Here is a 108,829-nt window from a genome sequence, read left to right on the forward strand (position 1 = left end):
GTTCTTAACCTGAGGCAACACTTTAGCTAATGGGGCCTCCCGCTGCCGTCGCGCCGCCGGAGCACAATTTCTGTTCTCACCCTGAAGCAAAGTTCTTAACCTGAGGTAATATTTCTGGGTTAGCAGAGTCTGTAACCTGAAGCGTATGTAACCTGAGGTACCACTGTACTAGTAACGGAATATTAATGTTGCCTTGCTGAAACTATACAGCGGACTATAATGTTACGAGTGCTGGGGTTTTTTATTTATTTATAGAGCATGCAGTTTGCTAATGCATTGCAGTCATTGGCGACTGTTTGATATTTCTTTATCTCTGCTCTCACAAAATAACCACGTGTCACAAAATCAAGTAGCATGTCACCTAGCAACAGGAAGTGCAGTGCAGGAGCCAAGAAAAGTTCCAGGCTGGGCAGAAAGAAACAGCAAGCGGGGCATCAAGGAGGAGGCATGCATGCGTAAACTGGGTGTCTTAAGAGAAGAAAGGCCTCACAATCCAACAACACAGATGAAAACAACACCGTGGTGAGTATAGCAGGAATCCTTTAACAAGTGATGGGTGAGCTTTCCCAGGCTTGCTTAAAATTAGGACTTGGTTTAGACCGAGCCCAAATTAGCTCATTTTAAGAGCAAGTCCATCTGGAGCTCTCTTAAGCCACCCCCTTCTCATCCTCACCACAAATCTATGCTACTGACAATGAAAATGAAGATTTGCAGTAGCAACATTGACTAAGACCTAGGACAGGTATGAGAAACCTGTGGCCCTCCAGATATTGTTGGATTCCAACCATCAGCCCCAAGCCAATGTTTCTGGGGTGATAGAATTTGTAATCCAACAGCATTGGGAGAGCTGCAGGTTCCCCATCCCTTACCCTGTAATGTTGGAGGAACAGTGGACTGGACACCAGGATCCATGAGAATTATAATCTCCCAGGGTTTATTGCCCCTTTGTAAGGTCTTGGTGCTCAAATGCTGCTGAAGTGATGGAAGAAAGCCACAGCTGCAGCCTGTACCATTCTTGCTGCCTTCACCAGGTACCTTTCAGCAGGAAAGAAAGGGAGTTGGCTCCGGCAGCAGGGATGGAACAGATCACAGCTAAGCAATTTGGCCTTTGGGCTAAAAAATGTCCCGCATGGCACTTGTAATGCCCTGATCAAAGTTACTACTAGACCAGCAGCAGAACTACATACATTTGGCATACAAGATTGCAGTTAATGCCTTTTGGTAATGCCAGATGCAATCTTCACTGACTATAGAGAGAGCTTGATAATCTGTTCAAATCCTTAAAAAGCAAAGAAGCCTCTGTGGTGTGGCCAGAAAAACCCGTAATGCAGTGGTACCTTGGGTAAAGAACTTAATTTGTTCTGGAGGTTTGTTCTTAACCTGAAACTGTTCTTAACCTGAGGTACCACTTTAGCTAATGGGGTCTCCCGCTGCAGCACGATTTCTGTTCTCATCCTGAAGCAAAGTTCTTAACCCAAGGAACTATTTCTGGGATGGCAGAGTCTGTAACCTGAAGCATCTGTAACCTGAGGTACCACTGTATTTAAACCTGCACCACCTTATTCTACCCCCCCCCCCGATTTTTATACTATAATTTCAATAGTTCATAATTGTGGACATCAATCTACAGATAATTTCTGAGTACAGCAGTTCCATGCCACCACAGAATGCATCACTTCTCAGGTGTATGACATCATGTTTTACCCTTTTATTTCCAACCTACCTTACTCCAAAGGTCACCTGGGCTAGCTTTTGCATTACACTCTTCTTCACTTAAATTTCATTATTTCTAATGCTTACTGACAATGCATTAATCTATGTAAGGACCCTATATATGGTTTAGATGCTTTAACAGTACACCTAAACATGTCAAAGTGTACTTACCTTCCAAGTATTTTCAGCATGCAGCTTTCTACATAGAACCATCAGGTCAGCTGCTGTGCAAACAAATAGATGGACACATGTCTCGTATCAGAAATGGCAACATTAAGAAACCAAAGGAAGAGAATATTAGTCTCCCAGGATACTCCACTGTTCTCCAACTAAATGATTTCAAAGGGGACTGCAGCATGAAATTGCTGAACTGGAACTCATCAGGAAATATTGAATATATCAAGTTCATTATCCTGATGTAAGATAATGGTTTCCTGTCCCACCAGGGGTGTCAATTCATCCATCAATCCAAGGGATGACAGTCTCACCAGTCCCTGCTCTCATGCATGGTCACTTTGCATGCATTTTACTTAAAATTGCCATATCCTGTATTATTTACATTTCATTGTCCTTAGACCCCACTGTTTCCATCCATTCTTCTCTACACATGTGCAGACATGTATATGAAGAAGAAGAGAAGAGTTTGGATTTGATATCCTGCCTTTCACTCCCCTTAAGGAGTCTCAAAGCGGCTAACATTCTCCTTTCCCTTCCTCCCCCACAACAAACACTCTGTGAGGTGAGTGGGGCTGAGAGACTTCAAAGAAGTGTGACTGGCCCAAGGTCACCCCGCAGCTGCAGGTGGAGGAGCAGGTAATCGAACCCGGTTCCCCAGATTACGAGACTACCGCTCTTAACCACTACACCACACTGGCTCTCTAATACATGTATTAGAGGTGACGTGAGTTCAACAGCTAAAGTGCGAAACAACTGGTAATTCATTATAAGCACGGTCAGACTGTGTGCACATAATCCACAAGGCACAGTAAATGGGTGCAGTGGCTGGTTATTATGCACATGAGCCATTGGGCTCACAATACCCCTGATATATATGTCTGCACGTTCTCCAATGGAGGATAACACTCCTTCCATGTGAAGCAGACTCTAGCCTACGAAAGCTTTGTCTTAAAAAAAGTAGGATGAATATGATAGGACGAATGCACATTTGCAAATATGTGCATCATATGACATGGCACACTCCTTAGGGAGTTGTGATGGGTTGCGTGGAAGTTTTGTAAGCAACCTGGGTTGGCCTTTGCCTAGTGTTTGAAACTGCCCATGCTGAACCTAGTAAAAGCATGTGATACTCGACCAATGGGGTTGGTTGATACTTAGGTCCAGAACCCCAAATCATCCTCTTGTATCATAGGAGCCAACTCCTAGGAGCAGAGATCCCTTTCCCTCCCCCTCAATAAAATATTTGAGGGGGTCTGCCCCCCATATTTATGGGCATCGCCATTCAAAAGCGGTGTGACTGTGTGTGTTTGTGTGCTGGATCTTGTAATCGATTATGCAGGGTGGAGCTTCCTTGACACCCAGCCACCCCAATATTTCCTTCAAGTTGGCACCCCTGTTTCGAATCCAAAGGAAACCGCCTTTTGCGCGGGACTGATGGCTTTGCAACCTGACCCTCGTAGAGAAAGGAGGACGAGGATAGCGAGCGGTCTCTCTCTAATTTGCTTCCATTGCTGAAGAGCCCAAGAGTGGAGCGGAGTGTGGAGCGCGAGCCCCCTCCCTCCACCGGGCCCTGCAGGAAAGCGCCCCAAGCGGGGTCCCTCTGCCCGGCTTGTCTGGGTCTCGCATAGACACCCCGCCCGCGCGCGCAGAGAGTGGCTGGCAGGCAGGGCAGCGGCTGCGCTGAGCAGAGCCCGGGACGGCTGCCAGCCGCTGCTGCCTTCGTGTGTTGCGATGGCAGCAGCGGCAGCGGCAACCCCCTCATTCGACGAAAGGAACCTCTGAAGCCCGCCCGGCTCCCTCCACCATCCGTCCACTTGGCACACACGCGCGCGCGCATTCACTCGTACACGCAGAGATAGAGAGGCTCGCGCGCCCTCTCGCCTTCCCTCACGTTACGCGCTGCGCCCAACCTCAACTTGCCCTCCTCGTCAGGGAAGGGTGGGCTTCTGCTCGGCCAGAGCCGCTTCTCTTCGGGGCGACGCCCCCCCCCCACTCTCGGTGTGTCCGGGGGCGCGCGCGCTAGAGGTGGCGCGCGCGCGCTCCTCCCGCAGCCTCCTCCCCAGCTCCCTTTCCGTTCCGCCAGTCTCCGAGCGCCTCTGTTGCTGCTGCGCCCGCCTCGAAGTTTGGCCGGCAGCTGCGGCTCCTCAGGCAGCCGCCGCCGGCAGCGCCAGCAAGCAGCGCCGCTCTCTCGGAGCCGCCGCCGCCGCCGCCGAGCCCGCCTCTCTCGCTTAGCCTCCGCTTTGTTCCTCTCGCTCCCCCTCAGCCCCTGAAGAGCCGGACGCCCGCGCCGTTGCCGCGCGCCGCAGCATGCTGAAAGTCACCATGCCCTCGTCGTCGTCGTCTTCGTCGTCGCCCTCCTCCGCCCCCACCTCGTCCACCGCCGCCCCCGCCGCCTCTGCCCCGACCTCGGGCCGGGCCGGGGGCGCCCCTGCCGCCGCCGGCCCCACCGTCGTCCCGGACTACTGGATCGACGGCTCCAACAGAGACACCTTGGCCGACTATTACGACCTGGAGTCGGAGCTGGGACGGTGAGGAGGCGCGAGATTTGCGCGGGCGCCGCCGGGGAAGAGGAGGTGGCGGGGCGTGAGGGGAGGACAGCCATGCAGGGCTCTCGGGAGGGCAACATCCTGGGTGCTGCTGCTACTACTGGCGCGTCAGGGTGGCGGTGGCGGCGGCTGCCCCCTTATCACTAGGCAGGGTGGCGTTGGGGTGCCCAGGCTGAGGGAGGCGTTCCTGGACAAAGCGGGGCGGGGGGCGGCCAAGGGAGGGGAGGAGGAGCTGGTGGTGCAGCAGCAGCAGCAGCCGGGGGGCTTGTCGCCAGGCGAGGCAATGCAGGGGGCACAGCAGGGCCAGCGAAGTCCTGCGCGGTGCAAGGGATTGTGGGGGTGCGCGGAGAGGTCCAGGCAGAGAGAGACAGAGAGACAGATCGTGGTTCCGCAGCGAGGAGACATTCCTAGACAGCCGTGTGGGCGGCCAGCAGTCTCGCTTTAGAGCGGGGATGGGGAGGGGAAAGACGGCCAGGTGGCGCTGGCGACTGGAGAGTTAGGACCACAGGAGCCAACTCCGAGGGGCCGAGGATCCCTTCGATCCTCCCAATAAATGAAGGGTCTGCGGAGCCCCCTCCCAAGTTGATGAGCATTGCTATTCAAATAGTATGTGTCTTGTGATCAGTTATGCAGGGTGGGGCTTATCTCCCCCCCTTTTTAATTCAAGTTGGCACACCCCTGGTTAGGAAGGAGAAAGCGATGTGGCAGTTTCAGGGCTTGATCCCGGAAGGCAGAGGGGCATCCCGTCCCTTTGCGGGAGAGGGGGCAAGTTGGAGAGGAGAGAGTGGCCACTTATGGAAGAGAGGCAACTGCTTGGCGTCTTTCTCTTGCTGGTGTTGGGGAGCAGGGGTCAGACTGGGGCGAGTGTGCTGGGTTGGTGCCTCAGCGCTTCTGCTCAGCAGCCACACACCGCCAAAGATTTCTTCCTCTTCCCCACAAGTCTCCCCTCCTTCCTTCCCTCCCGCCCACCAACCCTCTTATATTGAGGGAAGAAAGCTGCAAACGGATCGAGCTGTTGCCCCTTGTTTCACCTGTGTAGGAGGCAGTGTTGAAAGATGCGCCATCTGTAGTGCTCTAATAGGAGATGGAAAATCTCTCTCTCTTTTTTCTTTTTTAACCCACATACAGATTTGGGTAATCAGCGTCGTTATTTTATCCATGTTAAACTTATTGTTATCGTATGGAGGCAAGTGACACTGAAAATGGAATTTAAATACTAGTTTGGATTTGTGGTTCTGTCAGTAGGTACTAGAGAGTGGGAATGAATCATTTAAAGCAGTTGAAAGGAAGAATAATAAAGAGATGCCCTGCTTCAAAGAAATGAACAGCCTAGCACTAATTATCTGGGAAGAGGCTAAGCTTGCAGCGTCGTCTTCTGAAACATGAAGAAATGTTTTGCAAATACCATCTCAAGAGCATTATTATTCTGGATAATTATTTAATGGTAACAGCTGTTGCATACTTATGACTTGACAGAACATTTGTGTTTGCGCGGATAAAGCATTTCCAAAAATTCTGTGGGGGTATGTGTGTCAACCTGCAATCTAAACAGGATGGGAGAAAGGTAGAAACCCACAGGGTTTTCTTTTGGAAAACAGAATTCATTTTAAGTCGGAAGATTCAAGTTGAATTTTTTTACAGGCGAAAAATGTTTAGAACATTTATCTAACTTTCTCCATCTCATCTGAAAGTAGCTTCCTCCTGAAGCAATATTTTATTTAATTGTGGAGAGTTTGTGAAAACACCAACCTTTGGTTTAGCTGGTGGGCCAGTATTTTAGTTGGCTAATGGTGGGGCGATAAGTGAGTGCAGCAGCTTCCCACTCAGATCTATGAGGTGGATGGTGCTGTCATGTGACAGCCCTTTCCACACACATTGATACAAGTGTAAAAGAAGTTTTCAGTGCCTTGTCTGTAAAGGCCAGATAAGGTGGGGTAAGAACATCAAGGAAGTCAATGAAGGGGAAAAGAAAAATATCAATTAATAGCTTGTTCCAGTGCTGAATAATCCCGGGGTAAATTTGGTAATATGCAACTGGAAATCTCAGCTGAAAACATTTATGTATTTTACAATTAAAATATTTTAAAACTACCCGCCATCTTTTCAGACCCCAGGGTGGTATACAATAGGCATTATTATAATACAGCCGTGTTCCATTGGTACGTGACACTTCACAGTCATCACGAAATCAAGTCACCAAAACTCCATTAACAGCGTGACCCTGTGTATGCTTACTCAGAAATAAGTTCCACTGTGTGCAGTGAAACTTACTTCCTCATAGGTTTATACAGTCATACCTCGGGTTACAGACGCTTCGGGTTGCGCGTTTTCGGGTTTTGCACCGTGCCGAATCCAGAAGTACTGGAACAGGTTACTTCTGGGTTTCAGTGCTCGCCTATGCGCAGAAAGTGCTAAATTGCACTTTGTGCATGCGCAGAAGCGCCAAATTGCAACCTGCGCGTGCGCAGACACGGTGCTGCAGGTTGCGAACACTGTGGGTTGCAAACGTGCCTCCCGCACGGGTCACATTCGCAACCCGAGCGTCCACTGTATAGGATTGCAGCATTAGTCATCCATGCAATTTCTAACTTTCTTATTCAATATGGGATGAAGAGCAAAGACCCTTCAGTGAGTTGCCATTTGACAAACTGCACCTATATCCCATCCCATCCGTACTCCTGAAACGTGTCTCATGGCATCTCAGTGCTATGAAGGACTGCCTTCTTCTTTTTGCTGCAGAATTAGATTCTAATGAAAGTAGCACTATGATGGCTGACTGGCATCTGCAGACACAGGGAAGTAGGAGCAATGGCAGAAGCAGAACTGGGAGAACAGAAGTCACTGGGTAGGAGCCAGTGGAGTTGAACAAGGTAGAAAAAGCCTGGATGAGCAGAGTGGGGGGGGGGGAATAGGTAAGCATCCACAAATATATATATATTAACTAGACTTTGCTAAAGCATAAAGTCAATCATATCTAAATACAAAACCATATCATGGGACAATTCCCATTCTCAGCGGCTTATATTGACTGGTGCCTTTTTATAACTTATTTTAGAAGTGCATGAAATAGTTACATTACGATATTGGACTATGTGTAGGTTAAAATAAACTTTAAGCATCCCTTCTTATGTGGGAGAGAGGACATACCTGCAAACATACATCATTTTATTTAAAACCATGCTCAAGGCGGCTTACAAGATAGAAACAAAACAATTCAAACACAACAAAAGTAGTCGTAAACAATAAATAAAACATGAAAAAAGCACACAGCCAAACTGAACACTTTCCACATAAATCATAATAAAGATACAAAATAAACGCACAAATTTAATATCAACAGCAGCAATAAAATCCTCTAAACAATACCCCCAACCTGAATCTGTTCAGCAGCTTCAGCGTTTGTAGCTGGAGTCAGTCATAGTCCCACTCTCCCAGACCAGGATTCACAGCCAAGTTGGAGAACAAGAGCAGAAACACACTTTGATTCCATATAAACTGTTAAAAACATGGAATAAAATAAATTTAAGACCAGATATTTGGTCGCATCTGTATTAAAGTCTTGTAATATGGGAAACTCTTTATAAATTGTTGCTATGGTAGTATCTAACACCAGATAGACTTAATAAAATCTATTCCAACATACAGTTTGAACGTTGAAAGTTTTCTGGCACCAGTGCGCACTAACCTCATTTGTGGCAGAAGTTTAAGAAGGCATATGATTTTTGGAGGCAAATAATATGTACCATGAAATAAGTGGTGTGGATTGCACTGGGACTTAGTCCAATGTTGCTTTTGTTTAAATACATTTTCCCACTGTCTGGGTGATAATGAAAGTTCTAACTCTTTATTCCAATCATCCCTTACTGTCTGTGTATTGAACTTTTGTATTGTTAATATATATCTATAAAAAGCAATTGCTGGCTTTTTATTTTTGAATGAGTTGTCCAATTGCTCCAATATCTCAGGTGTCTTGGAAGCTGAAAGGGCTGATGGACCAAACACACTTGGGTAGGAGATGTTGTAATTTAAGATATTGCCATTGGGCTGCATCTGATAGATGATATTTTTGTCTTAAAATAGCAAAAGTATAAAATTCATCTTCCCCATCTATCAGTTGGTCCAATGTCAAAACATCTGCTTTCATTCAATTTTTCCATATCACCATCTTTTTTTGCAGTTCTTAGTGTGGGGTTTCGCAACAGAGTAAGTTTAACATGTGGAAATGAGTCAAATTTGTTTTTATTAGCCAATATATTCCATATTAATTTTTCCCCAGAGTCACTTGAGACTTCAAATTTTTCAATCCTAGTATTGTCCAACCAACCAAAGGTGCTATGTACATATATTGTAGGGTTGCCCGCATCAGAAAATTAGGGCCAACAGTGGGATTCCAATATTTAGTGCTTGACTGCATGTAAGCTTAGTGATATAATTCCAAATTTGGGATTCCAAAACCACCTTCTTGAATTTGTAGCTGCATTCTCTGCAAGGATATTCTTGGTGTTGCTGATCCCCAAAGGCATTTCCTAAACAATGAGTTTATCTTTTGAAAATATGATTCAGATATAAAAACTGGAAGTCCTCTCAGGATATAAATGAATCTGGGAATAATATTCATTTTGAGAGCATTCACTCTTCCCCAAAGGGAATCTGTTTTTGTAAATAATGAATTATCCCCCCCCTTCTTGTTTTGTATTTATCTTAATCATTCTCTTAAAATAATAATAAAAAATAAAAAATGCCTACGTATGAAAATATAAAAGTGTTTTATATCAAGGAGAGTGCTTATAAAACAGTTCTACTCTTTCTCCCTATAAACAATCTGACAGTAAAAATTTTGTGCCATATTAAATCTGAACTGGCACAGTTACTTGACTTATTCATTCCAGAAGGTATTAAACTTTCATGGGTGAAGTTTCAAAGCTCTATAGCTCATATTTTAATGTTTTACATGGATTCATAATTTAGTCGTATATATCTGTAATATGGTGTTAATATTTAAAGCACACAGACTTCTGGGAATAGTGGTGAAGACATTAGAGTGTACATCTATCTCACACAGTTATGATGAAGTTATTTCTTGCTAGCAAAATCTCCTTTTACAAAACACTTTAGCAATATATTCTAGAAACGCCAGATACATAAAAAGTTCTGATTTATTTTGCTTTGGAGCTTATTGTTAAGCCAGTCATATCAGAGTTGAGTTGAACAATCCCAAGCAAGGTTTTGTTGAAATGTAAGTTGTTTTATACATGAGAATGCAATTTGCTTCTAAGGAAACCTACATTTCTGGAACTCCCTTCCCCCCCCCTTCTGTCCCCCCCTCCCATTTTAACCCTACTGACCGAGAGTGAGTGTTGTTGTATTTGAGTCCTGTTTCCTGTGGGTATTTGGGTGGTTACTATGAGAATAGGGTGCTGGCCTGATGCAGCTATTCTTATGATCTTAGTAGAAGCTCAAGTATGGTTTATTATTGGTGTCACCAGTTGTGTTTGAAGGACCAAAATGCTATCCCCCCCCCCAAACTCTGGTCACAAAACATGACCATCAATACATCAATGCTGCACACATCAGATCACAAAGTAGCAAAAGTAGGCAATAACAACAACATTGTGTTCTCCGGTAAGAATATTTGCCTGAAAACGAAACAAAAAAGCTGCAATTGACTCAGGAAGTAATTTACAAATCTTATTCACATGTAAGGATGCATAACGTTTACCTGGGATGAAGTGAGGATTACCTCTGACGTGTACAAGATTGCACTATAATTCACTTTCATCCTACCATTGTGGTCTCTGATGCCCCAGAAAGATAAGAGCATATGTGAGAGAGTGAAAGAGATAATGAGAACTTTCCCAGGATCTCAGCCAGGCAAAAGCTTTCATTTACTAGATATTCAGCTGAAGTTAAGCTAGAAGGTATGTGAGTTATCTGGGTAGCTTTTGTTCTCTTTCATGGATAAAGGCAAGATATAATAGATCAGGTGGCGCTGTGGGTTAAACCACAGAGCCTAGGACTTGCTGATCAGAAGGTCGGCGGTTCAAATCCCCATGACGGGGTGAGCTCCCGTTGCTCGGTCCCTGCTCCTGCCAACCTAGCAGTTCGAAAGGACCTCAAAGTGCAAGTAGATAAATAGGTACCGCTCTGGCGGGAAGGTAAACGGCGTTTCCGTGCGCTGCTCTGGTTCGCCAGAAGTGGCTTAGTCATGCTGACCACATGACCTGTACACCGGCTCCCTCAGCCAATAAAGCAAGATGAACGCCGCAACCCCAGAGTCGGTCACGACTGGACCTAATGGTCAGGGGTTCCTTTACCTTTACCTAGAATAAGTATAACAAATGTGCCTGCCACATGTTGTTGCAGTCCACCTCCCATCAATCCAAGCCTCCATGGACAATGGCCAGGGATGATGGGAGTTGTAGTCCCACAACAACTGGTGCTATGTTGTGGAATCCCTTCCCTGCTGAATTATGAGAGGCTCCCTTTAGTACTGGCATTCTGCCAGCTCTCAAAGACACCCTTAGTTGGACAAGCTTTCCCCTGAACTCGGAACTTCCTGATCTAATTGGTTTAATTGATTTTTAAACTGTTTTGCTTTTTAAGAGGCTTGTTTTGTTGTATATGTTATTTAAGCATATTTTTAATGTTCTGCTGAACTGATAATAATGGCCAAACACACTCTCATATCCACCTCAACCAGCTACGCCCACACATGCTATCCCCTTTTTTGGAATAGTCTAACATCTCGGCACAATGAAAATATCAGATTCTATATGTCTGACATTAAACCGGAAGTAACTGCAAAAGTGGCTGAGTTTTTATCAATAGTATCTCTAAGAGTGGTGAATGGCACTATTTAGTGGGAAGAAACTCCAATGAAAACCCTTGTTATTACATATTTTTACATGGCTGTTTATTTGTATATATTTTTAAAAATTTATACATGGATGTTTTATGATGGCCTATATTTGTAATGCCTAATAAAGGTTTGGTGTAGTAAGTAAATAAGTATAATTATAGGACAAGTCTGGTTTGTTCTTTTTCATGGCAATGGAAGTGTCTCAACTATGTTTCCCCACCCCCTTATATCTTAATTTGGAATTTAAACTCTTTTGCTTGACAATAGCCAGTCACTAGAATATAAAAGCTATATACACAACCTGGCTAGATAGGTAATTATTGTTCATTTTTCAGAATGAACCTTCTGACAAATTGAGACCTTTTTCTATTATTTTTTTGCAAAAAATTATCCATGACCCTATATTACAGCACCCTTTGCATACATCCGTGTTTGGGGAAAACACAAAGCTCTAATAATTCCTAATTTGAGAGCAGCAACACAATGCAATATAGTGTTTTGTTCAGGAGCGATAATCTTTTTCTACACAATTCCTGTGCTAACCAGCTCCCTGTATTGCAGTGTCTCATTTCATTCATTCATCTCATGCCCACACAGATGCATGCACTTGACCTGATTCATTACACGTGTGCTAAAAACAAAGGCAACTTGGCATCAGCTTGTGCGTGGTTCTTACAAGTTAAGTGAAGTTTGTATGCTTGGAAGTCTTGTCATAATGCTTACTATACATGTAGCAAATATTGTGTGAATTAGCCTCAAGTGCAGCAGAATGAGGTGGGGGGAGAGAATTGTATCAAGTGTGGAGGTAGGGGATGCCAAATACAATTTTTATACAATGTTAAAAAGGAACCACATGAGAAGGCTGGGTTACAATATCTAATGTATAGCCTACCGCTTTAGGAACCCATCACTTCATTCTGCTAACCTATGTAGATCCAGCCTCAGTCTTGTCTTAATATAAGCAATAGCAATGGACAGTAGTCTACAGTTTAAGAAAACCACGGTGCTTCTGCAGTTGATTATGAAACGGCAAAGAGCTGCTTTCAAATGGCACATGTAAATCATCTTTCAAACACTCAGTCTTTTGGATCATGGCCAAAGCTAACACCATCCACTTCAAAGAAGGTCTCTACCTTTTTCTAGACATAATGCAAATTCTCAAGATTAGAAGTTTTTCCTGTAAACTAGGATACCTCGGGTGCCATCATTGCAGCAATTCAACAACAAATTAATTTCCTTTTAGTTATCAGGTATTCATTCTCTTTCGTGTGTTACCTCTGAGTATTTGGGTCTCTAATCTGGGTTTCTAAAAATGAAGCAGCACTGAACAGTTTGTAAAAAGTATTAGCAGGGAAATGGAAGGCGAAGTACAATTGTTCCAAGACACCATTAGTATATCAGAGGCGGTTCTCTCACTTCCATGTGAGTTACTGCCTGTTTTTCTGCTGAGTTCAAGTTAGATATCTTCCATGCATATCTTTCAATACCTTGGTGGGTGTCATAGTTAAAAAATTCTTGATTTTTCCTATCCATGGTGCACAGTACAGCTATAAAAGAAAGAATTTGAATGGCCATAAGATAAGAATAGCTGTAGTCATTGTCGCTGTTTTATCATACTGTGCTTCCAGCTTGTACAAGATCTCCAGTACCTCTTGAAGGAGACTGTGAAACTGGGCCAGTGCTATCTGGGGAACCATAAATCTTGCAATATATTAAAAAGTGAATGAACAAGCCCTTAGAGATTGATCAGCATGAAATGCAATGCTAAATGGATGTTAATGGGCTATCCTTAACTCTTATTAGATTGAGCAACAATCTGCAGTGCAACAATTTAGTCTTTATGGTGCCACAAGACTCTTATTTGCTCAGCCTGAATGTGCATTGTGTACCTTTGTGCATATGGTTCACAACTTTGCTACCTGCTGAGAAAACCTTTATTTTGAAGTGGAGAGGGACCATAGAAGTTGAGCGTATGCTGTACATGCAGTAGGGTCCTGTTTGCACATCACCCCAATCTCTGAGCAGTGTGAGATTCCAGGGGGTTCCAGGTGCTTTACGCAGGGTTCATGCTCTCTTTTGGAAATGAGGCACAGTGGAGACTGTGGTGTATTTATGACCTATGGTTTATGCCTTGTGTGCCTCCTTCTGGCAACTCCTGGCCACTAAGCTGGTGCCAAACGTATTGTTCTGCTCTCCTTTGGACCACATCAGCGAGGCCAAGAGGGGGGTCTTGTCATCTGGGCAGCACAGGATCTCCATACACGCTGCTCAGACTTGTGCCCCAGGGAAGTCATTTTGGTGCTGCTAACACAGTGGTTTGACTTTACCACTGGAGGAGGTGCACTCCATTGTCTCTTGAGACAGATGGATGCCAACGACAGCAACACACATATATAACCTGAGCCTATAGTGTAGTTCACAGCATTGGCACCCCTAGAGGGACTTGTTTCTCCCATAGCCACAGCCTTGGATCCAAACAGACCTCAACCATTGCTCTCTAACATCTCTCTGACTCTCCTGCTTGCTGCATTGCTTCTCCTAGTCACATAACTTCCAACTCTAAAACCCTTCTTCCAACTCTGCCTTTGTCTTCAAAAACTAACCATGAGTTGAGGGGGCGCATGCTGTCTGACACAGAGCCCCTCCTCACCTTCACCCCAGGTGATTTTCTTATCAGGAAACTGGCCTGGCTTATGTTTTAGCATTTGCTGAATCCAGGGGTTCAGTGTGTGGCATCCAGAAGCTCATGACATGGGGCAGACAGGCACCCACAAACTCAGTCCCAAGTTCAGGCCCTCTCCTCCCCAATTTAAAGTATTAGGTAACAAAAAGACAGGAAAGACTCAAATGAACGTACCATATTTTTCCGTCTATAAGACTCCCCCTATTTTGGGGGTCTCAGATTTAAGAAGATGGCCTCGGCACTATCCGTGTATAAGATGCCCCCTAATTTTTGACATTATTTATTGGGGGGGGAACCTAGTCTTATACACAGAAAAATACACTACTTTCAGTCATTATGTTATTTGTTTAAATATTTATAGACCACACTTTCATATGAAACATTGCAAGGTAGTATACTACCTAAATATGCAATACTACAGTAAACATAATAAAAATGTCAAACACACCAGTAAAAGCTGGATAGCAAAACAAAACTAAGCAAAACTCTCAGGTTTGAACGGCCAGTCTGAATAATACAGTTTTTAAAAGACGTCTGAAAGAGAGTGGGGATGACTCTTGCCAAACCTCTGTTGGCAAGGAGCTCCACAGAGCAGGGCTTGTCAGTCCCTGGTCAAGGCCAGCCAGACTTCAGGAGTATGTGGGACTGCTGAAAATGCCCCATTGGAAGACCTCAGCAATACAGGTGAAGCATAAGAAGTCAGGTGGTCCTTAGACAATACTAGGCTGGGCTAGATGAACAGGTAGCATAAGAAAGCTTCTTCTGAACTGACTTCCCCTCTGAATCCTTTCAGTGCATGATAAAACATCACTGACTCAAAGCACATATGTTATTGAAGAGTCCTGCTGAAGTTCTGAGGTTCTAAACAATTACCCAAGGAAACTCACATTCTAGCAAAATGCTCTCCACCAGATGTCCAGCTCTACAATCAATGCACTTCGTTTTTCTTACGCACACGCTCATTTATAAAGCACGAACCTTCAGCCCAGCTTTCCATAGGAAAGAGGTCTTTCTTAACAGCAGCTGTAGCTAGAAAGGATGCTACCAAATCATCTTCTGCTCTATTGATAAAGGAGAAAGCCACATGCTGTCAAAGGCTGCGTAGATGAGGCAGACACCAAGTGATCCTGTGGCTTCTGACTGTGCCCACTCATTAAAGCCGGTGTCTGGACTCTCTGAAAGGGAAACTCCTATGTGAGCAATGTTAAGGAATTGCTCTTGTGGAAGGAAGCCCTTTCAAACGGGATGGCAACCTGAAAACACAGGTGTTTTGTCGGAAGGATTTTAGTTCAAGTGCAGTGAAATCTCTGAGAGTTTCCCCCCCTAACACCCCCTTCCCCATTGAATGGCAGTCTTCATTCCTGAATCGGGGGTGGGGGCTGTGAAGGCAAGTGTGCATAGCTATTAGTATCGTGAAAGAAAGCTACATAAGCAAAAGGTAAATGTAGCACGATTTGTCCCAGTTGTGGGGAATAAAATCTTGGAATGTTTGAATATTTAAATATTGAAGAAGTTGGATATGTGCAATCTGGAGAGGAGATGATTAAGAGGTGATATGATGACCATTTTCAAATACAGTCATACCTTGGAAGTTGAACGGAATCTGTTCTGGAAGCCAGTTTGACTTTCAAAATGTTCGGAAACCAAAGCACGGCTTCTGATTGGCTACAGGAAGCTGTGGAAGCCCAGTCTGACATTCGGGTTCCAAAGAACGTTCTCAAACCGGAACACTCACTTCCGGGTTTGCGGCGTTCGGAAGCCAAAACGTCCGAGTACCAAGGCGTTTGGGATCCAAGGTACGAATGTATTTGAAGAACTGTCACATAGATGTTGGAACACATTTGCTTTCTGCTGCCCCAGTGGGTTGATCTATAACTCAACACTCTTACCCAACCCTTGAACTCAGCGCACTTACCCTAAAAAATACTTTTTTTGGTGATACACACGTAGCCACCTTATGATACACAGCAATATTTTGTTGCAAATGATATTGTAACAATATAATTGTGAAGTGTCTAAAGAATCTAGGCCTGATGCAGTGCATATCAATAGACAGACCATGTCCATTGGGCTTTCATTCTAATTAGGCAAAACTAAAACTATAAGTATAACTAAGAGACTGAAAACTGGAGGAGGAACAGATGAACAGAAATAATTAGGCATAAGCTAGCTGACATAAAGATTTTTTTTTCCATTAAGGAATGATAAGGAGCATTTAAAGAAATGTTAAGAGACTAATTAAGTGAGTAAATTAGCTGGTAAATAGATGAGAGAAAGGAAGAAGCATGAAGTGGTGGGAAGGATACAGCATTTAGCAAAGTGAAACTAAAAATAAAAGTTAAGTCAGAACTAGAGAATGAAAGTGAATACGTGATCATTATATAAAAAAGGGTGGGTAATGGAATGCAAAACACAAACAAAAATCTTAAGGTGTGCATAAGGAAAAAGCAACTAAAAGAGCATAACGATTATCCAATCAGGATAAAATAAGAGAATGAGCCAAAGTGTGGGCAGAATAAACAGAAAGAAAAGAGCAAATGTTAGCAATATTTGACAAGTGAACACAGTGAAAGTTAGGAAATGATGAAATCTGAGAAGAAGAAAATATAACAAAATAAGACCAAGTTCCCTTGGTTGAAGAAAAGAAAAGAAAAGAGGAGGTAGACTTCAGAAATACAGCCAAAACTAGAAAAAATAGAAATGAACAGACAGTGGAAAAGAAATGCAAACAAGGAGCAAGTGTGAGCAGGGGTGAGTGGGGGATACCGCTAGATTCAAAGCATGGCGTGCAAAAGTGAATAAAAGACAGGAAAGTTTAAAAGAATCAAGAAGAGCAAGAAAATATTGAAGTGACAAACGTGAGACCAGTTGATGTGGATGTTTTTGTTTTTCAATAATGGATTTTCCTTTTTCCATACAATATGCAGCTAGGAAAATAAGTTAGGTTTCCAAAGTTATTCATAAGATTTAATGACAGTTCGGTCTTACTGTTTTATTGCACTCATGGTTAAAAAACATATACACTTGTTGTATCTGTGAGGATGAAGGGCAGCCTAAAAGCATTCTTATTAAATGGATAAATGAAATAAAAATGTGTCTAAACCATTGTACTAGGAATGCGGGTGGCGCTGTGGGTAAAACCTCAGTGCCTAGGACTTGCCGATCGTATGGTCGGCGGTTCGAATCCCCGCGGCGGGGTGAGCTCCCATCGTTCGGTCCCAGCTCCTGCCCACCTAGCAGTTTGAAAGCACCCTTAAGTGCAAGTAGATAAATAGGTACCGCTTTATAGCGGGAAGGTAAACGGCGTTTCCGTGTGCTGCGCTGGTGCTGGCTCACCAGAGCAGCTTCGTCACGCTGGCTATGTGACCCGGAAGTGTCTTCGGACAGCGCCAGCTCACGGCCTCTTGAGCGAGATGAGCACGCAACCCTAGAGTCGGACACGACTGGCCCGTACGGGCAGGGGTACCTTTACCTTTTTAAACCATTGTACTATGTGGCCTAAAAATTATCGCAATAAACAGTAGAAAACATAGGAAAATGCCTTATGCTGAGGAGGAGCTTTGGTCTATTCTAGCTCATTATTGCATAAACTGGCAGCAACTGCCCAGGGTTTCATGAATGAGTCTTTTCTGACTGGGGATTGAACTGGGAACCTTCTGCATCCAAGGCAGATGTTCTGTCTTTGAGCTATGGGCCTTCCTACCATGCACCTTGACTTGCAAAGGGAGTCTTCATCGGTTGCTCTGCCTCAGCCAGCAAAATAAATTGGGCAAACGTGATACTGTAGTACCAAAACCTAGGCAGGCATTTGTGCACCATAAGGTCCTACTGAAGCAAATGGGTCTTCAAGAGATGCTGAAAGCTTATCACCATGCCAGTGGTAAATTATGGGAGAGGACATTCCACAAAACCCCGCAGAAAACAGGCCATTTGGTTGCTGAATTTCAGATTTCCCTATGTTGTGGGACAACCAGAATTCAGGGTATCAGCCGCTGAACTTAGCACATGGACAGATTCATGCTGGAGGAATGCTCCTTCAAAAATGCAGGTGTCAAGTTGTTTAGGGCTTTGTAAGTCATTACTGGTGTACCTTGAGTATACTTGAAGGACGTTACATGTACTGAAATCAGGAGGTTCAAGACACCATCCAACCACATCCAAAATATGGCACAATTCAAGAACCCAGTTAAATGGATTGATTCTATGGTATGAAGTTGATTTATGACGATGACATGAACTATGGCAAGTCTCTGTCAGTACCTATCTACTAAGAAGTCAATCCCAATTGGACTTCCAGGTAAGTCTGTATAAGATTGTAAATGCAGCCTATTTTTCCTGCGTTATTTAAGATTTTGTATGTAGTCTTTGATACCTGATATTCTGTAAACTCATTTAAAAATGTTTCTACCTTCCCCCTATCTTTTATATTTAACTTATAACTAAAATAAGAGAGAGAGAATAGTGGATGTGTGTAACATGGTGTACTTTTTCAAGGCACATTCCAATAACCCTTGTAGCACACTATGGTCCATGAGACTAACTCTGTTGTGCAATCTTTGTAATCTTCCCTGGGGCATCTCAATGGCCATGTGAGATATTTAGTTCTGGTTCACATTATCCTTTTTTGTGTGGTCCAGCATGATACTTAGAATCATAGAGTTGGAAGGGACCACAAGGGTCATCTAGTCCAACCCCCTGCAATGCAGGAATCTTTTGCCCAACATGGGCAACCCTTGAACCCATGACCCCTGAGATTAAGAACCTCATGCTCTACCGACTGGCCTATCCCAGTTCTTCTAGTGTCTTTTTGTTTTAACTTCTATTTCTATGTGTGTTTCCAAAAAACTGAAAACACACTTTTGTTAACATCCTCTTTTATGCTGGTGAGTTAAACGGGTATCTCTTGTAATTGCTACTGCTGGTATTATTATTATTTATATATAACATGCTATATTTAAATCAGAACAAACCCTTCTGTGCCCAGCATTGCAACTGTTAGGTAGACCATATGTTAATGAGAACATTTCATTGTAAGTAAACAGTTTATTGCATTTGAAAATAACCAGCCAGGCTCAAAAAGACTTTCACCAACAGCACAGGCTTGTATGATGTGTAGAAATCACCACTCAATTACATTTACTTTATGTATTATTATTTTTAAATAACTGACACAATGGCCACATTCACACATAAAGCTAAGCCAAGTTGCGTGGTTTGTTTAACCCACAATGTGCACAATCACACAGCTCAAATGCTCTTATTTTGCTCTTTCTTTTGTCTAGCAAGGAGCAACAAACCATGAGCCTTGACGTAGTGTGATGTCCAAACCATTGCACTTTGTTTTTTATTAATCACTGCCCATCTCAAAACCACATGTCATTAAAAATATAGTAGTGCTAACAGCATTTATACCAATGGAGACTGCAAAACTCTTCCATCCTTCTAAAAAAATGTCAGAGTTTCTGTGGTCTGAGAGAAGATAGAAGGACCACAGAGGAAATTCAGAAAGGCTGTAATTGCATGATGGTGTTGTATGGATGTCTTGCAAAAAGTGAGTGAACAAACCACAGCAATTTCTCGGTGAGCTTCTATTGTGGAAGCACCGTTTCAGCCTTGAAAGTAATGTGTACTAAGAAAACGATATTATACTAATGGATGGTTTTGATTTCTGAATCTGCCCAAGCCTCGCGTGAAAAGAGAGCCAACTGCAATTTTCAGTAGTGTTTATCAGTGCTTTTGCTGATTTTATAGTTCTGCTGTGTGCTTCTGCTTTTATTTTTCTAAGATGAAAGATAAATTGGTAAGAATTGCTATTTAAACACAAGCATTTTTAAATAGGCAGTGAAGTTAGAGGACCTGCAGGTGTGTGGTGCAGAAAGCAGATAAATTCTTTAAAATAGTTTCATGGAGGTGGTTTTGAGTAGGCTGGGTAGCAATAAAGGTCTAGGAATTGTATACTGTGAAGTGTAGCAGTATTTATTTACCTGTCATTCAAAACCCTCATCCTTCTGCTATACTTAGAAACATGCCCATGTAGCCCACTGGTGGGTGTGCCCACATCTTTCTTTTAATAAAGAATGACTACATAAGGTGTTTGAACTTTTAAATCTTCTCATTCCTGAGATAATCTTCAAAACACATCGCCAATTGCCAATGCAGATTACATAAACCTGGTACAGGAGCCTTGCAATAATGTTTAGGGCTCATGAGATGGTGGGAACAGGGAGGTTATAGGATGGGGTAGGTAAGAGAATATATTTTCCCCCTTTCCCACTAGCCTTGAAACCTTCGTCAGCCAAGCAGGTGTTTATGAAGTGATGCTAACTGGTGAGGTAGATATGTCAGTCTGCATTTCTTAGTGCAGAAAATACACATCCAATGTGTAGAGATCTTTCCTATTCTAATTAATTCAAGAGGGTTCTGGAAGCTTCTCTTGGTGAAAGAAACAAGCAGAAGGTTCATGGCATTTGGGTTATTCCTTCAGAGAAGCTGAGTACAGCTGGCTTAAACTGGCTCTCTTATCTCTTTCTGTCAAGGCCATGCCGACTATAAAAGTAGGGCCAGAAGAAGCCTGGGTTTCAGTTTCTTTTTCTATCTCTTTTCCTTCTGGTGTGGTGTTCTGTACATAGTATGCTTAGTGTTAAGGTTTGGACTTATTATAACTTATTGTAAGTTTAAGTTAAGTCTGCTGCAACTGGATTTTTTTTGGACTGTGCCAGTTGTGAATGTACAGTGGTACCTCGTATTAAGAACTTAATTCGTTCTGGAGGTCCGTTCTTAACCTGAAACTGTTCTTAACCCGAGGTACCACTTTAGCTAATGGGGACTCCCGCCACCAAGCAATTTCTGTTCTCATCCTGAAGTGAAATTCTTAACCCAAGGTAGTATTTCTGGGTTAGCGGAGTCTGTAACCTGAAGCGTCTGTAACTCGAGGTACCATTGTATTGGATTCGTGACCATTTGCCTCTGTAGCAGTAAAGCTCTGCTGCATGAAATATAATTGCCCCTGGTCTATTTTTTGGGAATCCCGCAACAGATTTAAGTTGTTACTCTGCTAACTATACGTTGGAATCTGCTCTGGATCAACACTGAGTAGAATTTCAATGACAGGATAAGCACCAGGGCAACAGTTCTTGATAAAGTAGAGGCTAGGTGATGAAATGTAAAAGTTTAAGCCACATAGGTCTCCACAAGGTCACTGGCCAATTTAATTTGAGGAAGATGAACTGACTAGGAGTATATTCACATTACCGTGGACTATGCTTTCAGTGCACTCGCACATGACATTAGCCACAATCCATATTGATTCTCCCATTTCTTCACCAGCACTCCTGTTGGGTGTGATTTTTTTCCTCCAACGAGCTTCAATCCAACTAGAAAACTGGATTTGAAGTTAGAGGTAATGTGAACATATCTTAACAGCCGCTGTGCATGTGCAGATGAGCACCCATGCACAGTGGCGAAGCTGCATGCTCTGGCACTGGGGGGCGGAGAGCAGGTGGGGGCGTGGCTGGTGCATGTCCTGGGGCTATGGTGCGCGTCCTGGGGGCGTGGCACATCACCCCGTGGGGTGTGGCATGCATCCTGGGGGCGTGGCTCCCGGCATGGTGGGGGCGTGTGCGGTGCCTGTCTGGGGGCGGCTGCGATGGTACCCCCCTCCCTGATGGTGCGGGGGCGGTGTGCTCCTCCCGCCCTCTGTTCCTCCGCCAGTGCCCATGCACAGATGACAGCTTCATGAGTAGAACTTCTAAGGGGGTTACAGGATCGGGAAACCCGAAGCATCCTGTGCATCAGGTGAAGGCCTCCTCACCCCTTATCTGATGTGAGAACCCTGCAAATGCGGTTCGAAATAGGGGGTGACCATGCCGCATTTTAAGCTGCTAATGTGAACAAATGCTAAGCAGGAGTTAAACTCATCTCAAGTTATGCAAGATCCTTTTATCTTCAAGTTGGGATATGACCATTTTAAAGTTTAAAAAGGTTTCTGTTCGTGAAGGAGTGGCAGTCTATATACATCAGTACAGTGGTACCTCGGGTTACATACGCTTCAGGTTACAGACTCCGCTAACCCTGAAATATTACCTCGGGTTAAGAACTTTGCTTCAGGATGAGAACAGAAATCGTGCTCCGGGGGCACGGCGGCAGCGGGAGGCCCCATTAGCTAAAGTGGTGCTTCAGGTTAAGAACAGTTTCAGGTTAAGAACAGACCTCCGAAACGAATTAAGTACTTAACCCAAGGTACCACTGTAGTGCTTTAGAACTTGAGCTCCAAAAAGAAGAAAAAGAAAAAGAAAAAAAGGCCATCTGTCCCAGTATTACAACATCACCCCTTGTAAAACCTGGCAATAATTCTTGGCAAAGGGATATTGTTTAAATATTTGATTTTCCAGGAGGAATAACAAGCATTAAGGAACATTCAGAACTGTGGAAGGAACAGTGGTTTGCAGCAGGTAGCCACTCGGTTTTGCCATTTAGCATTTTAGTTTCTGGTTTGATTAATTATTTACTCATTTGTTTTATCTCTATGGCACTTCATATTCATGCGTATCCCCAAAGGGTTTACAACCAATCAGAAGCAACAGCATAAAACATACTGGAACATCATTGTTACAGCACACACACACACACACACACAATCACAATTACAATGCCTGGGCCAATTAAAGCTGACCAAACAAGTCATATACTGTAATATTAATAAAGTGATGCAATGGGAATTTATGCCTGTAAACATGACATGGTGAGAATTTCATTGAACATGCACGTGGCACAGAGACTAAAATTTAATATGCAAGGAAATCCATTTTGATCATGAAACACAAGCAGAAAGGGGTACCAGGAAATCACATGCATTAAATAAAGGCCATGGTAACCATCTGTTCATAATAATTGAATTGCTACTGAATATAAACTAAAAAGGAAGGGAAGAAATTGAGTATAATAGACAGCATTTCCAGTTTTCCATCAGAAATACAAACAGAATCTTCTCCAGATTTAATCCTTTTGTCTTTTATGTCTAAAGAGTATAAATCATTTGTTGTGCATATTTTTTATTAAATTTTCTGTTTTACAATTTGGAATATTCATTTAAACAACCTTAAAATGTCAACAACTTTCCTTCTTCTCTTTCCATGGTTCATTTTGCATATATAAATCCCTGCATATTTTACATAAACTAAACCATTCAGTAATCCATTATTGCATCCGTCAAAACTTGTTTACACTGTTGAATTTATCTTAATGCTTCAACGTTAAGAGTATAAGTCATTTTTCTTCCTCAAAGATTTTGCTTAAGACCAAGAACAAAAGCTGTGAAGAAGATACACTTCTTGACAGAAAGTCATCTGATGTAATCCCAGACTATTTGTATTAAAGTGGATTTTAGTGGAACGTTTAAATGTTACAAAACAAAATAAAGATATTTATTTAAAAATTAATGCTAATAATGTTATAATGTTGGAAGGCTATGTGAGCTTACTCACCTAACCTTTGTATACTTCTTACAGTATAGTTATTAAGATTCTAACATACAAATTAGGGAGAATGTGATGAACCCTAAAACCCACGAAACATCATTGATGTGGCTCCACAATGAGATATGCGCAATTCTTACCACATGGCTAATTCTGGTCACTAGCAGGCATAGTCCTATGCAAACTTACCTAAGATTGAATTCCACATAATAAAATAGAACTGACTTCTGAGTAGACACACATAGGATTTTGCTGCAAGCTGATATGTCAAAAGCTGACCCATATAATATCACTAATTACCTTAAATCTCAGCTCTTTGAGTCATAGTAAGATTCATAATCTCACTTTTCAAAGTAATATATGAATTGCACACTGGAATCAATAGATGAAGCATGCATGAGTTCTTTATATAATCTAGGTCATGGTACTATGAGCACAACTCTGCCCTCACTTTAGCATATTTTGAAATGCTTGGGGTCAAGAGTCTGTGGCGGGGGTGGTGGTGGGGAAACTAGAGTGCTTTAATATTTGATTGAGTTAAATAAGAATGGGCACTGCTCCACTGCAGCACTTTGCACTAATGTAGCTCTGGCATAAAGATGGACAGTTAAACAAGCCATATTTATTGGCTGCTGACTCTATTTGAAGCTTCGGAGGAATATACAGTGATACCTCGGGTTAAGAACTTAATTCGTTCTGGAGGTCTGTTTTTAACCTGAAACTGTATTTAACCTATGTCTCAGCTCAGTGCGGCAGGAAAAGTGGCCATAATCTATCCAGAAGCCCACATTTCTTCACACTTACTAAGCTTAGTTTTGGCTTAGCAAACCAGACTCAATATGCCACTTTTAAACCTGAAAGCATTTTTCTGCAGTTTTGGTTTGAAAGTTGGAGGAAGCATGGAGGAAACTCAGGTTCATGATCTGCGATTGCCCATTTATATATATGATGGATTTGTCAGCACTCTGGTCACTGTTGCCTTTAATCTCACAGCAGATTGTGGGCACCATTTAAATTCAGAACCCTCTCCCTATTTGATGTTGTGACACGTGGCTCTGTATGTCTACGACATACAAGGTGACGGCACCTCACACTGGGGGTGGCAGCTGACCTCTCCAACATAAATGTGTCTCAGCTTATCTGGAATTCTGGGGCTATAACGATAAATCGCCTCATCAATACAAAGGAATTCCTAAATACAGTGGTACCTCTGGTTACGTACTTAATTTGTTCTGGAGGTCCGTTCTTAACCTGAAGCACCACTTTCGCTATTGTGGCCTCCTGCTGCCGCTGTGCCACCGGAGCATGATTTCTGTTCTCATCCTGAAGCAAAGTTCTTAACCCGAGGTACTATTTCTGGGTTAGTGGAGTCTGTAACCTGAAGCATCTGTAACCTGAAGTGTATGCAACCCGAGGTACCACTGTATAGGAAAGAGAGCATTACAGTGGTACCTCAGGTTAAGTACTTAATTCGTTCTGGAGGTCCGTACTTAACCTGAAACTGTTCTTAACCTGAAGCACCACTTTAGCTAATGGGGCCTCCTGCTGCTGCTGCGCCACCGGAGCACGGTTCCTGTTCTCATCCTGAAGCAAAGTTCTTAACCTGAAGCACTATTTCTGGGTTAGCAGAGTCTAACCTGAAGCGTCTGTAACATGAAGTGTATGTAACCCGAGGTACCACTGTAGTATCTTGATATGTGAATCTATGAGGAAGCGACTGATTACCCTTGCATGCTGATATGTGTGTGGGGGTGTTAATAAAAAAGAATAGCAGCAGGCGTGCAGAGTTCTGCCCCCCCATTGGGGGTGCCCCACGCATGTGTGTGATACCTGACACGGCGAGCGCTTGACATTACAGGCATGAAGGGGCCCGATGGAGCCCTTTGCGCCCTGCAAAAGGGCCCCCAGAATGTCCTCTCCCTAGAGGCTCAAGTGGCTACAACACTTTTGTCATTTGACACCGTGTGAAAACTCTTGTGTTCACCTTGGCTTTTTATAACTAATTAGGAGTTTTGACCCTGCCACAAGCTAGGAGTTTGGTTTGTGGCTCCTTGTGGCTCCATGTGGGATTTTATCTGCTTTTATAAATGGTACTAAATTCAGTTTAACTGCAACACTGTTCTACTATTTATTGTATTGCGACCTGCTGTGGAATCATATGGTGAAAGTTGAGCTAGAAATTGCCTTACGAGTATACGGAATATTATTTACTAGCAGTAAATATTACTATTATTAATAATTAAATATTATTTTAAAAATATAAATAAATAATTTATGGGACAAGCGTTTGACACCTAAAAAGCGGCTGTGTGTGTGTGTTTATAATGCAGAACATGCTAATTATCTCTTGTTTTATCTCCCCCGTTACTGAAAGTCTATACAACAATAGCTTTCCTAACCTTTCTATGGCAATTCAAAGCAAAATTATTAACTTTGACCTCCCCTCCCTCTCTTGGGCTATTCCTTTCCATGTGCAGATGCATCATACCTGCCATTCACACCTGCTTGCCCACTGAGAGCAATCAAACAATACAAGCCAGCAGCTGTTTTATGACCCAGATAAATCAGATGGAGACACGCCGCTGTTCTGTGTCAAAGTAACCTTTTCGGATGTTGTCTTCCAACTTTTTCCTCTATGGAGACTGCTTCCATATGGCAAGGTCACTTCGCTCCCCCTTCCCCGCCCCCGCATGTGGCCTTCTCCATATGCCCAGGTTACTTATGAAAAAGCTGGTGAGCAGTCAATGGCGAAAGCTTTCTTTTTTCTTGGCGCAACCTTGACTCCTCTACAGTAATTTGTTTCTTTTCAGAGAGTTCTCCTTCTCTCCCATCCGAGAGAAAATAACACTCGGGAGTCACTCTTCTCCTTGCTAATCATATCACTTGTCTAAGGGAAGCTGCTGCTGTCACAAAAATCGTATTTGCAACATGGAATGGGTTTCTCACGGCTGGCAATTATCCAGGTTAAGTCATTCATTCTTGACAACTTCTGTTACTTGAATCACTCAGCCTGAAAAACACACAAAAATTATGTTATCTCCAAATATGTTTTAATTAAAATCCTTTGCATAAGATTTTTCCTAAATAGAGAAGGGAAAAAAGATATACAGCCCATTATGATGTGTGAAAATCATGCCATAGTTAATTTTGTTATGTGTACATGAGACTAAGAAACCAGTACATGAAGTTCCTTCTAGGTGTTTGTATGCATTAAAATATAACAGCCTGCAGTTTTCACACATCTTGTTGCATACATTTTTCTCTACATGGAAATTAATGCAGTGCAGTGTTGCATTAAACAGCCTTAATATTTATTCAATTCATGTTGGGGGAGAAAGTGTTTATACCTTAATAATGAATATTTTCTCTTTCCCAATGGTTTTACTGTTGGAACTAACATCTGTTATGTGAATGATGCCTAACAAGAAACTCCTTTGCATGTTTACTCAGACATAAGTCCCACTGTGTTCAGTGGGACTTATTCATTGTGAACATGTCTGAGGACGTGGTGCAACACAATGAAAGGATAGTCAAATTAATTATCAGTACACATATTGTGACAAAAACGGGAGCAAAATAATTCAGTGATAAAGATGAAAAACTTTGTACTAGACATGAAGTAGATGTGACTGATGCCAATCTTTTTGTACTTCTGTTTCGCCATTGCAATGGTTTTTGTAACATGCTTCCATAATCTGATTTTTTTAAAAAGATTATAGGACCGTGTGTTAGGACACAGTTGTGCAGAATGAGAGGCAAAAGTGTCATTTGAACAATCCAAACCACCCAGTTATATGCATATTCCATAGTAAAGTGGTACCTCGGGTTACATACGCTCGAGGTTACAGACTCTGCTAACCCAGAAATAGTGCTTCAGGTTAAGAACTTTGCTTCAGGATGAGAACAGAAATCGTGCTCCAGCGGCGTGGCAGCAGCGGGAGGCCCCATTAGCTAAAGTGGTGCTTCAGGTTAAGAACAGTTTCAGGTTAAGAACGGACCTCCGGAACGAATTAAGTACTTAACCCGAGGTACCACTGTATATCTGTCAGTGCAGGAAAGCCCCATGCAGTGATGGTTTTGCCCCCTTCTTTCATAGGATATGAGCAGTAGCATCATTTCAGGACAAGGGAGCAAATATGCTTTAAACTTCTCTGGCATTGTCTTTGCTGCAGCCAACAGGCAAAGGGAAATCACAAAAGTACCACCATTGATCAGAAAGCACTGCCCCATCACTAAGCCATGACTTGACAGGACAAAGGAATGGGCAACAGATGCTGGGAGGCAGTGTTATCACAGATATTCCACGCAGCTGTACGGTGCCTCCTCATTCTTCCAGAAGCTGGTAGAGGAGAACACAACCTTTTCGATACAAAGTTGAAGTATGCAGGAGAAACAAGCCTGTACTCTAGACATCAAAAGATGGGGGAAACTGTTCTGTTTGTCTGTGTCTATCCTTCTGTAGCTTTTGGAAAGTTTCCTGACGACAGGCAAATCAAATTGTTGCAGGCTTTGGCAGTTTTTGCAACTATCTTCCACCAGTCATTTTGGTTTTGTACTCCCCCCCCCCTTTTATATATATAAAAAAGGGAGTGTGTTCCATTTCTGTAATGAAGGATGTAAAATCATGAGATTGTAGCATAAATATGATGGATGCTGTGGAATATCTGTCTGCCTGCGATCAAATAGAAGCTGAAGTTTGTTACTACCTTAAGAAATGAAACTGACTACACTAGTTTGCTTACAGATCTGTTTCTCAGTTGTTACACATTTACAGCATTTATCACTGCCACCACCCTGGAAGTGGATCAAGTTTTGTTCCTCGCTTTCAGTCAAATGCAGATATACAGCTGATACAGATATAGATACGCATATTCATATACAGAGAGACAGAGGGGCCTTGTACAGTCCTCATTATTTAATTAGGCTTTTAACCCCTAATTAAACATTTGGCTGGCAGTGAAAGGGAAAGTAGAAGGCAGAGGGCCTTTTTGGCAGTGGTGGCCTCCCTGTGAAACACCCCTCACCTTCAGATGGCAAGGAGATAAAGAACTACAAACTTTCAGAAGACATTTTTTCAAAAAGGGGAAAAGAGAGGACCCAAATAATTACCGCCCAGTCAGTCTGACATCAATACCAGGGAAGATTCTGGAGCAGATCATTAAGCAAACAGTCTGTGAGCACCTAGAAAGGAATGCTGTGATCACCAATAGTCAGCATGGATTTCTGAAAAATAAGTCATGTCAGACTAACCTGATCTCGTTTTTTGACAGAATTACAAGCCTGGTAGATGAAGGGAACGCAGTGGATGTAGCCTACCTTGATTTCAGCAAGGCATTTGACAAGGTGTCCCATGATATTCTTGTAAAGAAGCTGGTAAAATGCAGTCTTGACTATGCTACCACTCAGTGGATTTGTAACTGGCTGACTGACCGAACCCAAAGGGTGCTCATCAATGGTTCCTCTTCATCCTGGAGTAGAGTGACTAGTGGGGTGCCACAAGGTTCTGTCTTGGGCCCGGTCTTATTCAACATCTTTATCAACGACTTGGATGATGGACTCAAGGGCATCCTGATCAAATTTGCAGATGACACCAAACTGGGAGGGGTGGCTAACACCCCAGAGGACAGGATCACACTTCAAAACGACCTTGACAGATTAGAGAACTGGGCAAAAACAAACAAGATGAATTTTAACAGGGAGAAATGTAAAGTATTGCACTTGGGCAAAAAAAATGAGAGGCACAAATACAAGATGGGTGACACCTGGCTTGAGAGCATGTGAAAAGGATCTAGGAGTCTTGGTTGACCACAAACTTGACATGAGCCAACAGTGTGACGCGGCAGCTAAAAAAGCCAATGCAATTCTGGGCTGCATCAATAGGAGTATAGCATCTAGATCAAGGGAAGTAATAGTGCCACTGTATTCTGCTCTGGTCAGACCTCACCTGGAGTACTGTGTCCAGTTCTGGGCACCACAGTTCAAGAAGGACACTGACAAACTGGAACGTGTCCAGAGGAGGGCAACCAAAATGGTCAAAGGCCTGGAAACGATGCCTTATGAGGAACGGCTAAGGGAGCTGGGCATGTTTAGCCTGGAGAAGAGGAGGTTAAGGGGTGATATGATAGCCATGTTCAAATATATAAAAGGATGTCACATAGAGGAGGGAGAAAGGTTGTTTTCTGCTGCTCCAAAGAAGCGGACACGGAGCAATGGATCCAAACTGCAGGAAAGAAGATTCCACCTAAACATTAGGAAGAACTTCCTGACACTAAGAGCTGTTCGACAGTGGAATTTGCTGCCAAGGAGTGTGGTGGAGTCTCCTTCTTTGGAGGTCTTTAAGCAGAGGCTTGACAACCAAATGTCAGGAGTGCTCTGATGGTGTTTCCTGCTTGGCAGGGGGTTGGACTCGATGGCCCTTGTGGTCTCTTCCAACTCTATGATTCTATGATTCTATGATTCTATGATCTGAAGGCAGCCCTGTATTGGGAAGTTTTTAAATGTTTGATGTGTCCATCTCCTTCTCCCTGCACCTGATTACATGTTTAATCAAGGATTTAAACACTAATTAAACATCTAGTTGGCAGTGAAGAGGGGAGGAAGGAAGGAAGGAAGGACAAGAGAGAGTCTCTTCCTATGTCATCTCCCCCCCCTCCACCAACCCTATCTTTAATTAGTGTTTAAAATCCTGATTAAACATGTGGTTGCCTGAGCCCCCTGCTTTTAGCAGCCCTGGACTGCTCTGGGTGGGCCCAACAAGAAGCAGACCTGGAGCTGCCTTGACCTGCTCTGGACAAATCCCAGGTTGACCCAAATTGCCTGGTTTGGATTAACAATGAGTTTTTAGACATGAAAACGTCTCCACATCATGGAATGCAAGAATATGATATGGTCGAAGAGATCCCAAACTCAGGTGTGTGAGAGGTTTTATGGGGCTTGGGGTGGGGCTGGCAGTTTTGCCAATTTTCTGCACAATCCAAATCTCAGCTCCACCCGAGAAGTTTGTATGCAGCAGATCTTGGGCTGTGCCAGCTGAGCTGGGGTGAAGAAGAAGAAGAGGAGGGGGAGGGGAGGAGGAGGAGTAGTAGTTTGGATTTGATATCCCACTTTATCACTATCCTAAGGAGTCTCAAAGCGGCTAACATTCTCCTTTCCCTTCGTCCCCCACAACAAACAGGTGAGGTGAGTGAGGCTGAGAGACTTCAGAGAAGTGTGACTGGCCCAAGGTCACCCAGCAGCTGCATGTGGAGGAGCGGAGACGCGAACCTGGTTCACCAGATTACGAGTCCACCGCTCTTAACCACTACACCACACTTGCTCTCCAGTACTAAGCCAGTATAAATCCCAAAGAAGGATAGAACTTTCTTTATGTATGCTACAGCAGCAGCAAGAATACTCATCGCAAAGCATTGGAAGACACAAGACTTACCCACTCTGGAAGAATGGCAGATGCAAGTAATGGACTACATGGAAATGGCGGAAATGACTGGCAGAATCCGAGACCAGGGAGAAGAGTTGGTGGAAGAAGATTGGAGGAAATTTAAAATTTATTTGCAGAAACATTGTAAAATTTTTGAATGTTGATGACATTGAAATGAAATGAAGGGGTTCTAGCAACAAGGTAAAATGTAAGATTGGATTGATAATAGATGAAAATTTGAAGCGATATTATGTGAGGAAAAACAATTAAGGATAAATTAATAGGATATGAATTTGCTGAACCAACTTTTTAAAAGGGATACAAAAAAGGGAGGCATGAGGAAGTCAGGAAAATAAGTTAATCAAAGATGAGAAATTAAAAAAGAGGGATTTTGGTTTTTTTGTGTGTGTACTTTTTTCCTTCTTTTTCTTTTTTATGTTAAATGTTTGTATTTTTGTATTTTGTAACTTTGTATTTTTGTGTTTTTATATTTTTCTTGTGTTTTTACTTTTTTCTGTTTGTTGTTCTGGAATTTTTTATTCTTAAAACTTAATAAAATATTATTATAAAAAAAAAAAAATAAATCCCCCATCCTGGCTCAATTGGCATAAATCCCAGCCCTGACTCTAGCATAAGTTCTGCTGGCTTCCTATTTTTTGAATCGCTCTATTTGCCACATCTCTGGCTTTATCTGTAGGTGTGTGTGTGCGCGCTTGCTTATGCTCACTTTATGTTAATCACATTTACTATAGACCCGTTTTGTCCTTTGTCACAAAATCTACTAGGCTTTCTGCTGCTGATGTAGATTCAATAATCCACAGTACGTATTTCTACTTGTGTAGTTCTACGGAACATCCCTCCACCCCCCGCTGGTGAAATATGATTCATTGGAGGATTGTGGAAGTGTGATTTAGAATACAGCGCTTACATCTATAGCCAGAGGCCCATATTCATAACATAATTTGCATGTGTAGACTTGACATTACCCTTCTGTTCAATGCTTACTCCGTTATTATCTGAGAATTGTGCAGATGACCTCTGTTCATTTTTATAAATGACCACATCTGCCTGACCTGCACCTTTATTATTCCACCATGTGATTTTTTTTCAATTAAATATTATTAATTAGATGCTATTGTTCTGTATCTAGTTTTTTCAATATGTTAAAGATTCTGCAGGAAAGTGGGGAGGGGGGAGAGTAAAAGGAAGCAAGCCACACAATAGGAATAGCTTTTCTTTTTTCGTGTGATTATATATTCACAGCCAAGTATATACATCTATATCTATATTGACCCATGTGAATTGCTAAGCAGCTGGCTCTCGTTTTGTATGCAGCACCACACCCTTATGCACAATGATTGTCATATAGACTCCCTTGCCACAACGAATCGAAAGCCCAACTGGATCAGAATGTGCCACAGGGAGAGAGGGTCACAAAGTGAGGAAGGGATATAGATAAAGTGCCCCTTTTAAAGCTGTACTACCAAAATGATTAAGGTTTTAAATGGCAATTTTAGTTTATATTTTAGTGATCAAGATTTAATATACATTTTTAACTGCCACTATATCTGAATTGTCTCTGTTATACCCAATTGCAATTCAATGTATTCCTGTTGTGTTTTATGATTTTCCTGATATTGTAAGTGAGCCGGAACTGGTCTGTGACCGTAATAATAAAATTCATTCATTCAAGCGCCCCTTTTCTCATTCCCTCCCCCCCCCCCGCATTGCCTCAGTTTTTCAAACAGCAAGTGTCTGCTTTCCTCATTTGCAGTACAGTGGTGCCTCGGGTTATGAACTTAATGCATTCCAGAAGTCAGTTCTTAATCCGAAGCGTTCTTAACCTGAGGCACGCATTCCCTACATAGGTGTCCGTGGCCCTGGAAGTGGATTATGTTCTTATCCCGGGGCAAAGTTTGCAACCCGGAGCACCTACTTCCGGGTTTGTGGAGTTCGTAATGTGAAGCGTTCATAAGTAGGATGGTTCATAATCCAAGGTACCACTGTAGTGGGCTTCTTGGCAAAATGTGCATATGTAGAAATAAGTGCATTTGTCAGCATTTCCATGTGAATTTTTCCCAATGCATGCAAATTTACCTAATATAAACATTTTTGCAAAATAATTGCAAAAACAAATTTGCAAAAAACAAAAATAACATTTTTGTATGTTGTTTTCATTAAAATATCATTTTATTATTATAATAATATAATAATAATAATTTATTATTTATACCCCGCCCATCTGGCTGGGTTTCCCCAGCCACTTTGGGTGGCCTCCAACAAAATATTAAAATACAATGGTCTGTTAAACATTAAAAGCTTCCCTAAACAGGGTTGCCTTCAGATGTCTTATGCACACTTTACCCTAGTCTGTGCATTATTATTATTAGTAGTAGTAGTAGTAGTATGAACATATTTATTGGCTGGAGAACTGCACTGCAAAATTTGGAGAAGTGCAAATTTTGAGGGATGATTGTCAGGGACTGGTGGGGCTCTGATGAGTGAGTTGTGGAGGCAGGGGGTTGGGGGCTGTTGACACAGGAGAGCAGACCAATGATTTATGGGGTTTGGTGTCCGCGTGAGGCAAGAGTCAGGGAGGGGGAAAGAAGACAGGTCAGAGCAGTCCAAGGCAGAGGGGCGAGTGCAGGACATGTCAGAAGCAGAGGAATAGGCTGTCCTGGCGAGGGACTACCTATGCTGTATGGCAAACAAATACTGAAACAGCATTTCAAAAGCTGTTCACAATGTGGCACAGTGGCAGCAAGTAGGGGAGGAAGCTATTCAAGGCAGAAAAATAAACTTTCCACTGGGCTAGGAAAAGCCTGGATACTCTTTAGAGCCTGGCAATAAATTTGCTGTCATTAGGCTAATGCTGAAATAGCTGGCATGGTGAAGTATTTGATTTGCAGAAGTAAAGAAAAAATTAACTATGCCAATTTGGTTATATTTTGTGACATGTTTTAGAGATGATGCTGTCTTAATTATAAGGAGATAGACAGGAGAAGTGGGGGGCAAGTGTTTTGCTCAACAGTTTTGTACATTCTGCTTTCCAGCCATGGTTTCTTTGATGTGCAGACAATTCAGAACATTTCCCCCGTATTGTTTGTAAGCCTACACAGATTAGAGTAGACCTTTAATTATGGTGAGCTCCTTTGGGCATGGCTTATGATGGAAAAGTAAGGTAAAGGTAAAGGGACCCCTGACCATTAGGTCCAGTCGTAACCGACTCTGGGGTTGTGGCGCTCATCTCGTTTTATTGGCCAAGGAGCCGGCTTACAGCTTCCAGGTCATGCGGCCAGCATGACTAAGCTGCTTCTGGCGAACCAGAGCAGCACACGGAAACGCCGTTTACCTTCCCGCCAGAGCGGTAGCTATTTATCTACTTGCACTTTGACGTGCTTTTGAACTGCTAGGTTGGCAGGAGCAGGGACCGAGCAACGGGAGCTCACCCTGTCGCGGGGATTCGAACCGCCGACCTTCTGATCAGCAAGTCCTAGGCTCTGTGGTTTAACCCACAGCATCACCCGCGTCCCACAATGATGGAAAATTAGTGCACAATAAACCGGTGTTGATGATAGGTTCACTTGTCAGACCCAATAGTAAAACAAGCCAACAAACAAAAATCCATTTGGGAGCTAAAAGACATAGATCCAAAATCTAGAAGTGCACTGATGTTCTTTCTTGGCAAACTGAAAGCAGAAAAAAACACTAGCAAAATTTTATTTGCAGGGTTTTGCAGATGTTAGCAGGGTGTGTGATTTCAATCAGCCAAATGGCATGTGGGAAAGGTTAACTCCTCCCTCCCTCTCTCCTGCATTCACATTCTTTATTCTCTGACATCCTTTTGGGGGAGACACTATCTTGTCCTTTCCTTCAGTCATCCAAATGTCTTGGGTTGACCCTGTTCCTCCACAGCTGCTATCAACAGAACAAACATGCAGGAGATAATTTTCCTGGATCTCTCATGTCATTGAGCTGATGTGGTATAGCAGCCAGTGTGCTGGGCTAGGACCTACAAGATGGGGGTTCAAATCCCCCCCCCCAAAAGTCATGAAGTTCACTAGGTGACCTTGGGCTACTAACCTACCTCAGAGCTTTGTTGCTGGAATCAAACAGGAGGGGGACAACTATGCAGTGCTCTCTTTTTTCTTTTAAGAAGAAAAGATGCCAGTACTCACCATAAAGTTATTACAGTGAGTGTCACACTTTTAACATCTGAAAAAAGGTGTCAGTACTATGTACCCTTGAGTACCCCCAGGAAAAAAGCACTGGAACTATGCCACCTTGGAGGGAATGTGAGATATGGGTGTAATATTAAATGATAAAATAAATCATCTACTTTGTCCTGAGAAGAAATAGGGGAAATGGAACGTATAATAATTAAAGGCAGGGAAGGGGATGGATCAAAAAGGGGAAAGGAGCAGAGTCAAATTCTGAAACAATAACCAGAAATAAGTGTGCCCAAAGCCAGATTTTCCTTTTTTTTTATAAAGATATTTATTAAGTTTTCAATTTTATACAAACAAAAAGAAAAAAGCAAAAGAAAAACGCATACAATTCTGAATACTTAATTTTCTATGACATATTTCCCTGACCTCCTCATACCTCCCCTTCTTGTATTCCAATTCAAATTATTTACTCAGCAAATCCTTATCTCATAACATTACAGCTGGAAACCCCTTAATTTCAATCCAACATCATTCAACATTCTTTAATTTTACAATATTTCTGTAAATAGTCCTTAAATTTCTTCGAATCTTCTTCCGCCAACTCTTCTCCCTGGTCACGGATTCTGCCAGTCATTTCTGCCAATCCCATACAGTCGATCATCTTCATCTGCCATTCTTCCAGAGTGGGTAAATCTTGCGTCTTCCAATACTTTGCAATAAGTATTCTTGCTGCTGTTGTAGCATACATAAAAAACGTTCTGTCCTTCTTTGACACCAATTGGCCGACCATGCCCAAGAGAAAGGCCTCTGGTTTCTTCAAGAAGGTATATTTAAATACCTTTCCAAAGCCAGATTTTCCAACTTGCCAAGTATTCTTAAGTGGTGAGGGACCTTGCTGCCTTCCCCACAAATTATTTCTGGATAATCACAGGGACATTAAATAAATGGAAGGGGGAGTTGCACATGCACACACAAGGTTTCTGAAACTACAGCGTTCTCTGAATCATTACCTATACAAAATTTTGACTACTGTGGAGTGTAGACTACCAATTTTGTATGCTCCTACAAAATTACACACCTAATCTCTTATGCATGTAGAAAAAGTTAGCTTTTATAGTATTGGATCCAGTACCTTATCAGGACCATTTCATGCAAAGCATTTACCCGTGTTCATTTCATCATTTTACAACCTTTTATTTTGATTTGGGTAGCAATTCCCCGATTAGATAAAATAGAAATTGGATCTTGAAAATATACAAATCTGTTTAAGACTTGAATAATTTATCCAGTTGAAATCTACGCAGGATTGGATTTGTGGTGGTGGTGATTATTGTATTTGAAATGCAGTACAGGGTTGAACTGATTCTTTTTTTAAAGATACATAGTGCAATTGTAGCTTTATTAAGCAAAATGTTTCTTTTCCTTCTGATTGTGCTGCAGCTGCTTTGTGAAACATAGAGCAAAGACAAATGTGACATTTTGGAACAGTGGAGCAACTCTGGAAACTCCTTTACTACATTTGATCCACATTTCCCTTCCGTTGTTGAACTCGAACAAAAGAGGTTCTGCAAATCTTCTGCAGAAACCAGCTATGCATGGTGCTCATTGGCTGGCTACTCAAACTTCTCTGGTTACTCAAACTTTGGAGCAGTCTTGCGCTTAAAAAAAAAAGTGTATAAAATATTAATAACAAATGAGCACAGAAATGCATCACATGGTGCTTTTAAAAATGTATACAGCCTGACTGAAGGATGGAGAGGGGGAAAAGATGGGCAGCCGAGTTGCCATTTTATTTAGCATTATGCATGCATGCATGCATTGTGGTTGCGTACTGTTTTGCAAATGGTTCACGCAGACCAGGGGTCAGCAAACCTTTTCAGCAGAGGGCCAGTCCACTGTCCCTCAGACCTTGGGGTGGGTGGACGGACTATATTTTGAAGAAAAAATAAATGAATGAATTCCTATTGGGCTGATGCTAGAAGCTGGAGACACTGAGACACGTCTTGTTCTTAATTTCAGTTGCTGTCTTCTGAGTTTGTGTTAAACATATCCTTGGAATTTGCTGCCAAGGAGTGTGGTGGAGTCTCCTTCTTTGGAGGTCTTTAAGCAGAGGCTTGACAACCATATGTCAGGAGTGCTCCGATGGTGTTTCCTGCTTGGCAGGGGGATGGACTCGATGGCCCTTGTGGTCTCTTCCAACTCTATGATTCTATGATTCTATGCCCCACAAATAACCCAGAGATGTGTTTTAAATAAAAGGACACATTCTGCTCATGTAAAAACACCAGGCAAGACCCACAAATAACCCAGAGATACATTTTAAATAAAAGCGCACATTCTACTCATGTAAGAACCCGCTGATTCCCGGACCATCCGTGGGCCGGATTTAGAAGGCGATTGGGCCGGATCCAGCCCCCGGGCCTTAGTTGGCCTACCCATGTTGTAGACCTTGCATGTACCATAGTTCCCAAATCCATTCCCCTTTTAAATCTGGCACCACCTCACTCCACTCCCTGCTCACCCTTCTCAGAGAATCTGGGGGAAAAAAAGTGAACAAAGAGACAGTTATGTCCCATGGAAACATTTGAGGCAAGAATTTTGTCTGTCAAACAATGCCCGGAAGAAGGAAGGGTTGCTGATGGGAATGGAAGAAAGTTCAGCCATAATAACAGGATTCTTCTCAACTGCAATTCTGACAGTTTCTTGAGCGGCCCCAGAATTATTGGCTCTTTCATCTCTATTGAAAGGACCGTTACTCAGAGACCCTTTTTTCTTTCTCGTTTTGTGTCTTCCACATCTGCCTTGTGCTACAACTTCCTTTAAAATGTTCTGAGTATGCTGCTGGGTCAGGTCTACTTGACATTAATTGCATTTTCTATTATTTTAACTTCCCTTCCTTCTCTAGAATATATACTACAAATATATTAATTAGAAATGGATGCTCTTCATTCAGTGAAGATGTGCTCAGGATAGATGCAAATTCATACATCACTTTCCCTCACTTCTTAACATGTAGATAAGAAGTTTGTGTGAACACACAAATGGCAACTGGAAGGTCTTGCTAAAATACTTTTCAAAGTAACACATTTTGCATTAGGGAAATGGTGGGTGCGTCTGGTTTTTTAAAATTAATGTTCAAAGAGTTCTACCAAACAACACTTCTAGAACTGCAGTATAAATATTCCATATAAGAAAACACATCACCTAATTCTGTCGTTGTTGGTTTTTGGGTTTTTTTAAAAAAAGGAAGTGGGGATGTATGAAAAGTTGAATACAGTACTGAAAAGAGCAAAGAAATTTTCAAGACTGACAGCTGAAGATTGCATTTTCCAATGTGCCAAAGTCATTCCAGCAGTGAAATAACAACTCTCCCGTGGAACAGAAAGAGCTACAAATGAAACAGTTTTCTGTTCTGCAGGAGTGTTACAATGTCGCTAGCACTGGATTTTATTTATTTGTTTATTCTTCACGATTCCCTAGTACTGTACTGTAGTTAAATATCCCTGGGCAATGGGAATGGAATAATGAACAGAATTACTTTGTGTAGGTGTTACATTGCTGAGGAATATAGCCAAAATAAATTCCAAGCAAGTACTTGATCAAAACTGAAAATCAAAACTGTACAGTGAAAAATCATAACTTATTTTAATTTCCAAGAATTAAATTTCAAATTTTAAAGCAAGCTCAGTTTTCAGAGAAATAACGTTTTAGAATAGAATAGAATAGAATATATTCTACATATCTGAACGTAACTTTATATTCTGTTTTTTTCAGGGGTGCAACATCTATTGTCTACAGATGCAGGCAGAAAGGAACACAAAAGCCATTTGCTGTCAAAATCTTGAAGAAAACTGTAAGTTTCATTCCACCACCACCACCCCTTCTCAAATTTTTCTTACAGAGGTTTTCTTCAGAGGATCCATTGCAAATGTGTTTAGGCTTTAATTGCACAGTCTGACCAATGAGGACGTTCCAGCTTTGTTCGATTTAAATTCATGATGTGCACACCAGCAGCCTTCGGAGGAAATTATTCCCGAAGACATGCTATGCATTTACTCGTCTTTTTATATATCAATATTCTATCTGCATATTGTAAAATGGTTAGTAGAAAATGTATATTTAGAAAACACCAAGTGCATGAATTCCTGATGAGAACAAAGCAGCAGGAAGCCATGGAAAGGACATAAAAAATTATAAGAGGTTCTGCAAACTAACCCATATATCTTGTATGACTTCCTAATCTGAACTCAGCGTTCTATGGAAAGCAGAATCTTCTGCACAGGCATGAAGGTGGGGGAAGAAGAAAGAGATTATCACCCCAAGACTACATGCCAGAAAGAACACAACAGTTCTTGTTTTTGCGAAGGAAGCAACCTTACCTTTTGTTTCATGCTGCAGTTGTACCTGAGCAATAGTTCTGACTCAGGGGGTGGCCAACCCTCAATGCAGCCCTCAGGATAGGTATGGAGGGGAGAGAGAGAGGTTTAAAACAAGAGTAAAACTGTTTATGTGTTCCTAGAGAATTGCTAATTTCTACTGTAAGTAGGTTAATGGCAGGTGCTGCTTCAACTTTGCTAGCATGCCGTACTTTGAGAACTCTGCATTGTGGCATGTTCTCTGAGTGCTGAAGGTTTCATGGTATTATAAAAATAGCATTAGGATTAAAAAATTCAGAAGAAGTACAGTCAGGAGATTCATCTAAGAGCTGGTTATTACATAAGCACCTGCAACTCTCTCAAAAGAGTTGCTATTATTTGAGCATCGTATTTAGCTTTGAGGCCGAAATTCATATAAGTTATGGATTTTTCAAATTAGTAAGCAGAATGGTGGGGTGAGGGGAGAGAATTTGGATACAGGAGTGCGGGGGACAGTCTAGATGCATTTCCTTGACAACAACAGCTTTATGATCCAGCCATATTCAGTGGCGGAGCTTCATGCTCCGGCACTGGGGGCGGGGCGTGCATCCTGGGGGCGGGGCATGCCACCCACAGGGGCGTGGTGTGCGTTCTGGGGGCGTGGTGTGCCGCCTGCAGGGGCAGGGCACCCAGCATGGGGGGGGGGCAGCCGTGATGGAACTCCACCGGGATCACGCTGCCGGGGGCGGTGCACCCCCCCGCCCCCTCTTCCTCCGCCAGTGGCCATATTGACAGTGAAAACCTTTTCAGGTTTCAGTGGTTAAGTGAGGGGAGGCATTCAGTAGAGAGGAATGATATTTGTATCAATGGAGATCCAAGTCACTTCTGCAAAGGGAAAGAGCTCTTCTGTAGGTGGAATAGCACGTCTGTACCAACTGTATCACTGTAGGTCACTTATTCCACCAAATAAGAGGACTGTTCTTTCTGTTCCTCTTATTTCAACAGGGGAGGTTCCAGCGCTGCTTACGCACCATCTTCCATGGAGTTTAGACTTATCTTCAATAGCAGCTCCTCCAAATTTTAAAATGTTCTGACAATAATTTTAATGAGTCCTACTTTAGGATTGTTTTATTGTTTTCTCGCCGAAGGGGCTTGAAATACTAGAGCTGCAAGCTAAAAATTTAGTACAGTGCATATGTTCCTATTTGAGACCTAGTTCTCATTTTCAGCCCCAGGTGTAGCTCATCGCTCTGCAGTAAAATATCTTGACACCACTGTTGAAAGCGTAAACACAGTGCAATGGAGCTATGCGACCATGTTGCAACTATCTGTCTGTCTGGAGTTAATATGCATAGTTCAAGCCCCACATCTTTAAAAGATGGGCAAATTGGTTAATAGGTAAAAAAGCAGCAAATTTATAATCGGGGTATGGGACGTTTTCTATATGGAAAAAATCCAGATTAAGGCCCATCATCTTGGGAAATAAGTCAGTAAGTGCTTTCGGATGGGTGCTTTCTTGAATGACAGGCATGGTCATTCAGCATATCCAACCAACAGCTACAGGAAACATTGGTTAAATCAATTTATAATGGTCTCTTCCATTTTGAGAGTTTAGTTTAAGGGGACCTAGTAGAACATTATGAAAGAAATAGATTAATGCAAAATTTGGCATACACGGCTCTGCAGGCCCATTTATGTTAACAATTATTTTTCAGTGGATCCTGTGGAATTTCATTGATAATCAAGGTATATACAGGTTGCAAAGCTTGATTACCCTTCTGAAAAAGGGAGTTCATTGATAGGTGACTTTTATTTGAGAACAGCTTGTCCTTAATCCCCATGTTTTGTTTAGAGTCCTCAATAAGCTAAAGAAATGAAGATGGGGCTGTTAAGATGGACACTCTGGAAGGAAATAGATTAAAGGTGTCTTGTTATCAAAAAATTTAAAAGGGCAATATAAAAAACAGCTCCCCTCCCCTAGTTGTCGGTTGACTCCAACTTCCTCTCTTGAAACTCGAATGAAAAGTGTGTTGTGATAGAGAGCACCTTTGGGATAAACTGATGACATTTATAAATTAAAACAGATCCCCTGAGGGACATGGAAGCATTCTAAAGTAGTCATATTAAAGGGAGTCCCTCAGGGATGATTTTTGAGAAAATCATTGTACTAATCTTCCCAGAGAAGAGGAAAAAGATGTTTTATTCCTGATCATGACCCAAACTGGCAACAGTTTTTACAGCAACTGTGGGACTTGAGGCAATTTTAGCTTACATCCCAGCAGATAAAATATCCAGAGATGGAGCCAAGTCTACTTGTCTCTCAAAAATAAATCTTCCCTACCAACAGCAGTTGAGGTTACGTGAGACACTTTTAACTGAATGTCTTTAAAGATTGAGGAATCTGCTCAGGCTTTAGAGACACTAAAGTGAAATTGCACCAGGCTGCAGTCCTGCACCCATTTACCTGAAAGTAAGCACAATTGAACTAAATAGGGAAAAGTAAGTCCTCCTCAAAAGTGAGTGGGCATACATAGGATTATGTGCTGTCACAAATCTGAGCCTCCAGGAAGAACCATTTAACTGTCATGTCAACTTTCATTCCAATTCTGCCAACTTGTTCACCCCTCTTTGATCAAATCTTCTGCTCATTTACAGTCAACTGCTGCTTCCATGTGCATACCAGCAAACTTATAGCTAGTCCAGCCATCAGTCTTGCTCTCCACATTCTGTTTGGCCTTTGTTGCTTAAACTTGAAATGCAAGAATGTTTCTGCATTTATCTGTTCATTCACCACCTAATTAATTACACAACAGTGCTTTTTAAAGTGTAAAACCGGTAAAAAGGGTAAAGGTAAAAGTCCCTGGACGGTTAAATCCAGTCAAAGGTGACTATGGGGTTGCAGTGCTCATCTTGCTTTCAGGCTGAGGGAGCCGGCGTTTGTTTGTTTCTGGATCATGTGGCCAGCATGACCAAACCGTGTCTGATGCAACGGGACACTGTGACAAGTGCAGAGCGCACAAAAACACCGTTTACCTTCCCGCCACAGCGGTACCTATTTATCTACTTGTACTGGCGTGCTTTCGAACTGCTAGGTTGGCAGGAGCTGGGACAGAGCAACAAGAACTCACCCCATCATGGGGATTCGAACCACCGACCTTCTGATTGGCAAGCCCAAGAGGCTCAGTGGTTTTGACCACAGCAACTTAGCACTGACCCTTTGGACTGGAGATGATGGGGTCTGAACCAGAGACCTTCCGCATGCCAAGCAGCAGCTGAACTACTGAGATGCAGACCCTCTATTTTTGGCAGGGCTAACTACCCGTCTTGCAAAAATGCATGCAAAGAAGCTGTCGCACCAGCTCTCTTTCTAAATAACAGCAGTATTCGTGGAGAGCAGAGTTATTTAACCCTTTCCTGTGCTGCAAATTGCTACTTCCCTCATATATAAGCTGCACTCACTCCGTAGGGTTCCAAACACAGCTTGAATCCTGAAGCTCAAGGTTAGTAAAGCAAGAAACAGCCAGCAATATTTCGCTGTACCATCTGTTGACCAGACTGTTGGAACTACGCCAGGTAATGTGCAGCTGAGTCTTGTTTCTATGAACACCAAACTAGTGCCAGAGTAGGGCTTGGTAAGAGGTTTGTAAGCAGTAGAATGGTTATCACTTTATCCAGATTTTTTGTTTGCCCGCCCGCCACAAGGTTTTATCCTAAACATTTGGACTCTTCATGATGATGCATACTTTATCATTTATAAATTATATAACAAATGATAAGTATCAAATAAATGTGGCCTTCAATGTTGAGACACAGAAACTCTGCAGTGTGAAATACCAGTGACCATCCTCATAAACATTAGCCTGTTGTCATGACATGAAAAGCTCACTAATGCCATGGTAGTGGCTGCTAAAACATTTTAAGGGTAAGCATAGGTAGTATGCTTCATAAACATTAATTCACATGTGTATTCAGAGCAAAGTTTAGAGATTGGGTACATTTTTAGCAAGACCTAGGGAAGACAGGGTTTTTTCCCCAGCTAGAACTCGGCAGAACACAGTTCCAGCAACTCTCAGCTGGGCGCCATTGCCGTTATAAGAGAACAAGGGAGGCGTTCATGGTGAGTTCCGGCACCTCTTTTTCTAGAAAAATAGCACTGTATAAGGATATACTATTTTTTGTACCATGAGCTCCAATGTATCCATTGGGCCAAGGCTAAACTGGGCGTAAAGCTGTTATAGTAATCTGTAAACGAACATGTTATTTCAGATGTTGCCTGCTGAAGAGCTCTGTGCAACTCTAAAGAAGTTGTTTCAAGAAAAGGTATTGCTATGTTTATATCTATTTGATAATAAAGGTAAAGGTAAAGGTACCCCTGCCCATACAGGCCAGTCGTGTCCGACTCTAGGGTTGTGCGCCCATCTCACTTAAGAGGCCGGGGGCCAGCGCTATCCAGAGACACTTCCGGGTCACATGGCCAGCATGACGAAGCTGCTCTGGCGAGCTGGCACCAGCGCAGCGCACGGAAACGCCGTTACCTTCCCGCTATAAAGCGGTACCTATTTATCTACTTGCACTTGGGGGTGCTTTCAAACTGCTAGGTGGGCAGGAGCTGGGACCGAAAGACAGGAGCTCACCCCGCTGCGGGGATTCGAACCGCCGACCATACGATCGGCAAGTCCTAGGCACTGAGGTTTTACCCACAGCGCCACCCGCGTCCCATATTTGATAATAGGAAGAAAGTATTAAGTGGCTTCAGAAAAACTAGAACTGCAAAAATATACCCGCCCAGTTTAGTAATCCCATGCAGCAAAAGATCTGCTTGCAGAGGAAATTTTCCATTCTTTTCATTGATGTTGGGCTGCCTGCTCCATGGGAAGTGAAAGGCTAATTCATGCAGGAATTCAATGTCTGTACACACACTGAATCGCACATTTGAAGCCTTGTGTTTAAAGCAGCCTTAGGTAAATGCCATTCATGTAAATAAATTATTGCTAATCAGTCAGTAGCCTTATTACTTTGACTACAAAGCAGGGAGGAACAGTAAGAAGAACATTGTCCCTTGAACCTGGACGGCGGCCTGTTTGCTGTAATGGTAAAGAGTGCATTTCGCCTAGTATTTATGCTACACATTCAGCTAAATGCGCAGCATTCATTCTGCAAGGAAATAAGTAACATGTGTGCAGCAGCTGTTGCTTGGTAGATGGCATTTCCTGCAACTATTGGTCATGAATTCTATGTAACGATTTTGAACAAACATTAAGGACGGGATTCACCTAATGAACCCTGCCAGCAGAAGCTTTGTGCAAGGGTTTCCACTTGTGCAATGGAACTTCCTCATTTCTTCCCTCCCCTCCCCACATGCCCCCTGCCCTGAAATTGCATTTGAGGGGGTCAGGAAAAACCCCAGAACAGCACATACAGAGAGGGGAATGTTCCATCTGGCAAGCAAATATGCTTGCAGATGGAACCTTGTAATTCCATCCTGAGGCTTCAAAATGTTAAAGTAGGACAATAATAAATGCCAACTATTACTCTGTGGTATGAACATGTGTAGATATCATACTGGCAAATCAGGGATGGAAACTGCCAAATGGAATTTCTGAGCATTTCATGAACTGGAAACTGGAAACAAACAAAAACAAAAATCTGCTGGGTGCGCAGAGTGCACTAAAGGACTGAGTAATTAATGTTTTATTTTATAAAACTGAGTGATGAGTTCTGCTGAAACATGCAACATTCATCTTAAGTGGAGAGGCAGTCAGAAAAACTACTGGAGCTTACAAAACAGTAAGATTCTCCCCCCCCCCATTGTTCCTTTCTTCCGTTGTTGTTTACCCTCTAGGCACTTATTCCTTACCCTCTTGTTTCAGCTAGCTTGCTGGGTCTTTTCAGAGCACAGAGGAAACCTTTCCCCTCTCCCAAATGTGTAAACAAGTGATATAAAATTCTGTCTTTGAGCACATTTCTAAAATTAACTTTGTAGTGTTGTAAAAAGAGAATCCTCTGTGACATGTTGGCACTAGAGGGTCACTGCTGCCTCACACAGAAGTAGCTTGGGGGCACAGATATTCACCAGCAGGGAGTGCTTACTAACCTAATAAAACAAAGGGAAGTTTTGCTTCATGTACACCTTGCTTCTGCTTCTTGAACATATTTCCCCCCCTCAGACTTAGTGTAAACTTATTTCTCTTGTCTCCTCAGTATCTTGCGGTATTCTCAAATCTGTCTAAAATAGCTGATCATCTTTGTTTCAGACTTCAGACCTCTTTGTGCCCCTGATCACATCTACTATTAATTTTATTTTTATGATTTCTTTTCATTATATAGGTTTCAGTGATGTTGACCTCGGTGCCTGGAGCATTTTCTCCTCTCACTGGTATTAGCAAGATTCCCTCCACCATCCTCTCCACCCCCTGAGCCTACTTGCCTTCCACTTCACACAATTATAGAGTTGAGACACAGGGTCATCTACCCCAAACCCCCTGCAATGCAGGAGTCTCAACATGCGGTCTCCCATCCACTTTGAAACCATGCCGGACCCTGCTTAGCTTTGCAAACGTGCTAGCAGTTTTATTGCTGCACCTCTAGTCTTCGAACAACATACTGTCTTTTTATGTAGACATTAAACTCAAGAAAGGAAGGCATATTTTCTTATATTGGTTTTTGCAGTCACACTGATGTCGTTGGAACTGTGCTCAGAAGGTAATTGAACACAAGGCAGGTTTCAGAATAATAATGTGTTTCAAATATATTGTGTAAATATATAGGATGCTTGAATGGTAATGCAAGATTTTAAAAAGTAGCCTTGCTGAATGAGACAGGTGCTTGTAGCAGGTTGTGCCGTCTGCAGATAGAAAACTTTTTGATCCAGTGGAACTTCCTGTCAGCTGAAACAATGGGTGCTGATCAAATTTCCATCATAATTTTGTATGAAACGTTACTGAAATCTTTGAATTTTCTTTAAGAATGCTGGTATATTTGCTCAGATATCTATTTCTTAACCTGCAGCCTTATCCTAAATATATTAGCATGCAAGTAAGTCCCAGTGATTTCAGTAGGACTCACTTCCTAGAACATGTGTTTAGGATTGCACAGTAATAGTTAAAAATGTCTAAGATGAATACCAAAAACTTATTATGCATCCCCCCCCTTTAACTAGGTAGACAAGAAGATTGTCCGAACCGAAATAGGCGTTCTACTTCGACTTTCACATCCAAATATTGTAAGTTGGGTATTTTTTACAACACAATTTTTTGTTTGCTTGTGATGCAGATGTTTTATTGTGGAACCTTTAGGCAGAATGAAAAGCAGAGGTTTAAAGAAGTAATTAAAAACAAGAATAAGTTCAAACAAACCCCAAGACCAAGTTAATGGGATAAATGAGACATTCATCCTTCACTGAAACTTCCTTGCTGTTGATCTTCGAAATATATACATACTTTCTCTGAAACTGAAAAATTCCTTATTTTGTGCCTTTCTCAGATAAGACTGAAGGAGATATTTGAAACCCCCACAGAAATCAGCCTTGTCTTGGAGCTGGTCACGGGAGGAGAACTGTTTGACAGGTAGGCGATGTGTGAAAGTTATTCCATATCTCTTCCAGGAATGTTGTTATAATGAAGAGTTACTATTGAATGGGGACTAGTTTTCCACTGTCCTGCCCTGAAAACTGCTGTGATCTTGCTCTCCTCTGTCTCACAGGGCAGACTTCAAAGCAAATGTCTTTCTCAAGGACCGCCCTGTTAGGGTGTAAGAGGAACAGGCCTCAGGCCCCTTCTCAGCTAAGCCCCTAAGGCAGCCTTTCTCAACCCTGGATCTCCAGATGTTGGTGGACTCCCATCATCCCTGACCACTGGTCCTGCTAGCTATGGATGATAGGAGCTGTAGTCCATCAACATCTGGGGATCTAAGCTAGAGAAAGGTTGCAGGCAGTACTTTAAATGCCTAAGGGCCCAAAAGCATCATAGCCAGTACTGCAATCACAAAAGAAGCCATGACCTCAGGCAGAAGCAACTGGAAGCAGCCTGTTTCTAATGTTTTCCCTCCTAGGCTTCTTAGCAAGAACTGTGGCTGCATTGCACATCACATGATGTCCCTGCTGACATTTCTGGTACCTGGTCAATATGAATAAGGTTGAAGCCTGTTTTTGTCACAGCAGTGGTGTGGTTCACACATCACATTTCCGAGCACAATTCAAAGTGTTAGTGCTGATCTTTAAAGCCCCAAATGGCCTCGGTCCAGTATACCTGAAGGAGCGTCTCCACCCCCATCGTTCTGCCCGGACACTGAGGTCCAGCCCTGAGGGCCTTCTGGCGTTTCCCTCATTGCGAGAAGCCAAGTTACAGGGAACCAGGCAGAGGGCCTTCTCGGTAGTGGCACCCGTCCTGTGGAACGCCCTCCCACCAGATGTCAAAGAGAACAACAACTACCAGACTTTCAGAAGACATCTGAAGGCAGCCCTGTTTAGGGAAGCTTTTAATGTTTGACGTACTGTATTTTAATATTTTGTTGGAAGCCGCCCTGAGTGGCTGGGGAAGCCCAGGCAGATGGGCAGGGTAGAAATAATAAATTATTATTATTATTATCACATTAAACCATTCTTAAACAGTGGTTTATTTAAACAAGTCAACGAACCTTGTTTAAACCAAAGGATGAACTGCAAATTACCGAAGTAATTCTGGTTTGTTTCACCCTTTCATCCCATCTGGCTTCTAACTCTCTTCTGCCCCTCCTCCTAACATCACTTAAGTGTTTGCAGCACCTAGTTACTGGCATTGCCTCACCATGCCACCATTTCCCTTTCCACTGGTCGGCTGTGAGAGTGAGAGCTGTCATCAAACAACTGCTCCCTCTTTCCATTCTGCCAGGAAAGAAACACCCACACTATTTTGCAGCTTGTTGTTTCTTAAAGTGCACTCCTTTCCTCTGCAACCATGCCTTTTATTTTTCTTTCCCCAACCGGCAATTGGTTTAAGTAAGCATTCCTTACATTGGACCCCTCTCTACGCTCTTCTTCTGCTAGGTGGGTATTGAAAGACTGATTTGACTAATGCACACTTAAGTAGTTTCATATGTTAATTGTAATGACTGTCAGGAACAGAATCTCATTTCGAACTCATGCATAATGAGTTTTCCCTTCAAAAGCTGCCCAAATTGAAAGGAGACACATTCCCAGAAATCATTCCACTCACTAACCAAAACCACTCCAGCGCCCAACAGTGGAAACATTTGCAAAGCAAAAATTCATCAGTGTTTCCTTTAAGTTTTAAAATCCAGCTTGAGCTGCAACTTTGAATAGAAGGGGAAAGGATTCTGTTACCAGGCAAAGTTGGCAGCAGTGTCAACTACAAGAAAAGTGCCAGTGAGAGGAACTGAGCACTAAAAGTGGATTCATTTTTCAGCTACTCTTGTTTGGTGTCTCTGTTTCTTGGTGGACAATTTGGGAAGGGTGACATTACAAGGGTCACATAAACTATATACAGTGGTATCTCAGGTTACAAACGCTTCAGGTTACAGACTCCGTTAACCCAGAAATAGTACCTCGGGTTAAGAACTTTGCTTCAGGATGAGAAGAAGAGAAGAAGAAGAGTTTGGTTTTGATACCCCGCTTTATCACTACCCGAAGGAGTCTCAAAGCGGCTAACATTCTCCTTTCCCTTCCTCCCCCACAACAAACACTCTGTGACGTGAGTGGGGCTGAGATACTTCAGAGAAGTGTGACTAGCCCAAGGTCACCCAGCAGCTGCATGTGGAGGAGCGGCGAACCCTTTTCACCAGATTACGAGTCTACCACTCTTAACCACTACACCACACTGGCTCTGAGAACAGAAATCACGTGGCGGCGGCGGCAGCGGGAGGCCCCATTAGCTAAAGTGGTATCTCAGGTTAAGAACAGTTTCAGGTTAAGAACGGACCTCCAGAACAAATTAAGTTCTTAACCTGAGATACCATTGTAGTTAGGGAGGTGCTCATGTTTACACATAACACTTGGTCATAGCTAAGGTTACTGAGCCAACAACAAATCATGGCTTTAAAAGTTAAACTATAGTTAAGGCACTCTGCTGGGTTCAGATGTAACACTAAACCATGTTTTATGTACCAATATTTATCAGGAGTGACTAGCCTTGCAGGCCAGAGGGCCTGAGGGCTGCATTCAACATTGGCCAATCATAGAAATAATAGAATCATAGAGTTGAAAGGGACCACGAGGGTCATCTAGTCCAACCCCCTGCAATGCAGCAATCTTTTGCCCAAAGTAGGGCTCGAATCCACGACTCTGGAATTCAGAGTCTCATGCTCTACCAGCTGATCTTTCAGGGGCTGCATGCCAGCACCATATGTTGCCAAAAATAAGTGTAGTCACCCCACGCTCCTGCATGCACAGATATACACAGGCAGACATACACACAGCAGAACTGTGTACATGCATCTACCATCCCCCACAGCCACTGGACAGACTCAGCAACACAAAAACACTCATTCAGCAGCATTTGTGTTCTCTGAATGCTCCAGTATTACCCTGGGGAGCAAAAGCAAAGCCTCCTTTTAAGTTTGCAAAATGACCTATTCTCTCTTTGGTGCTGTGCCGTTGTTAGAAGGTCTTACAGAGGAAACAGAAAGGGATGCTTATTCCTGTTTCCTAAGCATCTCTGAGACCTGGCTTGAATTCCCAATTCTGCCACGATGCCAAGTGACCTGGGGACAGTCATTGTCTCTCAGCCTAACCTATCTCACAGAGTTGTTAAGGGTATAGAATAGGGTGTGAGGAACCATGTACGCTGCCTTGAGTTCCTTGGATAAAAGCTGAGATAAAAATGCCATACATACATACATACATACATACATACATAAACACAGGGATATTCTCACCCAGGCAGCCTTTCAAAAAGCCCAGAATAAAATTTAAGATATTAACTGATGCAAAAGAAAGAGGGGGGTTTGCCCTGCCGGACTTAAAGCTTTATTATGAAGCAGCAGCTTTTTGCTGGCTGAAAGATTGGCTACTTCTTGAGAACACAGACATTTTGGACCTAGAAGGGTTCAATAATAGATTTGGTTGGCATGCATATATATGGTACGACAAGGTAAAAATCCATAAAAGCTTCAAAAACCATATTGTAAGGAAAGCATTGTACAATGTTTGGATTCGCTATAAAGATTTGTTGGAAAATAAAACTCCTAGGTGGCTGTCACCAATGGAGGCTAAGGAAGTTAAAAAACTTAATATGGAATCTAAATGGCCAAAATATTGGGAAATTGTAGAACAAGAAGGTGGAAATGTGAAATTACAGAGTTATGAGAAATTGAAGTTTAAAGTAAGAGATTGGCTACATTATTATCAGATAAATGAAGTCTTTAAACAGGACAGGAAAATCGGCTTCCAGGTGGAGAAGTCAAAATTAGAAACAGAATTGCTAGAACCCAATACGAAGAATCTGTCTAGAATGTACAACTTGCTGCTGAAATGGAATACACAGGATGAAATGGTTAAATCAGCTATGATTAAATGGGCACAGGACATTGGTCATGACATTATGTTTGCTGACTGGGAACAGTTATGGACCACCGGTATAAAATTTACGGCAAGTAATGCCTTAAGAGAGAATATTATGAAAATGATTTATAGGTGGTACATGACCCCAGTCAAGCTTGCAAAAATTTACCATCTGCCCAATAATAAATGTTGGAAATGTAATGAAACTGAAGGTACTTTCTATCACCTTTGGTGGACGTGCCCAAGGATTAAGGCCTTCTGGGAAATGATCTATAATGAAATTAAGAAGGTGCTTAAGTGTACCTTTCATAAAAAACCAGAGGCATTTCTCCTGGGCATGGTAGGCCAATTGGTGTCAAAGAAAGATAGGATGTTTTTTATGTATGCTACAACAGCAGCGAGAGTTCTACTAGCAAAGTATTGGAAGACACAAGAACTACCCACACTGGAAGAGTGGCAGACGAAGGTGATCGATTATATGGGACTAGCAGAGATGACGAGCAGAATCCGTGACCAAGGGAAAGAGACGGCGGAAGAAGATTGGAAGAAATTTAAACTTTATCTTAAAAATAGTTGTAAAATTATTGAGTGCTAAAATGTCTTGGGTAAAGCATAACAGATTTGCAGCGATAAATGATTGGATAAGAGGAAAGAAAGAGGTTAAAGAAAGGTATTAATAATAATTTGGATCAGGGGTTGCTGGAAAAAAAAAGTTTAAAATAGAGATGCAGAAAAGGGGGGCAAGGGGAAGTCGCTGAAATTGGGTACATGAAAAAATCTATGAAACTATACATGTTTATATGTTTGTTTGTTTGTGTTTGTTTCTTGTATTGTTTTTATATTATATGTGGAAAAACCAATAAAAATTTTATAAAAAAAAAAAAATCAAAGACAACATTTTATACCACAAATATGGATCACAGAGGAAAAATAAACAGTGTGTATCATGAACATGCTGGTCACATCAGTATGTCAAACAGGTTTATTATTTATAGAAGCTCAACAGAGCAGAAGGGAGTAATGAACAGTGAGAGTTTCAGAAGGCGAATGTGGGCAAATTGCCAGCGAATGCATGTGGTTAGATCTGCAGGTGAGGCAAAAGTATACAAGAAACAGATGGGCATTTAATAGGATAAGGAAGTGGAGGATAAAATAACCAACCATCAAGATTTGTATCATCATAATGAGTTGTAAAAATCAGACCACTTTGAACACTTTCCCATTCTTGCGTTTTTCCTTCTGATGGCAGTGCTGCGTGATCCTAGAGGTAAGATAGATAGTAATTAGGTCCATTTTTCTGTGCTAAACATTATTTAACCAAGGAGGCCCTGTTTTTCTTATTTGCTTATATCTGTGAACTTTGAGAATTTCCTAATGCAGGTTCCTATGGGTGACTGGCTGCAGAGAGCACATTACATGGATTCTTTCATATGGCTTTCATATCACCTGGGCCAGGGCAATCCGACACACATCCCGTGGGCCACATGTGGCCCTTGAGGCTGTTTTGAGGCTCCTCACCCGGGGCAGCACAATCAGGCTGGTGAAGATGGTGGTTGCAGCCAAAGGCAGGCTACTGCTGCTGTTCCTCCTCCTCCTCCTCTGCTGCTGCTGTTGCTGCAGGAGTTGTGATTCAAGGACCCGCCACCTGCTTGAGGATAAGAAAGACACATGGACACAGTATATTAGGTTAATGGGTTAAAAAAGGCCACAACTTTATTGATTACAGCATGTGAGAGGTATTGGCTTAGGCATTGGATAAAACAACAGAGTGTGATTCCACCCCCTCAGGGAAGGGTGAGTCCATCAAGGGTTAACCACCAGTGGGAGGAGCCTGTTGATGCAAATACAACTGAAAGCTCCCCCTGATGTCACCAGGGGTCGTGCCATGGCCCTAGCCACCAGCAAGGGCGTCGGACAGGATTCACGACTGCCGGATTCCTTTACCGGAATACCCATAAAATGGAGGGGTAGGCGATGGCCACACCCTACCCTCCAATGCACAACCATATTCCAATGCCTAACCGCCAATACCTAAAGTTGTGACGATTTGCTATGAGGTAGGCGAAAACCAGCAACACAATGGCCGGGAAGTGCTGTCGCGGCCGCATTTGAGCGGCAGCCTTCACCCAATTGGCTGGCCACCTGGGGGCATGGTGTGGCAGCTGGAGCAGCTGGACAGGGGCCAAAACGCCCCCTGCCTCCTCTGTGAGGAGGAGAGGCTTTCTGCGCAGCCAACAGGCTGCACTCTATGGCCCACTTGGAGTGTGGCTGCATCCCACAGGCTTCCAGAACTCCAGAGCTATCTGGGGGGGGGGGGGAGAAGAAGAAGAGGAGCACCACCTGGTGCAGAGGAGAAGCATGGTGTGTGTGTGTGTGTGTGTGTGTGTGAGAGAGAGAGAGAGAGAGAGAGAGAGAGAGAGAGAGAGACTTTGCTTTCTTTCTTTTTTGCAATGCAGAGAAGTTTGAGCTTTGGGGTGCACCAATTGGTGGGGGAGAGAAGGGAACTTTGGTGCCAGAGTGGGTGGGTGGGTGAACTGTGAACAATCATTTTCAAACATGAACTTCATAAAGTCCCAAACTCAAAACAACCTAGTAGATCATTCATTTGAGAATTGCCTGCGAATGTCAACCACCAACCTCAAGGCGGACATCGGTCAACTGGTGAAGAATTGTCTAACTCAGACATCCCACTGCTTGTCTGCATTGTTAACGAAAGCACGCGTTGAGTTCCTGTCAGGATAAAAGGCAGGGGAGGAGGAGGAGGAGGAGGAGGAGGAGGAGGAAGAAGAAGAAGAAGAAGAAGAAAAAGAAAAAGAAGAAGAAGAATATTTCAGAATGTTCAAAACCAGTTGAGTCTCTTGCAAAGTCTGTAAATAAACACAGCCTGCGAAGAAGAAGAGTGCATGATTTTGGACCACCCTGCCTTAAACACACTCCTTCCAAATGGTCCTGGAATGGAGTTATCTTGGCTTAGTCTGTAGCTGACTCCCCACTCCCCACCCCAAATAAGTTAATAAACTGGGGTAGGAAGGAGTTGTGAAGGGTGTAGCGGAATGACAGGCTGTTTCTTAAGAGTGGAGCCATAAACTGGATTAAGAATAAAATAAAAAGATCTGTTTTCAAGGCCCGCACTGAACAGTTTCTAATCAAGAACATTGAGCAGGAAAACATTCTGAATAAGGCAGAAAGGGCAATCAGTGAAGTCCAGAGACAAAGCCTGAGTGCATTTTTGCAGACATTTCAGTCTGAAGGGCTGGGGTGGTAGTGGTTGTATGTCTGGTAAGCAATGCCAATCTAGGCCTGACAGAGGTTCCCCATCCCTGCTGTAAACTGCTATGCACACGATGACGGTGAGGTATACAGAAAACATAACACTGTTTCCAGGCCTTTGGGGTTATATAACTGCAACATAAGTTCATGTTTGTCTGTGCTATATGGCCAGATCCTGACACAGCGTCATACTGTGTAGGCAGTGTCAGAAGCAGAGGAAAGCTTCATTGCCAAGCACAGTTCCTTTATGACAGCTAGACAAGTCAGGATATGATCTCTTACAAGGCTAGCTAGCTGACATTTGCTTAAAATTCTGAAGTAAGTGCAAAACTAGCGCATTGGATTCATTTTCAAAGACACATCACTTTGTAACTATCTAAAGATACCTTGGCAACAAGAAACTGGAACTGCATCAATGCTGATGGCAGGCACTGGGGAAAGCCTTCCATGTGCTGTCAGATTTCTTAGCGGAATAAAGAGATTTGTTTTAAATATTTTGTTTTAAATATTTTACAAACTTTTCAACAGTTTTAGTCCACAAAAGGAAAAAAAAATCCCAAGATACCTGTAATTTTAAAAGCATTGCTTTGTAGCAAGTTTAATCTGTGCATCAGTCTCTGCTTTAGACAATCATCTAGCTATTATACAATGTTAGAAAAATGAAATAATATAAGCGATTTAAAATAGGAGAGTAGAAGAAATATTTATTCAATGAAGTGTCCTAGGCGTATTGATGACAACAAACTCCACAGCTCTAGATGATGCCTCTATGGAATTTTGAAATACTATGGAAGCTGCAAAAGTTTAAAGAAAGCAAAAGCTGTCAGTAAGTGTGTTCCGTGGTGATTCACATAGCTGTCAGCTCCAAACCATAATGTAATTTATTATGAAAATTTGAACCAGAAACGTAATGTTTGATTTCTGTCCCTGGGAAATCAGTGTTTTGTTTTTTTAAGTTCATATAACCCTGGCTGGATCTAGACACATCAAAGAAGCGTTTCAGTTAAGCACGTTGTAAGCTTTATAAAGGAAAATCACGTTGACGAAAGATGGGACTCCACGGCGCCATCTGGTGTCTTAGTGTTATAACGCATATAAAATGGTTTTTCTTTACTAATGTAGCTGAGTCCTAAGTGATTTTGGACCAGTCATTTAGCAATATAAAATGCTGCATTGAATCCAAATGTGATTTTGCCTTAGTGGAAATGTTTCATTTCATGCATGTTGTGACATCATGCTTTCCCTTTTACCTACTGCAGCCCTCTGAGCCATATCCCATTATGTGTTTATTTTTTGTGGGGGTGTCCCACTAGTTCTCAGAACCAGTTTCCAGGGTGATTGGGGGATTTAAGTGGGCATGGCAGATTGGCAAAAATCGAATGCCCTGACTTGTGTAAGGCAAAGCCACCACTGGATGCAACCCACTGAGTTGTCTGCTTCCCCATAAAAAATTATTCTGAGAGTAGGCGGTTAAAAGGCAAAGTGGTAATTATCAGGTCTTCATATAAGCAGATAGAAATAAGTTTTGCGGGGGGTTTTGGGGGGGTTGCATTGGGCATGTCTCAATGGAAGGAGAGGGTGAACATACAGAGAGGGTGAACATACAGAGAAGTTATATTTGCGTGGACAGGCGGAGTCCCCAGATCCCCCGCGGTCCCCCCGTCATGCGGAATAACAACTCGAGACAACGTGCTATGGGATTAAATTGGCCACAACTTTATTGAATTTCAAATGTGGGTAGACCTTGGCTCAGGCATTGGGCGTTCTCCCTCCCCAGTCCCCAGCCGGGGATCTAGGGAGCATCAGGGTTATCCAGTGTGTGTGTGGGGGATGGGCCGGCTCTGGAGAACATATGTTCAAGCAGAGACAGCCGCCCCCGTTACGCCGCCGCCGCAGGGGAGAGCAATGACAACCTTTGGTTGGAGTAGGGGATGAATAATAGCATAAACTTTTGCATTGTTGAGATATTTTTTGACATCAATAAATCAGATAATTTAGCACTTAGAAAAGGATGAGCTGACAATTGAAGGTGAGAGCACTGATAAATGATCTAGACGTGTTCTTTTGTGTGTGGGGGGGTGTAGCCTCTGACAAGATAGTATACTTCTTCTGTGTCCCATATACTCACATGTGTCTCAGTTGTCTAATGAACTCCTGAAGCAGCATTGCCAAACTATCCATTATTATTAGTAAAACAATGTTCTGGGAAGTAACTAGAATCAATATCTTAAAAAACCCAGTAAATATTAGAGAAAGCCCAGGCAATGATATTTTACCTCATACCCTTGACCTGCCAAGCGCCATTTCTGGCCTTCTCTGATTCTCCCCTTGGACTCAGGTGGCCAATATTTCTTAAATTTAAAGCTGGAAACCCTGCACAAAACAATGTTTCTTTGGTAATTTTTTTTCCTGAGCTGAGCTAGATTAATCTTTTTCTCTCTCTTTCGGATCAATAGAGTAATAAAAGTGAGTCTGTGGGAAAGGTTGGCTGTCGAATGCCTCAGTGCCTCAAAATATACCAACTTTCTTTCTTTCTATTTCCAACTCAGAAGCACTTTGCAATAATTGATTGTTCAAGGTTATTTTGCTGTATTATTTTCATTGTACTGTGGTTATTACTATAGCATGGAAGCAATCTTCTTTTCTAAGGAGCTGTGCTGTGATCACATTTTAGTTCACGGAGCCTTCAGTCAGTGAACAGCCTGAAAACAAAATGCTGCTTCTGTACAGGAGACAACAGATTATTTCTGCAGTCTTCAAATCATTTATTCTGGAGTAGATCCATTGATTTCACTGCAACTGCCACAGAGTAAAAGGTATGAGGATTATTCCTCTAAAACAGGTGTCAGCAACCTTTTTCAGCTGTGGGCCAGACCACCATCCCTCTGACCATGTGGTGGGCCAGACTGTATTTTGAAAAATAATAATGAAGGAATTCCTATGTCCCACAAATAACCCAGAGATGCATTTTAAATAAAAGCACACATTTGACTCATGTAAAAACACACTGATTCCCTGACTGTTTGGGGGCCGGATTGAGAAGGCGATTGGGCCTCATCTGGCCCCCGGGCCTTAGGTTGCCTACCCTGCTCTAAAATGATCTTCTGTGCAATGGAGCTATGGCAATGTGAATATTGGTCCTATGCTGCAGCTTTTAGCAGTTGCAGTGCAATCAAGCTCCTAAAAAGTTATGAATGCAAGTAGCACCCTGTACAACCTCTAGGAAAACCCTGATGCTTTGTTAGCCTTAGAATGCAGTTGTCTCACCTGCCCTAGGGCTAGATGGCTTACTTAAGGCTAAATCATAAAATCACTGTTACCACCTACATGCCTGTAGTATGGCCAGTCTCTCAGCCATATGCATGTCCAGCCAACACAACCATGGGAATAGTTTCAGCTATATCCATAGAGCCTGCTTCATGGTTTCGTTGTTTGGGAAGCCAACTGTGTGGCCTAGCTTTTCAGTAGTTATCAATGGCAGCACTGAGATTCCCATTCTGTAAAAATAAGGCACTATGGAACAGCACTTAGACCTGAAAGCTGTATCACTGAATGAATGGAACTAGTGTATATATACACAAAATACAAGGCATATTATGGCCTTACCTATTCCTGCCTTTTCCTATATATCACTTTTATTTCATTATAGCTTGGTTAAGCTTGCAAGCCCTGACTTTAGTACTTTACACAGTGTCAGAAATAAATAGCATTGGTCTCAGAAGGGCTTATTCCTGACTAAGAGCATGGAGTTTGTGTATCTGCCCTTTAATTCTGGAGTTCATAAGTATGAACTTTTTTTTTTTACAGTAGCCTTTTAAGGATACTGCATTTATTAGCACAAATTCATTTCATTCCCATAGCACCTAAGCTGATGTCTTGAAAAACAATCTTTTTGTTATTAGCTGAGAACCAGAGTTGCTGTATACTTGGTAAATCTATTTTTAGCCATGACCAAGTGGCTTTTTTTATTCTGCAGGAGACTTCCTAGACTATAAGATGTGTCTGCTCTGATTACTGTGTGATTAATTTTTAATAGCACATTTACTTAGAACTGTGCTTTCCTTGTAACCATTGAGTCTGAAGTGAAATTTCGTGCCAAGTGAAAACATTCCTCTTCAGCCAGGCCTTGGGCTGATTTGCAATCTTTGTCATTTTAAATGTGTTGGGGGGAGGTGTTATGGGTGTGTTTCGTTTTTGTTCTTGCTTTTATTATGTATTTTGTATGTTTATGCTGTGTTTTGTATGGTTTGTATGTTTATGCTAAGGGCAGTATACAAATTTATTATGAATAAATAAATCTTCTGTTTCTTTATAGGATTGTGGAAAAAGGATATTACAGTGAACGAGATGCTGCTGATGCTGTCAAACAAATCCTGGAGGCAGTTGCTGTAAGCATTACTACTCTTGCAGAATAATCTTTCACTTACCTGGAGCAATTTATGTAATCAGTATACATATAGGTGTGACAGCTCTTGCCTACAGTTCTTGGGTTGGTTTTCTGCTTACCTGTCTAAATCAGCGGCATCTTTGAGACAAAAGTGATCTTGCGACAGCATCATCTTTCATGCTGCATACCTGAATGATTGTTATGACAGCTCACTTTCTGTGAAACCTATTTATTTTCACTCTTGGTCATTTATATCAAGAATGAGGAGGCAGCTTTGACAGCGACACTTTCTGTGTCAATATTCTGTGTGCCAATAGCTATCCATTTGTTCTGGTAAAGCATCTTTAGTATATTGCTTTTATATTTAGGCAGTTTGGGGTGTATGTTTCTTACTGTCTAGAGAGTTAACAAAATAACAGCAGATGTTCAAGGGCAGCACTGAGTTTTGTATTCAGATGGAGAATGTGAGGCCAGATAGCATTCTACACACCAACTTCCCTGGTTACCATTTGATGGACAATGTTTTAAAATCTACATGAGCAGTTAAAGATTGCTTCATCCCAAACTGAAAGCTTAGCCTGTGTTCATACCTGAGCCATTGCCAGTGTGGGCTTGAGAAGTAATTATACAACCCAAGCAATCTGCAGGACAGGACCTTGCATTCACTGGGTTGTGATTCAATGCTCTCTGTGCATGAGTGGAACAGATTTCTGCTTGTGCAACAGGACATCACCTTCCTCTGTCTCTCTTGCAGCCCACTGAGCACCCTCAAAATCTGCTCCAGAGGGTTGGGTTAAGCTTGGAGCAGATCATTGCATTGCGGAAACTAAACCAGCACATTGGGGCTGCTTTGCTCACCTGACCTCCCTCTAGCTCCATTGCTTCTGGAGGGGGGCAGGCAATGCAGCAATAACATAAGGCACTACTTCCAATGTGTTTGCACTGCACTGACCTCTCTGCTGCCTCCCCCTCCCCTTCTCCTTCCCAGTATGCAGCAGCAACACAGCTGGAAGGAGGTCAGGTGAGCAGCTTTTTCTTATTCAGTGACATTTATTCTAACAAAATACAAATTAACCTTTTGCTAACTTTTTCATACATTGCTACAAACATGAAGTGAAGGAAGTCAGAAACCATCAAGTATCAGTTCAGTAGTCCTGTGTGAGTCGTCATATTTAAACAGGTCCACTGCATTCCACTGCTGATTCAAACCATGAGCAAATGGTTTTTTACTGGCTATCATGTTGCCTAGTAATATAAGTATCAAGTACTATGTTATCTTCTAAATGATTGGGGCAATAACTAGGAAGGCTCTGCTTCATCTCCATACTGATTTCAGCTTGGAGTTGGAGGGATCTTTCAAACAGTGTTGGCCTTCTCAGATATCTGTAAAGTAGATGGATGTGTGTACAAATCTTAAACTCAATCAGAAAGTGGATGAAGGCTGCTGCCACCCAGTTGAATGAGTCACATAATCAAACACAAAGGAAAGATGCAGGAAACAACCAGATTTCTTCTGTGGCTGTAAACTACAACTTTCAACAAAAGCGTGACATTTTAAAGTGCCCACGGAGGAGCTGCTGCTGCAGTGGAGAGTACCTTCAGTTTAATCTCACCTAGGAAGTAGTCACATTGAGGCGTCTGCAATAGAAAGCAGGATCTTAGTAAACACCAGCTCAATGGTCAGAATTATAGGTGAGGCATGATGTTCTTGGGCAGAGGACAGGAGAGCACAGTGCAGGGCTAAATCTGAAAAGAGCTTTAATTGTTTCTCCAGCTCAGAGATGATTGGGGGCTACTGTGCTCTGAAATACTGCTAAAGGGAGCCACGGCTCAAGCCAAGCTCTCTTTAAATGGTCACCTCGCCATCAAAGCAACATCAGCCCAGACCACACACTGTAGTGGCAAGAGATGTGAAGAGCTGGCCTTGGGATTGAAGATACGGTGGGGGCTGTAGAGGATGCACCTGAGGATGCTAGAAGAAACACCTGGGAATTCATAAATAGGGGGTGAGATGTCCTTTATTGATACCTGAAGGAGCATCTACAACCCTTCATTCTGCCCAGACATTGAGGTCCAGCGCCGAGAGCCTGCTGGTGGTTCCCTCATTGCGAGAAGCAAAATTACAGAGGATCAGGCAGAGGGCCTTCTCGGTGGTGGCGCCCGCTCTGTGGAACGCCCTCCCATCAGATGTCAAAGGAATAAACAACTATCTGACTTTTAGAAGATATCTGAAGGCAGCCCTGTTTAGGGAATTTTTTAATGACTGATGTTTTAATTTATTTTTAATCTTTTGTTGGAAACCCAGCCAGATGGGCAGGGTATAAATATATTATTATTATTATTATTATTATTATTATTATTATTATTATTATTTCTCCTCTTTGGTGGAGGAATAAGCAAGGAGTGCTATCCAGTAACAAGAAGAGTTTGTCATGAGTTCCTCCTGTGTGTTCACCCTCACCAGCATGGCTTCTTCAAGCTTCTCCTCCTCATCTGTAAGAGTTTTTCCAAGTCTGTTTCTGTATAAAGGGTCATGACATGCTTCCCCATTCATTGTCACGTCAGCATCATCTCCGCACATACATTGGCTGCATGCAGGATGCTAAAGTGAATGAGAAATCCTTGCAAGTTAAAGAAACTATTTTAATCACCACAGTGGTTTGCACCTCAGGAATATTCCACCACTACTCCCTTTGCCTTTATTGTGCAGTGAATTCAAGTCTTATTATCCATGTGCCTCAGCATGTACAATTCTATTTTAAAAGCATTAACTTGGAAACACATGAAATTAAAAATGTCCAGAGGGATAAGAGGCTGTTACAGGAAGACTTGCCCCCAAATGTGTGTGTGTGGAGTGTGGGGGAATTCACCAGAGATTATGTTTCATTTAACTAAAGAGAAAAAAAGTGAGGCATTGTGTCTCATTTTAATTCCATTGCCTTGGTTATATGGCTGTTTTTACTACAAATGTCAGGTCATGAAGTGCCAGAATATTCTGTTCCATTCTGTAAGAACTGAGGAATTTCAGAACTAATTTATCTTCTGTTGCTCTTTCAATGAAGTTCATTAGAATCCTGTTCATGATATGCTAGTTTAAATATGATGACTCACATAGGACTACTGAACTGATACTTGATGGCTTCTGACTGACTTCCTTTACTTCGTGTTTGTAGCCATGTAAGAAAAAGTTAACGAAAGGTTAATTTGTATTTTGTTAGAATAAATGTCACAGTACAAGGAAAAGCTAGGATGCAAGACTAAGACTGAGGAGGCAGAAGTTCAAATTCTCACTCAACATGAAGTTTGCTGGGTGTTTTTGTCTGACCTTAAACCAAGGAACCAATGCAGTATGGTGGAACAAGGCATGCTGGTAGTTGCAGCCCCTGGGAGTGCTATAAGTGAGCAAGTGGCTCCAACAAAGAGAGGATTTAAGGTTTTTGTTCTACCAGGGCAGACATGGCTTGGAGCCTAGAAGTTCCCTCAAGATGTGTTACCTTGCCATCAAAGCAACATCAGCCCAGACCACACACTGTAGTGGCAAGAGATGTGAAGAGCTGGCCTTGGGATTGAAGATACGGTGGGATATTGGTAGATCAGCCTATGTGTCCATGTGGAAGTGATTGGTTCATCAGGAGTGCAGGCTCTGAAAGATCTGGCTTAGGGTTCTTGGACCCCAGAGCCCCCACTGTGGCTTAGGCAATGGGGAACCAACATCCCACAGGCCAGTCCTGTCCCACCAGGAGTCTCAGTTTAGCCCTTGAGGGTACACACCCCAAAAAACCATGCCCACCTGTCAATCAGCTGACATTCTTCCAATGGGTGGGTGACAGCTGACGGGGAGGAGGTGAAGTTCAATTCTGCTTTGGCTGCATACCCCAGTTCCCTGCAGCTCATCATGCTTATGTGCATGTCTTTTATGTCCAAAAGAATTATTCTCATTCCCATGTTCTACCACTTCCCTTTGCCTCATTTTCTGCCAGTGCACCTGACTCCCAAGTTGAACAACCAGGTTATAGAATATCCAGGAGTCTCCTTGGCAGGTAATTCCACACAGTGAACTTTTCTAGATGTATCGCACAGCTGGCAGGAATGGATTAGCATGTCACCCTCCCTAAACCCTAGTTAAAATGATTTGTGGGACATAATTTTCTACAGTAGATATGATCCAGGATGATGATTGACCCTGGGATTCATATAACAATTCATATAATGAGATGTTCTAGGGTAAAATAAGCCCCAGTCACAATGCTGTGTTATGTGCATTGAGCTTTTATGTGGAAATAAACAAAGCTCTGTGGGTTAAACCACAGAGCCTAGGACTTGCAGATCAGAAGGTCGGCGGTTCGAATCCCTGCGATGGGGTGAGCTCCCGTTGCTCAGTCCCTACTCCTGACAATCTAGCAGTTCGAAAGCACGTTAAGGTGCAAGTAGATAAATAGGTACCGCTCTGGCAGGAAGGTAAACGGTGTTTCTGTGCGCTGCTCTGGTTTGCCAGAAGTGGCTTAGTCATGCTGGCCACATGATCTGGAAGCTGTGCGCCGGCTCCCTCGGCCAATAAAGCGGGACGAGCACCACAACCCCAGAGTCATGACTGGTCATGACTGGACCTAATGGTGAGGGGTACCTTTACCTTTTTAAACAAAGCCTATCTATATTAAACGAACCACGCTTTCTTCTTCTAACCACTTTTTAAAAGGCTCTGGATGATTATTTCATGTCCTTTAGCAAATGTATAGGAAAACAGTACATGCCATCCCCCATAAAAACATTACTAAAAAGTTTACCTTTAGGACAAAGTTTAAATAATAGTAGAAGGGCTTTTATTTTTCTGTTGTTTGTGTCTATTAAGAACCCCTTTCAAAAACTGATAAATGAAGTAAACTATAAAAGGAGAACTCACATTCATCAACTTGGGGAACCGAAGTAGGGTTCCTAGAACTCTGCCTTCTTCCAGTGGTTTTAAATTCATGAGAAAAATTGGGCAATTCTTCAGTGTCCATTCAGAAATTGAACTTTTGGCAGTGTTTGTTTCATGAAATATTGAGTGCTCTGGTCATTAATTTATTGTCAGGAGTCAGTTTTGATTTGTTTTGCCTTTGCTTTTATTCTATAATGAAGTATGGACATAAATATTAGTATGGACGATTAGCACATAAACATTGCAAAGTATGTAGTCTTAATTTGTTTTTCCTGAACTGTAATAGAATCATAGAATTGGGTCACCTATATCGTATGAATACTTTAAACACACACATCTTAGCTTGCTGTAAAAATAATAATAATAATAATGATGATGATGATGATGATGAAATAGACAAATAGTTTTTTGTGCTAACTATACACTAGAGCAGGGATGAGGCAAATTTTTGTGGTAGTGCACATGTATAAGGTCTCAGGTTCATGACTAGTTTCTCCAGCTGAAGTAGCTCAGCCCTTTAAAGGATACTGCCAGTTAGGGAAAACAGTACTAGATTGTAGACCCTAAGTCCAGCTCAAATAAAGGCAGCTCCTCAAATATATCAACTGTTAAAATTAGGTCCGAACCAAACATTAAAATTAATTTTAGGATTTAAAAAAAGGAACTTTCCAATATATCTATCCAGATTTTGAATGGAGAATCCAGATTCATTTTTGAATGTGAAACACTTACCTCAGCAATTTGAATCAAAATGCTTTTAGCCTTAACAGATTTTCCTGACTGAAACCTGTCAAAATCAAAACATGCGAAATCTCATGAAGCCGTCAACTACTAATTATCATTGCATGTTGTCTATCAAACGCTGTCAGACATGAAATACAGTTGAATGACAACCAACTTACTGTCGAATATGAAACTTTATTTCATTGCAACTTCCAAATATCCATTTATTTTTCCCATCTGTAAAACAAAGGTCAGTTGCAAAACTTTGCAACTGTGTTTAAGGAAACTGGAAAATCAGTTTGGCACAGTGGAAAAGCAGAACTCAAGACCTAAGGTTGGAGGAACTGGGTGCTATAAAAAATGCTGGAGAATCAGGAAGTTGGGAAGAACTCCACTGAGAAACCAAGGGTCTTCACAGAGAGCCCTATTACCAGAGATGGTCATTCTCTTCTGGCAAGCTATAATTAGACATGATGGACAAAGTTTTAGAGTTTGTAGGTCATCAACCTAATACCTTCCGGAATGTGTCCATAGCAAACAAAACATATCGAAGCAATTGTGCTAATACAAGGCCCACGACACTTCACTAAACTGCTCTGCAACCAGCAGGCCGTTCAAAGCAGGATGCAATAAATTTTATTCACAAAGTGTTTTGTTAACATGTCACAACAGATCACTGAGTGATCGCTCAGCTGAGTAGTCCATAAGAACCTATGAAGAGCCCTTCTGGACAAAAAGCCCATCTAATCCAGCATTCTCTTCTCACAGTGGACAACCAGATGCAGGACATGGGTGCAATAGTACTCTCCCAGCTGCAACCCTCAGCAAATACAGGGTGAGTCTTTTAAAAGAGGCCCCATGTGTACTCTGTATCCATGGGGCCTCTTTTAAAGGACTCACCTGTAGTATTCAGACTCAGAATTACACAGAAAAGCTCCAATGACCAACATTTCATTGATGCAACAGTGAAGAACCAGAATCATTTCATTGATCACACCACCATGACTGCTCAGTATGCTCAAAAGCGGAATCTAGACCTGCATAGTTATTTTTGCCCAATTATTTCTCTACCTGCACTTTAGTTGTCATCCTTGATGTTTCAGCTTATGGAGCTCTCTGTGGTGCCCAGCGATTACTTGAGCTCTAGTCAGCGGGAACAGTTAGTAGTAATGTCATTGCTGCTCTGCCCAGCTGAGAATTTCCTGGCTGAATTTGACAACAGTTGATAGGCACTAAAATACACAAAACATGTGGAATTGTTAACAGTGTTAGAACCATTTCTGTTTTGAGGAAATTATACGGGTATTTTCTGCGGGTCCACTTGAAAATGAAGCACACCTAACACAGTAATGAAAACTAACCTTGCCAACATACAAATATACCAAAAAGGGTACCTCTCTGCACCTGAAAATTCAGTAATGCTTATTTAGCCAGCGTTCTCGAATAAGCTAGGACTTTGTGCTCTAACTATAGACATGCAAGGTTAAATCTCAAGTTCTGTTGACTCTACACCCTGCTGCAGACAGCATTGTGCCAGCTCTGTTGTGGTCTGCCTTTAGATATGAGCCAGCATCAAATCGATTTTAAATGAACATCCTTTGTAACACTGCAGATACTCTCATATCCTCAGGAAGCCTTTCATCTGTGAAAGCAAAGACTGCAGTTCTGAAACCCTTTGAGTTCAGTGCACTTGACTTGGTATTCCAAAAAAGCTGCTTTATATTTATGAGTTATTCAACTCAGATACAATGTTTTATTAATGGTTATATATTTTAAATTACTCTTTCCTTTCTTTCGGCCATTTTCTTTTGTACTAGTACTTTTGGTAATTTGGAGCCATTGTGTACAAGCTAAATTAAAGCCTGCCACTCTCATAAAGAGCAAAAAACCACTGGCAATTTCAGAGAAATATTGGTGCCTTATTGCTTTCTATAACAAGTTCCTTTGCTCTCCAGCTTTGTATATTAATCTGCAAAAATACGAATGCAACAGAGTAGAGGAAAATGCATCAATGTATTTTTGTGCATGTGTAGAGGTGTACCTAGGCTCCCTTGCGCCCCTGAAAAGGAGTTGTATTGACCCTCTCCTCCATCCCTTACACCCTTGGCAAGGAGCTATACTGGGAGATACCATGGACTTGAAAGTCTAAAAGGGAGTGCACAGACTGGTAGGCAGGTTCCTAGCCACTCCAATTCAGAGTGGAAAGGCATGATTTTTGTGCCTGCCCTCCCAGGTCTGCACCCAGCGCACCTGCCAAATGCTCACCCAGCCCAGCGCACCTGCCAAATGTGGCCACAAGGCTGGTCCTGATAAGAATCTTGTTTGTGGAGCCGAAAGGATTCCCCATCCCAGGCTAGGGAAGGAAATAATCCAATCTGAAATAAGGAAACTTTGTTTTTAGAGTAGAAAATACATCCAGGGCAACAGAAGTTCTGTCAAACTACCTTCACGTCTTCTCACAGCTATTGCTAACATACAGACCGAAATGTACGAAGCTTTCATTGTTTACAAGTGGCACACTAATCATAAAGGATTCTTGACTCCTGCAGAGGAAGAAGCAGAATGAAAGATGTTTGGACAACCCAGTCCTGTCAGATTAGGTTTCAGGACTATTTGCCTACGATCATTTTAAATTCCCAGCGAAGCTCATCCTCTCACTTGCTTCTGTGCATGAAATGAATGACAAATGAGGATTGCAACTGTGCAGCAGTCCATGTAAGACAGCACTAACACTAATTTTACATGTCCAGGCCTGGATATTTTGCCATGAGAAAGTGACTTGTATCACAAGCGCTGGAGTATATAGAGGTGAAATTTGTAAACAGGGGTGAAGAGGACAGCTGACTGTAGCTGTAACGTTCTGATTCAACAGCAGAGCAGAGATACAGCAGATGTAAAAGCCCACTAGGAGAAAGTTGCAGTGGTCTAGAATACAAATTCCAAAATATAAATACATAGCTTATGCTAAAAGCCATACCCTGATGGTGCTTTGGCTCCCTGACTGGTTACTTGCTTATTTTGATGTTCCCTGAATCCAGCTCTTTATTCCTACCATTGATTCAACTACCTCTTGTAGTTTCATAGGACAAGACCTACAGTAGCTCATCAAATATGTTAAATAAACAATCCTAGGGTTGCCATATTTCAAAAAGTAAAAACCAGGAGCTTGTACTCATGTCCTGTTGAGCTTCTTTTTTTTTTTTAAGGAAACCAACTTTTTAAAGGAAAACCCCCAAGTTGTTCAGATTTTTTTAGACAAACCTCCAAATGTGTTTTTTTTTTCTTTTCAAAAATGCCAAACAACACACAATTTCTCGCTTAACTTGCCTGAGATCCAGGACGAAGCGCTGCCTTTCAGGAATTCCCCATGGATATCAATTCTGCCTTTGAAATCCCAGTAATATCTGGGGAAATCCGGATGTATGGAAGCTCTAAGGAAACTGTTAAAAAATGTGACTGAAGCCCAATACTTGACTTTGACAACTAGACATTTATTGTAAAACTCCATTGGGATGCATGTGTGTTATATTTCATCCATGTTGCATGCACCTCTCTCAATATATTGTTGCCACAGTGATATGAGATTCCAGGAGTTCCAGGCACACTTGCCCAGGGTCGCTGTTTCCTTTTGGAAATGAGGCATAGCAGAGACAGTGGTGTCTTTATGATATATGGCTTATGTACACATATATATGTACTGCCTGAACCTACGATGGAGGGGTTGATAGCATTAGCACTCCAAGAGCGTCTTGCTTCCTCCATAGATGTAGCCTAGGATCCAACGAGAGATCCAACATTGTGCTCTGCTTGCTGCTTTGTGTCACCCAGTCACATAACACCTCCTTCTAACTTCTCTAAGCTCTGGCTTTGAGGGAGAGAGGAGGCCCATCCATTTGCCATCTCAGACAGAGTCCCTTGATCATTTGTTGTTAATAGCCCATCCCTAGGCTATCACTTCAACACAAGAAGCTTCGCCTAGCTTAATTAGCTTTTAACACTTGGCTTAATTATAGGATTAGACATGTCCAGCACACAGCCTAATACACACAGGTCTGACACCCAGAGTTTTAACACACTGAACCTTGATTAAATTCTATCACTTACTGCTTGCAGGAATTTACAAATATCTTAACACTCACAAACCCATAAGTATATACTGCATAGTCTCCCTTCATTTAGGGTGGTATTCCAAGTAAGTTTTACTGAGAGTAGACCCACTCAAATTATGGACCTAACTTTGCTGTGTTTACTAATCTCAATGGGTCTACTCTAAGTAAAACTTACTTAGTTTTACAATCCTTGGTTTTCAGCAAGCTGCCATGCTGTGCAGCTGAGCAGGACAAGTGTGTGTGTATTGTGTGTCTAATAGTACAGAGTAATTAGATTTCTAGCTGCTGTTTTTGAAATGACGCAGTCATAGTTCTGTTTTGAAAAATGAGGGCTACTTTTAACAGCCGTGTTTTCATCCAGAGGCATATTCCCCATGGATACAAGGTGTACTCCTCACATAATTTATTAGTGGATTCATTTCCCATAATTATCAGTCCACAATCTGCTGCTTTTCAAATATTCTTGCAAGATTCTTCCTTGAAAATAGGCATCTCAGAATTAAAATGTCATTTTAACCTTACCCTGTTAACTTCCCAAAGGCTAGGTTCTGCTTCTAGGTAACCTGCACTCTAATTGTGATTATAATGATTATAATGATCTGCCTTCCACCTTAGCGGAATATATCTGTAATTCAAAAGTATGGTTTGATGAATGGAATCCTATCATGAAATCAAATAACCAATGTTATATTAGAATGAAGACAGCCATTCTGACTGCCCTGGAAACAAAGTCAGAATGCAGCAGTTTCGCCATACTTTATCATGTCTGCCTTCTTCATCCTTATTTTGGATCTTCTGATTTAATTCACTCACTGCACTATAAAATGTAGTGTTTCAAAGCTGCATAATGACACTGGTGAATTGATAAAGATTTTTTAAAAAAAATTGTAGCCTCTAAGAAATCTTTCGCTAACATGAGAGAAGTGAGGCAAAACTGAGATTTCCATCAACCCTGCCAGATTAGTATTGCAGTGATTTGTAAGTGGAAAATGGGATGTTTGCTTGCCTAGTTGATTACATTAAGCTAGTGACAAGGGAATTAAAGGGCCATGCAGTCCCAAGCATTCTGCCCTGACAGTACCTCTGGAAAAACTGCAAGAAATGGAAATATGATACTTTTCATTCTTAAGAAGCATTTGCAGTTCAACCATCATGATGCACCAAGAAATCAGAGAAGATGCAACTGTCTCTACAGATTTATAAAAGTAGCTCTTTGCAGTAGCGAAAAGGAAAAGCTTTGTGTGGTGAAGTGCTCAGCAAGTCATTAGTTTCCTTTGGGTACATCAGTCACGTTTCGTGAAGAAAATTCATCTGCCCAATGGAAACTCAGATGCACCTTAGTGACAGAAGAAAGAGATTATAGATAAAAGAGATGAATGGTGGGAGCAGTGGGTTTTAGTGGTGGGGAAAGGGGCAGAGTCAAGAAGAGTGTTATGTTGTAGGTTAAAATGAAAGCAAAAGAGAGAAAAGAGGAACAGGAAAAGCAAGACAGGGTGAAAATTAGGGGCAGGGCTAGCTCAAGTAAATGCAGAGACTTGACCGAAGAACGGTACAGTGGTACCTTGGGTTACACACGCTTCAGGTTACATATGCTTCAGGTTACATACGCTTCAGGTTACACACTCCGCTAACCTAGAAATAGTGCTTCAGGTTAAGAACTTTGCTTCAGGAAGAGAACAGAAATCAGGCTCCGGTGGTGCAGCAGCAGCAGGAGGAGGCCCCATTAGCTAAAGTGGTGCTTCAGGTTAAGAACAGTTTCAGGTTAAGTACGGACCTCCGGAATGAATTAAGTACTTAACCCGAGGTACCACTGTACACTCCTTCTATCTGGGATGGTCGTCCTCTTCCACCAAGCACGCAGCTTCGGGAGGGACGCACATGAACCGGTGAGAGAGGGAGGGGACACCCACCTAGCCTGCCAGATCAGTTGAATCAACCCTGGCAATCAATGGGGTGACAGAATGGGGTTGGCCTCCACCTCTTTCCCCCTTTTCTTCCCAATGTCTCAACAAATGAAACTGATTTGTAAAAATGTTACATGGGAAAAAAACCATGAGAGATATTGCACACTTTTGTAAGTCAAAAAAATCTTTAATAACCCCCCCTAAAAAAATGGGGTGACAGATGTCACAGTCAGACCACCCTCACATCCAAATGCAGAGACTAAGCGAGAGGTCAGAAGAAGCAAGAAACAGTATTAACAGAAGATATGTTAAAAATGGGGTGGAAATAGAATGGCATCCTGCTTCTTTTAGGCAGATATTTCACCTTCCCACTTCTTTTCAGGTGGACATAACTGAATTTAGCCTAACCCCTTTCATTCCTTTTGTCTCCTCCACAAGAATAATGAGTATTGTAGTTTGTTAAGCGTTGCTGGGAGTTGTGATCCTGTGAGGTTTGAGCTACAGTACCCAGATTTTTTTTTGAGGGAAACAATGTGCTTCAAATGTGCTTTAAAGGTATAGTGTGTACACAGCCTAAGTTAGGTCTGTTATTTTCAATAGGTTTACCGTATTTTTCCAGGTTTTTTAACAAAAAAATTAGGTTTAAAATTGGGGTTTGTCTTATACACGGGTAGTGTTGAGGGGTGTTTTCTTAATTCAGAGTCCCCAAAAATAGGAGGCATCTTATACATGGGGGTGCCTTATACACGGAAAAATACAGTACTTTGATTAAAGCTCAGTTTAATACCATGCTTTCCCCCCCCTTATATACATTTTATTGATGCTTATTAAGTCTTTTAAATGTGAACTGCTTTGTGAGGTTCAACAGAGAGAAACATAATGCATGCATACGCTTGCCTTGAATAAATAAACATAGGTGTTTTATTAGATTATCTTGATCAACATGTCATGTGACATGTTCATAGGTCCAGCAGAAATCCACATCCAAAAAAGTCAACGTCTTCTTATAGTTAGTATTCTAGGCTCACAACTACTTAAAATTCTAACCTTGTAGCATTAGTCATCCAAAAAAAACCAGAGGACTTTAATAAGGCTGTCAAATTTGCTAACACTTGGTGTGATGTGAATTATTCCCTTGCATTCAGAAGCAGTCAGAAATCACCTAGCATTCACTAGCAGAAAACACATCATTTTATTCATGTGTCATTTTAGATTCCACTCCCTCCTCCCAAAGCAGGTTACATCTATTATAGAGAGACTAAACCTGTAGCTTCTGTTTTTTTGACCTCCTTTTCATAATGGAAGCAATTCTTAACTTGCATTGTATTACTTCAGTGTAACCTACGTTGAAAATGTGTGCAACTTAATTCCAAGTAATATATTTAGGGCTTGATGTAAGTCTGGTAAATTAATTTCTTTTCCAGCTGAAGATTTTGCTTAATTCCAATCATTCATATGTATGGTATGCACACATTTTAAAAAGTTCATATTACAGAATAAACTAGTTTTTTAAAAATGTAATGCAGTTAACTACCATGGAAAGGTATCATGCATGGAATATTAGTTTAGACAAATCTGCCATGCTTAAATGTTTTTAGAGCAGTGGAGTAAAGACAGTGATTTAGAGTGTTAACAGTGCAATCAGATTCTTTACTTATTATTTATTCATTTAATTTTCAATAAAAGGGGGGGAGATTGATTTTAATTATTTATTCAGTCCTCCTGAATAAGCCCAAGGTGGCACATCAATAATAAGTAAAATAAATTAAGGCACTAAAAAACGCACCACAATTTAAAACATAAAAACAGTTCTAAAAACAGTTAAAACATTTTCTCAGCTGGCGATCTGAGTTTTGCCAAGAACAGTGACTTTCGGCCATCAAATGCCTCAGTAAACAGGAATGTTTTGAAGGTCTTCCTGAAAAATCAGTAATGAGAAAGATAGACACACGTCAGAAAGAAAGGCATTCCACAGTCAGTATCTGCCACTGAAAAGGTGTTGTTGTCATGAGTCATCACCAAGGCTTCACCTGCTGATCATAATGGTCTGAGATAGTTGATACTGGAGAATGTGCTCTTTTAGAAACACCATAGAGAACAGAAGGATGGACAAATTGACAAGTCACTTTTCCAAAATATATAGCAGATGACAGAGGAATGGTTAGAAAGCAAGATCAATGTAATAAATCTCCTCAAGCCTTTGTAGTAATAAAATAATTACACTAAAATATATCTTGGTTTTTTATAATAGAATATATTTTGATCTACTTTCTTGTTATCTCCTTAAAGTTCTTTTTTTATAATGTTACTGTGCTCATTTTGGTTGCAGTTCATGAAGCCATTACATCAAAACTCCCTATGAAACACATAGTTATTACAGCCATGTTATTGCTAGAATTTATTAACAGGTAATTCGGTTTGTGACTGCAGCTTAAATAAACAAAGCTTGTAAATCATCAGGAGCTTCTGAAATGAGAAAATCTAATTGTATTTTTGCACAGAGCAATCATGCTTGTTCAAATGTCAATAAGCCACAGGAACAAGCAGCAACATGTCTGAGGTTTGCATGTTTCAAACTTCCCTGCCCCCACCCACCAACGCCTCTCCTTTTTTTGTGTGGAGATTGGAATTTTCATTTCAGGTTTTTACTAATCACGGTTCCGCATTATTGTGAAACCCTGAACTACAGTTAATCCTAACTATCATTTCTTGAAACGATCCAAGATTTGAAACAAGCCATTATTTGAAGTTTCAAACAAACCACATTAAAATTAACCCCAGTTTGTTGGGTTCCAACAAAATGATGAGCTGCAGTTAATTAAAAAATGGAAGCAAAACTTTCTGAAGCCTTTCTTGCACCCACGCTGGAGAAGGGTGAAACACATGGCCCCAAGACTCACTACATCTCATTCCCGTAGTGATATATCATGATTTATCATGAGATCTGAATGCAGGAATAGGCTAGATATTTCTTCATTTTATTTTGATCAAACCTTCTTGCTCCGGTGAGTAACCTGACCACTGAATTCTGCATCAGCTAAAGTTTCTGAACCGTCCTCAGAGGCAGCCCAACATATAATATGTTGCAGTAATCTAACCTAGAGGTTACCAGAGCATAGATAGCAGATGATAGACCATCCCTTTTCTGATACGGGTGCAGCTGGGTCACCAGCCAAATTCATGGAAGTCAATCCATGCCACCAAGGCCACCTGAGCCTGAAGCAACAGCAATGGACGCAGGAGTACCCGCAATCTATGTACCCGCTCCTTCAGAGGGAGTGTAACTCCATCAAGAGCAGGCAACCACCTCCTAACACTGCTTCAGGCTTATCTGGATTGAGCTTCAGTTCGTTGGCTCTCATCTAGTCCATTACCAAGGCTAGAAATGTATACTAGTGGCCAAAATTGTGGAAACGTTTTGGGAAAAGTGTATTTCTGAAGTTTGATGGCTCATAACACCACTTTTTGGGGGAGTAATACCATATAATTATATATCAATGGAAAGATAATTTAATGAAGAATCTAATGCAACAAAGTTTGTTCAATTATCTGTATTCTATCAAAAGTTATATTTTATCCAAATAACCAGAAAAAGGAAGCACAACTTGCTTAGGTTGATATGCAGTAACTTTCCTTCATTTGAATGTAGCCAATGAGCATGAGTGTTAGAGCCAATCAGGTGTTATGAGCCATCAAACCTCGGGAATACACTTTTCCCAAAACGTTTCCACAATTTTGGCCACTAGTGTAGCTACATCTTGTGCAGACACAGAAAACTATGGCTACCATTGTAATTTCCAAAAAAACTTTTTTTAAAAAAAACGCCACCTGGTACATTTTTGTTGTATAAAAAGTGATTCTTTTCCGTTTCCTCTTGAGGTTACAATTTGCATTCAAATGTCTTGAGATAGAATTTTCTTTTTCAAATAATTGCTTCGTTTGCTGTTGGAATAGTAGTACTGTGTTATGGTTATGGAGGGTGGGGAAGAAATACTCATCACAAATGCAAGCTTAAAGTTGTGCGTTTCACTTATTCCTTCCAAGTATCTACATGCCAATGGAATTGTTCACCGTGATTTGAAACCAGAAAATCTACTGTATGCAACGCCAGCTCCAGATGCATCTTTAAAAATAGGTAAATACTGTTCTTCTGTACCAGCTTTGGTTTGCGTGTTGGTGTTCTAGTGCAGCCTTTTCTATACTGCCCTATACCCACAGGTCTCTGGGCGGTTCACAGGATAAGCTCCCACCACCCCTAGTCAGAAGGCCAGTGGTCAGGAATGATTGGAGTTGTTTTCCAACAGCATCTGGGGACCCGAGCCTGGGGAAAGGATGCTCAAGTCTAGTGCAGCTGCCCCATTGTTTTCAATTCAGGAAAGGGAATGTGCATGCTTTCATTTCATTGATATTATTCACAGAACATTCCACAGCTTTGAATAGGGCACCCTGTGCTTCAGAGACCTCTGCATGCCCTACAAAACCCTTTGAATTTATTTATTTTTTAAATGGGAAGTGGTTTCCTTTATTTTTATTTTTTATATAATTTTTATTCATTTTTCTGTTTTGCAATTTACTCATTTAAACATCCTTAAAATATCAATGACTCCCCTTCTTCTCTTTTCATGGTTCATTTTGCATATCATGAATCCCTGCATACTTTACATAAACTAAACCATTCAGTATTCCATCATTACATCCATCAAAACTAATTTACACTGTTGAATTTATCTTAATGCTGCCAACGTTTTCAAATGTACACAATTTCCCCCCATATATTCAATAAATATTTTCCAATCTTCTCTAAACGTATGTTCTTCTTGTTCTCTTATTCTATATGTTAGGTCTGCAAGCTGCACATATTCCATCAGCTTAAGTCGCCAAAAAACCCTTTGAATTTCACTGATCCCCATTCCTATACAATCAATTGTCCATATCGAAGACATTATTTTGTACTACATTATTCTCTCAGGATTCTCTTGTCCTCCTTTCCCTATACCTCTGTGCATTCTGTTTTAGAAATAATCAGCAAATGAATAGATACCTTTAATTGCCCTAGTGGGCATATGATGTCTTCAATTATAAGTAAAAATAATAATGTCCGTTATCTAAGCAACTGAGGATGCAATTCTGTGGTCCCTAGGAAAGCAACCCTGAAGACATAGGGGTGGAGGCAGTGCCAGATTTACGTATAAGCTAAACAAGCTATAGCTTAGGGCTCCACTCTCTTGGGGGCCCCCAAAAAAATTAAAGGAAGAGAAACACTGGATGTACATTTCCAAAATATAAGATAAAAAAACAAATAAAATGGCTCTAGATACCTATTAGGTCCATAAATTACCATATAGCATGTACAGTCATACCTTGGGTTACAGCCGCTTCAGGTTGCGTTTTTTTGGGTTACGCACCTGCTGAAACCCGGAAGTACCAGAATGGGTTACTTCCGGGTTTTGGCGGCTGCGCATGCGCAGAAGCACCGAATCACAACCTGCATATGTGCAGATGCGCCGCTGCGGGTTGCAAACGTGCATCCCGCACGGATCACACTCGCAACCCAAGCGTCCACTGTATTCAACACAAAAAACAGTGACAATTGTTGTTGACAAAGGACAGCTGGAGATATAAAGGGCCCCATTACCTTCAGTAGCTTAGGGCCTCATCAAACCTCAATCCGGCCCTGGGTGGGGGATTCTCCTTGGAGGACAGAGAGAAAGTTTTAACCTTGTAAGCCTCTTCGCTGAGGCACCAGAAGGGTGTCTGCTGGTTCTTCTCTGCTGAGTGAGATGTCATGGAATATGCTCTGGTGATATGTACCAGGAGAAGCAAATCAACACAAACCTGGGAAGCCCCTCTGTCATGAGCAGAAGTGTTTCCCACTCATACATTGACAACTTTGGATTCAATGAATTTAGGATTGGATGTATTCACCCACCAGAAAGTTTCACTCCTGTACCTTACACAAGGTGTAATTTGATTAGTGTTTGATTGTTATTTGATTAGTATAACATTTCCAAATAACGAAATATTATGTTCATTTCGTTCCACGGTATCGTGCAAGAAATATAAAATAATGATAATAACAAATAATGAATCCTTTCTGGTTTATATGTAACAGCTGATTTTGGACTTTCCAAGATTGTTGCAGATCAAGTGACCATGAAAACAGTCTGTGGGACTCCAGGGTACTGTGGTATGTTCCTTTATTGCTTACAGTATGTTAGATATCTATTTATTTGTATTCAGTTGCCTTAAATGCTTAGGGTGGTAGTCACCTAAGTTTTATTCAGATTAGACCCACTGAAATAACTTGTAGCTTCACTTTAAAAAGGCACAGTTGATAGGGGGCTCTGTAAAGGGTTTTGGATATTTCCCTCCATTTGGGGCATCATTTATGACCGATACACATTATGACTGATACACAAGAATATTACTGTTCTTTACTGCATTTTCTTTATCATGACTTCTGTCAACATAAATCACAAAATGAATATTACTAACATGGAATGAACAGTGTTAAAGACACATTTAAGAGTGTTAAATGCGCAAATGGTAAAGTGTAGAAGGTGGCGTTAAGTACAAAGGACAAGGCATTTTAGGAAAATTAATGGTATTTCTGTTTGAGGTAATGTTAGGTGAGCATTCCTAAAGTCCCAAATGAAGGCCACTGGAAGCTGTGGCCTTACTATCAGGTAGGGTGAGGCAGCCAAGTCAGACAGCTGGTTCTGAGTGTCATGAAATGACAGCAAGTTAATTCATTTCTTATTGCTGTTTTTTTTTTCTGCAAAGGAGATTAAGAGGTGCCTGTGGTATACATGCCAACTCTATGAGGCTGAGGACACCTCAGTCCCCACATAGTATATGGGGCTGGGGCTGAGCCCCCCCCCCAATCTTGAGGGGCTGAGCCCTGCTGGGCCTCCCCACCACATGACAAGACCCCCCCCCCCATGTTGAGCATAACTCAGCGCCTCTGCCCTGTGGTATTTTCTGCCTCAAGATGCCAAAATATCTTGACTGGCTTTTAAGTAGTACCGTATTTTTCGCTCCAAAAGACGCGCCATACCATAAGGCGCACCTAGTTTTGGGAGGAGGAAAACAAGAAAAAATTATTCTGAATCCCAGAAGCCAGAACAGCAAGAGGGATCTGGCTTCTGGGATACCATGTGGCTGTTCTGGCTTCTGGGATAACCGCGCCAAGCCTCTTCAGGGCAGCGGGATGAAGACTGCCCCTGCCCGAAGAGGCTGCGCGTGGCTAAGGCAGAAGCCAGGGCAGGCGCGTCGCTGAAGGGGCGCTCCCTCTATGAGAGGCAGAACTGCGCAGCGCCCCTTCAGCGAAGCTGGAGAAGGAACAGAAGGAGACCCTTCTGTTCCTCCTCCGGCTTCGCAGGACAGGCGCTGCGCAGAGAGGGAGAGCTGTGCAGCGCCCCTTCAGCGAAGTGGGAGGAGGAACAGAAGGGGCTCCGTTCCTCCTCCCGCTTCGCTGAAGGGGCGCTGGTCAGCTCTACCTCTCTGCGCAGTGCCATTCGCTCCATAAGACGCACTCACATTTCCCCTTACTTTTTAGGAGGGAAAAAGTGTGTCTAATGGAGCGAAAAATATGGTATGCACCTTGACTGAAGGGGTGCCGTTTGCTGCTCTGCCTCAGGCAGCAAAATGTCTTGAGCCCTGGGTGGAGGTCCTCCAGGTAGGGCACTGGAAAGCTCCTCTGCCATCGCTCTAGCAGTGGCAGTGTTCTGTAGGTAGCGGCCCCCAAAACCGAATGTTCTGGAAGGGTATCAGAAGAGCTTTGAATCCACAGGATCCAAAGTCTCTTTGTTCCTTTGACACCCCAGAAAAGCTGGAAGATGGACACCAGCCCTGGAGCTAGTTATTTCCCCTGCCATCGGTATCAGTGAGAGGAGGAATTTAAAAAGTCAAACTGGGGGGACGTCTCCAGAAAATCCATCCACACTTACTTTCTGCTCTGGCCACTGCCAGCTTAGGAAGTGGTGGTTTTTCCACCATGGAGTCATCCTCCTCCCTTCCGAATCTTAAGATTGCCCTGTAAATATTTAAAACATTAGCTTAGATTATGTTGCATTTTGATAGGAAGAAATAAATCTGTTTGTTTCGACGCACCACCAGCCTTGGGCTTTTAATAATAGATGTAAATAAAGGGTAAGGGATTAGAAACGCAGCAAAACAATGTCCAGACAAAAGCAGGATTCCAAATGGGAAAATTTGAAACAACCACATGCAATGAGAAATGGTGGTGTTACTTGTCCATGAATAATTAACTTCCGAGAATAGTCATGCATTGCCTGGGGGTAGCAAGGCAAGTCAACCACAAAATGGAAATAATAGATTATCACTTTTTGAGCACATTATGTGTAACGAGCCAAGATCTGACATCTCAGATAATGCACTGATTAAGACATGCAAGGAATACAAACTCACTTTTCAGAATCTGAAAGGAAATTAAAAGTATGAATAATTAACAGTGGGATCCTATGCATCCCTACTCAAAACTAAGTCCCATTGAGCTTCCTGGCACTTACCGTATTTTTTGCTCTATAAGACTCACTTTTTCCCTCCTAAAAAGTAAGGGGAAATGTGTGTGCGTCTTATGGAGCAAATGCAGGCTGCGCAGCTATCCCAGAAGCCAGAACATCAAGAGGGATTGCTGCTTTTGCTGCACAGCGATCCCTCTTGCTGTTCTGGCTTCTGGGATTCAGAATATTTTTTTTCTTGTTTTCCTCCTCCGAAAATAGGTGCGTCTTGTGGTCTGGTGCGTCTTATAGAGCAAAAAAATACAGTACTTATCAGCAAGAGTGTGTAGGACTGCATCTTGAATGAAGGCAAAAGAAAAAGGGGTTGCTGCTAGTTTTTTAAAAAGGAACATTATCCCTTGACTAAAATAAATTGAACCTATTTGGGGGACATTCCACTGGAGTTTGGAACCAAATGTTTTTCACTCTTTCCCTTTTGCCAAACATGGAACTAGACAATTGAACAGGACATTGTAATTACAAAGAGTTATAATTCTCAGCAACCCTTACCAAACAACAGTACCTAGAATTCTTTGAGGGAAAGGATGTGCTTTGAATGTGCTTTAAAGATAAAGTATATACAGTACACAGCTGTAGAGTCAGATTTCATGGTCCAGATTTCTTTTTTCTTCTTTTTTTATTAAGGGTTGTAACAAAAGGTCTCACAATATAAGCAATTGAAGTGCAGGAGACAATTGCCTGAGAGGGGGCTGTGCTTTCTTCTGTGCTTCTAGAGAGGCTTCACTTCATATGATAATAATATTACCTAAGAATAATAGTTTAATAATATTCATTCTGAATAGCTTCACTATATCTCTTTCCTGAAACATATTCTCCTAGCACATATGAATGCACAAATAATGTGCATATTTCAGTAAAGAAATTGGTCTACCTTTGCTGAGCTTAAGCTGCTTTATTTATTTTCTTCCTTTTTCTCTCTCTCACATAGGAATTCTAGGTTTCTAGAATTTTGCTTTTTCTTACCACTGCCTCTGCATTGGGCCCATCCATGCTGGCCACTGCTCTGTTTCACTGCTATTTCTTTCTACATTAAATTTTTGTTTTATTGACAAGGTTTTTATAATCTGCAGCACCGGAAATACTGCGAGGCTGTGCCTACGGCCCAGAAGTGGACATGTGGTCCTTGGGAATAATCACTTACATCCTGTGAGTTTGGCTAAAAATTACCCTATATAGGCAAATGTGATTCATTTATTAGTTTGCTTGGTTTCTCTTCATGAGTCAATTGGGATTTTATTTTTGGCTGCAGTTTATGCACTTTACACAGGAGGAAGCCTTATTAAACACAGTAAAAACTTACTTCCAAATTAACATGGGTACGATTGCAGTACACGCCACTCTTGTCCACTCTTATGATACTCTGCTCTGGTATCAACATTGTCCTTTAGCCAATACAGGCAGCCATGAAGGTGTAGTATCAAAGATTGTCACTCCCTTGGGTTGGAAGCAGGGTGAGGGTGTCATCCAATTTGCCTCATGTTTGTGGGAGAAGTTGAGAAGTAAGTTCCCAGCGCTCTCCCAGGAGAATAGGGAACCTCTTGAAAGGAATGCCCCCTCAGAAAGAGCTAGGAGTTTAGGTCACCAGAGTGAGAGGGGGGCTGTTCCTCAAGATAGCTTAAACAATTTTTTGGAAACCCCTTTTTGCATTGGGTCTTTAATTGTAGTGGAGATGATACTTGTATTGTGGCTGCTTATGTTAAATCTGAACAACAACAACAACAATTTTATTGTTTATACCCCAACAGTGGGGAAACTGTCAGAGAAACTTTTCAGAGATAAATTGTGTTCGCTGAGCCCGTATTTTATACAGTCTGTATATGATGTTTGTTTGTTAATGTGAGGTGTGATATGCCTAATAAAGGATTTTGAAAAAAAAAAAACTTTTCAGAGAAACCAATAGATGGCAGCCTTGATACCTACCAGGTTTTCTGCTGTGTCAGCCTCAGAATAGAATATTTCTAATGCTACTTTGCTTCCACCTACAGCCCAGTATGAAATATACTTAGGTTTCAAATTGCCTAAATACTTTTTACCGTATTTTTCGCCCTATAGGACACACTTTTCCCCCTCCAAAAATGAAGAGGAAATGTGTGTGCGTCCTATGGGGCGAATGCAGGCTTTCGCTGAAGCCTGGAGAGCGAGAGGGGTCGGTGCGCACCGACCCCTCTTGCTCTCCAGGCTTCAGGAAGCTATCCGCAAGCCGTGGGAGCTCAGCGCCCCCCAGGCTTCGAGCTTTGCGCAGCTCTCAGCAAGCCATGAGAGGGCTGTGTGAAGTCGCACAGCTCTCCCACGGCTTGTGGAGAGCTGCCTGTTCTGGGGGCTGGGGTCGGGGGAAGCTCGGGCTTCCCCCGCCCCAGCCCCGTGCCTGGGGGGGGAAATTTTTTTCCTTTATTTCCCCCCCAAAAAACTAGGTGCGCCCTATGGGCCGAAAAATACAGTAATCCTCCCAAATGTTGTGAAGAAAAATAAATAGATTAAAAATCCTTCATACCTATTGCAAAATCCTTTGTGCTCTGTTAATCTCTTATGGCCTGATCCCGTGAGCCATTGGCTGAACAGAGTAGCACATAAGAACATATGTGGAAAGCTGCTGTAGCAGGAAGATGCTGGTTTAGGACTTATTCCTCTATTCTTTTAGGCATGGGGAAATTTTATGGGGAGATAAACATGTGACTACTCCCCTACAGTCTGAGAAGGGCCATTCTATCTGATGTTCCTTACTGTACACACTTGCATTTGACTCTTGGTACTGAAGACTTTTAAACACGCTCTGAATTCTACGTCCAATATTATTTATTTCTTAAAATTAATACACCACTTGATTGTAAAAACAAACAACCCCTCAGAGCAGTTTACAAAGCACAGAACAGTAAAATCAAGAGAAATTTACAAGCCTACTTTAAAACATACAAAAGTTAAAATGCTAAAACAGTTTAAAATTACCTCAACTTCCTAAGCATCTGGATGGGCTTGTCTAAGCAGGTATAGTTTTATCAGGTGCCAACAAGAGTACAGTGAAGCTGCCTGCTTGATCTCAATAGGCGAGGAGTTCCAAAGTGTAGATGCTGCCACACTACACAATTGAGTTCTTACAAATGCTGAACAGATATTATGTGGCATGATGTGTAGCAGTACCAATTTCGCTGATTGAAGCGGTCAAGTGGGCACATGCAGGGCAAGGTAGATTACTACAGAGGTTACACATTCCTCCGTATTTTGCAGACATAACATGCTCTTTGTGTCAAGGAAGCTAAAGCTGATCAACGTGGTTGAGCTATCTCACTGATATTGATGTGACAAGTTTGTTTATTGCTTGCCTGTAGACTCTGTGGTTTTGAGCCGTTCTACGATGAAAGAGGAGACCAGTACATGTTCAAAAGGATCCTGAACTGTGAATATGATTTCGTTTCCCCCTGGTGGGATGATGTGTCTCTAAATGCCAAGGATTTGGTATGTTCAGCTAATTCTGCCATTTACCATCAGCATAATTTTATCAGGATAATCAGCATTGTACTATACATGTGGAATCTACTTTATGTATATTCATTATAGGTCATATCCCCACAGTGTCTGTGCATGAGAAAAATAGACTTCCACCAATGCAATGGCACTTCTCCTTCCTATCCTTACCTCTGCAGCCCCCACGCACCCTCAAAAACTGTGGAGGGTTGGTGGACCCTATGGAACAGATTCGGAGGTGGGATTCATGGGGCTGCAGGAGACAGAAGAGCAAGGAGAAGTCTCGTTGCATCATCAGAAATCTGTGACATTGGATTTCACCCAGTAAAATTATAGCCTGAAAGTTTGAATCTTGATATTGTTCAGATGCACTTTTAGCACGTTACTGGCCCAGTTCATATGCTGATTCAGCTAGCAACAGTCTTTGGATGCTAGAGGCACAAGCTTGGCTGACTCCTTTCCATCTCCTTTTCTGAGGGGAGGGGATAATGTGCATTGAGAGTTTCCATTCATGCATTCACTGGATGTTTCTAGCCAGTGGTTAGAGTGTTGGACTAGGACCTGGAAGACCAGGATTCAAATTCCCACTCAGCTACCTTGGGTGACTTTGGGCCAGTCACTGCCTCTTAGCCTAACCTACCTCATGGGGTTGTGGTGGGGTTTGAAAGAGGAGCAGAAGAATATATACACCACCTTGAGCTCCTTGGAGAAATAAAAGTGGGATATAAATGCAATAATTAATCATAATATGTGTGGAGCACTCACACCAGGTGCTTCTAAGCAGTTGTTTGATGCTAAAAGTGGATATTGGTTGGGTAGCAAGTTGCTAGCATATGAAATTGTGCATATATCCTTAGGTTGGAGCCTACAAGGTTTCCGAGGAATGCATTTTTTCCCTTACTTTTAAATCACCTTATTTTGCAGGTTAAGAAGTTAATTGTGCTTGACCCCAAGAAACGTCTCACCACATTTCAAGCCTTACAACACCCTTGGGTCACAGGCAAGGCAGCCAATTTCGCTCATATGGATACAGCCCAGAAGAAACTCCAAGAATTCAATGCTCGACGTAAACTTAAGGTACGTTTCAGGGGGGTGGGGTGTTATTGTTTACTTTTGGATGGTTTCAAGTAACTCGCTTTGTTAACGGAAGACAGCACAAGGGCTCCTCTATGTAGCACCACACTTGCATGCTATTTTCACCGATGTGTGTATTTTTATGCATGCGTCACCAAAGTGCATGGATTTTTGTACACATCACCTGCCTGGAGAACTTCAGAAAAGTGTGGCTATCTTTTGGTTTGTGTATTGCTTTGGAGAGTGAGAAGTTTGCCCTTTAAATGTACAGTGGTACCTCGGGTTACAGACTCCGCTAACCCAGAAATAGTACCTCAAGTTAAGAACTTTGCTTCAGAATGTGAACAGAAATCACGCAGCGGCAGTGTAAGGCCCCATTAGCTAAAGTGGTACCTCAGGTTAAGAACAGTTTCAGGTTAAGAATGGACCTCCAGAATGAATTAAGTTCTTAACCCAAGGTACCACTGTAAAGTGAATTGAATTTCTCCCCCATCCCTCATAGTGACACACTTAGAAAAAGGTAAGGAGGGGCTGCTCTAAAGAATACCTAAAAAAGTGGAAATGTGTGGATAAAACATGCTTATTCCCTTTAAACCTACTCTATATATGCACAGCTGCATATCACCCAGTCTTAGCAGAAACAGGCTGGTGTCTTGGTAACTGTGGCTTTTAGCAAAATATTCTCCTTCGTTAGACCACACTGATTTCTTCAGTTTGGAGACACATTCTGTCTGAACCCCTGCAAGTCTAAATAGAGTTAATTCATACATTATGTAGGAGAGAATCTACTAGGGAGTGATTATAGCCTTGCCTGGGTTGGTACACAGTGGAGACAGATGGGATGGGTGCCACGAAACCACAGCATAGGTGCCAAGAAATCTAACCACTCTTGTTTGTTTTTATTGAAACCCAGGCTGCAGTGAAAGCTGTTGTTGCATCAACTCGTCTTGGAAGTGCAAGCTGCCACAGCACCCACGACAGCAATAAGCCCAGCCAAAGGCAGTCTCTGCGCCCAGAAAGAGAGGACAGCGTGGAGGGAAAAGAAGAAGTAGTAGTAGCAGAAGAAGAAGAAGCAAACTTCACTGAATCTCATGAAGAGGACGCTCACGAAGAAGCAACTGAAGGAGAGTCTTAAATCTTGGGGTATCTTATTCCAGCCAAGTTCTGTCATTCTGTGCACCAGCCAAGATACCATTCAGAAACAAATTACAAGCATGGCTACTCTGAGTGGCTTTGCCTTGGGATGGAAAATGCTCTAGCTGGTGACCTGAACTTCAAAATGCATGTGACTGCTTCTGAAAAAAATAAATAGTTCACAGTCTTTTAATGGCATGCCATGGATAAAGTGATATTTACAGTAATACCAACGAATGAAGTGGAGAGCAGGGAACACTCCTTATTACCAACATGTATATCTCATGTAGAGTGTTTATAGATAACCTCTGAAGTGAATGATGATTATGGCTTATTATACAAGATTTTCTAGAGATCTTGACATTTCTTCAACCTGCTTCTTTTCAAACTCATAATCACCCAGTAGATCAATGGGCGCTAAGACCCGCCAAGTGTTTTTTAAATGGCATTTGAAATATTTTGCATTCATCCGTGATAATTTACAAACTGTTTACAATTGAGAACTTAAATATTTATATGCAAAAAAACATTCCACTGATTCCTGTGAAAGATTTATTCGAATGGCTATGAAACTATGTTCCTTAAGAATGCCTTACCTCTATAAGTAACCATTTCTGTACAGTATTTTGATTATAACTAGAATATCTTCAGACTTCTGTCACATTACTATCTAGTATTACTTTTACAAAACAATGTTAAGGATAGTACTCAAACAGAGCAGGTATGTGTGCCATTGTTAAGGTACAATTGGAATTAGTCATGACTATGAAACTGTGCGCCTGTTTATACAGAGGGGGATTCTGTAATTAATGTCCTGCAAGAAGAATATTCAACAGCATTATACTTTTGCTTTAGGATACCAGTCAAGGTACTTGCCACGGGCAGCAATAGAAATGCTTGCATGATTAGAGATACATGAGAATTGTGTGGCCAGTTGCTGTTTCTTTTTGTTTAATCTGTCAACAGACTTGATCGGTATAAGTGTGCCAGTAAAGAACAGGTTAAGGTTAGGATAGGACACTATTACTGCAAAAAATAAAGAAAATGTTCTATTCAGGCACTTGTGTATAATAGGTGTTACAATCTTTACTCTACCAGGTGTAACCTATGCGAGTTGAAAAATAAGCGGAATGGATAGCATTTGTAAAACATTTTGTAGCACCCGAATTTCTTAACGTATAGATAAAAACGATCCAAAGAAATTAGCATGCAACAATTAACTTTTAGTGCTTTTAGTCCTATACTCAGAAGTATGTATGCCCCACAGAGTTCAGTGGAGCTTACTAACAGGTAAGTGGGTGTAGTATTGCAGTCTCTGTTGCTTTTCAGGAACACAGCCAATACCCCAAAACATTAGTTATTTCTTGCATTCTTTTTTCTTTGCCTTTGAAACAGTATTATCTTGCAGAGAAACGAGAACCAGTTAAACTACAGAAACCAAGAGGAGGCACATGTTTTGTGTCTTCTGTTCTATTGTAGTTAGAAAGGTAATTAAATAATATTTCTACGAGACTTGGTAAATTAAAACAACCCTGATAACGACAGAACAGAATACTAAGTTAGTTTTTTGCAGTGAAAGTGTCCTATATGACTTTTGAAAGCTGCCATGATATTTTAACTCATTTATAAATGGATAAATAAGTAGATCTTACATGAAAAATATTTGTTTTGCACATGGAATCATTGTGCCCAAGCACACAAACTGATTCCAAGATGTTGTTCTTGGAAAGTGTTTGCTTGTCTGGCAAAAGGAAGAATTCGAAGTGCTTAGCTAGAAAAGCACAGCACAATCCAAAGCAGTTTGCAGGTGGGGCTAGTTCTTTTTCTTCTGTGAAGAGGAATGCTCTAGACTTGCATGGAGATCGCCCACTGCATGCAATATGAGTTGATATAGAAGAGGGCTGGCGACCCCTTTGCATGTGAAGTTCTGTGCACACATCAGAAGTGCCAGATCACAGCTTCTGGGTACAATCAGCTGCATATCTGCTTGAAATGAATCAAGGGCTGCTTTCTCAGCTGCACACTGTGACTTGCATTATGTGTTCTGGGTACTGAGCCTGAAGTTAGAAGCAGGTTATTGCTGCCAGGAAAACAGAATTGTTTTTAAATCCAGCCATTCGGGAAACACAGGGTACATGCAGTGATTTCCTAGCTTCTTATACAACTGCTTCAGAAATCCTTCCAGAAAACTAGTCTCCATCTCTCTCTCTCTCTCTCTCTCTCTCTCTCTCTCTCTCTCTCTCTCTCTCTCAGAAGTCTGGAAGCTACTCGTGCTGTGAACCACACAAAATATATTTTTAAAAATCAGCATCTTGGTAGCAGTGAGGTCTGGGGACAATCAAAACACCTGAAGGTTCAAAATTCGGTCCAGAACCTTCAGCTATACTTATTCTAGATACATTTGATTTGATGTGTAAATCTGATCACGACAAGCACTTGATCAAGTATGTCGAAATGATCTGTGCTCTTGGGAAACCAAGATTCCACACTGCATTGGTGCTACCCATCTTCTGTGGCAATGAACCTGTTAGAGCAGGGATAGTCCACATGACACCATTCCAATCTTGGTTATGCTGGCTGGGCTGATGCAAGTTCACACCCTTGCTTGTTAAGGAGGATTTATTACTACTGCTTGTTATGTCATAGGAATAGTTCTATGGTTGTGATCTGTAATCAAATGTTTGAAAGACACCCAGAATACGAAACCCATGCAAGGTTATGGGGTATGGCTAACAGACGACGGTGCAGTTCAGAACCTGTTGCTGTTCACCAGATCCGATTGCTAAATCCTTGTTATGATTTCTGCTCAGTGTGTTAGAAATAATTCCTCTTCTGCAAGTCTCAGTGTTAAATGTGCACACAGATGCAGATAGCTCAGTTTGTTATCGAGCATGGGGCCGATGATGCCAAGGCTGCAGGTTTAATCCCTGTATGGGATAGCTGCATATTCTCGCATTGCAGGGAGTTGGAGTAGATGATCCTCAGGGTCCTTCCAACTCTATGATTCTCTGATCTCTGCCATGCTGGACCATATGCTCTAATAATAAGCATCAGGGCAAATTAAGGGAGTGTGTTATATCTGATTCTGTATGGGTCATGGAAATTCCAGTTTATAAGAGTCTTTCAGCTCAGTCTTACGTATACTTACTCAAAAGTAAGCTCTGTGGAATTCAGCGGGACATTCTCCCGGATCAGTGTGCATAAGGTTGCAGCCTTAAAATGTGACTTTGATTCTGTGGTTGCCTGAGGAATAGCATTACCATTTCACGTAATAGTATGAAAGCAGCTTACTGTGACAAGGGAAGAAAATGAGGCGTAGACTAACATTGAATGCATGCTATTGGTAAAGTTAATTAGACACTGGTATTTTTATTATTCTGATAGGTGAGATAAGATTAGGGTCTAGTATAGCAGGTACTATTATAAAATTATTTCACAGAATATGTTTCTCGTGAGTGCTAACTTATTTTGCCATGTCAACTGTTCCTGGTTGCAGAACAGCAACAAATCAGTCAAATAACTTACTGTAAGTTGATTTTAAGTCTCTGTTCAGCCAGGCTATACCCATGGTTAATGCATAATATCAAGGCTAATAATAGGGGGTGAAGCGGACCTGTAATTAAATGTTGCAGTGTGGCTTGCCCCTGCTCAAGTTTCCAGCCACTTCGTTCTATTCCCCCTTCCCACCTGGTTTCCCATTTTTTTCCTAACAGCCAGAGAACATCCCATGCCTACTGAGAAAACTCAGCCCTCCATGGGCTTGGGGGGATTTTTTGCCCTAAATATTTTTGTACTCCTGCAGACCTTGAGGACATAGGGTTCCCTCAAGCAGAGCAACTGATCCTGCTGCTCCTACTGCTGCATTTTCATGTGAGTAGCTGTACATAATTCCCACTGCTCTTTCACTGTGTTGTCTCTTTTTCATTATCAGTAGAGAACCTGGCAGAAAGGATTTCAGGGGCCAGCATGCATCATGACCATTGAGAACGGCAGGTAAAGAGACTGCACAGACCTGGAAGCAGATTAGTAGTGCCTAAGGTTGACTCTTACAATGGGGATCAAGGAATATGGCAGAAACCCAACCATGACCACGTATCTGCAGCCCATTTGCCACTTAATAATTTCAAGTGTGCAATATGGAATACATGTCTAGTATAAGAGAACTAGGTTGTTAATAACCAATTCGTAATGCAGGTAGTAGTATGTCTGAAAAGCATGGATATGGAAGGTCTCAATTGCATCATGAAACTTTCAAAAACAGTTTGCAATGCACTTCAGGATTCTCATTGCAAAAACTGAATGGCTTGCTGCACAGCTGGAATCCCTTGCACAACCATAAAGTAGTTTATGGGTTCTCATCTAATATTGGCTCGTATTGCAGAAGCTTGGCACTGTTAGTGTAGTGGCTAAGTGAAGACAGGTTGCCTCAAATTCTCTAGGTGGCCTTTGGCACCCTTGGCATCTCTGAACCTCAACTTTCCAGTACCATGTGCAATATAGGCTCATGATATAGGCCTACCTTACAGGACTGTTGTAAAAGTTACTGTGCTAATTATATATCAGTGTATAGAAAACAGTCTATAAATGCTAATATTACTTCTGACTGAAGGAGGAAGAGGAATTCTCTCCTGCTCAGGATTTTGGTGGGCACAATATTGGGATGTGTACTTCTAGACTCTTAAAAGGAGACACCGTCCAACACAGAACAGCACAATCCTATGCATGTCTACTCAGAAGTAAACACTGTTAACAGAACTGATGCAAAGGTATATCGAAATTGCAGCCTTAAACCTACTAAAATGAATGAGATTAAGCACACTTAACTGTGTTAGATTGTGGCCTAAGGCACTTGACTTAAGTATAAAAACCTTCCTTTCCCCCCATTAATGAAATATGTGCACTTTTTGTGGGACTATCACCTAGGACCACTTTCAGGTAAAGCATTGAATGATTATGGTTAACCCAAGATATGTTGCACAAAAGTAGCACTAGCAAAGGACCCTTAGAGTTGGTTTGGGCAACACTTGCGTATGTGTGATTGCTATGTATGCATTCCCTGCACTGTATATTTTCCCCACCTTTGTTATATTTGCTCCAAACATCTAGCACATTTTTTGTTGCTTAGTGTATCAAAAAAACCATTTGCAATGTTACTAAAGAACAAGAAATAGTTGTGTGTGGAAATGCCTGAAAACTATAACCAAGAATCTGACGGATCAAGCTTGCAAAACCTTTCTATCACATGATAAAGTAAGTACTGTTGAAGTCTCAGAATTAGGCATGTTTGCAGCTTCAATAAGTGCAACTCACCTAGCCTTTCATATGCCCATATGGAAACGAATTATCTGGAGAATGAAGAGAATGCACTTTGATGCTCAAAAGTTTAAGAAGTACTTTGCATGTACCATAAAAATAAACACATATGTCTAGAGAAGTCTGTTTGTCATTCTGTGATATCTGAGTTTTATATAGAGACCACGCGCAGGGGTGGGGGCAGGTACTTAGAACACCATGTATTTGTGAAAATTGAAAATGCAGTGACAACCCAAGAGTCAGCCCCAATTTTGTGCCTTTCAGAGTTTCTGATCTGGATGGGTGATGCTCAAGTGACAGAGCACTGGATAGGATCTGGAAGAATTTCCAGCTGTCCGAGTGTGTCCAGGTTCTGTGCTTTATGTTACGTTTACATTAGATGAGCTGACAGGAAAGACATTTGTGCAGGATCCCAAGACCTGCCTAGTAACTCCTGAAATCCAACACCAGCTTTCAAGCTGGTGCCTTTTGATATGATGGCTCACAATAGGCACATGTGAACTTGTGGTTAGGAAGGAAAGCTCAAAAATATGCTCATGGACTTTTGCACTTAGTTGTCACAACAAAAAATACACCAAGTGCTGAAAGTCCACAGCCCCAACAAGATATTTCCTCCAGATCACCCAAACCTGTCACAAAGATGCTATGGGGTGACAGGCATGGGGCAGGTAGAGAGATGCAGCTGCCAGTGCACAACTGGTAATCTTAAGGTGCGTTCCTGATAGGCAAGTCTTTCTAGTCAATGAACTAACAGCTGATAAGTGCTGGTGTCAAGCCTGCTGGGATTGGCTGCAGGGCTTGAAGTCAGTGCCAAGCAGCTGATTGGCAGCAAGCTCAAGCCCTGTTTGGGTCACCTGATGTCCTAGTGACATCAGGCAATTGACAGGTGGGTGGGACTAGCTGGCCAGAACCAGTTCCCCATGGCACATGCTTTGCTTTAACCTCAGCTAAAAGGCTGGGAAAGATGTTTGCCCAAGACATTGGAGACTCAGTGCTGACTGAAGCAGACAATGCTGGACTAGGCAGACTAATAATAATAATTTATTTCTACCCCACCCATCTGGCTGGATTTCCCCAGCTACTCTGTATAAAGCAGATTCATGTGACTGGCAATGTTATCTTATTTTTTTTATTTAAAAAAAACCACCACCACCAATATTTTGAACTGAATACTTTAATATACATCTTAAGCATCTTATATAAATAATCTCTCACCAGTTATAATACAGAACTGCAGCACAATTCCTATATATTCTTCCAGCACTAGCACCATCTCAATGACTAGCAGCCATTTCAGTAGAACTGTGGGTCACTTGTACCAGCAAGTGAATTTAAAAAACATCTGTTTAAATAATTGAAGCATATTAACAATTTAAAAAAATAAACATCATCGTGAAGCTTTAAGAAGATTATGCTCTACCAAAGTCTCAAATGAATTCTTTCCTGGTAAGTTAACATAAGAGCAATCTTAAGAAAACGATGTCCTGGAGTATAGGCCTTAAATATTATTAAACTGTTTTTATGGAAAATCTTGATTCAATTCTTAGGTGCGCCCAGTCAAAGTTAAGCACTGTTAAGTCCCTCCAATCTCCTACTGAAGGATAATACATTTTACAGATGTTACTAATTGAAACTTGTCACCATGTACTAGTAATAATCAGAGCAGTTTTGCAAATAACCACATGCTTTACTATTTTGTTATCAGTAACAACTACTGCTAACTTTTTGGCTAAAATGGGTGGTATGCAAGTAAGTTTTATACAGAAATTAAAGATTAAGCAAGGTCCATTAATTTCAGTGGGTCTACTCTGAGTAAGACTCAGTTGCATGCCACCCCAAATAACCAATGACAAAATTACTCTATAAAGCAGTAAAGTATGGAAACAGGAGCACAGAATTCTCTACAGTGCATCAAGCTTTTTAGTTTAAAGATAAAAGATTCTGAACCATCTTTTAGATCTGGATTAGCAAGCAACATAAAGTACATGAAAGCATTAGTATTTCGCATTCATACATCTAGCCCTTGAAAAGAAAAGATGCCAGTGTATTGCTATTCCCACTCTTACAGGCCGCCGCCTTCAATGTTTACTCAGAAGCAAGTCCTACTGTGCTCAATGAGGCTTTTCCCTAGTAATAACGTTTAGTAAAGCAGTCTTAGTAAATAAAGGGGTTGCTGGATGGCAGAGCTTTCCCATCATTGCCTAGTTTCCTTTAGGGGTGAAATTAGCTGGAGCAGAACATGTTTTCACCCTCCAGTTCCACAGCTTCCCTTTGTGAAAATGAACATCTTCCATGGGGGTGCTACAAATATGAGCACTGTGATTTGCATGCTTTGGAGCTACAACCATTCTGGAAATTATGTTGTGTAGGCCAGCCCACAGACTGTATTCCTGCAGGGAAGAGATCCTTTCCCTCAACTTGCTAGAACACTCTGATTTAGAGTTCTGTCCAGAATGTGGTTGTGCGAGTGTCATGGGCTTCTGTGTCCATGGCTTGGCTAAGAAGGAACGACGTGCCAAAGGCTTGCCAAGTGAGTTTCATTGAGCTCAGTGGATCTTACTTCAGAGTAAACATGTTTTCAGTTCTTCTGTGCAAATGGGACTACCAGCACCTATAAGGAAAATACTACAGACCTTCATGCAGGAAGCTTCCAACCTATCCTAAGGTTTTGAGAATCGACTATGAGGTGCAGAGTATGATTGCAAGAAACACAGAGAGTTTGAGGTCAGCACAGATTATGCTTTCAGGGTTTTTCTGAGATCAGAATAAAAGTTAGTCAGAGTACTGGCCATAGCCGTGTCCACCGCCGACTGGGGGATCATCCCACGCAAATCTGTCTGGATGAAGCCTATCAACAGGCTGTGTCTAGGATTGTCCTTGAGAGGGAAACAGAACCAGCCACAAGGGTGGTTAAAACCTCGAACATAACCCGGTTTTACTTCACCATAGTCCAGGCTGACACCTGTTTTAAAATAAAACACAGTTGTGGGTTGAACCTTTCAAGTAAAAGGAATGCACCTAGTTTTATTCCTGAGAAATCTTTTTGAGAATTTTATTACAGCCAGGATCCCAAGGATCCTGTGGGAGAGGTAAGCTTCCTTCTAACAACCCCAAACTCCAGACTCAGGGGATCTAGAGTTTCAGAAGTTTGCTGACAAACCTAGAGAAGCTATATGCAGATTTCTTAAAAAAAAGGGAAGTCCCAATATGTAGTCCTTTGTCTTGCCCCTGTTCAAGTTGTACTTGTAAAGCTGAGGGATTTCTGTCCAAGGCAGTACCTTATAATCATATGGGGAACGTGTCCATTTCTTGGAACAATAAATGGTGGTGTCTAGAAGAAGCTACCCTAACCAACCTTCCCCCATCCAGAGAGAGGAAGGATTTGGGGACAAAGTTTCCCAAGAACGCCTTTCTAAGTCAATGTGCAATATTTACAATATTCTAAATCTGGTCTGAACCATGGCAATCTCCCAAGCAAAATCTAGGTCTGGTTCTTTGCTGCCCAAAACAGTTACATAGAAGAGAGAACTAGGTTTGGGAGGTTGTGGACAGTGGCGGAGCTTCATGCTCTGGCACTGGGGGGCGGAGAGCAGGCGGGAGCGGGGCTGGTGTGCGTCCTGGGGGTGTGGCGCCCAGCGTGGGTGGGGGGGCAGCCGCGATGGCACCCCACTGGGATCACGCTGCCGAGGGCGGTGCGCTCCCCCCGCACTCCTCTTCCTCCGCCAGTGTTTGTGGACTCTCCTTCCTTGGAGGTTTTTAAGCAGAGGTTGGATGGCCATCTGTCATGGATGCTTTAGCTGAGATTCCTGCATTGCAGGAGTTTGGACTAGATGACCCTTCGGATCTCTTCCAACTCCACGATTATATGATTTCAGGGCAAGCCAAGCAGCGCCTGCTTAAATTCCACATTTTAGGCAGTCAGGAATGGGTTCAGGTTCAACCTGTCAATCCTCATCTCAGGCCAAGTGCAGCTCACTCACCAGAAAATGCAAGCTAGCAATCGTATTCATTCTACTTTCCTTTGCACTAAGTGACTTTTGTATAGTACTTTTGATCTGCCAAGTGACAGACAGGATGTCCTTCTTCGTGGCGCTAGTTTATTTCTAATTTTAGCTTTGAGGAAGTGAGTGTCAAACCAATAATTTGTTGCCAACAGCAGCACGAACGTACACAGATTTGATTTCTACAGGTTTCAGTGTGCTTTAGACAGCAAGATTAGAAGATAGAAGAGGTTTAATTAGAATTACCGCATGACAGAATCCCGTCTTCGTAGTCTGTTGTGCAGGAGAAGTCAACAAACTCTCTGGGAGAAATGATGTTCCACAACTGGCCAGCTGTGGTGTACCGCATAATACAACAGTTCTGCAGTGCAATTACAAAATGCCCGTTTAGATAGTATTCATTTGTAGAAACCTAGGGTTTATAGCTATGCCAAGCAATATGGGGACTGTGTTGAAGAGTCAAACTAGATGAGACCAGAAATAAATCATGACATTTCCATCTTTTTAAGCACTGCAGCAGCAGTTCCCCTCCCTTCCCCAATTTGGATCAGGCCTGTGACATTGGGGGTTGTGGTTAGAGGGCTGTCTCTTGAATGTGAAGAGATACAGCTGCCATCTCTTGATATGACTCAGGACTCTATGTAGCTGAATTTTTTTTTAGTTTAAAGAGACAAGAGACTTACCCAGTGTACCCTTAGGTCTCCCACCTTTAAAAAAATCCAGCTACAGGCCTAATATGGATTTAATTGACTGCCTGACTCAAATAATGAACTATACAGATATCTCTTACTTGAAGAAACAATCAGGTTTTCCTACAAGTGCTCCTGATTATTCCAACACGCTGAGATGAATCATCAGTCTTATCTTAAATAATAAACATCTTTAGGAAATCTAGGAACAGATTCTTAATAGGAGTTAAATTCACTAGAAACAGTACGCTTAAAGCTACACACATCAGAACGAAAGGTGCCTGGCAAAATGTAAATAGCCAGAACTGGTGTAGAATCTACAGGCTTTTTTTTTAAAAAAAGTGTTTGCTTGTGTTTCAGGATTCATTAAGATGCTGTGCTGAAACCAGGACAGTTCTGCTGAAGGTCACTTTTTGGCTAAGAAAAGAGACTTTGGACATCAAAAGAAAATAGGCTTTAAATTAAAAATTGAGAGCACGATGCAGCCAAAGGTCAAGAGTTTAAATCTATCACAATGGGATTAACTTTCCCACTGAAGCCAATGGGATTTAAAACTGTTTCTGGATAGTTCAAATTTAGTTGGAAGTTATATCGAAATTAATGCTCAAAACAGCTTGGATATGGCTGTATTTGTACGTCCTAGTTTTCAGCTACTCAAAATGAGGCGCTTTCTTGAAAACTGCAAAAGCTATTTTGTTCACTTCAGATTTGTTATACATCAAAGTTTCTACCACTGCCAACAAGAAGGTTAAAGTGTCACTCAAAGCACAATGTATGAAGTGTGGATATATGCAAGTAGAGAAGCTCCCTTCTTGTTGACTGTAAAACTTTAACTTGCATTGCAACTGCTGTGCCAAATGAAAAGCATGCAAGTAGAACTTCTGGTTGTGTGATAAATGGGTGACGCATTACCTCTTCAAACTCATCAACAATATCCATCGAGGTCATCAGACTATCCCAGTAGAGTCGATAGGGTCCAGGGCGTATGTGATCTACTATTCTGTTGGCGACATCCTCCACAATCCCTTGTGCTTTGTAGCTACAGAATCAGATTTCATACAATGATGCTTAGAAAATGTCAAAGCGCCTAGCAACTTTCCACCAGTTTAAAGTAACTATATATGGGTCATGCACGTGCCAATATCTCTTTTATTTTCCATCAGGATCCAGGGGCCTTAGGAATGTTAAATTTCATCCATTATGTCTCAGATTACCCAATCCTCTTGTGCCAAAGCAAAAAGTTATTCTCTATGAACTTTGAGGGTGGGGATGGAGGCACACCAAGTTGGATTTCATTCATTCAGTCTGAGGCGGAGGAAAGAGGAGGTCTGCCAAAGGTTTTTTAATGAGGACTCCCTAAAAGGAAAGCTACAACAGGCCCTACTCAGCCTCACAGAACAGCAAGAACTGTCTACAAATGAAATAACCATTTTTATAACAAACAAAAGCAGCTGAGAGGAGGATGCTTAGCACCAGAGGCATTATGTACACAAATGCATAAGTGACGGTTTCACATTTATATTCCACAAAGCACTCAAAGCCACCCCCACCCACTATGCATTTTATGCTTTTATGTCCATGGTAGATGCAGAGAAACTATCCTGAAATGAAGTATGATACAGCAACGATGGCTGGAGGGCACAATGTATTGGGGAGCGGCCCACTTCTACTCTAATATGGCCAGATTCTTCCTCTCATAAATTATATTTATGAAAGAATTCATCTCCTCTGTAAGTTAACTTACAGGTATCCATTGAATTCTTCAGATGGTTTACGCCAAACTGTCGTATCTTTCTGCAGAAAAAAAAAGATCACAATATTTGTACTTTATTAAAAATGACTCAATCACTTCACACCTCTGAATGTACAAATATGACAGAATCGAGAAGTACACAGACCACAGAGGGAACTTTTCAAATATAGTGCATCTTTTACCAGCCTGCTCATCAGTACACACATTTTAATTCAACTGTAGTTTATATATATATATATATATATATATATATATATATATATATATGCATGCAATAAATTGTCATGTAAATTCTTCTGGTGAATGAAGAGAGAAACCAACACCAAAATATAGCATTAAATCAATATATGTGAGAACACACATCCTCTATGAACTACGGCCATTCGTATCATCCCATGCTTCTTTAAAAAAATGTTTCAAAAGGCATACAAAGAAAAACTCTGGAGAACTAAACTTGACAAATCACACATCAAAAAGTCTCCCTATCACAACATCAAATTTTAACTGGGTTGCCTTGGCATTGTGTAGGCATCACAACTGACACAATTGCTTAGGACTGAAGATTTTAAGTTAATTTTGTGTTAATCTGATAGTATAAAAAACTGATTTAGTGCCAATCTAGATATGATGAGCTTTGATGAGTATCACTATGAGTATCGGGGGAAAGTATATTATGCTTGTGCCAGCATTTGCACATGCAGTTACGTAATGAGACAGCACTATCAGATGGTAAGAAGAACAGGCTTTCCCCAAACCATACACAGTAAATAAACACATGAGGAAAAAGGGGGACAGGTTGCCATGTCCCACCTGCTTTAGTGAACCAGCACTACACACTTCCAGAAGTTTTGAGAGCCAAAGTCTGAAGCAGGGAGCCTCTTCTACTTATGGAGGTTCATGGGTGTAGCCAGGGGGGGCAGCTGCCCCTCCAAATCAATAAAAATTGATAAAAACTCATAGCTAACTGAGGTTCTGTCCCCCCACAACAAAAGGCCTGCCCTGCCACCAACAAAAATCCTGGCTACGCCATGTGGAGGATCCATGTGTGACCTCTAGCTTGTGGAAAGATAGAAAAAAGAGGAAAGTGCCCTTAATCTCCTTGTGTGATTTTCATCACTCAAAGAAACAAAACACCAAAACAGGGCTCTGAAATCTACCCACTCAAATGTACGGTACTTCACATATCATCGCACCATATAGGCCCACCTAAAACACAAAAGTAGAATATAAATCACCCTACGCGTTTATTAACAAAAGAAAAGAATCTGGAAAGGCAACGGCTTGGTAACTTACTGTTTTCTTAGTAAGTCTCCATTCATCATCTTCAACATTGTAGTACCGGATGACCTCATTTTTTAGCTTTGTAGCCACAGAAACTACATCAGGAAAGTCTGCCATTCTCTTCTGTCTTCTGCAGAAAATGAGGATGTAAAAAAACAAAAGGCAGTGATTTACTGTTCCTTCTCAGTTTCCTGTTTGGCGTTAACACTTTAATAATCATACAAGTCTCAATTTCTCTCTAAATTGCACAGCTGCATGATTCAGGATCATCTGGAGTCAGCAGCAAGTGTTTTTCTCAACAAAGTAGAAGCGATATATTATTGCAGTGCCCAGCAATTAAAATGCACACGTTCCAAGATCTAAACAAGTATGTTGCAAGTGCTGCCAATCTCCTTCTTGGAAGAAGCTCTGAATACCAAACAATCTTAACAAGTGAGAAAGTGACCTTTGAAAGGCTGTGGTGGTTAAGGATCACACGGGTTGAACATGGAGTTTGGAACTCTGGTGCTAAGATTTCTAGAGTATACACATAGCCGTCAACCGTCCCTTATTTGGCGGGCAACTCCCTTATCCCAGCACTGTGTCCCGCTGCTGTCCCATATTGATGATGTTCCTTAAATTTCACGGTGTCAGCGCTGCCCAAGGTCCCAGCTCACACAAGACCAACGCTGCTTCTTTCTCTAGTATAAAAGTCTTTATTGAAGTTCAGTTTCACTTCCAGACGCGCAGCGCGCAACGCTACGTCTATACCTTAGACCGTCGCGGCTCCATCTGAATCTCCTCCCCCCTGACACCAGTTTAAGATTCTAGCCTTACTCCACCTCTTCCTCTGTTCCTTCCTTCTCTGGGTCCGCCTGCTAGTCGGGAGTCTCAGCCCTCCTAGACTCCTCTGACGCTGAGTCCCCTGACTCTTCCCCCTCCCTCCTTCGGGCTTTTGGACCTGGCTCCCAATCCGGGTTTTCTGCTGTCCCGCGCTCCTCCACATTTGAACTTGGCGCGCGCGCGCAGCCTCCCACTTTCCTTCTGACCGTTACACTTGTGTCACTGCTCCCTCTTTCGGGGAGGCTAGCTGGACCTGGCCTTCCCTCCGTTTCCCCACTTCCTGATGGGGGCGTGGCTACCCCTGACTCATCTTCTCTCCCCGCTGGAGGAGAGGCTGGTCCTGACTCATGTGACTCTTCCCCCCCACTGTGCTCTGGTGGGGGAACTGGTCCTGATCCTCCGCTGCTCCCTTGGGAGTCCCCGCTGGTCCCTTGTTTCTGGAGCGTCCCCCCTGGCACCCCCCTTGCCCTTACCATAGGCTCCCCCTTCTGGGAATCTTCTGATTCGCTGGAGAAGCTCATGGAATCTCTCGGGTCACTGTCATATTCCCCTACGCTCCCCTCTGATTCCTCTCCTCCGCTCTCTATTTGCTCTCTCCCCTGCGCTTCTGCTCCTGAGCCTCTGACACACGGGTTTCAAAGGAAGCAGCTCCTCTCCCTCCCTGCTGGCAAGGAGGGAGGGAGGCTCCAACTGTGTTGCTTGACTGCGTTGCTCACCCAAGAAGGAGTCTAAGAACGACTGGGGGGTGGAGCTTGCATGCCTTGTGCCGATCAAATCGGCCGCGTTGCCTGGGGACTCGCTTTTGCTCAGCGCTTCCCAGCGGAGAGGTGACGGTGGTTTTCCTTGGTGCATTCCCTTTGCCGGGTTGCTGCGCTGTGGGAACCACCGCTTGAGGCTTCGTTTGGCTGCTGGCTGGGCTTTCTGCCTTTGGCTCGGAGGGGCTCAGAAGTTGAACATACCTGTGCCCTGAAAATCCCTTATTTTGGCTGCTGATCCCTTATTTTCGAAGCTGCTGGTCCCTTATTTTCAAATCTGTAAGTTGACAGCTATGAGTATATGCTTAAACTGCTCCATGGCTCCAGGTTGGCATGTGCCTCTGTGACATCAGGGAAGGTAAGTAAATGGCATTCAGAGGGGCTGTGTGGCTCATGCCAGCACAGGCCGCCTACAAGATCAGATATTAGTGCCAAAAACACAAAAGAAGCTTAAGAGAAGACTATGAAAAGCGGCACAGGAGGACTGTCAAATGAGAGTCAGTTGGACAAAAACAGAACCTAACATTACCCCACAGATGTCTCCATTAACATAACAACCTGTTAAAATGGAGAGTGAAGTGTCTCCTATTGTATCATCGAGTAAAACTGCTTCACATACAATTATTCCAGTGATGGGTGTCACTTCTGTGTGTACAACCACTATCTATATGTCACCCTCATGATAAGCACCCATCTGTTTTGCCACTGTGTGTGCTCATCATATATGACTGCACACATTTTCCTACATGGAATTTATTTCTTTGCAGGAAACCACTGTGGGTGAAGGGGGTGTTACTTTCACAACAAGTGGCAGATTGCTTAAATTAAATGCTTCTTCTCAAAAAAGAGAAATGAAACCTTCACTGAAAGGCAAAGCAGTACAAATATAGACTGAATATTTTAAAAGTATACCTTTTTAAGGATGGCCATTAAGATGCCATTTTCAGTGCATGTAATAAAATATTGTTTTCATAATATCTGATGCCTGATTAACTGAGAGGCACATTTGTGGTTGATTAAACCTTTAAAATAAAATAAACTAGCATGCCAAAAGCATCTGGAGCGCCACAGGTTTCCTATCCTGATTCATCCAGCTGGTAACTTCTACATCTCTTAGCATAATCTTAAACATGGCGACTGAGAAGTAAAATCCACTGGTATCAATAGATTCCTAGTAAGTTACTCCTAGAACTGAAGCACTGGCTCATAGTTGGGCATAAAACAGAGATGGCATGAAGCTGGCCTAAGAGAAACTTACAACGTGTAGGTATTCTTTTTTTTTTTTTAAGGAATATTTATTAAATTTTCCAATTTTTTAAACAAACAAACAAACAAAACAAACAGAAACATTAAACACAGGCATAAAATTCATAAACCATACTTTTAAATAACAAATTTCTCAGACCTCCTCATACTTCTCCTTCTTGTATCCCAATTAAGATTATTTGTTCAGCAAATCCTTCATTTAAACAACGTGTAGGTATTCTGTTGTGCCATTCTACCGATGTCTTGGTCATGCAGGTTGCATAACCAAACACTGATCCCACGGCCTTTGATACAGGTGCATAGGCATAGCCTATGTTCCAGGGGGCAGAACCCAGCTATCTGCGATGCAATTGGTTAGTTAGTTATTTTTTATTTGCTTGATTGGGGGAGGGGCAGTGCCCCCCCCCTTGGCTACACCATGGCAGGTGACCAACAGGGCCAAAGAGGCATCTATGCACAATGTGTAGCTACTAAAAACAAGTCTGAATGTTTATTATTTAGAAGCACCTGTGACCTACTTTTATACGACTATGCAAATTGGTCTTAATTAAATGTGCTGTTTGTTCCCATCCCATTATCTCTCTCGCAGACAGATAATAAGGTGCTTGGCCAACCATAACAGCCGAGGCTTCTGTGCCAGCTAACAGACATCTACTTACAAAAGCAGGTGCCGCGCTCAGAGCAAGGAGCTGAAACTATTTGCTCCTGCCCTGCCTCTCCTTGGCAAGTGGATAAAAAACCCACAACAGACTCATCTGAGATGAGTAATGCCCCATATCCTTTTAATCCAGAATAATGAGTAATGCCCCACATTCTTCTACTCCAGAATAAAAAGTAAGGCGACATATCCTTTCACTCCAGAATAACCTGAATGCCACTGTGATGATATGTATGCGTCAGCCAAGATCTGCGGAGACCCAGGTTCAAATCCCTACTCCTCCATCTATAGTCACTGGGCCAGTCACTGTCTATCAACTTCACACCAGATATTCTCCTCCTGAGGATAAAACGGGGGGTGGGGAGGAGCACATATGCCACCAGTGAGCTCGTTGGAGGCAGTTTGAGATATAAATGCAGTAGGATACCAATGAATTCGATACATAAACAAACATGCTGCCTTTCCTCGGGTTCATGGGGGGTGGATTTCAATCGGCCCACTGCTTTCAAATCTGAACATCCAATGTTATAGGTTTGCGTGGGGGCGGGGGCGGTTTTCTTCGCGTTCCCCGTTTCCACAAGGCCGGGCTCGTTTCCACACGTGAGGCTCAGAATGCGGGCACGTGAAAACGTAACGTGTGAAAACGACACACTTTTTCGGGTACCGAGCATCTCTCGGTGTGTCCGGCCCGCTTCCCCAGCCGGGCAAAAAGGCCGGATACGCTTACCAGGATCCCGGGCTGCGAGTAGCGACTTTTCCGCCGCGGACGGTTCGGCGCCACGTCGAAGGTCCCCCAGACTCCGGCCACGCGCGACCCGCTCCTTCCTCCCCCAGCTCTGCATCTGTTACTTCTGCTGCGCTCACCCGGTCCAGCAGCTCATGCCGTTGGGCCAATCAGCGCTCAGCCGGCATCCCCGTCGCAGCCAATCGCAGCGCGCCCGTCTTTTCTCACCTCTCCTCCCCCCGCCCACCGTTTCGCCTCCCAACCCGCCGTCGGTATCGATCTCCCTATGCAAAATTCATAGTCCTTCAACCACGCCCCCAACTGTCCGCCCCTCTCTCTCTTCCCAAAACGGATGACAGGCGGACCGTGCTCATTGGGCACATGGCTGGAGGGAGGCGGGGTGAAGCGCGGGGATTGGCTGACGTGCATGTGGAGTGACAAAACGGCGGGGGCGCGGAGAGAGAGACCGGCAAAGAGAATTTTGCTGCGCCTGAGAGAGGCTTTTGCCACGTTTGTTGTGGCAGAAACTTTTCTGGACCGAAGTCCGGCTTATCTGGTACAAAAACAGCACCTGGAGGATTGTGCGGTCCAGGAAAGCTGCCTTGTTGTGGCATATTAATAAGTTGGTTGGTCTTAATGGTGCCACCAGATTCTTTGATGTTTTGGCTGCAACAGACTAACAGGACCCATCCCAGTCTTAGGAGTGTGAATGTAAAAGTGGGGTGACAGGAAAGAATTAAGAGGGTGGAAGGCTTTCCAGAAAACGTCTGGCCATTTGAGATACAGGAATACTAAACACTCAAGCACTTAATATAATACGTTCTGCTATGATGTAATTACATATTTCATACCCTCCAACATTTCTCCAATGAAAATAGGGATGTCCTATTCAATAATAATGATAATAAATTTATTATTTATAACCTGCCCATCTGACTGGGTCGCCCCAGCCACTTCAGGCTGCTTTCAACATACTGTATATAAAATGATCACTACCATCAATTTATTATTTATACCCCTCCCATGGACTGCAAGAAGATCAAACCTATCCATTCTGAAGGAAATCAGCCCTGAGTGCTCACTGGAAGGATAGACCCTGAAGCTGAGGCTCCAGTACCTTGGCCACCTCATGAGAAGAGAAGACTCCCTGGAAAAGACCCTGATGATGGGAAAGATTGAGGGCACAAGGAGAAGGGGACGACAGAGGATGAGATGGTTGGACAGTGTTCTCGAAGCTACCAGCATGAGTCTGACCAAACTGCGGGAGGCAGTGGAAGATGGGAGTGCCTGGTGTGCTCTGGTCCATGGGGTCACGAAGAGTCGGACACAACTAAACGACTAAACAACAACACCCCGCCCATCAGGCTGAGTTTCTCCAATCAATCTGGGTAGCTCCCAATAGAACATTAAAAACACGATAAAACATTAAACATTAAAACACTTGCCTATACAGGGCTGCCTTCAGATGTCTTCTAAAGTTTGTATAGTTACTTAAGGATGTCCTAAGGAAAAGCGGGACATTCCGGGATTAAATCAGAAACTGGGCCAGCTTCTGTAAATCTGGGACTGTCCATGGAAAAGAGAGACACTTGGAAGGTCTGATACCTGGCTTTCTTAAAACGATGGAATCTCATAGAGCTTTGATAATATTTTTTATCAGAGTTTCTATCATGCCTAAAATAATAAGCATTTCAAGAAGAGTGAAGTTTATGTTGCATCTATAACACAAATGGAGAAAACACTGTAAAATCAGACAATACTTTAAACTCTCTTGGATTTCAGCTGCAATTAAAAGAACACTTAAAAAAGATCAAAAACTGAGATTGCAATCCTATGCATACTTGTTGTTGTTTAGTCGTTTAGTCGTGTCCGACTCTTTGTGACCCCATGTACCAGAGCACACCAGGCACTCCTGTCTTCCACTGCCTCCCGCAGTTTGGTCAAACTCATGTTGGTAGCTTCGAGAACACTGTCCAACCATCTCATCCTCTGTCGTCCCCTTCTCCTTGTGCCCTCCATCTTTCCCCACATCAATGTCTTTTCCAGGGAGTATTTTCTTCGCGTGAGGTGGCCCAAGTATTGGAGCCTCGGCTTCACAATCTGTCCTTCCAGTATGCACTCAGGGCTGATTTTCTTAAGAATGGATAGGTTTTATCTTCTTGCAGTCCATGGGACTCTCAAGAGTCTCCTCCAGCTCCATAATTCAAAAGCATCAATTCTTTGGCGATCAGCCTTCTTTATGGTCCAGCTCTCACTTCCATACATCACTACTGGGAAAACCATAGCTTTAACTATACGGATCTTTGTTGGCAAGGTGATGTCTCTGCTTTTTAAGATGCTGTCTAGGTTTGTCATTGCATACTTACATAGAAGTAAATCTCACTGAACACAGTGGATCTTACTTTTGAGTCAACAGGCTTATCCTCTGAAGTTGCCGCTTACTGGCCTGGCATCTGCTTCTAATGGGCAGATTCAACAGGTGATACTTATCTTAGAATGAAGACAGTGATCAGGAAAGCTTAAAAGATTGAATTTTGGGCTGCCGTGCAATTGCTAAGAACACCAAATTAAAAATATGTTTACTTTAATTTGTCTCTTCTCAAAATGTCCCTAAGAATAGCTTTTCTAAACCAAGATTCATTTTGAAAGTCGAAAGGTTTACTGAAGGTCAGATTTCTTAAGCTTTCTGCCTTACAAACTGATCAATAACGATGAACAATTAGAAAGATGGCTGCCTCATCTTTCTTTTCTCCCGCTCTGCAATTTTCTGTACTGTTAACCAAGCTATCCATCTTCATGTAAAAATCAATAAGGTTTTAAAAGAAAATAAGATAATTAAACCCATATACATGCACTGTGCAAGATGAAGTTGCCTTTGGCAAGCTGACATCAGAAACCCCTCAGAATATACAGCTGCAGAAACAAGAAGTGTGGCATAGTCAATAGTGCTGGAGAAGCGCTGAGGATACCTGGATTCAAATCCTTAGAAAAGGACAAAAGGGACATGAATTTGCATAAGATTTGCATGGTGAAATTATGCATATAGATGCACATTTAGAATTAAGTACTAAGGATGGCAAATCATCATCATAATAATATTTATATGCTGCCCATCTGAATGTGTCAGTATTAATTTTTCTCCGTTTCTCATTTTTCCAATCTCACATTCAGTTCTTCACGCTTTCACATCAGAATGCCATTTTTTTAAACAAGGTCCTCATGAAAGTTCATTAGCATATTAGTGTGAATTTCTCCTTATAGACACATTTTTGTAGGCAGTTTGGCCAAATCTACACATTTTTGCTAAGTCATTTCCCCTAACATAATGCAATTTTTGTATGTCATTTGATTAGAACAAACGGGAGTGGAAATTGCCAGCATTTGTTTATTTGTCTAATGTCTAGAATGGACATCAGTCCAGTAAACCTGTTCAGTATTTGCTGTTGTTGCTTTCAGTTCACACTGCATTTCTTTTGCGTTGAAATGAGTGGTGGGGAATAAGGTATTTATTAAGTAGTGGGTGGACATAGCAGACGACACAGAGATTTCTCCAAGTAGTTCTTTATAAGTAAGCTGGAACTGAACTGAACAGCAAACAGCTCGGCCAGCCTGCTTTTATAGGCAGCTGGCTGTCAACATTGTAACAACAACAGCTCAGGGGTTCCTGCCTAAATTAACTTATGTGGACCTGAGTGAAAACTATATACACAATACCCCTGGTGGCCATGGGTACTTCAATACATAACAGTAATGACAACATAATTTACACAATTAATTGCAGAAATTATGTAAGATATGCAATTTTGCCATGGTGGACAGTATGACGAATGGCATAGTCTAGGGTGGAAGACAAACCGCAGTGGAACAGAAGCAGTGCTGCATGCAAGGAATACAGGACAGAATGGAGAATGAGGCGCAGGCCTGGTCAGGATGCAGTCTTGTATGTTCATTGCAGCATCTGGGCTTGACAAGGCATGTGACCCATTCTAAGCCTACTACAGCTGAGGAATCACACACCTCCTCCCTGAGCTAGCGAGCCCCACCTGGGCTGTGGGTCCTTGCCTGCCTTAGCCTCCTAGAGTGTACCTCCTGCAATCCCGCAATCAGAATAATTCAATCAAAATAACCAAAATTCCAAATCCACACCCCCAACCCAAAAGAATTAGTGCAAAATCCCTCTATAATTTCCTTCTAATTCCTTTGGGGACCTGAAGAACAGTGCCTGTCCTCTGAGGCAAACAAAGTTTTAATTTTTTTCCCAAGAGACAGCTCATCAAGGTCAACATATTTGGCTTTAAAGCAACTATGCCCAGAATGCCTAATTGCATGCTTTACATGTGATATAAGCAATGAACTAATTAACTGCTTAAGGCCGCCCCAAAATAATGAATCAACGAACAAAAAGAAGTTGTTACCACGGCAGATTTTGTCTTTAGCATGGCAATGAAAGTATGTTTCAAAATCCTCAAGTCACTTCCTGTGACTGAGCAAGAACCTATGGCTCAGGCTAGAAATAAACAAACCAGAAGAACAATTTGCAGTTTTGTGGCTTTCCAAAAAGAGAACTTGAGACTTTCATTTTCCTTTTTTTCAGCGGCCGTGCTTGGCCGAATCTTTTCCTTCAGGAACTCAGAGGCACCATCTTCCTAGAATGATTTCACAGATTTACAGTACTTTCCCATGCAAAAGTACTTTCCCCAGAAGCAATACCTTTCATTTTGGGTGCCAAGACTTACAGATCCATATTTCTTTGTGCTAGATCAGATTTACGATTTGATTTCTTTTAATGTCCATGAACTCTCCACATTCCAAGATCTCTATTCTTATTGTGGTTTTTTTTTTAAAGTACAATAATTCCCTCTTAATCCTATTATAACAGTCCTCCAACAAGTCAAAATCAAATACAGCAGGTGGGTTTTCCCATGAAAGCTGTTGCTAACTATACGTAGATATGCAAGAGCGTATTTCTAAGAGGAACCATCACTGCTTATCTGAGTTAGGGCTGAGAGCTGGTGATAAGAATCTAAACCCACTACTGCATACAAAATCATATACAAAATCAACAAACCCAATTACATGAGCTGAAGTGCAGTAAAATGGAAAAGATCAATCTAAGCAACTGGTTTATGGACAAAAGAAGTTCTATTCTTGATCTTGATGACTCCTGGAACTCCTAGAACTGCGATATCTGTACATACTTTGCTATTTCCAGTTACCTACATGGCGGCTGAATTGATTGTACATGAAACAAATTAACAACAACAACAACAATTTATTATTTATACCCCGCCCATCTGCCTGAGTTTCCCCAGCCACTCTGGGCGGCTCCCAATCAAGTGTTAAAAACAATACAGCGTTAAATATTAAAAACTTCCCTGAACAGGGCTGCCTTCAGATGTCTTTTAAAGATAGGATAACTGCTTATTTCCTTCACATCTGAAGGGAGGGTGTTCCACAAGGTGGGTGCCACTACCGAGAAGGCCCTCTGTCTGGTTCCCTGTAACCTCACTTCTCACAGCGAGGGAACCGCCAGAAGGCCCTCAGCGCTGGATCTCAGTGTCCGGGCTGAACGATGGGGGTGGAGACGCTCCTACAGGTATACAGGACCGAGGCTGTTTAGGGCTTTAAAGGTCAGCACCAACACTTTGAATTGTGCTCGGAAACGTACTGGGAGCCAATGCAGATCTCTCGGAACCGGTGTTATGTGGTCCCGGCGGCCACTTGGAAACAGAACTTGGAAACAAAAGCTGCCTTGCTACAATTGAAGAAATTACACACACACCACATAATGTTATTAATCTAAATTTTCAAGATAGCCTACAAAAGAGAATCCCAAAACAAATATAAAACAGATCAGAAATATCAGAAACAAAAGCAATTATCGTAGCAACAGTAAAAATACAAAAAACAACAACAACCTAGTAGATATAGACACATATATATTGCACCAAGTATACCAGAAACATTCCTCCTGAGAGCAGATTTGTTGTCATTTAACCCCAGGGTTTTGCACAGTCAACTCTAGATAACATTGGGAAGAATGCAGTTGAAAACTGAACACATCAAAATACTGAGGAAGCAGATGAGTTGCAGTAGGTGGTGTAAATCTAAGTGAATGCCAGAAGGTGGCAGAAGCGTATAGAATATGTTGTACACAGTGATGGGGAGTGGTGGAATCTATGCCATAGCAACAAAGAAAACCTCCAATTAAGTTTGAGAAACGCACCAGTGCTGAAACATTATTTATTCAGAGTACAAGGGTAGCTCTAAGCATTTGTAAACTTCCTGTGATTGAAGGGTCTATTGTTTTCCTATGCAGGAGTGACCCACCCAGTTCTTCCCATGCAGCTGACTCACTGAGCAACCTATTTTAACTTTAGACTGATTTGAGTTCATTACCAAAAACAGGGAAAGGTCTGCAACTTTCATAGGGTGACTGTGTGCCCTACTGTACAGAAGGCAGTTCTCTACTGGACGGGCTGTTCAGTCAAACTCTAGAACATGGTTTCTCAAACTCGGGTCTCCAGCTGTTTTTGGACTACAAATCCCATCATCCCTGGCTAGCAGGACCAGTGGTCAGGGAAGATGGGAACTGTAGTCCACAAACAGCTGGAGACCCAAGTTTGGGAATCCCAGACCCTCCAAGTGTCCCTTTTTTCCAGAGACAGTTCCGGATTTGCAGAAGCTGTCCCAGTTTCTGATTTAATCCCAGAATGTCCTGCTTTTCTTTTTCATCAGAGAAATGTTGGAGGGTATGGAGTTATCCAACCACCAAGCCATCTGAAGGCAACCCTGTATAGGGAGGTTTGTAAATGTTTAATGTTTTGACCAAACTGCGGGAGGTAGTGGAGGACAGAGGTGCCTGGCGTGCTCTGGTCCATGGGGTCACGAAGAGTCGGACACGACTAAACGACTAAACAACAACAACAATGTTTTATTATGCCTTTATATATATTGCAAGCTGCCCAGAGTGGCTTGGACAACCTAAATTAAAAAATATATCATTAATAATATTATTATGGAATACAACATCCCTATTTTAATAGGAGAAATGTTGGAGGGTATGGAAACCCTGCTCTAGAAGAACCATTAGTAGGGAGAGCAGGGACCTTGAAATTGCCCGTTAAAGTTAACACCCCTGGACTGAGCAGGTGTGGAGA

At 42.2% G+C, this 108,829-nt stretch overlaps 2 protein-coding genes across 5 annotated transcripts; one reads left to right on the plus strand and one right to left on the minus strand.

The window, feature by feature from the left end:
- Nucleotides 1-400: 400 nt before the first annotated feature.
- On the plus strand, nt 401-84,605 carry CAMK4 (calcium/calmodulin dependent protein kinase IV). 3 transcript variants are annotated; one of them, XM_053407663.1, is made up of 13 exons: nt 433-522; nt 4,154-4,418; nt 38,812-38,890; nt 43,659-43,712; nt 46,552-46,614; nt 46,875-46,957; nt 58,472-58,544; nt 74,242-74,332; nt 76,310-76,384; nt 79,811-79,886; nt 82,064-82,190; nt 83,124-83,276; nt 84,187-84,605. In XM_053407663.1, the coding sequence occupies exons 2-13, from the start codon at nt 4,198-4,200 to the stop codon at nt 84,406-84,408; spliced, it is 1,317 nt and encodes a 438-aa protein (XP_053263638.1). In that variant the 5' UTR covers nt 433-522; nt 4,154-4,197; the 3' UTR covers nt 84,409-84,605. The 3 variants fall into 3 exon arrangements, with proteins under 3 accessions (XP_053263642.1, XP_053263638.1, XP_053263639.1); XM_053407667.1 differs by lacking the exon at nt 4,154-4,418 and having other exon boundaries at nt 401-522; XM_053407664.1 differs by lacking the exons at nt 433-522; nt 43,659-43,712 and having other exon boundaries at nt 3,992-4,418.
- Nucleotides 84,606-85,197: 592 nt separating this feature from the next.
- Nucleotides 85,198-101,827, minus strand: STARD4 (StAR related lipid transfer domain containing 4). 2 transcript variants are annotated; one of them, XM_053407669.1, is made up of 6 exons: nt 101,673-101,827; nt 97,457-97,574; nt 96,155-96,204; nt 95,323-95,449; nt 93,968-94,082; nt 85,198-85,433 (listed from the first exon to the last, which is right to left on the minus strand). In XM_053407669.1, the coding sequence occupies exons 2-6, from the start codon at nt 97,559-97,561 to the stop codon at nt 85,246-85,248; spliced, it is 585 nt and encodes a 194-aa protein (XP_053263644.1). In that variant the 5' UTR covers nt 97,562-97,574; nt 101,673-101,827; the 3' UTR covers nt 85,198-85,245. The 2 variants fall into 2 exon arrangements, with proteins under 2 accessions (XP_053263644.1, XP_053263643.1); XM_053407668.1 differs by lacking the exon at nt 85,198-85,433 and adding an exon at nt 91,489-92,682 and having other exon boundaries at nt 101,673-101,813.
- Between the last annotated feature and the right edge of the window lie 7,002 nt (nt 101,828-108,829).

Source organism: Podarcis raffonei, chromosome 11, assembly GCF_027172205.1.
Source record: "Podarcis raffonei isolate rPodRaf1 chromosome 11, rPodRaf1.pri, whole genome shotgun sequence".
NCBI lineage: Eukaryota > Metazoa > Chordata > Lepidosauria > Squamata > Lacertidae > Podarcis > Podarcis raffonei.

Excerpts from the sequence above, each read along its gene's own strand:
- CAMK4 (XM_053407663.1), top strand. The coding sequence starts at position 4,198 with ATGCTGAAAGTCACCATGCCCTCGTCGTCGTCGTCTTCGTCGTCGCCC. Across the intron at positions 74,333-76,309 it reads AGATGCATCTTTAAAAATAG|CTGATTTTGGACTTTCCAAG; the intron begins GTAAATACTGTT and ends TATATGTAACAG. Across the intron at positions 76,385-79,810 it reads TGGGACTCCAGGGTACTGTG|CACCGGAAATACTGCGAGGC; the intron begins GTATGTTCCTTT and ends TATAATCTGCAG.
- STARD4 (XM_053407668.1), bottom strand. The coding sequence starts at position 97,561 with ATGGCAGACTTTCCTGATGTAGTTTCTGTGGCTACAAAGCTAAAAAAT. Across the intron at positions 96,205-97,456 it reads GGAGACTTACTAAGAAAACA|AAAGATACGACAGTTTGGCG; the intron begins GTAAGTTACCAA and ends TTTTTTCTGCAG. Across the intron at positions 95,450-96,154 it reads GAAGAATTCAATGGATACCT|CTACAAAGCACAAGGGATTG; the intron begins GTAAGTTAACTT and ends CTGATTCTGTAG.